The 121896-nt window shown below is 32.9% G+C and overlaps 1 protein-coding gene and 1 long non-coding RNA gene across 51 annotated transcripts; one reads left to right on the top strand and one right to left on the bottom strand.

Annotated features, from left to right (window-relative positions):
- Positions 1 to 1037: 1037 nt before the first annotated feature.
- On the bottom strand, positions 1038 to 47139 carry LOC114336647 (mucin-4). 50 transcript variants are annotated; one of them, XM_050658019.1, is made up of 5 exons: positions 46962 to 47139; positions 38374 to 38682; positions 3286 to 3333; positions 1663 to 3237; positions 1038 to 1614 (listed from the first exon to the last, which is right to left on the bottom strand). In XM_050658019.1, the coding sequence occupies exons 1-5, from the start codon at positions 47011 to 47013 to the stop codon at positions 1136 to 1138; spliced, it is 2463 nt and encodes an 820-aa protein (XP_050513976.1). In that variant the 5' UTR covers positions 47014 to 47139; the 3' UTR covers positions 1038 to 1135. The 50 variants fall into 50 exon arrangements, with proteins under 50 accessions (XP_050513976.1, XP_050513987.1, XP_050513999.1 ...); XM_050658030.1 differs by having other exon boundaries at positions 1663 to 3141; XM_050658042.1 differs by having other exon boundaries at positions 1663 to 3045.
- On the top strand, positions 38257 to 38688 carry LOC126889598 (uncharacterized). Its single transcript, XR_007700097.1, has 2 exons — positions 38257 to 38406; positions 38455 to 38688. It is a non-coding gene; the product is annotated as an uncharacterized LOC126889598 (long non-coding RNA).
- Positions 47140 to 121896: the final 74757 nt, after the last annotated feature.

Raw genomic sequence — 121896 nt, 5'->3', positions numbered from 1 at the left:
AATTACGGTGTAATTTGCATAAGTATTTATTAGTACTTAGCAATAAACATTATGCCTAGAAAGTTGTCTTTCATTATTATGTTCAAACCCTTCTGAGAAAAGAATAGGTAGGGTGATTAGATTAGCCGACGAACGTGTTTATTCCGACAAAACCCATCTTTACAAATTGAACTAAGGCGCATAAATAAAAAGAATTATTATAAGTTAATACTTTGTCATGTGTTGTATTTTGTTGTGTATTTTTGTTGGGATTAAGCCGTAAAATTCAAATAATTCTTATTATTTTCGCGTTACATTCACTTTGTAAAGATTTTTTTTGTTGGCACTGTAATATAATACAGCTTATGGATTGCATCCCTCGGTAGACCGCAAGCTGTATAGTAGAAACATTATCATATTTATAATCTTATATTATTATGTGTAATATAAGTTAAGTTGACCGTAGAATATTATGTTTACTTGTATTACAGCTTCAATGATGTATACACCTGGTGTACTAATACATATATTATTATGACGATTAGAAGTCTGTCAACTCTTTGAATCGTTGTATCTCAAAAACAGTGACTCTTAGGAAAAAAACTATTAAGATATTTTTTATAGATAATTATCTAATCTACATTTTTTGTTAGAACTAATTTTACGATAAAACTTACCGTTTCGCTGAAAATCGCTAAAAACCATATTTGGTGACCTTTGACCCCGCGTAAATTTTTTAGCAGGGGTCGGATTTATGAGGACTTTTTAGATTTAATTTATGATGGTATTTTGAACAATCCTGCCAATTTTCAGCTTGATGGTAATTATTGTAGCCTCACTCCTATTTTTGAGTCTAACTAGACCGGTCTATCAGCAGAAAGGCATGGGCACCCGCCTGCAGTGCATTTCTTGCAGGTCCGCTATCGTCAGCCCCAAATCCATATTCGCACCTAATTTTTGTTTAATATACGTGTTAAGTGTTTATTTAATATTGATCGATTCCAACAATTATTATCAACTTAATTTCTTTATATAAAAATAATATTTTATTTACAAAATTAATACTACAAAAATTAAAATTTTATTCGAATGCACTTTACAGCCATATTTATTTACAATCGTGCATAGATACAAAAATATTTAAAATTGATCTAACTTAGATTAAGAAGTAATTTATAATCACAATAACAAATGTAGCCATCAAATAATTCGTGCCTGCAAATAAACTTGCAGCTGAACCTTTCGTAGTTGACTCAGGTGTTGCACCAGTTGAGTCACTTGATAAATCTGTTGATGAACCAGAGGAAGCAGTTGTTGAGTCAGATGGATAATCTGTAGGTGAAGCAGATGATGAATCCGTTGCTGGCTCAGGTGGAGAATCTGTAGGTGAAACAGATGATGAATCAGTTACTGGCTCAGGTGGAGAATCTGTAGGTGCAGTAGATGATGAATCAGTTGCTGGGTCAGGTGGAGAATCTGTAGGTGCAGTAGATGATGAATCAGTTGCTGGGTCAGGTGGAGAATCTGTAGGTGCAGTAGGTGATGAATCTGTTACTGGCTCAGGTGGAGAATCTGTAGGTGCAGTAGATGATGAATCAGTTGCTGGGTCAGGTGGAGAATCTGTAGGTGCAGTAGGTGATGAATCTGTAACTGGCTCAGGTGGAGAATCTGTAGGTGCAGTAGATGATGAATCAGTTACTGGCTCAGGTGGAGAATCTGTAGGAGCAGTAGATGATGAATCTGTTACTGGCTTAGGTGGAGAATCTGTAGGTGCAGTAGATGATGAATCTGTTACTGGCTCAGGTGGAGAATCTGTAGGTGCAGTAGATGATGAATCTGTTACTGGCTCAGGTGGAGAATCTGTAGGTGCAGTAGATGATGAATATGTTACTGGCTCAGGTGGAGAATCTGTAGGTGCTGTAGATGATGAATCAGTTGCTGGGTCAGGTGGAGAATCTGTAGGTGCAGTAGATGATGAATCTGTTACTGGCTCTGGTGGAGAATCTGTAGGTGCAGTAGATGATGGATCAGTTGCTGGGTCAGGTGGAGAATCGGTAGGTGCAGTAGATGATGAATCTGTTACTGGCTCAGGTGGAGAATCTGTAGGTGCTGTAGATGATGAATCTGTTACTGGCTCAGGTGGAGAATCTGTAGGTGCAGTAGATGATGAATCTGTTATTGGCTCAGGTGGAGAATATGTAGGTGCAGTAGATGATGAATCTGTTACTGGCTCAGGTGGAGTATCTGTAGGTGCAGTAGATGATGGATCAGTTGCTGGGTCAGGTGGAGAATCTGTAGGTGCAGTAGATGATGAATCTGTTACTGGATCAGGTGGAGAATCTGTAGGCGCAGTAGATGATGAATCTGTTACTGGCTCAGGTGGAGAATCTGTAGGTGCAGTAGATGATGAATCTGTTACTGGCTCAGGTGGAGAATCTGTAGGTGCAGTAGATGATGAGTCTGTTACTGGCTCAGGTGGAGAATCTGTAGGTGCAGTAGATGATGAATCTGTTACTGGCTCAGGTGGAGAATCTGTAGGTGCTGTAGATGATGAATCAGTTGCTGGGTCAGGTGGAGAATCTGTAGGTGCAGTAGATGATGAATCAGTTACTGGCTCAGGTGAAGAATCTGTAGGTGCAGTAGATGATGAATCAGTAGCTGGGCCAGGTGGAGAATCTGTAGGTGCAGTAGATGATGAATCTGTTACTGGCTCAGGTGGAGAATTTGTAGGTGCTGTAGATGATGAATCAGTTGCTGGGTCAGGTGGAGAATCTGTAGGTGCAGTAGATGATGAATCTGTTACTGGCTCAGATGTAGAATCTGTAGGTGCAGTAGATGATGGATCAGTTGCTGGGTCAGGTGGAGAATCTGTAGGTGCAGTAGATGATGAATCAGTTACTGGCTCAGGTGAAGAATCTGTAGGTGCAGTAGATGATGAATCAGTAGCTGGGCCAGGTGGAGAATCTGTAGGTGCAGTAGATGATGAATCTGTTACTGGCTCAGGTGGAGAATTTGTAGGTGCTGTAGATGATGAATCAGTTGCTGGGTCAGGTGGAGAATCTGTAGGTGCAGTAGATGATGAATCTGTTACTGGCTCAGATGTAGAATCTGTAGGTGCAGTAGATGATGGATCAGTTGCTGGGTCAGGTGGAGAATCTGTAGGTGCAGTAGATGATGAATCAGTTACTGGCTCAGGTGAAGAATCTGTAGGTGCAGTAGATGATGAATCAGTAGCTGGGTCAGGTGGAGAATCTGTAGGTGCAGTAGATGATGAATCTGTTACTGGCTCAGGTGGAGAATCAGTAGGTGCAGTGGATGATGGATCAGTTGCTGGGTCAGGTGGAGAATCTGTAGGTGCAGTAGATGATGAATCAGTTACTGGCTCAGGTGGAGAATCTGTAGGTGCAGTAGATGCGGAATCAGTTGCTGGGTCAGGTGGAGAATCTGTAGGTGCAGTAGATGATGAATCTGTTACTGGCGCAGGTGGAGAATCTGTAGGTGCAGTAGATGATTGATTAGTAGCTGGGTCAGGTGGAGAATCTGTAGGTGCAGTAGATGATGAATCTGTTACTGGCTCAGGTGGAGAATCCGAAGGTGAAACAGATGAAGAATCAGTCGCTGGATCAGGTGGATTAGTTACTATAGAAGTTGGTAGATCATCTTGATTATTCCCGGACTCCCATTTATTGCTGATCGTTCTCGCTGATGCTAAAATAGTAAATAATATTTTAGATTATGGTATTAAACAAACAATTTTAACAAATTAGACAAAAAACAAATAGGAATAGGTATTAAATCAAACAATCATCATCAACAAATCGATTAAATATCATTCAAATTATACTTAAAAAAAGTAACATACAAAACATTTTAGTTGGGAATTGGGCCGAGTAGCTTAGGCAGTAGGATGTCTGACTTCCACGCATAAGGCCGGGGATGAAAACCCAGCGTCGGAGAAAATCTAGACGAGGGGTGGGTAAAAGCAGTCCCGCGGGCCGGATCCGGCCCTTTTGTTTATTATATCCGGCCCATTGAACATTCCAACAGGCAATTTTTGTTATTCTCTTAGTATTAGTGTGCGTATAACATCATTTTAAATTAATTTGTAGAAATCGTTAAGCTATAAAGAAATAGCAAAATAAAATCTTTCATTAACTGACTTATTTAATGACCATTATTTTAATATTCTTCTTCTTTTAGTGCCGACTCCACTAACGAAGGTTGGCTATAACCATTGCGAATTCGTCTCTATCTTCTGCTGTTCTTAAAAGCGTCAGCTGTCGCTTCTGCTCTTTTTTAATCAGGATATTATTTATCGACTACCCGGACCGGTTTCTCCTTCTATTCTATCTCTCATAATCAGCTGCAACAACTCGTACTAATCATTTTTAAGTATATGTCCCCAATATGCTGCCTTTCTCCTTTTAATGGTGGTCAAAAATTCTCTATCTCTTCCTATTCTGTACAACACTATAATATAGTTCATAATATGATCGGCCCGTGGTATTTTCAAAATTCTCCTAAAAAACCACGTCGCAAAAGCTTCCAGCTTTCTCATTAAGTCCACATTAACAGTCCAAGCTTCGGCACTATAAAGAAGAATAGAGTGGATATAAGATTTTACCATCCGATAACGGATTTGCAGATCGAGTCTTTGGTTACTCAAGGTTACTCTTTGGTTACATCTTCAAAAAGGCTAATCTTGATTGCTCTCTACTTGATCGAATTTCTGATTTCGGATTTAAATCTTTCGTAATCCAGACTAGAAAAGAGTTTTCATTTTGCCCACTTGTTAAATATCTTCTTTTTTATCTGGATTTATTATGACTTAATATAATATAATATAACGGATCATATTTCTTTAAAAATTATGTAATATATTTTAGCGGGCATAAATTATTGTTTGCATGTACACCCAAGTAAGACAATAATTTATTATTACTATTATCTATTATTAACAGTCAAATTTCTTTGTCCAAATGCTTTAAAATCATACTAGTAATGATAGTATATTTGTCAAAAAAACTTCTTGAACAGGGAGAAAACTCCACCAAAAAATTCGCGGGAAGTGTGCCTACTTACGCGTTATAGTCCTCCGGCCCGGGAGACATTTTGGAAATTTCATTTTGACCCGCGCTTAAAAGTATTTGCCCACCCCTGATCTAGTCATTCCTAAAAATGTATACATTTCCCAGGTCGACTCAGTTTGAATAAAATGAGTACCTGGAATAAAACCAGGGGTAATAATGGGCAGTTGGATGGGAGCATTGACCCTGTTATTACCTTCTTTGTATATCGAGGCCCTTAACACTTTGACGGACAGTGCGTCAAATGTATAAGCAAGTCTTGTGGCACTATATGTATTTTGCATAGTACAATAGGGAAAAATGCCACGTCTATAGACGTTGTGTCACATTCCATCAATGGAAATTAGACGTCTATAGATGTTCTGTCCGTCAACGTGTTAAGGTTTCCTTACGCGCATATTTTGGTGGCTCAGCATGTTATAAACCTGCTAGTTAACAGCACTGATGATGAACATTTTAGTTCTAAAACGTTCTGTGATATAGCCCTTTAAGGGATTTTATAATAGATATATATCTTTCATAAAGGATTTTACTAAACTTTTTGTAAAATGGAAGACAGCTTATCGACGGCCTAATTAATAAACCAGGTAACTCACATAATCCTGCTTTTAAAGGAGCAACAAAAAACTAAATAAACTTGAAAAAGTAGGACTTACTGACTTTATATTTTTAAAAACACCAATATAAATATAATTCTAATATCAGTAGAATCTTTTCTTTGTATAAATATACATAATACAATTCTTTATTGGAGTTTTCCAGATTTAGTTACGGAGTTACGTTGAATTACTTTAACAGATACGTGGTACTTTAACAGTACGTTGGTAAGTAACAAAACCCGTAACTCCGCTGAATAGGAAACTAACCAAACATTTTGATTTGTAAGCAAACCAAGTACCTACCTATAATGTCCTTGGAATTTATGGATTTGCTAAGCTTATATATTGTTTTATTCTATTTGATATGAAAATAATTATAAACAATAAATAATTATAAACAAAATTCAATTTAATATAAAATATTTTCAATTTTCTCAACCACGGGCATATAAATTTAGAACAACCTGTATACAACAAATTGTTATATTTAATTTTAAGAAGTGATTAGAATAAGCGTACGAAACTCGGAACAATGTGCTTAAGATAAACAAAGTGAATGACGCGTACCATTATCGTTCTTCTCGGAAGGTCGATCATTAGCCTATGCTAAATAAAACTCAGTGAAATAGTTGATAGTTCATTATCGTTTTTCGCGGAAGGTTTCGATCATTAGCCTATGCTAAATAAGACTCATTTGAAAGAGAGAATAGGTCATTAAAATTTGTAAATAGTTAGAAAGTATTTTAGAATGGGAATTAAATATTTTCTTTTGAAATCCATTAAGCATATTTAGAAAGATTAAAAATTGGTTTTGAGGAATATTACGAATGAGAGTTGGTGGTGGAAGATTGATTTGTGAATCTGGAAGGGATATTTAGAAAGTAGGGGAATGGATGAGAAAGTGAGATCAGAATGTTTTGAGCTGTCGAGAAGTGAAGTCGAGTAGTAGACGGTAGTGTTCGAGGAGTGAGAAAGCCGGTGTAGTTCCGTGAGTGTGGAGTATCTATCGTGGAACGAGAAGTAGGCCAGGTCGAGAGTAAAAGAACCTCCTTGAGCCCAGAGTGTCCCGGTAGCTGATAGCAGTTTCGAAAAAGGTAGAACAGAGCATCACGACAAAAGCAGGAACGAGAGCTATTCGAGCTAGTTTTTCAAAGGAGAACATCACTGGAAGCCAGGACGAGGTTTGATCGCAGCCAAGGATAGCAGGAAAGGGTCTTGTGTGAGGACATTTTCAGTTCACCAGGAAAAGGTCAGTCTCATTTGTTTGGACATGAATGAATGGGTTTTTCGTATTAAATTCCACATAAAAAATTGAATAACATAATCAATAATATCAGAAAAGCTTCATCAAACTTAAATAGAGTTGTTCCTAATAACTCCTAATAGTTAAATGTTAATAAAAACTTTCAATTGAAAACCAAAAGGAAATAAGATTCCCATTTGTAAATGTTATGTTTAAGAATAATAAGAAATAGCAAATATTAAGCATTGATTGCCTTTTAAATAAAATAAAAAATATTTTGATTATAATTGTAACCCATATGTGTATTTTTTTACTCTTTTCTTTTTTATCCCGATTAGGAACCATTAAGAAATATTTAGAAGCCACGGAAGTAAGTAATTAATTTATAATTCGCCCTGAGATTGAAAACATATTGATATGTGATCTGGTTAATTAATTGGATTAGTATTAATACATTGATTAAATTAATTAACATATAAGAATATTATCTCATATCAATAATCAAGATCACATCAACTGTCGTCCAACGTGGAAAGCATTGTAAAGTATTTCTAGTGGCAAATTTGAAGGATAGAAAGAGTAAAGCCGGTATTTGAAAATTTATATGCCTGTGGTAAAAAGTGAGATACTTACATTTGATAACATAAAATTTTAGATCTCTTTAGGTACAAATTTCACATAACTGATTTAATATTTTATTTTTACGATATTTACATTTGATATATTTATTGACAATTTATAATATTTGGGTAAAAAAAAAAAAAAAAATCGTTTTGGTAACATACTAGTAAAATTTCATATTTGGCGGGGATAATACTTCTTGAAAACAAATGTCTGTGACAAGAAGCCAAAGCAAGGACAACAAAAAACAAAAAGAACATTCAGACCAAGAAGATATTTTAGACACGACAATCATGGCATCAGAACAGCAAGAATTATCAGGAATAGATAAACTATTACAACTGATGCAACTCCAGTCACAAAAACTGGATGACAATCAAAGAGAAACAAAACAAGCAATGGATGAAGCAAAAAGGACAATGGATAAAAATCAGGAAGAAACACAACGAAAAATGGATGAAACACAACAAAAATTGGATCAAAAAATGGATGAAACAAAAAGAATAATGCAAGAAAATCAGAAGGAAACAAAACAAGCCATAGAAGAGAACAACAAGAAAATGGAGGAACGCATAGAAAAGTATGAAATGAAAATTCAAGATAAAATAAAGGAGTTAACGAATGGCCAGAAAAAGGAACTAGAAAATTTGGAAAATAAGTTGGAAAATGCTATTCAAGTAGACAGAGAAGAAGTGGAAAAAAGAATCACAGAAATAGAAAAACAAGTCACCGAAAACCGGACGCAACAAAATGTCGGAGAAAGAAGAGAAATGGTTATACATAGCACAGATGACGTGAAGATAAGGTTTGGCGGGGATGTAAGAAGATTACACCCAGTGCCGTTCATAAATAGCCTGAAAAAGAAAATACAACACATCGGAAATTTCGATACAGCAAAAGAAACTATCAGAAACCATCTCAAATATGAAGCAAGCCTATGGTTCGATAGTAAAGAAGAAGAATTCGGCAATTGGCAACAATTTGAACAAAAATTTTTGAATTATTTCTGGGGAAAGGTCCAACAATTGGAAATTAACAAGGAATTGCAAAATGGGAAATACAATGATAGGATGGGTGTATCAGAAAGGACATATGCTTTGCAAATTTACAATAATGCAAAACATTTACAATATAATTACTCATCGGAACAATTAGTCAAACTGATTGCAAGACATTTCGAGGAAACGCTGGAAGACCATATCACATTGCAAAATTACAAAGACATAGATAGTTTATGCCAATTCCTACAAATAAGAGAATCACGTCTAAGAGAAAGAAAATCAAGAAGGTCGCGAGAAGATTACAGGCCCCGAGAAACACAAGATTACAGAGGTAGAAATCAAAATAATAGGGACTATACAAGACGAGATTTTAATCCCAGAAGGGAAAACGAAAATAGAGACAACGGAAGAGGAAATTATGAACAAAGAAATAGGCAATGGAATGAGGACAGAAATCGAGAATACCAGAATAGAAACACCACACGCTCAAATCAAGAAAACAGAAATAATGGTAGACAAAATGAACAGGGATATCGAGAAAACCGAAACAGATCCGACAGACCAAGAGAAAATAGAAGAGAAGTAAATAATACCCAGACAGATGAATATGACGGAGAGAGACATTATGACGAAAATATAAACAACGATGAGCAACCGGCGTCTTTTCACGACGGCGCTCACTAAAAACCAAAAATCAAACAGGAATCTTTTGTCACCCCAAGGAGTTTATTAAATTGGCAGGAAACAACGAAAAGAAAAATGGAGTTAATTTAAAATTTGTGGATGGATTTATCAACGAGAAACCAATTAAAATTATGATAGACACTGGATCTGAAATAACATTGGTCAACAGAAAACTAATAGAAGAAGTTAACTTAACAAATTTAATTTATAAAATACCTAGGGTAAATTTAGTGGGCGCAAACAAACGGACATTGGCAACTATAAATGAAGGCATACGAGTAATGGTACGACTGGGCAAGAATATGTATGCACTACAATGTGTAATAATGCCAAACATGTCACATGACATGATAGTAGGAGTGGACGAATTGGCAGAAAAACATGTAGTGATAGATTTTAAAAATAATACGATGAAACTAACAGAAGAAAAGGAAAGAAGAACAGGAGGAAGCTTTCGAAACATTAAAACGAGAATTCGCAAAAGGAACGAAAATATACCACCCCATTTACAATTTACCTTTTATACTCCGAACTGATGCGTCCATACAAAAATTTGCAGGAGTGCTGTCTCAAATACAAAACGACCAAGAAGTGCCGATATGTTTTATATCGCGAGTGACTAAAACACATGAGAGAAAATATAGTGTTACAGAATTGGAGTTTGCCAGTGTACTATATTGCGTAAACAAATTGAGGTTTTACTTATTGGGAGCAAAATTCACAATCGAAACAGACCATGCAGCTTTAGTACATATCATGAAGAATAGATTAGTAAATAATAGAATACATAGAGGCATTCTATTATTACAGGAGTATGATTTTGAGTTCCGATATATAAAAGGAAAAGACAACATAATAGCCGACGCTCTAACACGGGATGAGGACACGGGAAAAAAGGAAACAATTACTCTACAGGTGGGACTAAATAGATTAATACAAGAAGAAGGGATATATTCGTTAAATGAGATAAGGACAAACCAAGAAGACCTAGAGGAAAGAGAGAAAAGAAGAGCGGAAGTAGAAAATGACATATATTTTAAGAGAATAGACGGAAAGGAACTATATTTAGTGACACAGACATTGGCCGTAAAGATAATAAAGAAATTACATGAGGACAATGGGCATATCGGTAGCAGAAAAGTTTGGCTCGTTTTTAGGGAAAATTACATCAGCCGACAGGATTACCGCATTGCAAAGGAAATTACCCAGAAGTGCGATGTATGTCAAAAATATAAGAGTCGGAATTTCAAAAACGAAAATGTTGCCAAAAATATTGAAGCCCGAAACAAACTAGACATTGTAGCAATAGATATGTTAAGCGATCTAATTATGACCACTAAAAGGAACAAACATATTCTGGTAATGGTGGATGTGTTTTCAAAATACGTAAAATTATATAGTTGCCGCACCACAAAGGAGGAGGAAATATTAAGAAAAATCGACAATTTTATAGCCATAGTAGGAACACCAAAAAAGATCCTACTGGACAATGCAACGTATTTCCGAAATGATCGTTTCAAAGGACAACTTCGAGAACGAGGAATAGAGACAAATTTTGTCAGCATCAGGCATCCACAGAGTAATCCTTCGGAACGATTCATACAGGAAGTGACGAAATTTCTTCGCATTGCAACAGATGGTCAACATCGCCACTGGGACAGGAAAATGGCGGAAATAGAAAGGTATCTAAATACAATTCCGAGCACAGTAACAAAGGAGACCCCAGAATACATCATGAAGGGTGTACTGCCGATAAGGCCATGGGAAGACCAAGAGCCAAAAGAATATCAACAGGTGATTGAAACCGTACAGAGAAGATTACGGCGAAGCAACGAAAAATATATCCAAAGACAGGAACAAAATAGAAAAAGAAGACCAGTGACTTTCCAAAAGGGTGAAAAAGTACTCGTGAGGGCATTACGAGTATCAAATCTTCCTGGTGGCATTTGCGCAAAGTTGATGCCTGTTTTCGAAGGCCCGTACATCGTGAATAATGAAAATGGGATAAATAGTTATGAGTTGAGGCACAGGAACTCGGAAAAGATCCGAGGAATTTATAATATTCACGATGTATACAAATATCACGAATAAAAGACAGAATTACATGAAGTAGATAGTAAGTTAGGGTATAAGACATAGATTAAAGTAAGGAAATATACAGGGAGTTGGTTTTGCCTCGAGAAAATTTATTTAAAAATGCAGATAAATTTTATCGAATACAAGGCGGGGATTTGTTATATTTCTATTTGATATGAAAATTAAATGTTGATAATTATAAACAAAATTCAATTTAATAAAAAATATTTTCAATTTTCTCAACCACGGGCATATAAATTTAGAACAACCTGTATACAACAAATTGTTATATTTAATTTTAAGAAGTGATTAGAATAAGCGTACGAAACTCGGAACAATGTGCTTAAGATAAACAAAGTGAATGACGCGTACCATTATCGTTCTTCTCGGAAGGTCGATCATTAGCCTATGCTAAATAAAACTCAGTGAAATAGATGATAGTTCATTATCGTTTTTCGCGGAAGGTTTCGATCATTAGCCTATGCTAAATAAGACTCATTTGAAAGAGAGAATAGGTCATTAAAATTTGTAAATAGTTAGAAAGTATTTTAGAATGGGAATTAAATATTTTCTTTTGAAATCCATTAAGCATATTTAGAAAGATTAAAAATTGGTTTTGAGGAATATTACGAATGAGAGTTGGTGGTGGAAGATTGATTTGTGAATCTGGAAGGGATATTTAGAAAGTAGGGGAATGGATGAGAAAGTGAGATCAGAATGTTTTGAGCTGTCGAGAAGTGAAGTCGAGTAGTAGACGGTAGTGTTCGAGGAGTGAGAAAGCCGGTGTAGTTCCGTGAGTGTGGAGTATCTATCGTGGAACGAGAAGTAGGCCAGGTCGAGAGTAAAAGAACCTCCTTGAGCCCAGAGTGTCCCGGTAGCTGATAGCAGTTTCGAAAAAGGTAGAACACAGCATCACGACAAAAGCAGGAACGAGAGCTATTCGAGCTAGTTTTTCAAAGGAGAACATCACTGGAAGCCAGGACGAGGTTTGATCGCAGCCAAGGATAGCAGGAAAGGGTCTTGTGTGAGGACATTTTCAGTTCACCAGGAAAAGGTCAGTCTCATTTGTTTGGACATGAATGTATGGGTTTTTCGTATTAAATTCCACATAAAAAATTGAATAACATAATCAATAATATCAGAAAAGCTTCATCAAACTTAAATAGAGTTGTTCCTAATAACTCCTAATAGTTAAATGTTAATAAAAACTTTCAATTGAAAACCAAAAGGAAATAAGATTCCCATTTGTAAATGTTATGTTTAAGAATAATAAGAAATAGCAAATATTAAGCATTGATTGCCTTTTAAATAAAATAAAAAATATTTTAACATATAAGAATATTATCTCATATCAATAATCAAGATCACATCAATATTTAGCTTAATATAATATAGCTCAAATATATTTGAGCTTAAACAGACGAGAATAAGCTGAGGTTAGAACATTAAAGTAACTTACCATCGAATTTGAGAGACACTAGATGAACTGGAAACATACATTTACACAGGCAGAATGAATCAGCCAAGCACCACACAACGCACATGCTACACTATGGAAACAGGCTGCCACAGCCAGGAGTTACCAGGTTTGCATTAACAAATTTTCCACCAAAAAAAATACGTGTTTTGTTTTTATGATTTCTAGTATTAGTTAAATTTTTTTGGAATTTGTTGTTCAGGCAGCAATGTAGAGCTACCATAAATCAATTGTAATAACGTTAAAATCCAAAATTCGATTTTTTTGGAGTTACGTGGTTGTTATTTAGGACGTAGTTATATTTCATTTCGGTTCAGAGATAATCAATCATCCCCTTACGTACTTTACAGTCTCCGCAGAACTCATCAGAGGGGCTAAATGATCAGCTCTGAAAAGAAATGAAACCAAACTGTCTATTTAAGAACAGTTATAAAAATAATTCGCATATTGGACGCCGTAGCGAGATCTATTAACAAAATGAGAAGTCCCAGATTCGTAAATCTGAAAATCTGTCGTGGAACTAATTTCTGGGCACATCTCTGCCTTTTACAATTTATAAGCCAAGGAGACGACGAATAAAAGAGACGAATGGGACTCTATAATGTGCAGTCACATTCCGTCTATTCTTCTAGGACCTAGGAAAAAATCCAACGAAAGTTGGTTCCGTATACTTACAATGCGAGTTAAATTGATAAAATGAAACAGAGCTTATATATGTTTCATTTCGGTTTAGAGAAGGTCAATCATCCCCTTACGTACATTTCAGTCTCCTCACACCTGACACAATACTTTCGAGTATTCGTTACAAATCGTTACTTTTGTATAAAGTAGTCATTTACAGTATTCGTTACTTTGATTACTATGATTACTTTTGTTACTTTTGTATTTGAGTACCGGTAATCATATCGAGAATCATATTTTTCAGTAGGTCGGTATTTTGTATAGGTATTCCGATATAACAACTACCTTCACCGATCTGTTTAAGGGACAAATCGTTACTTTTGTATAAAGTAATCATTTACAGTATTCGTTACATTGATTACTATGATTACTTTTGTATTTGAGTACCAGTAATCATATCGAAAATCGTATTTCTCAGTAGGTATTTTGTGAGTGTTAATGTTAATTGCGGAAACATTAACACTCACAAAAAAGGTAGTGAACAAGATTCGCATAACTCAGAGGGCTATGGAGCGCCAGATGTTGGGTGTCTCCCTGAATGACCGAATCCCAAACGAAGAAATACATCGTAGAACAAGAACAGCGGACGCCGTCGAAAGAATCGCGTCGCTCAAATGGAATTGGGCAGGACACGTCGCCAGATTGTCAGACAGCCGATGAACAAAACGTATTGTCGAGTAGAGGCCACGAGAAAAAGCACTACGGAGCAGAGACGACCACCAACCAGATGGGCTGACGATCTGAAGCGTATTGTCGGCAACTGGATGCAAGCCGCACAAAACAGAGAAAGATGGAAAGAGCTGAGGGAGACCTATGTCCAGCAGTGGACGTGTACGGGTTAATGATGATGAGGTATTTTGTATAGGTATTACGATATAACAACGACCTTCACCGATCTGTTTAAGGGATAAATTGTTACTTTTGTATAAAGTAATCATTTACAGTATTCGTTACATTGATTACTATGATTACTTTTGTATTTGAGTACCAGTAATCATATCGAGAATCGGAGAATCGTATTCCTCAGTAGGTAAGTATTTTGTATATGTATTCCGTCGCACTCTTAAAACGCTTCATACCGATAACGATTACTCCTGTCCGTTACTCGCTGTGATACGATCGGTATTTTTTTATAGAAAGTAATCAAGTGTAATGGTTATAGATACAATAGTCGTTACTCGCTCTGATACGACTGGTACGAAGTAATCAGAGTAATCAAAGTAATCAAAGTAGGTCAGTGGCGTAGCGTGAGTGTCGGCTGCCCGGGGCGGAAGACAATTTTGCCGCCCTCTTATTAAGGTATTTTAATTTAGTGTATACTATACATTACATACATAACTTATAGAGAACATTTTGGTGAGAACAGTCATCATTATTTTGCATTATACAGGTTAGATTTTAAATAAAAAATTTGATCTAAGTTTTACAATCACGTTTATTAATACAAAAATTCTTTTACTTTAACCAATTACACAAATTAATATAACTTAGGTAACTATCACTTAAAATTATAGTCCTGTCGCCAGGGGGGGGGGTACAACGGCCTCCTTAATTCAGATGGACTTACCCAAGTTTTTTTTATATATTTTGACCCGCAGAATACGAATTTTTTGGGTAACAGTTGATCCGGATGTCGATAAGATTGTTATAGACAAAGAACTTGAGGAATTACATAACAGCGATTTCTCGCAAAACAAAACATATTTTTGTATTTTTTGGGTCATTTTAAGCAAAAAATATTCCTACAAGTTTTTTCGTAAAATGCATAGTTTTCGAGAAAACCGCGGTTGAACTTTCAAAAAATCGAAAAATTGTAATTTTTGAACCCGAATAACTTTTGTTCTGAAGCTATTTCCTTGTGGCATTTTTTATGATTAATTATTTATATGGGAAATAAGCCACAATTAAAATGAAAAAAATAATTTTATTAACGTTTCGACGCCCAAATCGGGTGCCGTTGTCAAAATACAAAATATTAATAAAATAAACTAAAGTGTTGTTGCTAAGCAAAAAAATTCTTCTAATAATTTATTTAATCTCACTCATTTATATTGGCAATTCAGACATATATTATACATTTTAAAGTAGAAGACTTTAAAATGATATTGCCAATATTTATGAGTTGCGTTCCTGGGACGACTTACTGAAAGATAGTTCATTCGATTACATGAAATTAACCCCAACTCAAGAATATCCGTCATAAAAAATTATAGCATGTGATATGTCTTTAAAAAGACAACCAAATGCAACGACAGTAAAATTTTCGCGTTAGAGACTTCATAGTAAATCACAAGGGAAAACCAGGAAAAAACCTTGTGATACTATCCCGACATCGTAAGTATTTGGTCTTACATTAATTTACTCTCAAAAAATAATACCAAATTCTGACTTGTAACATGTTTAAATTATTATAAATAATATTAATAATACTAGATATATAAGTAATACTAAAATATATACTAGCTCGATATTATTGACTTACTAATCTTGGTATTTTCTTTCTATTGACTTCCTCTTTCAGTATGGGTAACCACATCCTACTGCATTCTACCGAGGAATTTGCGACACAATTGGTTTCATTTAGCATAATTAGAGTCGCTTCTTTGATTTTTCTCTTTTTACTATCTGATTCTTTCAGGACTATACTTGAATATAAATTTCCCATATAAATAATTAATCGAATAACTTTTGATTAAAAAATAAAGTAGCAATTCTGCTTACCGCATTTGAAAGTTTAAGTCAAATTATATCGGTTTTGATTATTTGCATTGCTAAAAATTTATTATTTTATTGTTAAACAAAGCTATAAACACCTAGTATGTGAGTGATGTTTTCAATTATTTCTCATTTAAAATCGAACGAGTAGGTAGAGTAGCTACAAGTGCAAGCGAGGCAATTTCTACGTAGCATGCGTTAAAACGCAGGTATTAGGCACGGGAAACACTATGTGTTTATAGATTAGTTTAACAATAAAAAAATTAATTTTTAGCAATGCAAATAATCAAAACCGGTATAATTTGACTTAAACTTTCAAATGCGGTAAGCAGAATTGCTACTTTATTTTTTAATCAAAAGTTATTCGGGTTCAAAAATTGCAATTTTTCGATTTTTTGAAAGTTCAACCACGGTTATCTCGAAAACTATGCATTCTACGAAAAAACTTGTAGGAATATTTTTTGCTTAAAATGACCCAAAAAATACAAAAATATGTTTTGTTTTGCGAGAAATCGCTGTTATGTAATTCCTCAAGTTCTTTGTCTATAACAATCTTATCGACATCCGGATCAACTGTTACCCAAAAAATTCGTATTCTACGGGTCAAAATATATTATAAAAAAAACTTGGGTAAGTCCATCTGAATTAAGAAGGCCGTTGTACCCCCCCCTGGCGACAGGACTATTAGGTAAACCTTGACCATCGACAAGATTAAATAAAATCAATTTTTAATTAGAACTAGAACGATACTATAATGTTATATTTTTATTTTTATTGAAAAGTAATATGAGTATTTGTTAAAATTAAAAACAAAATTTCCGTCTTCAATTAAAAATTTATACGTTCACTTTTTTTTTAAGAGCAGTCTTTTATTGCACCGTCAATGTCTATCGCATCACACACCTCTTGCTCAATAGACAAAATAGCCAAATTAGTTAACTCACTTACGGATATCGAAGAGGCCATGGCATGCCAGGACTGAAGGCCGTTATTTGAGTAGTTAAGTTAATGAACTGCAGTTGAGACGCCACACACATGCAGTTTTGTGATCGAGCGTGCCAACGCCTTTACGAAAACTGCGTGTATGTGGTGATTTTGCTTCAATTAAACGCCTGTCAGTCGCTCGGCCTCGTCGATATCCGTAAGTGAGTGGCCAGCATTGTACTCGTTGTCGATCTTAAATAATTTTTAATCAATTTCAATTTTAACAAACTTCTCTCACAGCTGGCATTGCTTATAGCAACTGTGAAAAATATTCGGAACATTATTAAAATATTAGGCAGAGTATCTTCCAGCTTGGATTTAACAATAAATTTAAATAATTCAAGTGAGTCTGCATTAATCAATTTATTTTCGTTGCCTGTAGCAGCAACGAAAGTCCGCAGTCGAAGTCTTTCCAGCTTGATATCCTGCTCGTTAATTTCGTCAGATGCGTAGTCTAGATTACATTCAGTGTTGTCTGGAGCTAATAATATAGCCGGCGTTATATAAGCAAACGTATCCGTTATATTCTATAGCTGTTAAAATCGCTCACGAATTTGTACAAAAACTCTATCTAACGAATAAAACAGCTTTCGTCTCAACTCATTTTCACAAGACAGGTTAGTATCTCTAGTTCCGTCATCAAAAATATGCTTTCTTGTTATGCGCCTCCTAGGTTTTATGGAAATTCCAAGTTCTTCACACATATTTTTTGCATAACCTACAGAGCCATTTGCCATTCCTCTCTTTTCTCTGTTAATATCATCTGCAAAGCATTTATTTTCTGAGCGCTTTATGTCAAGTCCCCTTGTTTTTAAATATTTTTATGCATCATTTACTTCATGTAGCACCGGTTGCCACAGGCCCAAAAAACAAAGAAAGGAAAATGACTGCATCGAAAGTAGTAAAGCGCCTGCATTTGTCCTAGCGTTTAAGCTTTCACCTGCCTCTGTCAGTTTTTCCAAAGTGGCGAGAATGTCTTTGTAATGATGTCATGTCACATTTACAGCATCGCCTCTTGCACTCCACTGCGTGTCTTGGACCCCTTTTGCTGATATCAGAACTTCCCAACGATGTATCGATGAGGAAAAAAAAAGAATAGCAACGTTCTAAAGTGCCGAAAAAAGTTACTGAATCCACCTCAACTGAGGCAGCGTGTAAACAAACTAGGTTTAACGAATGATTTGAGCAAGGTACGAATTCAGCTTTAGGGTTTATTTCTTGAATTCTTTGCTGAATTCCTGAATACTTTCCAGCCATAACAGCAGCATTATCATATGATTGGCCTATATTAGTTGACTGTATCTAGTTGCGGTAAAAATATAAAATGGTTCAAATATTTACAAAATATTTTTATTACTAATTGTTAAATTTTGCCGCCCCCCTAAAAAGTGCCGCCCCTGCCGCCCCCACTACGCTGCGCCACTGAAGTAGGTACAATAGTCGTTATTCGTTCTAATACGATTGGTACGAAGTAACGAAGTATGTCATCAGAGTAATCAAAGTAATCAAAGTAGATACAATAGTCGTTACTCGCTCTGATACGATTGGCACGAAGTAATCAAAGTAACGATTTGCCTCTCTGTATAGTAATCGTTACTTTCGGTATTCGTAAGTAACGAGTACTTTGTAACGAATAGTTACTTTTTAAACATCACTAATCGGAGGGGCTTCATGATCAGCTGTGAATCGAAATGAAACCAAATTGTCTATTTAAGCAGAATTATAAAGATAATTCGCTGCATAATATGTGGACAGACTTCACGTGCCACGTGCACAGATTTCCTACAGGCAAAAGACCACTCGGACGTCCCAGAATCTGATGGAGAGATAACATCCAAGCAGATCAAAGGAAAATGAACATTCTATTTAACCCTATGTTGATGGAAGACCGAACAAATAGGAAAAGTGTTGTACAGTCAGCCAAGACACACCCGACACCCAGGGTTGTAGCGCTACGTGATGATGATAATATGTGACTGTGTATTGTACAGTATGTACAGTCCCTTTTGTCTCCTTTATTCGTCGTTACGAATTTGTACTGAAAATTACCAATAGAGTAGTAATACTTTGCAATATTAATGTTCAAAACGGTATTGTTTTATGTATTTAGAGATTACATATTTGTAAAATATTTTTATTAGAAAATTGCTATAAATAGAACAGAAATGGTCATGCTACTTATAAATTTTAATCTACAAAACCTGTCAATTACTCATCTTTGATGTGATAAAAGTTTGATAAATATGAAATAATATCATCCGAAAAGAACTAATAGTAGTTTCCATATTGAAAACTTGGTATTGATTTTTTTTGGGGGAATTTTATCTTGTAGTAAATAGAAGAAGAAACCGGTATTCTCGATAAAATATAAAAACAATAAAAGAACCATATTGGAACCAATCAGCAAAAATTCCCATTAAAAACAATATTTTAACAGAAACTACCTACTAAATAGGGGGAATTATATTACCCCCTATTTTGTTCAATATCTATTTATGCTGAGAAAATATTTCAACTAACTTTAGAAAATGAGACACAAGTTATGAAGACTAATGTAGCCAAGGAAGTTGGTCTTAAGATCAACGAGGACAAGACCAATTACATGGTGGTTACGAAGAACCCAAGACCAAGGGTTAGACAAAATGTAACAATTAATGAATACAATTTTGAAGTCGTCAAAGAATTTAAGTACCTGGGAGCGATCATAACATCTGAAAATAAATATGAAAAGGACGTGGCAGCCAGGATCATTGCAGGAAACAGGGCATATTACTCATTAAGGACTCTACTTAAATCAAAAATACTCTCAAGACCAGCAAAAATAAGAGTATATAAGACAATAATTCGTCCCACAATAACGTATGGAAGCGAAACATGGACTCTGAATCAGCGGGAAACAACAAAATTACTGGTACTTGAAAGAAAGATACTGCGGACTATCTATGGGCCTTGCAGAGAAGAGACAACAGGAGAATGGAGAAGAAGACACAATGATGAACTCCAGACAATATATGGAGATGAAAACATAGTACGCTTCATTAAAGCAAACAGAATACGATGGGCGGGTCCCGTGCAAAAAAAGATTATACAAAAATCGTTAAGTATATAGGTACCTATATGAAAATGCAACATCACAAGTAAAAACAGAAAAAAACAAGCTGAAAATGCGAGCATTGTCATAACGAAAACTTTGTATATTTACGTATTTTAATTCATAATATGGAAATTTTCTATTATGAAAAGTAGTTTAGAATTAATAATTTTATGTTTTAATGTGCAATTATATCATTCTAATTTAAATGTTATGAACTATAAACGTAGTTTACTCTTGATCGAAATTAATATTTTTTATATACCTCGTATAAAATTAATAAAATTTTATACAAGGTGTCCCAAACCCAAAAGTAGTGGAACGGTCGAATATTTCGCGAAAAATACGTGTTCAATCATTTTCAAAAATCTATGCCCAATGACACCAAACACCAACCTCCACTACACCCCCTGGAGGTGGGGTGGGGGGTAACTTTAAAATCTCAAATGGAAATCCCTAGATTTTATTGCAGATTTCGATTCGTTACGCAAAAGTAAGCAACTTTTATTCAAGACATTTTTTCGAACTGTGGATAGATGGCCCTATAATTGGGAAAACGATTTATCCTGATACCATGGGTAAATTATAGAAACGGTCTAATATCTCGAGAAATACACTTCCAAATGAGAAGCCAAACAAATTTTTTTAATACTTTTCGAAAACCTATCGAATAACACTAAACATGACCCTCCAACCCACCTCCCTGGAGGTGGGGTGGGGAGGGGGGAACTTTAAAATATTAAAGAGCAACCCCCACTTTTTATTACAGATTCGGATTTGTGATGAAAAACTAAGCAACATTTATTCGAAACATTTTTTAGAATTGTTGATAGATGGCGCTTTAATTGGAAAAATACGATTTATTAGCGCCATCTATCAGCATTTTTAAAAAATGTTTCGAATAAATGTTGCTTAATTTTTCATGACGAATTCGAATCTGCAATAAAAAGTGGGGGGCTATTTAAGATTTTAAAGTTACCCTCCAGGGGGTGGGTTGGAGGGTCATATTTAGTGTTTATCGATAGGTTTTCGAAAAATATTAAAAACCTGTTTTTTGGTTTCTTATTTGGAAGTGTATTTCTCGAGATATTAGACCGTTTCTATAATTTACCTATGGTATCAGGATAAATCGTTTTCCCTAATTACAGCGCCATCTATCCACAGTTCGAAAAAATGTCTTGCATACAATTTGCTTACTTTTACATAACGAATGCAAATCTGCAAGAAAAACTAGGGGTTTCCATTTAAGATTTTAAAATTACCCCCCACCCCACCTCCAGGGGGTGTAGTGGGAGTTGGTGTTTGGTGTCATTGGATAGATTTTTGAAAATGATTGAACACGTATTTTTCAGTTTTTCCATCCGATGTTTAGTTCGCGAAATATTCGACCGTTCCCCTACTTTTGGGACACGGTTGCATCATAAATCTTAGAACAAGAAGAGCTTTTTATGAAGAATAATTTTTATTTGTCAAATTAAAAATAAAAGAGTTATAAATGAAAATGTTCTTGGTATCCATAATTTGAGAAAAATCTTCAAATATTTTTTTCCATTAGAAGGATGTAGACAGACACAATACTGGCTAGTGATTTTAGTCAATAATTTTGCCAATTCGACAAAAAAATAATTTCTAAATAGTTATTAATTATTACTAAATAATTAGTAATTTTGCCAATTTTGGCAAAATTCTCAAAAAACAAAAAAATTACCTTCTACAATCACTATCCAGTTGTGTCGAGTTTAGGGAACAACAAGGTATACATAATATTTTAATTTTATAGCAAATGGAACAGTCCATTTATCATAAAGGGGAGGCCGTATTTATACTGGTATAAACCTTTTTAAAACTGTTAATAAATTATTGCTTTTAAAATATTTATACTCAAATTGTATTTTTGAACATCTTATTTATTTTATATAATAATTAAATTCACTAGCAAAATGTCATTGATGTTTTATTAATACTTAATTTAAAATTTAGTTTGAGATTCACGAAGTGTCAAACTCAAATGTAAATAACCTATGCTTGGCAAATCGAGATTTAAAAAAAAGTAGCCTACTTCCTAATCAACCATTTGAGCTGACGTTTAGTGCGTCTGTAGGAGATAACCGGATTGTGACGTCACATTTTAGAATTTGAGGTCGATTATCTCGAAGACGGTTAGATATATCGAAATGCCATTTTCAGATTTGGATTCAGAAGGCAAAACTACATAAGAATCCATCGATACACCTGCTCTAAGTATTGCAGGAGCGGCAACGCAATAACACACACACTTTTGCAAATTTATAAACAAAAAGTTTTCGTTGAAAACAGAGAAGATCAAACTACTATACAGAGAGTGTTTAGACAAGGAGATTCTATCTCAACCAAGCTATTTAGTTTAGCTTTAGAAGATATGTTTCGAAATTTAGAATGCAAATAAAGGAGTGACCATAGGCGGCGATAACCTGAAGCATCTGAGATTTGCCGATGATATTGCGATATAGCAAAAGACACAGAATAATGGCAGGAAATTGCATGGATGGTACTAGACTTAAATATAAAATCAAAAGAAATAGGATTAAAAATAAATCTATAGCAAAAACTAAATATCTAACAAACGAAGCTCTAGATGTAACTGAGGATATAACTCTGGGCAACATCAATATAAAAAAAAAGTTGAGTCGGATAAATATATATATGTAGGACAAAAAATCGAACTATCAAAGCTTAACCTAAAGACTGATTTAAACGTAAGATGTTTGTAAGCATGGGCAGCACTTGGAATATTACAAACAGTATTCAAATCAAACTTATCAAAGCTCAGTGATCACAAATATAATGAAGAAATAAAAGACGATCGAAATAACAGATTTAATCGAAGATATGGTCATGCTAAAATGGAACTGAGCAGGACACACAGAAAGAATTGAAAACATCTTTTGTGTGAATCAAATTGTTGAATGGAGACCAATAACAAATAAGACGAGTAGAGGCAGGCCTCAAACTAGATGCACGGATGACACTGTTGGTCACGAATGTATGCAAAAAACAATAAACAGAAATGAATGGATACACCTAAGGGAGGCTTTCATCCGATTATGGATGGAATTCCCATTGATGATGATGAAGTATTATAACCTAATATAAATAACTATGTTAGTTACTTACCATTGATAGCGCATAAAGCCACGATTAAAAAACATGCACCTGTTAGCTTCATTTTTGGCTTTGTAATAAAGAATCTCAGTAGACAATAGTAATCAAATTATTTGCTTAGCAATTTATACCAATAACTTTTATCTATTTTATCATAACAGTAACAATAGAGAGCTTGCCCTATTTATATTATATTAATCCTAAGATAAGCTGTTCTTAGAATATTTCTCGAACGGATGATCTTTGCATAGTTTGAAGTATCAAAGATCTGATTACGATAGATCCTACAGTAAGATATAAAAATATAAAAAATATGAGTTTCTTTTTTTGTTCTTTTTCCACAAAAATGCTGCTACTTTCATGACATCCATGAAGCCCCCCTCCCAAGATTTCCCAAAAGCTTTCGCGATACCTCCCCACGCACACATACAGATAAACGTTTATCTACATTGTGCAACTGCTACTTTAATCAAAAATGTTTTGCAACCATATGCGTAAACAAGGTGTAATAAAATTACATGCCGTATTCTGGAAACAAAATTACTCAAATTACGACAAAATGTTTTATATTCTTATATTTTTATCTCATCTATTATACACTAAACAATTCTGATATCAAACCCCAGGTTATTCGCTAATCAAGTAATTTTATTTTTTACCAATAATGGGTGGAATGCATAAAACGTAGTACCTGCTAATGCTTCAAGTATGTACTACATTTTTCAAGATTTTACTACTAGACCAAGGCGCATCTGTAAAAATATTAGTACATTTGGACGTTGAGAGGTGACTCAAATTTTTTTGCAGAAATTGCTTGAAAATAAATCAAATAATAATATTTGAATTATCCTCCCTCTCAAAAAGGTCCGGAACATTGTTTAAATAATCAAAATGTCAAAAAATTAAGGAGAAATTCGATTTTTTTCTTGGTTTTTTGATTATAACTTTAAAAGTATTCATTTCCGAGAAAAGTTGTACTAACATAAAAGTTGTGTAATTAAATTTCCTACAATATAGAATCGGTTAAAAATTTAAAAAATAGTCACCCTTGTTACAAAATAGCAATAATTGTGAAAAAACCATACAAAAACAAGTATTCGCATTTTACGTTTTTCGACCATTTATGCTAAACTTAGGACCTTTATATTTCACCCTGAAAAACTTTATGATACATTAAAACAATACTTTAAATTTCATTAAGATCGGTTCAACAGATTTTGCAAAATAAATTTTGCAATCCAGCTTTCGTAAAAAAAATTCATTTTTTCAAAATGTTACAGGACTGAAAATAAAGCAGATAGCAAGTAGAAATTTTTTTTGCGTGTAGAAGTGTACTGTACCTTTCATTTGCAATTTTGCAAAATTAAAATCGATTAACACCACGGCGTCAGGAATTTTTTTAAATAAACATTAATTATTGGTGCTACGCGCAGGACAGCGGATAGTTTGCTCTGATTTGGGCATTCCAATGACCTTTGACAATGATTGATACATTTTAATTTTTATTACATTTCGATATAAATAAATAAATTTGTTTATTGCAAAATAAAAACACATACTCTATCTTTTAAAATAACACTTTTATTAGCAAAAACTTTATTTGTTCATCTATTTTAACTTAAATAATAAAAGTTTATTATTTTTAAACATATGCAATTGTTTAAACAATATTTCACAAATAATAATAAAATTAGTTTGATTTTTGTGGAATTAAAATATTAAAATACATCAAAATATAGAGTAAGATAATAATATATTAGATAATGATTGGAAGAAATTTTGGTGGAAATCAACTTGTGTGAATCGTACACCGCTGTCCTGCGCGTAGCACCAAAAATTATTGTTTATTTCAAAAATTTTCTGACGCCGTGGTAATTAATCGATTTTAATTTTGAAAATTGCAAATACAAGGTACAGTACACTTCTATAAGAAAAAAAAATTTCAACTTGCTATCTGCTTTATTTTCAGTCCTGTAACATTTTGAAAAAAAACATTTTTTTTTGCGAAAACTGGATTGCAAAATTTGTTTTGCAAAATTTATTGAACCGATCTTAATGAAATTTACAGTATTATTTTACTGTATCATGAAGTTTTTCTGGGTGAAACATGAAGGTCCTAAGTGTAGAATAAATGGTTGAAAAACGTAAAATGCGAATACTTGTTTTTGTATGGTTTTTTCGCAATTATTGCTATTTTGCAACTAGGGTGACTATTTTTTGAATTTTTAACCAATTCTATGTTGTAGGAAATTTAATTATGCAACTTTTATGTTAGTACAACTTTTCTCGGAAATGAATACTTTTAAAGTTATAATCAAAAAACGAAGAAAAAAATCGAATTTTTCCTTCAATTTTTGACATTTTGATTATTTAAACAATGTTCCGGACCTTTTTGAGAGTGAGGATAACTCAAATATTATTATTTGATTTATTTTCAAGCAATTTCTGCAAAAAAATTTGAGTCACCTCTCAACGTCCAAATGTACTAATATTTTTACAGATCCGGCCTGGTCTAAATTGAAAAAATACAACAAAACATAGAGTAAAAAAACAATATATTAGGTGAATATTGATATTAGAAATTTTGATGGTAATCAAATTATATAAATAAAAGTATTACATACTATGTATTTTGGCAGATCAAATAGGTAGGCTTATACCCATGATACATTAACAATTATTACGTGCCTGTTGCTTTTAAAAACTATTTAAAAGTCACTACAATATTATAAACTTTTTTGTTTCTGTCCTCACAACAATAAAACTAATATATTATACATTTGTTTACCTTTACCTTTACCTCCAAACCACAGCTGCCATATCGGATAATTTTTGACATGTCATTTGAACATCCAATCAGAACAAAATTATAATGCGCATGCGCCGGGCTGATAGGTTTTACCATGTAAAAAATCACCCTCTATCGCCGGTAAAGAAGTATAACTTCAAAAAAGTAGCACACTATCTGCGGACTTTGCATACCTATATTATTAATATATAGGATCTTATAATTCGATTCCAGCAATAAAATTGCTGGTAAATAACTTTTCCATGAATTTTGCTAATTAGCCCAGAGTATAAATATTTAACACAGTACCGTTTTCAACATAAATAAATATGCAGAGTAGTATTCCTTTATTAGTAATTTTCAGTAGATTCTTACTATGCATACCTAAGATATTCTGTATGTTTACTTTTCAAGCAGAATTTGAACGATATAGTTTTGTTTAATCTAATTCCTTTTTCTCCTTTTGTTTTTCGTCTGGTTTTTTATATTTATTATTTTATTTTTTTAATATCATATTTAATTTATTAATACTATTCTAGCATTAGCAAGCCCTTCCGATGCGGATTCAAAAATGTAGTACATACTTGAAGCATTAGCAGGTACTACGTTTTATGCATTCCACCCATTGTCAGCTTCATTCCAAATCACCTTCAATACACCCATCCCATTTTAAACCTCTTTTGCAACCTAACTTAATAACTTGGAAAATTCCTATTATATTTTTTCAGTCCTGGATGTTTGCTATTCGCTCCGTGCATAACTGACGTGAAACCTAGCGTAGTCTCCTGAAATTTTTGGCGAACACAATTTGACGTTAAACATATGATTCAAATATGACATATTTGACGGTAATGTAATATTTATTTACCATTTTTGATAAAATTTATTATACAAACAATAAGTTCGTGTGTCAAATAAATGTCAAATTAAAAAGCGGATATTTCAAAGTTCTCTGAAGAAAATATAAATTTTAAGGGTTTTTCTTCACTTTCTCGAAATAGTTTAGTTGTAGGTATTAACATTAATTAAGTTAGTCTTGTCGCCAGGGGGGGTACAACGGCCTCCTGTATTCAGATGGACTTACCCAAGTTTTTTTTATGTATTTTGATCCGTAGAACACGATTTTTTTGGGTAACAGTTGATCCGGATGTCGATAAGATTGTTATAAACAAAGAAGTTGAGGAATTACATAACAGCGATTTCTCGCAAAACAAAATATGTTTTTGTATTTTTTGGGCCATTCTAACCAAAAAGTGTTCCTACAAATTTTTTCGTAGGATGCATAGTTTTCGAGATAAACGCGGTGGAACTTTCAAAAAATCGAAAAATTGCAATTTTTGTACCCGAATAACCTTTGATTAAAAAATAAAATAGCAATTCTGCTTACCGCATTTGAAAGTTCAAGTCAAAGTATATCGGTCAAAAAATTGTTCGGGTAAAAAATATTAATTTATGCAATTTGATTAAAAAAAATGTTAAAAAAATTTTGACCACTTTTCGCGTGGGCAACTTCTTGAACCTTATTCTGGGGTATCCCACGAATGTGATTATGCAAAAAATCCCATGGGAATATTTTTTCCAACGGACCCGCCGATTTCGCATTGTCTATAGCTCATTTTTTTATCTAGTTATTGTGCTGATCACTGTATTTCTTAAATACAAGATTTGTTTGTTTTGCTTTATTAATAGACAACTTAAAAAACAAGCAAATTTTAAATCTATTATGAAGTTCCAAATTCCAATAACAAACAAAGAATAATTTTACTCAAATAGAATAAACCAATAGGTATAACCTTAAATGTTTACGACGGTCCGCTAATGAAATGTTGATTTGGTAATCGGGCAAGATCCCCTTGTGCATTCGGTAACTTTCGCCTCGATAGGGATGCGTTTTAATGAACGTATCAGTCCGTTACCTTAGGTAATAGGTTTGTTCCAACTCGATACAAAACCGCTCTTGAACGGTTGCAAGTATGCGCAGTAACGAAAAATGTGTTACTGCGCGTAATATTTGTTATTGCGCATGCGCATAACGATTCAAGAACGGTTTTGTATCGAGATGGAACAAACCTTATACATATCGAGATACGGGAGTTTAACTATTAATGCGCATGCCTATATGTAAAAAAAGATACGTTAGGTATACGCATGATACTATAAATAACAAGATAGAATCTTCCCGTAGCGCAAATACGTCCGAGTTCGCGCATCGCATGACGTAACTGGAGACCGGAATTTGGATTTTTGTTGTTAGCTTATCGTCCAGGCTGTATCGTCGCCCCCGTTAAGTAACATATTCCGATTCGATTTTGTTGCACAAACTCACTCAAAAAGAGTTCCTTATAACATAACAAATACACAGAGTGCCGGGAGGTGCCGCGGTCGGAAAATTGTTTAACCAATTTTTTTAAACAAATTCAAAAATTCAATTTTTTCACTTCGTTTAATTTTTTAGATTCTTTGGGTCATTATGAGCCAAAAAGGTCTCTTGTAATTTTTCTCTAAAATTGACTGTTGTTGAGTTATACTCGATTTAAAATTTGAAAAACGAGAAAATGACAATTTTCAAGGCTTAATAACTCGGTTAAAAATTATTATTATGAAAGTCAAAAAGTGACTGAATCAATGTTGGAAGCCCCCCTACAGGATCCTGAAGAAATTTTGTCATTATTTTATTACTGGACTGTTATTTTTAATTGTTAAACATGAGCGCTAAGTGAGGCGGCCGTCAATGTGAGTGCACTTGCACTCACAGCCGGAATTGTGCATCTCTTTCGCACTCACTATTGACGGTCGGCTATATGCAGTTAGCGCTCATTGTTAATAATTAAAAATAACAGCGTAGTAATAAAATAATGACAAAAATTTCTTCAGGATCTTGTAGGGTGGACTTTAAACTTTGATTTGGTCACTTTCTAAATTTCATAATAATAAATTTTAACCGAGTTATTAAGCCTTGAAAATGGCGATTTTTGCGTTTTTCAAATATTAAATCGCGTATAACTCGACAAAAATAAATTTTAGAGAAAAATCACTAGAGACCTTTTTTGCTTATAATGACCCAAAAAATCTAGGAAATTGAATGAATTGAAAAAATTAATTTTTTGAATTTGTTTAAACAATTTTCTGACCGCGGCACCTCCCGGCACCCTGTGGATTTGTTATAAGGAACTCTTTTTTAATAAGTTTGTGTAAAAAAAAATCGAATCGGAATAATTTACCTAACGGGGGCGACCATACAGTCCCACATACTATACAACAACCAGTTGTACATACTATACAACCGCGAGCAATTCAAACTAATCGGAAATCATTCGAACACTACGATCCATTATGAACTTGGGTCTCCAGTTACGTCACGACTCCCTTCTCTTCGATATGCGCAATATATTATCTTGTTATTTATACACTCACCGGCAGAGAAAACGGGCACCCCAAAAAATGGGTCATTTTTAATGCCTTGTATTTCCTAAACCTGATGTCCGATTTAAGTAATTTTTTTAATATGTTATAGCCTTATTCTTTATCAATATCGCTGTAATAATATTGTTGCTAGACAGGGTCATTGTCATTGTATACAGGGTGTACGAATCAAACTGTGTTTTTTTCTCAAACTTTGGAACACCCTGTGGAATGTTCTAGCTTTTATAAAATACCAAAATTAAAACCCAACTATAGCCACAGATTTTCTTAACATTCTTTTTTTTTATTCATTCGCTTATGTTGGATAATAAAAAAGTTAGGCACTTTAACAACTACCCCTGTTTTTCGTCAATACAGGGTGTTTTTCAATAAGTACGGCAAGCTTTAAGGGGTAATTCTGCATGATAAAATAATGACAGTTTGCTTTATAAACTTATGCCCGCAAATACTTCGTTTCTGAGATAGGGGGTGTTGAAATTGTTCTTACAAACTGACGATTTATTTATTGCTCTAAAACGGTTTGTGATATGCAAATGAAATTTGGTAGATTTTAAGAGGTAGTTATTGCGCATTTTTTGGCATACAACTAAGAATTTTATATTCACCATTGGCGTGCGTACGGGATATATCTAAAAGATTTATACCCGTATGCACGCCAATGGTGAATATAAAATTCTTAGTTGTATGCCAAAAAATGCGCAATAAATACCTCTTAAAATCTACCAAATTTCATTTGCATATCACAAACCGTTTTAGAGAAATAAATAAATCGTCAGTTTGTAAGAACAATTTCAACACCCCCTATCTCGGAAACGAAGCATTTGCTGGCATACGTTTATAAAGCAAACTGTCATTATTTTATCATGCAGAATTACCCCTTAAAGTTTTCCGTACTTATTTAAAAACACCCTGTATTAACGAAAAACAGGGGTAGTTGTTAAAGTGCTTAACTTTTTTATTATCCAACATAAGCGAATGAATCAAAAAACAGAATGTTAAGAAAACCTGAGGCTATAGTTTGGTTATAATTTCAGTATTTTATAAAAGCTAGAACATTCCACAGGGTGTTCCAAAATTTGAGAAAAAAACACAGTTTGATTCGTACACCCTGTATACAATGACAATGTACCTGTCTAGCAACAATATTATTACAGCGATATTGATAAAGAATAAGGCTATAACATATTTAAAAAATTACATAAATCGGACATCAGGTTTAGGAAACACAAGACATTAAAAATGACCCATTTTTTGGGGTGCCCGTTTTCTCTGCCGGTGAGTGTAGTATCATGGGTATACGTATTTGGCTGCACAAAAACTCTCTAATAACTAACCACACAAAAGCGAAACTCAGGCCGAAAACGGTAACATAATTTTCATCCTCATGCGTCACGTAAGTGGTGCAACCTCACTTTTGCGACTGACAGTGACAGTTGTTTATAGTTAAATTTTATATTTTTATATGTTTATTGTTCAATTTTATATTTCATATTTAATTAATAACTATGGTTTGTTTTTTAACCAAGAGGAGTGATTCAAATTTACCGCGCCGTAATGCTTGTTTCTAATTGGTCCAACGGCAGCCAAGTTTACTCCACTGTTAATAAATTTTGACACTAATTACATTTATGAAATTTTGGCACTTCTGTCATTTTATAAATTAATTAAGTATATCGGCGATTTTTTGTGTTTTCTGTATTATTCCTTTGATTTTTAGTCTACTTTTATATAAAAACAGTTGTTTTTAGAACTCTTTAGCGATGTGTTAGTATAATATAATAAGTATGGATTATCATCGAAAGCTGATACGATCAACGAAAAAAGAAGATGAATGTGGTGACTCTTCTAGTAACTTTCTTGGGTGTGAATCTGTCTTTTTAGTTTACTCCTCTTGGTTAAAAAATCAACTATACTTGTCAAAAATATTACATCATTGGAATGGTCTATTCCTTAGTTAGAACATCAAGCTCTATTTTATAAGTGGTGCACAAGCTCAAATATTTCGGTCCCAACAAAATCAGTGGAAACGACATTAAATTCTGAAGCTATTTACTTGTGGCATTTTTTATAATCAACTCTTTTTAATGGGAATAAGCCACAATTTTACCAAAAAAAAATTATTTTATTAACGTTTCGAAGCCCAAATCGAGAAATTTTGACAACGAAATCCGATTTGGGCTTCGAAACGTTAATAAAATCATTTTTTTCTACGAGCGTGCAAAAATGTCTACTTTCGCGCACGCATTTTAGTTTAGAAAGTTTCACTTTTCCGCACGCGTGTTACTTTTCCGCACGCGTGTTACTTTTCCGCACGCGGTTTTTACTTTTCCGCAAGCGTGTTAATTTAGATATGTTAATATGGCCTTAAAGTAATTATAATACATGCAATAAACTAATATTTAGATATTATTTACTGATTTATTTCAAATATATCTTATTGTGTTCCTGTTTTAATGAAATTAACGCGACAATTCGATGAAATAAAATTATTTTGACATAATATTCGAAAGTCAAATCGGTAGACAATAACAGTCGTTTTGAATCATCGTCATGGAAACCAAGATCGTCGTCATGCTAACTAATTATATTGAAAGTTTGGTTTTGACAACCTTGTCAAAGAATTAATTTGTGTATGTATTTTCATATTAATTAAATTAATTGATTAAAATTTGGTAATTTTTTAAAGACTCTTAGAAAAAATATTGTTCCTAACTCTTGCAGAAAGTCTCTTTTCCGCACTCGACTGCTTGCCGAACTCCCGCTTCGCGTCGTTCAGCAAACTGCAGTCGCGTGCGGAAAAGAATGACTTTCTGCACTTGTTAGGAAAATAACTATTTTGGTAAAATTGTGCGGAATCGGACGTTTCATCGCCAGTCCATTTCATCGCCGGCCGTTTCATCGCCGGCCGTTTCATCGCCAGTTAGTTAGTTGATCTTGTATTATGGGAGATGACAAGACACGACGTTAAATTCAGTTCAAAACTTATGACAAATTAATAGATAAAAAATATTATTATATTAATTTACTGTTCTATTTCTACTTCCCCTATTCCCCTACTGATACTAAACGGTACTAAATTTGTAGTGTTAAATTATATTTTATATTATAAAAGTTTAAAAGTCTATTAAAAGATTAAGTATGGCAATGGGAATGGTCATATCTCGCATTTCCTAGAATTCCTAATTAATACTAAAAATAAATAATAAATGTAACTGTCGAAAATTGGTCGAAAATTCGGAAATATATCAGTTAGCGATTAACTGACTGGCGATGAACCGGCGGCATCGAAACGGCCGGCGATGAATCGGCCGGCGATGAACTGGCGGCATCGAAACGGCGGCGATGAACTGGCGGCGATGAAACGTCCTAGACCCAAAATTGTGGCTTATTCTACAAATATACAACCTATCAAATAATAGTACCTACACAAGAGAATTCTGGCGACCGAAATGGAATACTGGAGAAGATGCTGCGGTCTAACCAGAAGAGACAGAATATCAAATGGAGAGACAAGGAGAATAATGAAAGTGGAAAAAGATGCCCTGCAGTATATAGAAGAGAGAATAATAAAATGGTACGTCTATGTACGCAGAGCAGAAAATACGTGGATAAACAAATTTTCAGAATAGAGACCAAGAGGAACAACAAGGAGAGGAAGATCAAGAACATCAAAAATGAAATCGATGAAGCCATGTTCAAGAAAGGATTGGAAGACGGAGATTGGGAATATCGTAATAAATGAAAGTCCTGGCTGACTGAAGGGGAACAGCACTAGCTGTAGACAACACATACACTATAATATAGCAGTCATTTCATATTCGCACTTACTTTTTTATGTATCTTATACGTGGTAAATGCTTACTTAAAGCGTCGTTTAAACACAGCGATAAGTCACAGCAACTAGTTGTGATGACAAGTTGTTGTGATTTGTTGATGATTGAAACGCTGTTTAGAGGCTGCGATAAGTTGCTGTGATTTATCGCGATGTGATTGACCACAACAAGTTGAAGAGGGGAGCATTGTGTACATTTTAGACCCTTCAATAAATTATAACTGGTTTTCATCCTAAACAAATAGATCCTGTTACTTACTTCATAACAAAAATATAAAGGTTGGTATGTTATACAGGGTATTTACAAAGTTATAACCAATTTTATATGAAAATCGTAACAAGTTCCAGTGGCGGCTCGTCAGGGTCGGCAGGGTCGGCAGTGCCGACCCACACATTTATGGACACATTATAGATTTTTTAAATATTTAATTTAATCGGAGTTGATGATATTCGTTTCTGTGAAATAAAAAATGTATCTGTGAGATAATACAGACTAAATTTTATTCATTGTTTTTAAAAGACTTCGATCCCGATACGTTAGTTAAGTGATCCCTGTGCGCTGTGCGTAAGAGATTTTTCAAATTAATGATCCTATAGCCATGCACCCGTACCCGATTGCGATTGTGTGAATTCTTATTATAAAGCCCGGCACGGCATGCCGTCCCCAGATCGAGGATTTGCTATATAATAAGAAGCTATGGAATATTAGCCGATAGGCAACCAATTATACATTCTCCGTACTTATTTGAATGGCAAGTACGGCAGCGGGTACCTCTGCCGAGGCCGAGCGGTGATCTGCAAACGGCAGAAAGGCACGTACGTAGCCACGTATTGCCTTGCTGGCGCGCCCGGGATAATTATGAAATAGGTAAGTAGTTTTACGTCGTTTAATTATTAATATTATTATTGATATTGTATTTCTTTTAAGTTGTTAGGAATTACCATTTAGGGGACAGGATGTATCGAAGCATTCGTTAAATCAAGTTAATTATAGAGAACAAATAAAATTGTTTAACAAATACGATCTGGCATTTTCTAATTTATTTTCTGACTCGAAGAATATACCGGCGTATGTACCTAAAACAGCACAGAATGAAAGAATCAATTAGTAGTTACATTTTGATCCTTTTTGGTAGAAGTAGACGAAACTACTGATAGAGGTAACATGTCATTCACAAGTATCAATAATTGTTCCTCGATACGCGTTACGTCTAAATTTATGAGAGGTTGTTAGGTTTTCAGACGTGAGTAGAAGCCATAAGACAGAATATATTTTTGGTGTTTTAATTTAAAGGATAGATTAAATTTTTTGATATCAAAAATAAATTGGTAAGGCAAATTTATGACGGGGCTGTCTTGATGTCCAGTGAATTGTATGGTCTCCGGACAAAAGTTAAAACAATTGCACCAGGCAAAACTATTATTTACTCACTGTTATAAGTCATTGACCTCTTTGACTATTCAAAATTTAAAAGTTAAGCCAAAGAATTTTCAAAATATCTATTAGACAAGTTCATTAAAAATTATCCAAAATTTAATCAAATAAAATAAGAAAATGAATTAACAGTTTTATATTCTGATCCGAATATTTTCGGAAGGTGGGATAAGTTACAGACTATGTATAATTTTATATACTGCAATTCATTAGGTACAACAAACTGTTCCCGAAATTAATAAATTATTGTGCTCAAATGTGGGCAAATTCTGTCTCAAATGAACGGGATTTCTCTTGTCTCAAAAGAGTCAAAACGTATTGTGGAAACACCATAAAACAGGAGAGAATGTCAAACTTGTCTCAAATGTCGATAGAAAAAACTTTTAAAATCCCTCCAAAACAATAATAAATACATTATAACCCATTTTGCTACTTCGAAACAACATAGACTAGAGTTAATTTATAAACAGGTATAGTTTCTAAATTTATAGGAAAAAAACAAACAAAAAAACAAAACAAAAATAAAAAAAACAAAAACCAAAGATCTCCTATGAAATTGAAGCCTTTGGAGACAAAACCTTGCCGACCCTGTCCCTAAAGCCAAGAGCCGCCACTGACAAGTTCAACTCACTGTATAAATAAAAATAAGCACAACGGCAATGGTTTATTGATGCCAGATTTTTTTATTTATTGTCAAAATTTTAAAAAATGATTGATATTGCTAATTTACTTTATATCTAATAAAGGGTGAGTTAAAACTCAAGTATGTACATTATTTTATATCACTATTAAAAAGCACCATTACCGTAGGTACTTTAATTTGTACCTATGCAACATTCCCTATGTCTAAATTTATTAGTTTTCGAGATATTTTCATTTTTCAATGGACCAGTAGCGTGACTACCCAGATCACCAGAATTTAATAAACTGGACTGACTTTTTGGGGTTACTTTTAAACGTTTTTAGACGCTGCGATATGTAGCTGTGATTTATCGAGATGTAATTGACCACAACAAGTTGAAGAGGGGAGTATTGTTTACACTTTATAAACACCTAGTTTTTTAGTAGAAACAAAACTAGTATTCATTTATTCATCCTAAACGTTGTTGACAACAACTATCGATCGCATTAAATCCGTAGCCATGGAGGAAGTATTACTGTCAGTATTAGTCGGATGTTTAGTAATAAAGAAAAGGGAAAAAGGTATTTTAAATGTAATTATTTTTTTCGAATCCTGAGAAAACTAATAAGTACTTCTGAGAAATTTAAACGCAAAATGAAAGATTTCTTTATTACCGAGGGCCGAAAGTCCCTTAGAATGAATAAAATGTTTCTTTTGAACAAGATATTTCAAATTAAAAATCACACTAAATTTTCTCTTATATTTTGACCCCTGTAACTTATTAAAATAAACATTATAGAAGTTTTCAGGGACTTTCGGTCCTCGGTAAAAGCGTAATCTTTTATAATACGTTTAAATTTTTTAAAAATACTGATTCGTTTTCTCAGGATTCGACAAAAATGAATCCCATTTAAATAGCTTTGAAGCCGAAAGTACGTACCGAAAGTTCGTACCCATCCCCTTAATGGTAATCATTTCATTTTATAGGTAAATAAATTCTAATTCGGTGTTATTCTAACATATTGATGCAATCCAACTCCAATTTTGATAAATCACGGTACCGTTTAGACACGACGATAAATTAAAGCAACTCGATCATCACAACAAATTGATTCAATCTGATACCAACTTCAACCCAATTCCAACTTTGATAAATCGCTGGATGCACCGTTTACACACAACGATAAGTTGCAACAACTCGACTGATATGGATAAGTTGCTTGATTTATCGCTGTGTCTAAACGACGCTTTAAATTAGAGCTGGAAGGTCAGATAATAGAACAAGTAATGGAGTTTAAATATCTAGGCATCACACTATCTAGTTACGGAAGGCTCGAAACAGATGGAAGATCAAGTGAATAGAGCAAACAGAGCCGCAAGTTGCCTGAATGACACAATATGGAGAAATAAAAATATCGGAAAAGATATAAAAGGCAGAATTTACAAAACAGTCATCAGAACAATAATGACATACGCGGCAGAAACACGACCCGACACAGAGAGGACAAAAAGATTGCTCAAAACAGCGGAGATGAAAACCCTTCGAAAAATCGATGGTGAGACTCTATGGCACAGAGCTAGAAGTGCAGATATACGACAGAAGACAGGGTAAGAAATGACCACATAAGCCGAATGACAACAGAGTAGTCAGGACAGCGAGAGACGGTTTCCCAATAGGCAGACGATCAGTGGTAAGACCACGAAAACGATGGAACGACAACTTACTAGAGGCGCATTGAAAAAACAGACAGTAATGTCTATACAAAAAGGAGAAGAATAATTTATGAAAATTTTGATAATAAATAAACAAAATGGCATCAACAATCCATTGCTTTTGTGCTTATTTTTATTTATACAATGAGTTAACTTGTTACAATTTTCAAATAAAATTGGTTATAACTTTGTAAAATACTCTGTATAACATAACAGTCCTTTATGCATTTGTAATGGCGAAGTTAAGAAGATTTTGAATATAAAATAAAATACAGGGTATTCCAATAAATAAAAATAAGTTTGGTCTGCCACTATGTTATCGAACACCCTCTGTAACATTCTAATTAATTTTATAAATGTGAATCTCAAAGTTAGCTACAATTTGTGCTATTAACTCTTATTGCTATCTATTACTATAACGGATCTACGTAGCTTTACCCCACTAATCAATCACCCTGTACATTTAATTGGATATGTAAATAAATTCTAATTCGGTAAGATTCTCCTAAATTGATGCAACCCAACTCCAATGATAAATCGCTGTACCGTTTAGGTACGACGATAAATTAAAACAACTCGATCCTTGTGATAAGTTGATGCAATCCGATACCAACTTCAACCCAACTCTAACTTTGATAAGTCGTGCGATGCACCGTTTACACACAATGATAAGTTGCAACAATTCGATTGATATTGATAAGTTGTTTGATTTATCGCTGTGTCTAAACGCCGCTTAATATTGGTCGATTCCAACGGTTATCAGCTTAATTTATTTATGTAAAAATAAAATTTTATTTACAAAATTAATTTTACAAAAATTATAATTTAATTCGAAATGACTTTACAACTATATTCATTTACAATCGTGCATAAATACAAAAATATTTATTTTGATTTAACTTACATTAAGAAGTAATTTAAAACCACGATTACAAATGTAGCCATAAAATATTTCGTGCCTGTAAATAAACTTGCAGCTGAACCTTTCGTAGTTGACTCAGGTGTTGCACCAGTTGAGTCACTTGATAAATCTGTCGATGAACCAGATGACGAAGCAGTTGTTGAGTCAGATGGAGAATCTGTAGGTGAGGCAGATGATGAATCCGTTGCTGGCTCAGGTGGAGAATCTGTAGGTGAAGCAGATGATGAATCAGTTGCTGGGTTAGGTGAAGAATCTGTAGGTGCAGTAGATGATGAATCAGTTGCTGGGTCAGGTGTAGAATCTGTAGGTGCAGTAGATGATGAATCAGTTGCTGGGTCAGGTGAAGAATCTGTAGGTGCAGTAGATGATGAATCAGTTGCTGGGTTAGGTGGAGAATCTGTAGGTGCAGTAGATGATGAATCAGTTGCTGGGTCAGGTGTAGAATCTGTAGGTGCAGTAGATGATGAATCAGTTACTGTGTCAGGTGGAGAATCTGATGTTGAAACAGATGGTGCATTAGTTTGTTCATCTGGTGATGGATCATCCGGATCGGAAGGGCTTGCTAATGCTAGAATAGTATTAATAAATTAAATATAATATTAGAAAAATAAAATAATAAATATAAAAAACCAGACGAAAAACAAAAGGAGAAAAAGGAATTAGATTAAACAAAACTATATCGTTCAAATTCTGCTTGAAACGTAAACATACAGAATATCTTAGGTATGCATAGTAAGAATCTGCTGAAAATTACTAATAAAGGAATACTACTCTGCATATTTATTTATGTTGAAAACGGTACTGTGTTAAATATTTAGAGATAATAGTTTTGTAAAACATGTTTCGTAGAAAATTACCATAACTATTAGCCAAGCCGCACACCAAAGAAACATGAAACGAAAAACATGAAACATGAAACGAAAAACATGTTTCATGAAAAGAAAACACTGCTAAAAAAATCTCAAAGTCCGCCTACTAATGAAACGAGTGTGATTCATGCTCATGACACATTTTTATTTTCGGAGAGTCTCATAAATGGCCGGATATATATTTGTTTAGCAGTGGTTTATTTCCATGAAACGTAATTTACGTTTCATGTTTCTTTGATGTGCGGTCGGGCTTAGAACAAAAATGCTCATGGTATTTGTAATTGTAATTTTGTTTTACAAAACTTGTTAATTACTCATCTCAGTGTGACAATAATTTGTTCAAAATAAATATGATAAAACATCATCAGGCGATAATAATAGTAGAGGAAAGGCTGTAAATATGGGCTGGTCTTGTAATATGGGCTAGGTGGGTTTCACAGCTATTCGTTGCAGATCTCTACATTTTGACTATTTCAAATGGTATTTGACGAAGTTAAACTATCACCGTAGCGATAGCACCACTGTGGTAGATATTTCCCAGTTTATAATAATTGTTTGTCGGTTGGTGCGAGTGTCAAAACTTTTTCGGGTAAGTTGATAAATTCCAGTATTTAAAAATAAACACGAATTTCAAAAAAAAGTCTGTGTCACGTTGAAGCTCTATTATTAGTCTTCGATATATGCTAATGAGTTTTCTTCAAATTGTCTGCTTTTAGACATAACTTCTTTTGTTGTGCAAAGCAAGCGTGTTTACAATATGGGCTATGCCTCTGTTTTCATTATGGGCTAGTGGCCCATATTTAGAACAATGTAGCAATGTAGGCAAAACGAAGTAGGAAAAGGCAAAGAAAAAAGAAAAGGAAAAGAAATAAAAAAAGAAAAACGTAAGCAGCTTACCAAAGTCACAAAGAACCAAAAAAAGAAATCGGTTTCTAGTAGCGAGGATGAGGAGGAATATGTGCCTGCAGATGATGAAAGCGATTACAATGAGTTTCCTTCCACACAGCCTCCACAAGACGCAGCTGACGTAACGTGTATGTTTTGCGAAGTACTTTTTTCAGAGGATAATCTTGGTGAAATATGGGTCAAGTGCTTCTGTTCCATTTGTGGGCACATAACGAGTGCGCTGGGGCCGAAAAAGAAGAATATGTGTGTGACTTTTGCAAATAGTTTTAGCCTATGAGTTATTTAATGTATTTTTTGTATTTTAGATATTAAAATATATTTGTCACGCATTTATCTCATTTCACACAAATTTAAGACACATTTTTCGGGGTAGCCCATATTTAGGATCATTATTCAAACGGCGCAAAAGTACAATTTTTCATTATTTATACATTTCAAACAGTTGTATATTTTTTAATCAATTTGCACTTTGGGCAGGTTATAAGTAACTAAATGTAGGTATTCTTGCATACCTTTGGAAATAAAATAGAATTTTTATTCTTTTTTTACAAAGAAAAATAAAATGGGTAGCCCATATTTGCATCCTTTCCTCTAACAATCAAGGCAAAGTCTGTCAAAGTCTTTAATATACAGTGATCTGGAATAAGTGTTACCCCCACATATTAACTCATTTAGTTTTTAGCACATAAGCAAAACTCTCGGACAGGTCGATTTTTAAAATAATCATAGTATATAATAGCATCAATGTTTCGAACTTTACGCGTTACCTCTTCAGGTGACAGTCATAACTTTGATTTGTTTTAATGGGAAAGTACATCATGTGACACCTCGTTTAAAAGCTTTTGAAATACTGATTACAAAAATGTATAATACTTGGGCAAAATTTCGTTCAAATGCTTTGTAAATGCATTCATTTTTTTAATCCTGAGAAAACTAATGTGTATTTTTGAAAAATTTATACGCAGAATGAAATATTACATTATTACCGAGGGCCGAAAGTCCCTTAGAATAAGAAAAAGTTTCTTCTGCATGATATATTTAAAATTAAAAAGCATACTAAATTTTCTCTTCGTTTTCACCGCTGTAACTTATTAAAATAAACATTGCAGAAGTTTTTAGGAACTTTTGGCCCTCGGCAATAATGTAAGCCTTCATCCAGCGTTTAAATTTTTCAAAAATTCTTAGTAATTTTCTCAGGATTAAAAAAAATAATGCATTTAAAAAGCATTGGACCGAAATTGTGCGCAAGTATTATACATCTTTGTAATCAGTATTTCAAAAGATGTGCAAGAAACAGTAGTACAGAAAGCCACTGCGCATCCGCTAGGAAAAATATTCCGATTCGGATTTTTTGCACAATCTTACTCAAAAAGGACCCCTTTTAACAAATTTGCATGTTGCCAGGACCAAAAGTGGGTTAAAAAATTATTTTTTAAAGGTTTTTTTTTTTGATTTTTTCCTAAAATTATTTTTTTTGCATGGAACAAAGTTTTTTTTTTAGGTTTTTTGGATCATTCCAAATAGAAACGGTCTTTAGTGACATCTCTCCAAAGTTGATAGTTTTTGACATATAAGCGATTAAAAATTGAAAAATTGCGAAATCGGCCATTTTTAACCCTCAAAAACTATGTGAAAAACTGAAAATTTGAATGTTGCCAAGGTAGGTAGATATTTTTTAAACATCGATTGATGAAATCCCGAAGAGTTTTTTGCAATACAATATTCAAAACTCCTTTGTTTTTTAGTTGCTAATCAAGCGTGCGCGACACTATTTTCCACCGACAGTATGGTGCAAATGTTTGGAATAAATTCGTTATTTCGTAAACCGGCGACTTTAAGAAAAAATCCCGAAACAGGTCGATTTTTATTTTTAAGTTATGATATCGTGGCATATATGGTATACTAGTGACGTCATCCATCTGGGCATGATCACGTAATCGATGATATTTTTAAATGAGAATAGGGGTCGTGTGCTAGCTCATTTGAAAGGTTCTTCAATTCTCTATTCAGTAATATAAACATTTATATAATTATTTATACAGGGTGTCCTTCTACTTCTTTTTTTGTCAAATAATTTAATTTAATAAAAAAATTTTGGACTCCCTGTATAAATAATTATGTAAATGTTTACATTACTGAATAGAGAATTGAAGAACCTTTTAAATGAGCTACCACACGTCCTTTGTTCTCATTTAAAAAAATCATCGAGTACGTCATCACGCCCAGACGGATGACGTCACTAGTATCCCATATATGGGATATATCCACAATATCATAACTTAAAAATAAAAATCGACCTGTTTCGGGTTTTCCCTTAACCTTTAACTACCCGCGCATAAGTTATAACATATCTACACGCGTGGCGTACTTTGTACGCTACAAGAAAATACGCTTAAAAGCAAGGTCAAAAATTTAACTTTTAAATATATTTCCAGTAGAATTCTTATATCTGGCGTACAAAGTACGCCAGCGCGTGTAGTTAAAGGTTAAAGTCGCCGGTTTACGAAATAACGAATTTATTCCTTTCATTTGCACCATACTGTATACACATGCAACGGTGGAAAATAGTGTCGCGCACGCGTGATTATAAATTAAAAAACCAAGGAGTTTTGAATACTGTATTGCAAAAAACTCTTCGGGATTTCATCAATCGATGTTTAAAGAATATCTACCTACCTTGGCAACATTCAAATTTTAAGTTTTTCACATAGTTTTTGAAGGTTAAAAATGGCCGATTTCGCAATTTTTCAATTTTTAATCGCTTATATGTCAAAAACTATCAACTTTAGAGAAAAGTCACTAAAGACCTTTTCTGTTTGGAATGATCCAAAAAACCTAAAAAAAACATTGTTCCATGCAAAAAAATAATTTTAGGAAAAAAACAAAAAAAAAACGTTTAAAAAATTTTTGACCCACTTTTGGTCTTGGCAACATGCAAATTTGTTAAAAGGGGTCCTTTTTGAGTAAGATTGTGCAAAAAATCCGAATCGGAATATTTTTCCTAGCGAATGCGCAGTGGCTTTCTGGACTACAGAGAGTTAACAGAAAATGTGATCGCTAACATCCATTAGTGGATTTGCATTTGAAGAAGAAGAATTTCAAAAGCTTTTAAATGAGGAGTCACATGAGTCACAAAAATCAAAGACATGACTGTCACCTGAAGAGGGATCGCCTAAAGTTCGAAACATTGATGCTATAATAATATACATACTATGATTATTTTAAAAATCGACCTGTCCGAGCGTTTTGCTTATGTGCTAAAAATAAATAAGTTAATATAGGGGGTATATATGGTATTGTTATCCTTGAGTCCCTTATTGTGGGATTACTTTAAAAGAAAGGACTCAAGGACGACAACAATACCATATGTAAAGGGCTTATCAAAAAAATTAAAAAGGATACCCACAAGGCTGGGAGGAATATTTGAAACAACTTTCAGTAGAGAATACAGTCGAATTTCAAGAACATGGAAGCCAAAATAAAGAAGGAATTAAAAATGTATGTAAACCGCTGAAGAGGAAGAAAACACTTTTGGACCTGAGGAATTGTTTAAGTACAGAACGAACAAATTATGTGAACATCTTCTGCAAATATTTCAAGATTGCATAAATCCAAGCGAAACCCCTATGGAATGGAAAACATTATATCTCAGTACTAGGGAGATAACAACAATAATTTTGTGAAAGTTACTGAGGAATAGCTGTAACCGGATCTATGAAGAGAATACATGGGGAGGTTTTGAAAAATCGAATCGAGAAAGAATATTTAGATTCTGAAGCACAAGAACAAGCAGGATTTCCTACTGGTCGATTCACTATTTTCTCCTTAACACAGATAATGGAAAAAAAGATGACAAGGAATCAAACAATTCATATGTTTTTCGTCGACCTACGGTAAGCGTAGGTAGGTTTCTATAGGTAGGTAGGTTTCTACTGAAGAAGCTGTGGCAATCAATACAAAGTACGAAGATTAATAAAGAATTAATAAAAGCCTTCAATGTACTATACAGTCAACCCATAACAAAAATAAAAACAGAGACACAAATAACAACAAGATTTTTAACATCAAAAGGATTGAAGCAAGGATGTTGCCTGTCCCCCACTTTATTTAAAATCTAACTAAGATATTTAAGCTAATTGCTTTAAAAAGATGGAAACGAAAATGTAGAACAATGGCGATAACACACACCAACACTATACCTACATAAAAATGAAAGAATACCCATGAACGAACATATAAATCACGCTGTATTTTCGTGTCACCGTGTCACACAAAAAATTGGCCAGCGCAAGTACATGTAATAATTATTATTACATGTACTTGCACTGGACAATTTTCCTTGTGACATGGTGACAGGAAAATACAGCGTGTTTTATACGTTCGTTCATGGGTATTCTTTCATTTTTCCGACTGTACCTACGCTCAATTTTGCAGATGATCAAGTAATAGTGGCTAAACAAAATAATTTTAAAACTTTCAGAATACGCCATTTAGAAATTTGTTTACTGTTTCAAAAAAATTATCTTGTTAAGGGCGTAGGCTCAAAATCTTGGTCCAATGCTATTTAAGTGCATTCATTTTTTTTTTCGAATCCTGAGAAAACTAATAAATATTTTAAAAAATTTAAACGCAGAATGAAAGATTACATTATTGCCGAGGGCCGAAAGTTCCTTAGAATAAACAAAAATTTCTTTTGAATGAAATATTTTAAATTAAATATCACACTAAATTTTCTCTTTTTTTACCCGTGTGACTTATTAAAATAAACATTATAGAAGTTTTCAGGGACTTTCGGCCCTCGGTAACCTTTCATTCTGCGTTTAAATATTTCAAAAATACTTATTGGTTTTCTCAGCATTGGACCAAGATTTGCGCCTATCCCCTTAATAATAAGTAAAGAAATTTAAAAAATTGCACGTTTGAATTTAATTGTTAATAACTCACAAACAAAATTGAAATATTGTAGGCTTTTTTCCTTACGTAGCTATAGCGGGTGAGGCAGACAAATACCTATTAGAAATATCGCGAGCACTAAAAATAACTGTATAATAAAAAATGGAATAAATAGGTTTTGAAGAGTGAACTGTTTAATAAAAATATGTATTTTGATTTATTTGTTACTTCCGGTTATAGAGGAGGTTGTTTACAATCCTGGAATATTTTGCAGCTAATCCAAATTCATCCTTACGGGAATGTGAGCAATTGTTAATTAAAATAGTATAACTCCAAAACTGTGGAACGGCTGAATCACTTCAAATATCTTGGTGCGGAAATAACAAGCTATAGAAATATCTCACAAAAAGTCAGAGAACAAACAATGAAAGCCAGTAGCATATCGGGATGTCCGAAAGAAATTTTATAGAAGAACAAATTAATATCTAAATACTGAAATCAACTCAGATATACAGGGTGTAACAAAAATACAGGTCATAAATTTAATCACATATTCTGGGACCAAAAATAGGTCGATTGAACCTAACTTACCTTGGTACAAATATGCACATAAAAAAAGTTACAGCCCTTTGAAGTTACAAAATAAAAATCGATTTTTTCCAATATATCGAACAATATTTGAGATATTTTATTGAAAATTGACATGTGGCATTCTTATGGCAGTAGTATCTTAATAAAAAATTATAGTGAAATTAAGACACCCCATAAAAATTGTATGGGGGTTTTGTTCTTTTAAACCCACCCAAACTTTTGTGTACGTTCCAATTTTATTATTATTGTAGTACCATCAGTTAACCACAATATTTTAAAAACTTTTTTGCCTCCTAGTACTTTTTCGAAAAGTCGAATTTTTATCGAGATATTTTGAATATTTGTCAAATCCACCACATATTTTTATACGGTTAAGTACGATTTTGGAGACTTGGTAATAATATGAAAATTTATTTATGATTTACATTTTTAGGTATATTTTGAACCATATTAAAAAAGAAGCCACATCTCGATAAAAGGTGCCATATCGAAAACATACAAAGAGGCAAAAAGTTTTAAAAACACTGTGTTTAACTAATGGTATAGCAGTAATAGTTTAATTGGAACGTACACAAACATTTGGGGGGTTTAAAGGAACAAAACCCCCATAAAAATTTTATGTAAACATATTAAAAAAGAAGCGGCAACTCGATAAAAACTGCCTTATCAAAAAAATAGTAACAGCCAAAAAAGTTTTAAAAATATTGAATTTAACTAATGGTACCACAATAATAATTTAATTGGAACGTACACAAAAGTTTGGGGGGCTTAAGAGAACAAAACCACCATAAAATTTTTATGGGGTGCACAAATTTCACTATAGTTTTTCTTTAAGATGATCCTGCCATAAGAATGCCACAGGTCCATTTTCATTAAAAAATCTCTAATAGTTTTCGATATATTGGAAAAAATGGATTTTAATTTTGTAACTTCAAAGGGCTGTAACTTTTTTTATGTGCATATTAGTACTAAGGTAAGTTAGGTTCATTCGAACTATTTTTGGTTCCAAAATATGTGATTTAATTTATGATCTGTAGTTTTGTTACACCCTGTATAACACAACAATAAGACCTATTATATCATATGAAACAGAAACAAGAACAGACACAAGTAGAACGTTACAAATTATGAGAACAATTTAAATGAGTACACTAATAAGTAAACAAGGCAAAACTCTACGTGACAGAATAAGAAGTGAAGACATCAGACAAAACTGTAGAATACAGGACATAGGAAGGTGGGTCAGACAGAGACGAGGACATTGAAACAAACATATAAAGAGAATAGAGGACAGCAGATTCATTAAAAGCGCAAAAACGAATAACCCAATAGGTAAAAGACCACAGGGTAGACCACCAAAACGATGGTGAGAATGCTGTACTTCATCGTCCGGGAAAGACTGGATGGTAATGAACAGGCAGTAGCCTACTAGCAAGACCGATCATGCTAGAAAGAAGAAGAAAAAATCACTCTTCAAAACCTTTCATTCCAATTGCTAAATATCTAGCCAGATAGTTGTATTATTTCAAAGTAACGAGAAAAACCGACTTTCCAGAAGTATTATAACCTAATATAGAAGACCACTTACCGTTGATAGCGCAAAAAGCCACGATTAAAAAACATACACCTGTTAGCTTCATTTTTGGCTTTGTAATAATTGATTCCAATCGACAATAATAATCATTCAAATATTTGCTTAGCAATTTATAACAACAATTTTTATCTATTTTATCATACCAATAATAATGGAGCGCTTTCCCTACCCATATTATTTTAATATCAAGATTAATTGTTCTTAAAATATTTGTCAAAGGTATAATCTTTGTGTAATTTGATAAGGATAGGTACTTTACAAATACTGCAGGTTATAAAAATGTATTTAGAATTTTCTCTTTTTGTTCTTTTTTTTCATAAGAATGACTTTCCAATGAAGGAATGAAAGAATGAAGGAATGTTATCCATGAGTTTTACCGAGAACCACACCCGTATCTATACACCAAGGATAAGCCCCCTCCCAGATTTCCCAAATAAAGCTTTTCCGATACCTCCACACGCATAAACACAGATAAAAGCTTATCTACACTGTGAAACTGCTATATTAATCGACAATTGTTCACAATCGTATGCGTACGAATACCGGGTGGTAAATCGTCAAATGGGCCGTAGGAAAATCAATGGGAAATTCTAAATGGTTGCATTCCTGCTTCCCCAATTTTTTATATTAAAAAATATAAAAAACTATTTGTAGGGGACTAAAATCTCTATTAAAAACTAATGATACATCTTTCGTTCTACGAATTATTCCAAAATTTTGCAAAAATATAATACAATTGCCAGAGTATTATTAGTCCAATCGGGAGAGATTTGACGTCTAAAAATCATAGAATAAGCTGAATTTACTAAGAATATCAATTTTTCGGACCCCAAAAAGATGCAAAAACGTTTGCTACTCCTACCCCCAAGCTTCCCCTTAAAATGCCCATAAGAATCGTAGAAAACGGCAAAAATCGCGCAATTTTTATTCATTCAGCAGTTCTATAGAATCTGACTTCATTTGCGACAAAATTAAAAAATTGGGTATGAAAGATTTTCACCATTAAAACGCATTTTGATTTTTGTCTATAGGACACTCTGATCAAAAGGTACCTATTGAATTTTTACCGTTGAGTTGATATAGGTACATTTACGCACACCAAATCAATTTTTTAAATAAAATGTGTATCAACTCGACAATTTTATTTAGGTGAAACATCAAAACCATTAAACGTTAGAATAAGTGAACATCAGTCATATTAAAAATAGAGAATTTGATAGATCTCAAATATGTCAACACGCATGGGATAATGAACATAGAGTTCAGTGGAGAGATTCAAGTATAGTCCTGAAAGAAACAGATAGTAAAAAGAGAAAAATCAAAGAAGCGGCCATAATTATGCTAAGTAATGCCAATTGTGTCGCAAATTTCTTGGTAGAATGCAGTAGGATGTGGTTACCCATACTAAAATAAGCGGGAAAGACTTCGGGATAGGTACACAAGTCTGCACAAGATGAAGTCTGCTGAAAGATAAACCTCTAAGCAATCATGAACATGCATACCAGCTTGGTAGATTTATGTACTTTGGATAAGCTTATCTCAAAGTCAATAGAGGACAAAGAGATAGTCCTGGTCGCTTTCTTACATATTCTTCTTCTACTTCTCCTTTTGCCTCTGCATAAGCAACTCTGCTTGTTCATTGGCGGATTGATACCTCTATGGAAGATTGTCACTCCATATTTTGCGCGGTTGTCCGATATTCTTAGTACGTTTTTAAAGGTAAAATATTGCAAAACCTCTAAATTTTTAAGAACCGCTTGGATTGACATAAAATTAGGCATGCACATAGCTAACAAGTGCCGATGTGTGCTTTTGCACTAGGAGTGAGTTTCATCCTCTTTTGGGGGTGAAAAATGTATGTTCGAAATAAGTCAGGATGTGCATAAAATAACTAATTCTAAGCAACTTTTGTTCTATAAAGTTTTTTCACCAAGTTAATACTTTTCGAGTTATTTACGAGTGAATATGTTCATTTTTCTTCAGAATAACCACGTTTTCAGACGGTTTTTCGCAAATAACTCAAAAAGTAAGTGTTTGGTCGAAAAAAAATTATTATCAAACATATAGCACGTAAAAAAAATGAAAAACGTGGTGTAATATATTAGGTCACTATACTTAGTAGAAGCAGAGTTATAGCTAATGAAAAATAGGTTCATATTCGTTAAATTCCAAATCGAATATTTTAATGTGCCATAACCAAAAAACGAAGCACTTTTTTGGGGAAAACTCATTTTACCTTTTTAAAATGTTTAAAAAATACTTATTTTTGTTTTTAAAAAAAATTTAGTTTAAAAGTAAACAAGTTACGCTCAAAATAAAGTTGGTCCATTTTTTTGGTAAGAAATCGGGAAAATCACCCCCTAATTAGCATTTCAAATGAACTTAATTGTTACCACTTCATAAGTTTTTTACTCGCGTATGTATTGATTATATGATCTGTAAATTTCATCGGTTCAAGGTCCTTATTTTTGAAAGAGCTGTGTTTAAAAGGGCTTGAACGAGTCACTTATCACGAGTGTATGCAAATTTAGAAACACCGAATCTTAACCAATTTTTATCTTACAGAAAATCAAAAAAATTCAAAATATTTAGAAAAGTAAAGCCGACTTTTCTTATTATTTAAGATTTTTGGTATCTCTAACAACTTTTAAGTTATTTTCAAAAAAATCATTTTTTTTCAAAATTAAAATTTTTAAAAATTTTACCTTAAAACCAATTTTTTTCAAAAATACGCAATTTGAATCGATTAAACTTACAGATCATATAAACACAACATAAGTAAAGTAACTTGTGAAGCGGTAACGATTAATTTCATTTAAGTTGCTAATGTTGCTAAGTTGCGAAAATGCGGGTTGCTCAAAGGCGCATGGAAAGATCCATGCTGGGCGTAACTCTACGGGATAAAATAAGAAATGAAGATCTCAGACAAACAACCGGTATCGCAGATGTTGTAGAACGTATCACCAGGCTCAAATGGAACTGGACAGGACACGTCGCCAGGCTGAAAGATTCAAGATGGGCACGAAAGTTGATGGAGTGGAGACCAAGAGAAGATAAACGAAGTAGAGGAAGGCCGCCTACACGATGGACAGATGATATCAGGCGGATTAGTAAAAACTGGCAAAAATCAGCACAAAACCGTGAAGTGTGGAAACAATTGAGGGAGACCTATGTCCAGCAGTGGACGTGAATTGGTTGGATGATGAAGTTGCTAATTGGCGGGCGATCTTCCTGATTATTTCATTCATAGGAGATTCTGACCAATAGAAAGCTACATAAATCTAAATTAAATCGATAATTTTTGATAATTTCCCGTCGTCAAGTATATTACGTCAGATGCCCTTCGTTGCTACGAAAAAATACATTCAGTGACATTAATGACAATTAATGTTTTAAAAATTATAAAAGTGATGACTTTCAACCGTCAAATAAATATTTTTACGCTCTGAGCTGCGCTGGTGGCGCTCCTAGCGGATTACTAATTCAACTTTTACCGGTAATTTTTAAATTTATTATTTAATGGATGGAGATTAAGGAGATGGATAGGGACAACTGGAGAGAACTTATTGAGGTACTGATAAACCACACACGATTATACAGCCAAAATAATGATAATAATTGACTTTTAGTTTAAGATCTTACATAAATTGTAAATAAGTTCTATAACTTATACTATTTTTATTTTGTTATTGTAAAAATCACACTATGCATACACACACATACACATACTCGTACAACCCCAGCCCCGGGGGACATGTGTGTTCCAATATAACAGTGGGACCTATCTGATCCCCAAGCTATACCACTACACCACCCCTCCCCATCGAAGGGAATACCGAATGGTGAGGCGTTGTGCTTAACGTTATTTGGATGCCCTGGGTAATGAGACATCTTCTGTATTACTTCATGTGGTTAAGCTACCTGACTTTAGGGGAATACCGAATGGTGAGGCGTTGTGCTTAACGTTATTTGGATGCCCTGGGTAATGAGACATCTTCTGTATTACTTCATGTGGTTAAGCTACCTGACTTTAGGGGTAGCTACAAGAGCTTTTCTTCCTATAATTGACTTAGTTAATTTATTACTTGAATTTTGACTTGTGTCCTAAAAAAGTGTGTTCCGGGCATAGGGCACCGATCTAAATCGGTGACTCGCAATCGTAGGTACTACAACAAAGCATCTTAATGCTTTTCTTCAAATAATAATCAATTCACTAGAAACAATTTATTAGATATATTGTTTTATTGAACTATAAATTATGAACTAGAAGTGGCGGAAATGCACGCTTATAATTTTTTTAATTTTCTATTATATCCAAACGTAATGAGTTATGATGTATCTGTCATCGCGGATCCAGATAAAAGCTATCAATGACGTAGATTAAAGTTGCGATCCAAAAACAGTAAAAATAAATGTGCGTTTAATAATTACCTACTAAAATCTACAATTACAACAAGCAATTGGGCTTCGTAAGCCCTAGGTCTTCATGTTCCTAGTTTCATGGAAAAGAAAACAGTGGTCAACGAAGAGATTTATTTCGTATATATTGATCTGAAAAAGACATACGACAGTGTACCTTTGGTAAAGTGATGGGAGGCAATGGAGAATACAAAATAATAAACATAGAAATCATAAAAATAATTAAAAATTTTTATAGCAACACGACCACGAGAATTAATCATCATACAACCTCTTCTGTTCACTGCTGGACATAGGTCTCTCCCATTCTTCGCCACTCTTCACGGTTCTGTGCTTCTTGTTGCCATTTCTTGTATATTAGGTTAATGTCGTCCATCCAGCATATTGGTGGTTGTCATCTGCTGCGTTTGTCTTCTCTTGGGCGCCAGTCAATTAGTTTTCTGGTCCATCTTGAGTCTTTCAGTCGCGCTATGTGACCTGCCCAATTCCATTTCAGCTTGACTATGCGTTCAACGACACCAGTGATACCTCTTCTTTTCGAGAATTAAACAAGGAAACAAACTCGCCGAAAGGTTTATGAGAAATAGAGGGCTCAAACAAGGATGCTGCCTCTCTCCAACACTTTTAAAACATATTTGGAACAAGCTCTGAAAAATTGGAAACAGAAATACAAGAACATGGGACTTCCATTGAATGACCATACACTATTCTCTTTGTTTCCAAGACGACCAAATACTAATAGCACAAGACTACGATGATATCTGTCACATGACAAGAAAGCTAATAGATGAATACAAGAAATGGGGACTAGATATCAACATAGGAATAACCAAATAGATGAATATCGGTGTATGAAAATCACGAATGACGGAACACTGGACGGACCCATTAAAGAATGAAATATTCAGGGCAGGAAAGCAATTACGCTTCTAAACTCAGTACTCTGGGACAACCAGATAAACAATCCAAAAAAAGATCTATAACTCCGTAGTGAAAAGCATTATAACATACAGCTGCGAAATATGGCATATGAAGGAAAAAATCAAAACAAATATTAAAGGTCACCGAAATGGATTTCTGGAGAAGAGCTGCAGAAAGATCAAGAAGAGAAAATGTCACCAATGAACGGATACCAGAAATAATGAAGGTCATATTTTAAAATAAATGACGAAATCAACAAATACAAAGAATGCATGAAGACAGAAGACAGAATCCCAAAACAAGTACAAAACTGTAAACTGCAAGGTAGAAAAAGAGGTAGACTGGAAAAAGTTGACAGGCAGGAATAATCAAAGCCATGGATGAAAGAGGTCTGCAAGTAGATCAATTTGCGGACAGAGAGGAACGGCGAACGAAAGAATTTTGCCATGAATCTATTTCTATATTTCTTCTGTTCATGGCTATATTGATCCCTTTTCCCAAGACTTTTTTGGTCTTCCTTTTTTCCTTCTTCTTTTTGGGATCTACCTCCAGGTTTTAATCGGTAATCTCTCATTATTCATTCTTCTTATATGTCCGTACCAGGATAGTTGTTTTCTCTCTATCGTATCCGTTAATGTTGTTTCCACCTTCATCATTTCTTTTATTCTATCGGTTCTTGCATGATCGTGTAATGTTAATCTACAGCATCTTCGCCAAAAATTGTTCTTCACTGCGTTTATTCGGTTCTGCATTTTCTGATTTTTTGTCCAGATTTCTGAGCCATATGTAACTCTACTTTCAATAAATGTTTTATATAGTTGTTTTTTTTGTACTTTCTCGTATATTTTTACTCCATAGTAATGAGTTTATCTGACTTGTGATGGCTCTTCCTCTACCTAATTTTTGTTGTATGTCTGTTTCGTCGTTTCCATCTTCCGTCAATGTAACTCATAGGTATCTATATTCTTTAGTGTTTTTTATTATTTTTCCTTCTAAGTCTAGGTCTTCGCTTGTGCAGCCTATTGTCATATTTCTGTTTTGTTTGTATTTATTTTCAGACCCCAATCTTCATACTCCTCTATCAGTTTTCGAACCATATAAGCAGCGTCTTCTGTATCCTCCGCTAGAACCACCTGATCGTCAGCAAATAACAAAGTAGTCAGATTACCCTCTTCTATTTGTACTCCCATTTTCTTACATTTTCTGAACAATTTCTTCAGAGCCGTGTTTATATAAATTTTGAAGAGGGTAGGGGACAGGCAGCATACCTGTCTTAGACCCTTGTTAACTTGAAAGTATTCTGAGTGTCCATCTCTCGTTTTTATATAACTACTGTTTCCTTGGTAAACACTTTTCACCACATTAATGTACTGTGGGTGTACATTGTTCTCTATTAGAGATTCCCAAAGTCTATTTACCGGTACACTGTCATAGGTTTTCCTCAAATTTATAAATACTAGGTGTAGCTGACTCCCATATGCTAGTGATTTTTTAATTAATTGTTTTATACAAAACAGGTTATCAATACACGATCTTCCTGCTCTAAAACCAATCTGCTCCTCCCAGTCCTCATATTGACTTTCTATTCTATCTCGTAGTATTCTGCCGTACAGTCTACCTGCGGAAGCTATAACACTGAGTCCTCTGTAGTTTGTGCAGTCATGTTTACTCCCTTTCTTGTGTATGGAGCTTATGCTTGTAGTTTTCCATTCGGATGGTATCTTTTCTCCATTCAGGCATTTATTCAATATTTTCGTCAAGTTTTCCAATACTACATCCGGCGAAAATTTAAAGAGTTCCACAGGTATACCTCCGGGCCCAGGAGCTTTATTGTTTTTCATTTTCGATAATGCTTGTTTTATTTCCTTCAGTGTAAATGGATCACAGTTATTCTGAGTCATTTGGAAGTCGTAATTAACATTCTTAACTGGGGGTTGCTGCGGGGCAGTATGGAGTTACATTTAAAGGAATGAATTTTGCACGAAAATTCATCCCCCTCGCAGTATAAATTGACGTGTTTTTTAAATTTTTGAAGAAGCTCTTGGTTTCTGAGTTTCTGGGGAGGTGGGTGTCAAATTTTCGTTGGAACAGACTGTATGTGGCTAGTTTTAACTACTTTAGTAGTGTGACTGAATCGAAAACGTGTTGGAGAAAAAGAAAAAATTTTATAATAAATATATACCATAGTTTTTACTTTATTGTAAGTTTTTTTTTAAACGCTTTTATTTAGTTCAATAGATTGCGTCAAATTTTTGGATGTTAATTTGACTACCTTTTCTTCCATGCAAATGAATGAAAATTTGCAGACATATGCACTCGCGGTGACAATACACGAATAGACAACAAAAAATTTTTGTTTATGTTTATTAATTGTTTAAATAAAAAAAAACGATTTTAATGGAAAAAGGCCTAAATTCTCTTGTTTTTTACAATGTAGAAACTTGAAACTTTTACGGATGGTAGCTAATGATATAACCTATACATAATTTCACTTTTCACGTTAATTGTTTACATTATGCGTCATAAATAAACAATAAAGTTTTAAATTTTGAACACTCATATATTTGTTTATAGAGTACGATGCAAGTGAAAGGAATAAATTCGTTATTTCGTAAAAAGGCGACTTGAACCCTGGAATGCTACCTGGGGTACACTTGTACCCCAACCTTCTTTGTAAGTTACACCAATTTGCAGTAGTGGGTGTAGAAAATATGAAAATAAACTTGTGAATAATAATATAATAAAATATTTTTGTATACAAAATAAATTCTTAGCATGTTATCGTAAGATTGTTTTTGTCATAAATTCTTAAAACATACATATATAAATATTTTAGGTCGATTTTATTTGGGGTACCACTGTACCTCGATGTAGCAGATTGAGTTTAGAAAATAAGTGTAGCAATCCAGAGTTAAGGAAAAATCCCGAAAGAGGTCGATTTTATTTTTAAATTACGATATTTTGGCATATATGTCATACTAGTGACGTCATCCTTCTGGGCGCGATGACGTAATCGATGATTTTTTTAAATGAGAATAGGGGACATGCGATAGCTCATTTGAAAGGTCATTCAATTCTTTATTCAGTAATATAAAAATTTATATAATTATTTGTACAGGGTGTCCAAAAACAATTTTTTAATTAAATTATTTGACAAAAAAGAAGAATGTATGTAATTTATTTAACTCAGAATACATTTTACAGTTGCCCGTAAACAGAAAAAAATGTGTATTTCAGAAATAAATATTGCTTTTCGATTAAATTAAATATTCAAGCCAGCTTCCGCCCGCCACCTACCTCTTGGAAATTTTAACATTTAATTTACGCGAAAAGCAATGATTATTTGTGATATAAACATTTTTGTCTGGTTTCTGACAGCAGTAAAATGTATTTTAATTTAAACATTAACATAAAAATAATTTTATTGGTTTGTCAACAAATAATACTGTGACATTCGCTAACAATCAGACAAGTGCCAAAATTTTCAAAATCAAGCAATCTGACGGAATCTTTGCATTTTTTGTGTAGTTTCATAAAATTTTTCACGGAACTAATATCATGTCGATTTTTTTATTGATTATTATTGATTATAGAATGCACATAATGGTTTAACGTAAGAAAATTGAAAAAATTATACTTTAATGTTTTAGTTTTGATTTGTTCATTTAATTAAAAAGTTTATTAATGGGAAAGGCGCAAAATTTCGCCGGTAAAACTTTAATATGTTTTTAAACGCTTTTATTTAGTTCAATAGATTGCGTCAAATCTTTGGATGTTAATTTGACTACCTTTTCTTCCATGCAAATGAATGAAAATTTTGCAGACATATGCATTCGCGGGAACAATACACGAATAGACAACAAAAAATGTTTGTTTATGTTTATTAATTGTTTAAATAAAAAAAAAACGATTTTAATGGAAAAAGGCCTAAATTCACTTGTTTTTTACAATGTAGAAACTTGAAACTTTTACGGATTGTAGCTAATGACATTACCTATACATAATTTCACTTTTTACGTTAATTGTTTACGTTATGCGTCATAAATTAACAATAATGTTTTAAATTTTGAACACTCACATATTTGTTTATACAGTACCTACGATGCAAACGAAAGGAATAAATTCGTTATTTCGTAAAAAAGCGACTTTAAGGAAAAATCCCGAAAGATGTCGATTTTTATTTTTAAATTACGATATTTTGGCATATATGTCATACTAGTGACGTCATCCATCTGGGCGCAATGACGTAATCGATGATTTTTTTAAAAGAGAATAGGGGACATGCTATAGCTCATTTGAAAGGTCATTCAATTCTTTATTCAGTAATATAAAAATTTATATAATTATTTGTACAGGGTGTCCAAAAATAATTTTTTAATTAAATTATTTGACAAAAAAGAAATGTATGTAATTTATTATTAAACACTTCTCTTTAGTTCAATCGTTTGTGTCAAATATTTAGACGTTAATTTGACTGCTTTTTCTTCAATCAAAATGGATGAAAATTTGCAGACATATGCATTCGCAGGAACAATACACGAATAGTCAATAAAAAAATTTTTATGTTTATTAATTGTTTAAATAAAAAAACACGATTTTAATGGAAAATACTTAAATTCCCTTGTTTTTTACAATGAAAAAACTTGAAAGTTTTAGAGATTGTAGCTAGTTATATGAACTATACATAATTTCACTTTTTACGTTAATTGTTTACATTATGCTTCATAAATAAACAATAGAGATTAAATTTGTTTGTCGATTCCGACTAATTTTCATGTTTGTTAATCACGTTATGTTTTATACATATATTTTAATAAACATGATATATTTTAATGTTTGAAAACTGTAAGACTAAAAAGTAAAAAATAAAAAAATATAAAAAAAAAATTTTAGGAAACGCTTTTCTTTAGTTACGAGTGACTAAAATTAAAAATATAAAAAAATCAACTAAAAAGCAAAAAATAAAAAAAAATCAAACACATTCGTTAAAGAAAAGCGTGGGGCGCATCTTCATCGAATAAACGGTTTTCGCCCCACGCTTTTCTTTAACGAATGTGTTTGAATTTTTTTTATTTTTTGCTTTTTAGTTGATTTTTTTATATTTTTAATTTTAGTCACTCGTAACTAAAGAAAAGCGTTTCCTAAAATTTTTTTTTATATTTTTTTATAAGTACATTGGTCAGATTATCGAGTATTTCCTTAAATTCTATCTTGGTATACCTACACGCTTTCCAAAATCCCTTATCTAATTATAATGGAGTAATTACTTTGTATTGTTATCTGTTTACTTTATCATAATGTTGAGTAAAATCAGAAATAATGGGTTGATTATTATGTAGTGAATTGTAAATATTTAAAGAATGCCCTATTTATAGAAATAAATAGGTTTAAAGGTAAATTTAATTTTCTTTCCTTGCACCTCTCCGGAGTCTAGCTATAGGCTGTGGCTATATGTTATAGAACCAAATCAACATACCTCATAATCATCATCATGTAGCGCTACAACCCTGGGTGGGTCCTTTTAATCATTTAATCCCATTTAGCGTAATTTTTTCTATGATACTTTACAGATTAAAAATATGTCCCTAAATTGCAACATATAAATGTGTGACTCATTTAAAACAGGTATTTTATTGCGTTTGTAAATTCTATTTACTTTAACTGATAGTAAAAGGACTTTGATAATCGTACCAGGGGGTTTTACTTTTACTTACTTTGTTTGTAATTTATAGTGCGATTAAGAGTAATCTAATTTGTTTTGATCCTTATGCAATAAATTATTTAACAAATTAATTCGTCGCATCTTTTGTAGGCTGTTTCCTAGGAATTGCTATAAAAACAGAGTTAGGCAATTCCTCAGGTACTTCACCGGTAGTAGCTACACACGTCATTCAAGCTTAATAGCCTAATAAAATAAAAAAAAATCAAAATGGAATTCCGTACAGGTTGAAATAAATTTTATATTAAAGTTTAGGTGAATACAAAAGATATTTTAAAAGAGTATCCAAATCATATGAGGGGATCATTGTTTAAATAATTAAAAAGGGGTCATTTTTGCACAATATTTACATTTTTAACTGCTGAGTTAATGTACCTTTTAATGAAGGTCTTTAGGATTTTTTTCTACAAAGCTGAAGGGTAAATATTTTACCTAAGACTTAGTAAATTAAATTTGACCCCCTATTGTTTTAAATAGTTAAAAATTATTACCAGTATTAGGCAAAAAATCATTGGTTCAAAAATATTTAATAATTTATGAAATGTTTAATATTTTCAATTGCAAAAAACGCGGTTGTTACCAGAAGAATATAAATCTGTGTAAACCCTCATTACTTTTATTTTTATGTATGTTTTTGATAAATGTATTGATAAATTCAAATTTGAATTTAACTCCCCTCTAAGTGGCATTTGAAAATTGTTCTAATTTGTTTATAATTTATTTTTTAATAACGTCACGGGGACTAAACATTTTGAAATCCCGTTCCGATAATCGGGATCCTGGGAATTTTTCACTAATTAACAAATTTTTTTGTCGTTTTTTCTTCTTCTTTTTTTCCTTATAGTAAAAGATATAGCTTTGCTATAGAGGGGGTTTCATTAAGAATGCCCAATCTCTGAGTTGGAGACTCTAGACCTCAAAATATTAAAATATAACCAAAATCGCTTAAATAAAATATGGCTCCTTATTGAGTTACAAGGTGTTTTATTTAAAAATAAAAAAAAATAGTTTTGCTCAGTACCTATTTTAAAACTAGTCGACATATCCTTTTCATACTTGGTAGAAAGTGTAAGTACCTACTATACACCTTATGAAATTGTGGTAGATACAAGTTTCCGGCTATTACCAGAGGCGTACGAGAGGGGCAGTAAATGGTTGACCCTTCCCAAATTCTACGTCACTGGTGAAATTGCCATTTTGGCACAACTTTTATATTCTACAATACTCTATGCAACTAACATCCTCTTTAATCGTAACGATAAAATTATTAGTTTTCGAGATATTTGAAGTTAAACATGTAACGGCACAGTTGTTTAGGTATTTTGATTCATATATTGTGCCGCTTAATTTTTAGTTTCAAATATCTTGAAAACCAATGATTTTATTGTTAAGAATAAATAGTATACTCTTTAGTCTTAACGATAAAATCATTAGCTTTCGAGATATTTGAAATTAAATATTCAGCGGCACAAAACATTAATCAAAATAACTGTGCCGTTACATGTTTAACTTCAAATATCTCGAAAACTAATGACTTTATCGTTACGAGTGAAGGGTAGGTAAGTTATTTACACAGAGAGTATTGGAGAATGTAAAAATTGCGCTAACATGGCAATTTCGCCAGTGACGTAGAATTTGGGAAGGGTCAACCATGTGCTTTCCCCTGTCGTACTCCTCTGGTAATAGCCGGAAACCTGTATTTAACATAATTTCATAGGATGTATAGTACCTACACTTGCTACCAAGTATGAAAAGGATACGTCGAATAGTTTCAAAATACTATTCAAAAATAATTTTTAAATTTTTAAATAAAACACTCCGTAACTCAATAAGGAGCCATATTTTATTTAAGTGGTTTTGGTTAAATCTTAATATTTGAGGTCTAGAATCGACAACTCGGAGATTGGACATTCTTAATGAAACCCTCTCTATAAGCAAAACTATATCTTTTACTAGAAGGAAAAAAAGAAGAAGAAAAACGACAAAAAAAATTTGTTAATTAGTAAAAAATTCCCAGGAATCCTATTATAGGAACAATATTTCAAAATGTTTAATTGAAATTTGAATTTATAAATATATTTATCGAAAACATACATAGAAATAATAGTAATGAGATTTTAAACAGGTTTATATTCTTTTGTTTTTGATTGATGATGCGTTTTTGCAATTGAAAATATAGTAATATTTGATAAACAAATTAAATATCTCATAAATTATTAAATATTTTTAACCAATTTTTTTTGCTTAATACTGATAATATATCGCAACTTCTCCTATTAAATAGTATAATTTGTATTGCCTATTTAAAACACAAAAAATACTTTTTTGCAAATTTTATTTTTAAATTTTATATATAATTATTTAAATAAATAGAGGGTCAAATTTAATTTAGTAAGTCTTAGGTGAACGATTTGTCCTTCAGCTTTGTAGAAAAAAAAAGCCTAAAGACCTTCATTAAAAGGTAAATTACCTCAGCAGTTAAAAAAGTAAATATTGTGCAAAAATGACCCCTTTTTAATTATTGAAACAATGATCCCCTTATATGATTTGGATACTTTCTTGAAAATATATTTTGTACTCACCTAAACATTAATATAAAATTTGTTCCAATCTCTACGAATTTACATTTTGATTTACATGCAGTGTAGGTAATCTTATTTTACTAGACTATAAGTAGAGCACTAATGTGGTCCTCCTGAATCCTGAAGAGTTCAGCTGAGATGTTGACTGGTCCGTTGCTTTTTTTTGGCTGATAGTCTGATCAAATAAAATTAAATACAAAACCAAAATGTATTTCGGTAAAGGTTGATACAAATTTTATATCAAAGTTTAGATTTTTTTATTTATACACAATGAAAGATTACATTACCGAGGGCAGAAAGTTCCTTAGAACAAAAAAAGTTTCTTTTGAACGAGATATTTGAAATTAAAAATCACACTCAATTTTCTCTTTTTTTCACCCCTGTAACTTATTAAAATAAACATTATAGAAGTTTTCAGGGACTTTCTACCCCTTGGTAATGATGTACTCTTTCATTCTGCGTTTAAATTTTTCAAAAATACCTATTAGTTTTCTCAGGATTCGAAAAAAATTAATGCATTTAAATATCATTGGAGCCGAAAGTTTGCGCCTTTCCCCTTAAGCAGAGACAATCTAGCTAAAAATTATTGCCTCTGTAATATTCTAGGTAGAAAATTACTATTTTAATAATAATCTGATTGGACAGAATTAAATACGTGACGAAAAATCTTACTAGACGATTGGAAGTTAAAATCATTAAAAAATAACCGCTGTAATTTTTATTCTTATAGATTTCTATTAGTCAGAATCTCTATGAATGAAATAATCTCATGTATAGTATTTATGTTACCGGCCAAACCCGATTTCAGGACTAGATTGTCCTGAACGCGTTAGGATAAACTAGTTTAGCCTAGGAAAAACTGGTGTATCCTGTTATTAATACGGACACTGCAGGATAAACTAGTACGGCATAGTATAAACATTATAGTAGTATGCCTATAAAGTCAAAATAAATAGATAAACTGAATAAAATACTCTGTAATTGGATGTCAGATAATTATTTTTATTAAAACGATAATGATTCGTAATTAAAACTAATGCACAGTTGGTAATACAAACAATTATAAAAAACCTCAATTATAAAAATTATTATTTATTTTTCTATCGAGTGCATTGGTGACACTTATAATTGCATAGTAGCATTGCGTTCTGGCACTTGCATCTGTTTGTGGAGCAGTTTCAGTTGCAGCGTCAATTATTGACAAGACCTGTCCTAAACCAACTGAATTTCTCGTAGTTTATTAATATATGTATACTAGCTGACCCGGCAGACTTCGTACTGCCTCAATAAATAAAAAAAGCTAAACTTTTGTAAAAAATACACTTAAAATAAACAAAAGGAATTCGTAATTAATAAACAAATAATGCTCGATATAAATGAGGTTTTATTATTATTTTCAATTAATTATAGGTCTGGATCCCGCGTATGAAAAAAAAAGTTGATTAATAGCAAGCTGAAAATTTGTTAATAGCTTAAGGGTGTCTATTCGGATAAACTTTGATATATGGGAACACTGGAACAGGGGCAGTTTTAATTGTGGAACAGGTTAAAAATTCGGAACGGTCAGACCACGAAAACGGCACATTTATGTTGTCCGACAGAATAGACTTAAACTCTCCGAACAGAGATTAAACTCTCATGCAAAAATCAGACTGCTATTTATCACCTGTCATAATTCCTGTCATTTGACATATTCTACATGTTCCACTCATTAAAACGCCGATTTGTTGATAAATAGCAGTCTGATTTTTGCATGAGAGTTTAATCTCTGTTCGGAGAGTTTAAGTCTGTTCTGTCGGACAAAATACATGTGCCGTTTTCGTGGTCTGACCGTTCCAAATTTTTAACCTGTTCCACAATTAAAACTGCCCCTGTTCCAGTGTTCCCATATATCAAAGTTTATCCGACTAGACACCCTTAAGCTATTAACAAATTTTCAGCTTGCTATTAATCAACTTTTTTTTCATACGCGGGACCCAGACCTATTATACATGATGTTTGAAGTAATAAAGTTTAGTTAGGAGTAACAAAATAAAGTTTGTAGTATAACAGTTACATTCTTACATTTGTTTATTAATATATTTGAAATTATTAAATATATGTTTTTGTTTAATCAAATAAAATTAAACAAAATTAATAAAAATTGAATAAAACTTGCAATAATTTGCTTCTTGTTCTTTTCGTGTGCTCAGAATTTTTCTCCTGCTTGCCGTTCGTCAGAAAAGTTACGTTTAGAGATATTTTTTGAAATTTTGGAAAATTAAAAAATTCATATTTGTCCACTTTAAGTCCAAAAATTAAACAGTTGCACTTTTCTTCGATGAAATTTGTCGCTCGTTCTTCTTCTGTCCTCAGAATATTTCTACCGCTTCAGATATTGTATTTTGGACACCGATTGCGCTAGAGAAAAAAAATTTAGTACGGTTCTGTTCGGAATTCAGCAAGGAGTCTACCTACTTAATTTCGTGTTTTTCACATCATTATTTTAAGAGTTATGGCGTCATGGGAAATCCCCATTATGACGTACGGGTATGAAAAATAGATTACAACCTTATTCTCAGTCCTGTCGAATAAAGTCGTAAAATTTCATAAAAATCGGTCAAACCGTTTCGGAGGAGTATGGCAACAAACACTGTGAAAAGAGCATTTTATACATATAGATGTAAAAATTTTGGTGGCTACTAAAATGAATATACAAGGTGTCCCAAAAGTAGCGGAACGGTCGAATATTTCGCGAACTAAACATCGGATGGAAAAACTGAAAAAAAGTGTTCAATCATTTTCAAAAATCTATCCAATGAGACCAAACACCAACCCACACTACACCCCCTGGAGGCGGGGTGAAGGGTAACTTTAAAATATCAAATGGAAACCCCCAGTTTTTCTTGCAGATCTGGATTCGTTACGTAAAAGTAAGCAACTTTTGTTGAAGACATTTTTTCGAACTGTGGATAGGTGGCGCTATAATTGGGAAAAACGATTTATCCTGATAACATAGGTAAATTATAGAAACGGTCTAATATCTCGAGAAATACATTTCCAAATGAGAAACAAAAAAAAATAGTTTTTAGTACTTTTCGAAAACCTATCGAATAACACCAAACACGACCCTCCAAACCACCCCCTGGAGGTGGGGTGGGGGGTAACTTTAAAATCTTAAATAGCAACCCATACTTTTTATTGCATATTCGGATTGGTCATGAAAAATTAAGCAACATTTATTCGAAACATTTTTAGAATTGTTGATAGATGGCGCTTTAATTGGAAAAATACGATTTATTAGCGCCATCTATCAGCAATTTTAAAAAATGTTTCGAATAAATGTTACTTAATTTTTCATGACGAATTCGAATCTGTCATAAAAAGTGGAAGTTGCTATTTAAGATTTTAAAGTTACCCCCCACCACACATCCATGGGATGGGTTGGAGGGTCATGTTTGATGTTTATCGATAGGTTTTCAAAAAGTATTAAAAACCTGTTTTTTGGTTTCTCATTTGGAAGTGTATTTCTCGAGATATTAGACCGTTTCTATAATTTACCTATGGTATCAGGATAAATCGTTTTTCCCAATCATAGCGCCATCTATCCACAGTTCGAAAAATTGTCTTTAATAAAAGTTGCTTATTTTTACGTAACGAATCCAAATCTGCAAGAAAAACTGGGGGTTTCCATTTGAGATTTTAAAGTTACCCCCCACCCCGCTTCCAAGGGGTGTAGTGGGGGTTGGTGTTTGGTGTCATTGGATAGATTTTTGAAAATTATTGAATACGTATTTTTCAGTTTTTCGATCCGATCTTTATTTCGCGAAATATTCGACCGTTCTGCTACTTTTGGGACACCCTATATAAAACCGTATAAACCTTCCCTGAACTTCCGCAAATAATTCAACATCAAAATTAGCCAAATCGGTCTAGCCGTTCTCGAGTTTTAGCTAGACTAACGAACAGCAATTGATTTTTATATATACGATTCATGGACAGGACTGCATACGCAGACACTTACAAAGAAACGTGACAGTCTGCATATGAAGTAGTATCCGTGAATGTGTTAAGTAAGAAAAAATAAACCCAGAATATAGTTTCTGAAGGACACTAAGTTTGGTGTCAACTTTGTTAAATCCCTACAAAGGCTCTAAAATATCGTTAATGGTTGCAGCAAACCAGAGATTGGGCCGATTCAGAACAAGGTTTTTTTTCAAATACACCTGCAATAACAACTGTTCCATAAACAGATGCAAGTGCAAGAAGACAATGATATTCTGCAATTCTAAGTGTCAGCAAAGCATTCCACGAAAAAACATAATAATTTTTATAATTGAGGTATAATTATTGTTTTTATAAAAAAAAACACTGAATATTTTTATATGATTATTTGTATTTCCAATAATTGTCCATTAGTTTATGCCGAATCATTATCGCTTTAAGAGGATGGGTACGTATTTTCGGCTGCAATGCTATTCAAATGGGGATTCATTTTTTTCGAATCCTGAGAAAACTAATAAGTATTTTTGAAAAATTTAAACTCAAAATGAAAGATTACGTTATTGGCGAGGGCCGAAAGTCCCTGAGAACTTCTATAATATTTATTTTAATACGTTACAGGGGTGAAAAACTAAGAGAAAATTTAGTGTGATATTTAATTTAAAATATCTCATTCCAAATAAACTTTTTATTTTTATTTATTCTAAGGGACTTTCGGCCCTCGGTAATAATATAGTCTTTCATTTTGCGTTTAAGTTTTTCAAAAATATTTATTGGTTTTTTCAGGATTCGAAAAAAATAAACACAATGTCCGTGGTAATATTTCCAAACCTATCTTTGTCATACAACGCATTCAGTCGAATAGAATATTGTCAGCATACTGTCAGTCAGACAGTCACAATCAGTGACAATTTTAAATATGTATTTGACATGGCATCGGGAATATTTTGAGTTGTTGATTAAATAATATTGATATATTATGTATAGTGTATTTGACAAATAATTGATTTAAGACGTGAACTTAATAAAAAGTTATTTATTGTGTATTATTTGTGGAAGATCCAAGCAGAGAATACATCAGGATAATATATTCTGTGATCCAAGTATTTTGTTGTTAAAGATGTTCAAAATTGTAAGCGTTTCATAGTAACAATATATTATTAAAAAATCACTTTCACACTTTTCCTCTTTTCTCGATTGAGTATTAGTTTTTGTTGTACATATAAATTATTACAATCACTGTAATGAATACATAGTTCCATCCATCCATCCAATGGCATTACAGCCCAAATCGAGCCTTGGCCTCCTTCAATAAGCTTCTCCAATCATTTCGATTTACCGCTGTTCTTTTCCATGAACGCGTTCCCAGGAAGTTCCTGGCATCCTCATCGACTTCGTCTTCCCATCTCTTTTTAGGTCTTCCAAAAGGTCTTCTTCCCTGCATTCTTGCATTCAGCAATTTTCTGGGGATTCTATTCTCATGCATGCGGACCACGTGCCCTGCCCACCGTAATCTCTGCAGTTTAGTGTGTTGTGCTAGAGTTGGTTCGCTATATTGCTCGTATATTTCTCTATTATACCTAATTCGCCAGTTGTTATTTTCACTTATTGGGCCCAGTATCCTACGTAATACTTTTCTTTCAAACACATCTAATGCATTGGCAGATTTCTGTGTCACCACCCATGTTTCGCAGCCATAACTTACTATGGGTCTGATTATTGTTCTATATACCCGGAGTTTTGTTTTCCGGTGTACGTCTCGCGATTTGAATATTTGGCCCATCGCGAAATAGGCTTTATTTGCTAGCACAAGCCTTCTATTTATTTCCGGTTCTTCTTCATTGCTTGCAACCAGATCCATTCCTAGGTACGTGAATCTATTCACGTAAGTCATGTGAATGAATACATAGTTAGTGAAAAATTATCACATTTATTAACTGAATTAATAATTTGCAATTATAAAAATAACAGTTATCCAAGAACATTGAAAAGCCATCTCTTTAAATTAATGACGATATTCTTAAGTAGAATGACATTCTAGTAATGTTTACATATCCATACCAGTGTGAATTTTACTACACGTAATTTGCCGTGTAAAGACAGAAAAAGTAGGGATACCCGTAAAATATTTGAGAATTATGTACCGATGGCCTTAATAAATATGATTGTCTTGCATCCGATTACAGAGAATTTTATTCAGTTTATCTATTTATTTCGGCTTTGTAGGTATACTATAATGTGTATACTAGGCCGTAATAGTTTATCCTGCAGTGTCCGTTTTAATATCTAGGACAAACTAGTTTGGCCTAGGCCAAACTAGTTTGTCCTACAATCGGGTTTGGCCGGTAACATTTACATACATTGATGGGAAACTATGTAATGTAAAGTTAATTTATCCGTTTATATCGATAATATTTACCTCCACTAGTTTCATCTCTTTTTTACTTCACAATGTATTATGGTTTCCACTTTTTGCGTATATGTCGCAATAACCTTAGAGGTTGATCGATTAATTGTTATGGTCCAAGAGCTGTGAGACATTTTTGAGTAGGTATTTTAGGCAACCTGAAAATTTTTCAGGTGACTCTTCCATGATAGCCTAATACAAAAATGCCGGTCTGGCTGGAGGGTAGCGGTTATTTTCCCCAAACATCCCCCCCAAAGTTAAAAAAAAGGGTAAAAATTGTTATTACAAAAAATATCATTGACGTGACTTTAAAGTAAATTTAAATATTCGAATATAAAGAAAATAAACAGGCCAGTCGATTTGAGGGCGATTTTAACTCTGCAAGATACTTGCATGGGCGCCCCAGGATTATTTTCAGGGGATGCATCTGAACTTCAGAAGATTTCATCTGAATCTGTACATACTATTAACGAGTATAAAATATACAACTATACATGCAACGCTATGCACATTCCTTCCGGACAGGGAAGTACAATTATTATTTTGACAGGGTATTTTTTTAATATCAAAAATAAATATTCTAAAAAAGACAGAATTTTTTTTGGTGAAATTTTCCAACTGCCATGTGATCAAACAAATTACGCGTACATATAAATGAAAAGCGCTATAGGTAAGCAGCAGTGTGAGAAAGAGCGTATACCGATAGCTGTTTGCGTTCTCTGTTGTACCTGAGCGAGTCCGTTCGCTCTAGAAAAATCACGTGACCTGGCGATCCCATGTTGTTGTGTCTCGAAACGTTAGAGTAATTATTATATATTATAGTTTTTTAAGTAACCTTTTCTTAATTAAAGGAAAATAATACGTACTATACAATAGATTTTGCAAATATGATAGAAAAAGACAGATTTATTATTATAAATATATAGGTAGAAAAGTATAAAAGTATAAACTAAATTAATTCTGTGTCCGAATCTTGTACTTGTTCTTCAAATTCCTCATCTGTGCTTAAATATTCACTGTCTTCTTCTTCGTCAGACTCCCCTCGAGACTCAGATTCCTCTTCTACATGATCTGTAAATAGTTGTAATATGTATTTAGAATTAATTAAAAATTAATTAGCGATAATTTAATTGAATTACTACGTATTCTCTGTCCTTTTATACGGAGTCGAAGCCTGGACAATCACGGGCGCATCTGAAGAAAGACTTGCCATTGTTGAGATGTGCTGTTATTGAATAATGTAAAAAATATCATGAACACAGCACGTAACAAACACGGAAACATTAAGAAAGATGAAAAAGGCAAAAGAAATACTCAACACTATAAAGGAAAGAAAGATGAGCCAAAATAAATATTCATTCTCTTCTTCTTCGTCAGACTCCCCTCGAGACTCAGATTCCTCTTCTACCTGATCTGTAAATAGTTGTAAATATGTATTTAGAATTAATTAAAAATTAATGTATAACTAATAATTAATACTTTTCCTTATATTATAAATTACATCATGTTTTTTATTTCTTAGTATATGACCAAAGTAGCTCATTTTTCCTTCCTTCATAGTGGTGAGTATTTTTTTGACTTTTTATCTTTATTAATGTTTCCGTGTTTGTTACGTGTTGCGTCCATGATATTTTTTACATTATTCGATAACACCACATCTCAACAATGGCAAGTCTATCTTCAGATGAGCCCGTGATTCTCCAGGCTTCGACTCCGTATAAAAGGACAGAGAATACGTAGCAACTCAATTAATTAATCACTAATTAATTTTTAATTAATTCTAAATACATATTACAACTATTTGCAGATCATGTAGAAGAGGAATCTGAGTCTCAAGGGGAGTCTAACGAAGAAGAAGACAGTGAATATTTAAGCTCAGATGAGGAGTTTGAAGAAGAAGTACAAGATTCGGACACAGAATCAATTTAGTTTATACTTTTATACTTTTCTACCTATATCTTTATAATAATAAATCTGTCTTTTTCTATTATATTTGCAAAATCTATTGTATAGTACGTATTATTTTCCTTTAATTAAGAAAAAGTTACTTAAAAAACTATAATATATAATAATTACTCTGACGTTTCGAGGCACAACAACATGGGATCGCCAGGTCACGTGATTTTTCTCGAGCGAACGGACTCGCTCAGGTACAACAGAGGACGCAAACAGCTATCGGTATACGCTCTTTCTCACACTCCTGTTTACCTATAGCGCTTTTCATTTATATGCACGCGTAATTTGTTCGATCACATGGCAGTTGGAAAATTTCACCAAAAAAAACCTGTCTTTGTAGAATATTTATTTTTAATATTAAAAAATACCCTGTCAAAATAATAATTGTACTTCCCTGTCCTGAAGGAATGTACATAGCTTTGCATGTATAGTTGTATATTTTATACTCGTTAATAGTATGTACAGATTCAGATGAAATCTACTGAAGTTCAGATGCATCCCCTGAAAATAATCCTGGGGCGCCCATGCAAGTATCTTGCAGAGTTAAAATCGCCCTCAAATCGCGTGGCCTGTTTATTTTCTTTATATTTGAATATTTAAATTTACTTTAAAGTCACGTCAATGATATTTTTTGTAATAACAATTTTTACCCTTTTTTTAACTTTGGGGGGGATTTTTGGGGAAAATAACCGCTACCCTCCAGCCAGACCGGCATTTTTGTATTAGGCTATCATGGAAGAGTCACCTGAAAAATTTTCAGGTTGCCTAAAATACCTACTCAAAAATGTCTCACAGCTCTTATACTATTATGTTTGCAAAAAAAATATATGTTTTTATTGACGACCATTGAAAAGTTTCACTATTTTTATTTGTCTTCCAGTATCTACATTTTATACTTTAGTTTAGCAGTTTGAATATTTTTTTAGCTTCAACAACCCCCCGCCCTCGGCTATTAAATAAATAAGTCTTCTTTATAACTAGAGCAGTCAAAAAAGTCGTTGTACAATTTATTTGAGCCAAAACTGATTGTGTCCGTTCCAAACAAAACAATCTGACCCAAATATAATATTTTATCTGCTTGGTATTTATCGTTAGAAGACGACCATAACGTTTTTTATGAATATCGAAGATATCCTAAATTTGTGTTTACATGAATTCGGGGAAATAATAAACGAATTATAAATGTTAAGTTATGAAATTTCTAGACAAATAATGCCACCTTTATTTCCCAAGCTTCAAAGAAAACAAAAAGAATGTAGAAGATGGAATATGGGAGATAGTAATACGGGGGTTCAACTAATAGTGGTTGGAATAACGTACAGGATACAATTTTGATGAAAAAATATGAGAGGCAGTGTTCAATTTTCACATGTCAAAAATAGTATTATATTTTTTACTGTGTTAAATCTCTTATTACAATCCTTAACTTTAAATAACTACTAGGCCAACCCTGTCCTGTCAGTACTACCTAATTCATCCCCTCCTAATTTTACCCTTACCTCTACAGACAGACAATTATACTTGAATACTTGAATTCGCGACAGAAGAAATCTCTCTCTTTTCTCTACGATCTTTCGATGGATCAACTCGGTACCGCTCATCCCTTGACGGTACATCTCATCAATCTCTTTGCCTAGCGGCCACCCAAGATAGTCAATAACCGTTAAAACAGATCTTCTTCTTCATGTACCATCTCCTCCAAGAAGGTTGGCAACCATCACGGCAATTCGCACTTTCGATACCGCTGCTCTAAAGAGATCAGCAGAAGTGCAATTAAACCAAGCTCTCAAATTGTTTAACCAGGAGATGCGTCTTCTTCCGCGACTCCTTCTACCCTGTATTCTTCCTTGCATTATTAATTGTAACAAGTTATAACGCTCGCCCCTCATAACATGTCCCAGATATTGTAGTTTTCTGACTTTAACTGTATTTAAAACCTCTTTATCTTTTCCCATTCTTCTCAACACCTCGATGTTCGTGACTATCCACCCAACTTATTCTTAATATTCTTCTGTAGGCCCATAACTCGAAGGCTTCTAATCTGTCCGAAACATCCTTCTTTAATGTCCAAGCCTCCAACCCATAGAATAATACGGAGAACACGTAGCATCTCAGAAGTCTTATCTTTAAAGAAATTGTAATGTCCCTGCTACAGAGTACTTTTTTCAGTTTGTTGAAAGCATTTCTTGCCTGTCCTATTCTTGCTTTAATCTCTTCTGTGTACTCATTAGTTTCATTAATTATTGTACCCAAATATTTATATTTTTCAACCTTTTTAATTTGTTCTCCATGTATTGTTATGCTTTCTTGGCGCTGCTGAGCTTTTGTGATTACCATAAATTGTGTCTTTTTTGTGTTTAGGGACAATCCGTTTTCTTGGCTGACTTCTACCACTCTGTCAACCATTTGTTGTAAATCTTCAAGATATTCGGCTAATAAAATAGTGTCGTCGGCAAACCGTATATTATTGATTGGTCGGCCATTTACTTTTATTCCCGTGGTTAGGTCTTCTAGTGCTTCCTGGATTATTTCCTCTGAATACAAATTGAACAAAGTAGGAGACAGGACACAGCCCTGTCTGACGCCCCTCTCAATCTGTATTTCATTTGAAAAGGCGTTGTTCTCTTTTACCACAGCGATCTGATTATAATAGATAGCACTAATGATCCTGATGTCCCTCATATCTAAGTTTTTCTTTTCAAGTAATTCGATAAGGCGGTTATGTCTGACCTTATCGAAGGCTTTGTTGTAATCCAAGAAACACATATATACTGGCTGATTAACATCCATGCACCTTTGAACAAGTACATTTACAGCGAACAGGGCTTCCCTCGTTCCCATTGCATTTCTAAATCCAAATTGCGTGTCGCTTATGTCCTGCTCAAGTTTGTTATGTATTCTCCGGTGTATAATTTTTAAAAATATTTTGAGTGTATGACTCATTAAACTTATTATCCGGTGGTCTTGGCATTCTTTTGCGTTTGGTTTTTTTGGCAGTGTTACACCGGAAGAACAATTTCTTTTCTCCTAAAACACCGATTTCTTTGAGCAATATTTCTTAAAAGTTAACATATCCTATTAACTTAAACATACCGGTTCACATATATAAAGAAACGAGTTTTTTAAACACAACTCAATAATTTCTTACAGATAATTTCTTCAATACTAAGAAATGCATTAATGGTTACATTTAATTTTCTTATCCTAAAGTTTTTATTTCTTAAATTGAAAACTACAAATATTTTGCAGTATAAGAAATATAATGTTAAGTTAATCCATATTTATATTTGTGAACAAGAAATTTTCTTGCAATCAAATAAATATTTTAAACCACAAGAAATCATTCTTCAGAAATACTCTCTGTAGTAACTGTGGTTATAAAATAAAAACTTTGTCATTAATGCCGAAATGTTACTTGCAAAGAGATTTTCTTCCACAAAAGAATTGCGCAGATTAACTATTTATGATTTAGTCGTCAGTGTTTGTCAAGATGGCGTGATATGTTCATGTTCATATAGATGGATGTTGGATTTATTGGTGTACTTTAAAAATTAACGGATATTTTGAAGGTACGTCCATATATAGGTATTAAATAAAAGTAAATTAAGTAATTTAAGATGCAATAATAATATTGTTGCGTATCCGAATGGTTAAAAAATAAACATAATAGTATCTTTATATGCTTTTTAGGTATAATGATGGACGACTCTGAAATAAAGGAGCTTATTATTCTAACTGGGAAATATGCCACAATTTAAAGCTGGGACAAAATGATATAATATATAGCTTCAGAACAATATTAAGGGTGTCGCGAAAAAAGGTCGCCAACAATTGGTCGAGCGAAAAAATGTCGCGCACATTTGAGCGCGTATCAAAAGGTCGCCGGCGAAAAAACAGCGCCGACGAAATAAGGTCGCGTGCAATTGATCGCGCGAAAAAAGATCGCGTCATGTTTTACATTATTAAAACCATTCAATTGGTTTTCAAAAAGGTTCTAAAGAAATTCTATTTGCATACTTTAACTTTATGCATTATGAGCCGATTAGTCTTGGAATTCCATCTAATTACTTTTTAATGTATTTTGGATGTATAAGAAGATGGGAAAAATAACGTATATCTAAATACTTTTTAATGTATTTTGGATGTGTAGGAAGATGGGAAATATAGGAGAATGGGAAATTATTTCATATGGTATTTTCAGGTTATTCAAGTGAATATACTTGAAAATTGAACAATTTTTAACATGAAGAAAGTATTTTTTTTGTTCTACGTGAATAATTTTAATATATGGATCTAAATTCAGAAAGGTACTTTCCTTCACACTTTTTACAGGCTTAGGACTGTCAGCAAAAAACTGGCGTGTTTAAAAGTGTTTGCTCTTCCTAATCGGATATCGTTAAAAATGTACAGTAATAATAGTTCTATTTACAGTATATATTACATACAAACGAATACCAGGTACCAGTTTACCTATTTTTGGTATTTTCAGAGACCGGTAATTAGCATAATTGGTTCTTAGTAGAAAGTCGTTATGCAGATTAGTGAAGAATAAGTAGTTTAGATAAGGGCACCTTATTGTGTAGGTATTTATTAGGAATTCCATGAAGTCATTACGATAAGACATTATTGGAAATGCTAAAATAAATATTGTACAAAAGTTCTTTGTCTAATTGTGCGTTATTCACTAATGTGGTAATTATTATTCCATATTCGTGAAACGTACTTTTATTACTTTTTAATGTATTTTGGATGTATAAGAAGATGGAAAAAATATCGTATATCTCATTATTCATTAGCTTGTCGATTTGTCAAGATGGTCTTAACTTACGTAAAGAGTCAAAAAGGTGCCAATATGTTGGTGTATAATGGATATATCCATAGAAAGGAAAAAACGATTGATCAAAAGACAATTTGGAAGTGCGCTCAGTACAATAAGCATAAATGTACCGGGAGAGTTCACACAGTGGGAGATGAAGTAGTGAAAAGTACAAGTCACAACCACGTTGCCGATGCGTCAATATTAGAAGCAAAAAAGGCTTGTAACAGAATGAAAGAACTGGCTCATCAAGTTGAACTAACAACACAAGGAATCATAGCTACCGTTTCACAAGAAGTGTCTGTGGGTGCAACTGGGCAGCTACCTTCTATTTCATCCCTAAAGCGAACTATTCAGAACACACGCCAAAGAGTGGAAGCTATTCCGGCAAATCCAAGAAGCTTAACAGAGCTTATTATTCCGGAAGAATACACCAGAAACAATAACGGCGAACCGTTTCTTTTATTTGACAGTGGTCCAAACGAACAGAGAATTTTAATATTTTCCACTGAAAGAAATTTAACTTTGATGGCGAGCTGTGAACACTGGTATGCCGATGGAACATTCACATGTACTCCTCTATTGTTTGGTCAGCTGTATACAATACATGGCGTACAGTATAGCAACGTTATTCCAACTGTTTTTGCTCTACTTCCTAATAAAACTCAGGCAACATACACTCGACTCTTCCATGAATTAAAAACGTTACGACCAGGTTTACGTCCTACAACAATAATGGTGGATTATGAAAAAGCAGCAATTAATGCTTTACAACAAGAGTTTCCTGAAGTCAGAATCCGTGGATGTTTCTTTCATTTCACACAATGTTTGTGGAGAAACATGCAAGGTACAGGACTGCAACAAGTTTATACAGAAGACGCGAATTTTGCTCTACATCTGCGACAATTGGCAGCCCTAGCCTTCGTACCTGAAGTAGATGTTGTTGCAACATTCGGAGAGCTACTGAACAGCGAGTTTTACACTCAAAATGAAAATTTACTAACACCTTTAATAAACTACTTTGAGGATGTATGGATAGGCAGATTGGATCGACGACAACAAAGAAGACCGCCAATGTTTCCAAGGAATCTTTGGAATTGCTTCGAATTTATAGAGGAAGATCTACCGCGTACTAATAATGCTGTCGAAGGTTGGCACAACAGCTTCTCCTCGATATTAAATGCAGCACACCCAAATCTATGGAAGTTTATTACGGGGCTAAAGAAAGAAGAGAGTTTAAATCGATTAAAAGTGGAGCAATACATAGCTGGAAACCAACAACCTCAAAATAAAATTTATAAAGATACAGCGCGGCGAATAAAAACGATTTGTTTGCAATACGGGAACCGGCCAAATCTAGAATATTTAAGAGGAATTGCCCAAAATTTTCAACTGCAAGTATAAAAAACTAAAAAACAATTAAAAAATAAATTTTAAAAAAACAAAAAAAAAATAAAAATTAAAAAAACACAAAAAAATAAAAATAAAAAAAAAAAAATTAGAAAAAAATAAAAAAATTAAAATTAAAAAAACTTTTAAACACGCCAGTTACTAACTGCCAGTCCTAAGCCTGGATAAAGTGTGAAGGAAAGTTAAAGTATGCAAATCTGTTATTAATATAAATGTATTCTTTAACTATGATATCTTCAATAAGTACTCACCAGTGACAATGTATTAATGAAATTGTGCCTGTTATATAATTTTTAACCACAATATCATTATTTTATTTGGGAAATTTTATTTTAATAAAGATGGTAGCCCTTAACCTACCCTATCTATATGTAGTATATACCCTGTAAAATATATTAAGCTTATATTAAAACTTACTCTTAAATAACCAAGGGTAAATTTTGCGACACTGCCAAGTCGTGAAATAATACCTCTAGGTACTTTCCCTACAACATTTACAGTTAAAATTACCTTAATTCGACCATTAAATTGGTCGAACATTTTACATGATCAATTTCAAATAGGATTATTTACTTCCAATTATTTTCCTATTATTTAAAGTGGAAAATAAAACTAAAGTCATTTAGAAGTCAATATTGGGTTGACGAAATATTTTTTACCAATAGGTTAAAATGACTAATAAGAAAATATTTAACTGTTTGGGTCATTATTTAACAGCAATCCTTTAGTTCTATTGCATCATCTAAATCTGACCTAAGCCTGGATTAAGTGTGAAGGAAAGTTAAAGTATGCAAATGAAAACATATTTTCTGACGCGATCTTTTTTCGCGCGATCAATTGCACGCGACCTTATTTCGTCGGCGCTGTTTTTTCGCCGGCGACCTTTTGATACGCGCTCAAATGTGCGCGACATTTTTTCGCTCGACCAATTGTTGGCGACCTTTTTTCGTAGATCCCAATATTAAGAATGGAGAAAGGAGTTATTAACCAACTGCGGGGCCTTCCAAGAAATGGTAGAACTTCATACATGTAAGTACCTTTTTAAAAATGTGTATACTTATGTATCAACTATAATATTTTTCTTGAATGTATCGTCTTCTATAAAAATATAAAATACAACGCTATATCAAACATGGCGGGTGCAACACTGAGGAGTTTTTCTGTTAATTTATTTGAGATAAAGAAATCAGTTAGTCTAAAAGAAATATATGTTTATGGTTAAGAAATGTTATTGCCGAAAACCGTGAATTAGTTAATATGTATTAAATGACTTAGATGTAAACTAATAATACTTTCCCGTAATAAAATTTCTTAATGATTAGGTATGCTGTCTCTTTTAGATTATAAAAATTAAGAAAATTACATATTATTATGTCTGCTTCAATGTTTTACATTGGTTGTATTTTCCCTCTTGTTTTAGCTAAACAATGTTTATTGTGTGACTTAATATTATACAGATAAATAATTAATATTTCATTAACAAAAAGACAAAAATAAACAAAGATGTGTAGGTTAAATAATGCCATGTTTGAATTAAATATGACTGATTATTATTAGTGTTAATAGTTCTTATGTGGGGCCGTGTATTTGTTTTTTTTGTATTTCCGAAATTTGTCAAAATAAATATCTATATCTTTATAAAAAAAATTTTTTAAAGTAAGTTTACTCTTTCTACATAACGATTTTGTTTTAGTGAATTGCTGATATACAAAGTGCTATTAACAAAAGAAAGAAAATTTGAGGAAGTTGGATTTGCCTCTCCATCCTTTTATTGTTGTGTAGAAGCCAGTGGTTTAAGAGTGGAGAAAATATTTGTATGTAATAATAACGTTTCATATCTTGTTTTATTAATAAATAATGATTTTACCTTAACACAATGATTTATTTCGCCTTATGTAATATCACTTTATTTTCAAGAAATATTAACTTAACTCTAAATATACGTTTATCTCTGCGAAATATATTTCTTAACATTAAATAAATTAATTATTAATAGTAAAATAATAACATTCCTTACTAAGAAATATTATTGCTCAGAAAGAATAGTTTTCTAATGTGTAGAAAATATATTTTTATGACTAATAAAATTAATTAACATCAAGTGTAATTTCTTTCTGATAAATGGGGTTGAAGTTTGCCAGAAAGTGATAGTTCAATCATGTTTAAGATATATTTCTTTGGCTATAGTACAATTTATTTGAAATATTTTAGAAAATTATATCTTACATACAAAGATATATTTCTTAGGCAATATGCCAAGTCGATTTTTGTTAAATATTAATAAAGTTTCTCTATGTCAAGATTTTTTTTCTCTCGGTGTATGAACGTTAACAGCAGCCAATCTCTGGGAATGATTCCTGTACTGTATATTGTATTAAATAAGTCGACCAATATTCCAATTTGCTGTTCTTCTATTAACCATATTATGTCTACAGGTATTTGGTCAGGACCTGTTGCCTTGTTGTTCTTTGTTCGCTTTATCGCCTCTAATACCTCATCTTCTGTTATGTCTGGGCCGTTGTCGAACTTTTCCTGCTCTAGTACTATCTCAGTCCGTTCGTCTTTAAATAGCTCTTGAATATATTCCTGCCATCTTTTAAGCCTTTCACCGACGTCTATAATTATTTTGCCGTTTTTATCCAGCAGTATGTTTGATTTTTTCTTAATATTTGTGCCTGTTATTTCTCTAATTTTCTTATGAAGGTTTAAGTTATCATGTTTCTCTACCAACTGTTCAATCTCTGCGCATCTGTCACTATACCATCTTTCCTTTGCCTCTCTGATCTTTCTCCTTATTTCTGTGTGTATAATATTATACATGTTTTTGTCTTTGGTTTTATAAGATCGCCTTGCTTCCATGAGATCTAGAATCTCCTCGGTCATCCATTCATTTTTATTCTTAATTAGTTTAGGTGTTAGTGTTTTCTCACATGTGCGGATAAAAGCATCTTTTAACATGTGCCATTTCCTGTTCGCATCTTCAGTAGGAATAATTTCTATTTTGGTGAGCTCTTCTTTAATTTTTAGTGTGGCTTCCTCTTTTGTTGATGGATCTCTCAAACGAGATACTTGTATCGTGTCTACTTTAGTTTTAACCACAGGCTTCTTTAGATTAATTCTAAACCTTCCTACAACTGGGTTGTGATCTGATCTCACATCAGCTCCAGGGTATAATTTTACTGATTTTATGGAATTTCGGTATCGTTTGCAGATGAGAAGGTAGTCTTCTTAAAATCTTCTTAAAACTGATACGAACAACCAAAGTCGTGCACGAACAGTTAATTCGCGAGTGACGCCATACACGATTTCGCAGCAGTCAAAACGCGAGGCACGTGGAACGGGAACAATCTATGTGTGTGTGATTTCATTGTCCATGTTGTGGATCTGTAATTAAATATGGGAAAAATTAAGGCACGTACTAATCTTATTTTGGTGTTTTTCGACAAGGAGCGATCTTTTCAGATTTTCGATAATCGACTCATAGCGTTTTTGGCCATGTATATTCTCCTACGTATTTCTGTTTTACAAGATCCTGTATTACTGATGTAGGATCCTAGATAATTGAACTCGTTAACCACTTCAAACAGGTCCAAGGCTCCTGTTGTCTGAAATGAATTTGAATGATCTACTATCATAATTTTTGTTTTTTGTTTATTGATCTTGAGACCACATCTATTGCTTTCGGCTTCCATTAGTTGCAGCAGGCTGGACATTTCTTCTTCAGATGCAGTTATTAATGTTGTATCATCTGCATATCTGAGATTTGAGATATTCTGTCCTGTGGTAGAAATACCGCCATTCCATTTGTCGAGTGCTTTTCTCATTATATATTCCCCATAGAAATTAAAAAGACTTGGAGATAGAATACATCCTTGTCGGACTCCTCTACCTATTTTAAAAGGATCGGACTTATGGTTTTCAATTATTATTCTGGTTTCACTGTTCTCATATAGGCTTTTCACCAGAGTTGACAGATGTTCAGGAATCTCATGTAGAACTTTCCACAAAACTGTCCAGTTTATACAGTCAAATGCCTTCTGATAATCCAGAAAGCAGATGATCATCGGAATTTTGAATTCTTGTGCTTTCTCAATGAGTTGTCGCATATTAATAATTTGCTCCCTTATGCCTTTACCCTTCACGAAGCCTGCCTGTTCTTATGGTATTTGTCTATCCAGGTATGTCTGCATGCGACACTTGATGATTCTCAACAGAATTTTACTTGGATGTGAAATTAGTGAAATGGTTCGGTAGTTACTACATCTTATGGTTATGCCTTTCTTATGAATGGGAGTAAATAGTGCGGTACACCAATCACGGCCATTTGCCGATTCTCCATACATGACTGCACAGTCTCCACATTAATTGGAGACCATATTCACCCATGTTCTGTAAAAGTTCTGCCGTGATGTCATCGCAACCAGGTGATTTATTTCTTTTAAGGTGTTTTATGGCTTCATCGACTTCAGACCTTAGAATATCTGGTTCTAGGGTTGTTGTTGAGACTTGCAGTGCTGTTATATGATTAATGTTAGAGGTTTCAGCTTTATATAGTTCTGTGCAGTATTTCCTCCAAGTCTCCAGAACCGCATTCATATCGCTTACCATATTACCTGTCTCATCCTCTTTAGCGTAATTTCTGGGTTTGAATTCCCGAGCCAGTAACTTTACTTTCTGAAAGAGATCTCTTGTTTCATTTCGATGTTAGTGAATAGTTCTATAGAACTGCATTTAAACCAGTTCCGTAACTTGTTCAACCATGACACTCTTCTTCTTCCAAATCTCCTTCTGCCTCTTATATTTTCCTGTATTATCAGTCCTAGCATTTCATATCACTGTCCACTCATATTACGTGTCCCAGATATTGTAACTTTCTTATTTTTATTGTGGTTATTATTTCGCATTCTTTGCCCATTTCTCGCAATACTTGTTCGTTTTCTTCTGTGCCCATATGCTATTTTAAGCATCCTTGTGTAACACCACATTTCAAATGTCTGTAACTTATTTATGTGTTCCTAATTCAATGTCCAGTTTTGAAGTCCATATTGCAGTATCGAGAATACATAGCATCTCATGTCAAAAAGTCATGTAGTAAGGTCATGTAGTAAGATCAGAGGAAGACAGAGTGCTAAAGACAGTGTTCTTCGAGAGACCAGACGGTAGAAGATCAGTGGGCCGTCCCAGAAAAAGATGGAAGGATGATGTTGAAACCGATCTATCTAGGATTGGGGTACAACAATGGCAAATCGAAGCGCAAGATCGCAGACGATGGAGAGCCATAGTGGATACGGCGAAGACTCACCCCGAGTTGTAAAGCCAGTCAAGAAGAAGAAGAATAGCATCTCAAAGCTCTTACTCTCAATTCCAATCCAATGTCTTTGTTGCAGAGAACTCTTTTCATTTTTACAAACGCATTTCTTGCTATTTCTATCCAGGTCCTTATTTCTGTTGTTTGATCCTTTTTCTCTGAAATCCAGGTTTCTAGGTATTTGTATTTATCAACCCTTTTCATCAGTACATTTGCCAAATGTATGCTTGTTTGTATGTTTGTTTTCTTAGTTACTATGATGCATTTGGTCTTTTTTATATTCATTTTTAGTCCTTATTCTTCACAAAATCTGTTTGTTTTGTTTAGTAGGTACTAGTTGAAGTTGTTCAGCAGAGCTTGCCATAATTACCGTGTCACCTGCATATCTTATGTTGTTAATAGATCTTCCGTTAATTATTATTTTGTAGTAGATATTTTTTATGAACAAGTGCTATGTCTGCGTGCTATTTGTTAAAGCATAAAGGAATGATTGCGCTATCTTCTTAAATCAATAAGATTGTTTGTTCATTAGAATCAATCGATGTATCGATTGTTTTTTTATGTGTACATAATATACCTTATCAGGCGTCTAATTCACTAAAAAAATGTTTCTTATCTCGGTATTAATGGTAATAACTTTTTAATTTTATGTTTACTTTTGTCACATAACAGTACTCAAAATTGTCCTGATTCTTTTTTAATGTGTTCTAGTTAGGGATGGCGGTTGTTAACAAAACACCGCTTTTAGGTTATACAGGTTTTTTTTACCTACGGTTTAACCTACCGGTTATAACCGGTCAAAAAAACCGGTTGTTCCAAAATCCGGTGTTCGGTTTTTTTAGTCACAACCAATACCCAATAGGATACATTTACACTGCGCTTCAGTTTGCGATACTCCATTCGAATGGATATCAGTTCATATCAGTATAACAATCAGTCATCAGTGTTGTGAAATCGGTTTCAGTCAGCTTAAAATTTTTCATTTTCGCGCAATGGACGAAAAATTTTCACATTTTTTCTCTGTTCAGTATTTTTTTCACTTACCCGGTTTTTCACCGGTTATTACTTTAAAAAGAAAAAACCGGTTATAACCGTGAAAAAAAATTAACCTGAAAAACCGATTATTGCAGAAAAAAAAACCGGTTTTAGGTTATAACCGGTAGGTTTTTCTCATCCCTAGTTCTAGTAGAGGATCCGATATAAGGTCAATTTGCACCGATCTGTTTAATGGATAAAAATTATTGGATATGTAATTTAGCATGTTAAAAATTAAAAAAAAAAACAACGGTTGCACGATATAATCTTGTTCTAACTATAATTAATTAATAATTAAAAAATAACATTCTTTTTATGAATTTTAAAATATAATTTTCTACCCGGGCAGATATTATTTGAGATTCGTTGGATCATTCTAAACAAAAAGGCCGTTTGTATTTTTTCTCTAAAATTGATCGTATTTGAGTTATAAACAATTTAAAACTGAAAAAAGAACGAAAGATGACAATTTTCAAGGCTCAAAAACGTAATTAAAAAATATCATTTTTGTAATCATCAAGTACATAAATTCAAGTTCAAACCTTTTTCCACCAGGTCTCGATAAGAATTTTAGCCATGTTTTACTCTAAAACATATTTTTTTAATTGTTAATGAGGAAGGTTTCTTATGGGGAGACGGGCATTAACAACTAAAAAACAATGTTTCAAATGAAATAAGTCCAAAAGACTTATCAAGAACTGATAGAATAAGGTTTAAACTTGAATTTAGGTACTTTGTAATTTCAAAAATGATATTTTGTACTTATGTTTTTGTGCCTTGAAAATCGTCATCTTTCATTTTTTTTTTTCAGTTTTAAATTGTTTATAGCTAGAAAACGATCAACTTTAGAGAAAAATTACAAAAGATCTTTTTTGTTTAGAATGACTTAGAAATTTGATATATCTGTCGGGTCGAAATTTTTTTAAAATTTATAAAAAAAATGTCATTTATTAATTATTAATGAATTATAGTTACAACAAGATTAGATCGGGAAACCCTTGTTTTTATAAATTGTTAACATGCTAAATTACATATCTAATCATTTTTATCCATTAAACAGATCGGTGCAAATTGACCTTATATTGTATTTTACATTATTAGATTTTTAAATTAGGTTCAGGAAGCAAAAAATACCAAAAACAAATAAAATACAATTACATAAATACATTTAAGACAAATAATGTGGAAGACAAAAAATAAAAAATTGCTTACAAAATAAAAAACCAATCAATAGAATAGAAAAATATGCTCCCTTAGTCATTACCGTACCACAATTGTAACACTTTGATATTAAATCATAGAAGACAGCAATTTTTTGTTTATCAACTATAAATAAAAATTGATTACATTGTATTTCTCACGTTTCTTATTTCTAGGAACACTGTCATTCACACTGTCTGGATTGCAAATATCCTTTGTGTTCGTCCCAAAAACCGACAGGCCGTGGTTGTGACGAGCGACGAACGAACAGCTCTTAAGCGTACAAATTATACGAATATAGTGTTCGCATACAGTTCCGGTCGCATATGTGTACCCGGCTTAACAAGTGTTCTATCTACAAATATTATTATTCCTAAATACCAAACTCAATTTTGTCATAATACTCTCAAGGAGATATTAAGTAAATTATTTAGATTACACTACGATCTACATCTATACAGATGGGTCAAAATCAACAAATTGTACAAGTGCGTATAGGTCTGGATCCCGCGTACCAAAAAAAAGTATATTAATAGCAAGCTGAAAATTTGTTAATAGATTAACGGTGTCTAGTCGGACAAACTTTGATGTATGGGAAGACTGGAACAGGGGAAGTTTTAATTGTGGAACAGGTTACAGACTACGAAAACGTCCCATGTATTTTGTCGGACAGAACTTCCAATTGATTTGTTACCCTTTCATTAAACTCTCATGCATAAATCAGACTGTTATTTATCACAAACATAATTCCTGTCATTTGACATGTTCTACGGTTCGGACTTATTAAAACAATATACGCATATTTTCTTGTCGGTAAAACATTTTTTCATATATTATACAAAGTTTTCTATTGAATAAACTTAAAAACAACCTGTTAGTTTTCACAATCATAAACATGTCAGGATGACACGTTCCACAATTAAAATCTCGTTCTACAATTAAAACTTCCCCTGTTCCAGTGTTCCCATACATCAAAGTTTGTCCGACTAGACACGGTTAAGCTATTAACAAATTTTCAGCTTGCTATTAATAAACTTTTTTTGGTACGCGGGATCCAGGCCTACTACTTTGTATTAAATAGGAAAATTTTGGCTTTTGTAAAAAGCGTTTACTCTTCAATCTTAACCTAAATAATCAATCCAACATCTTATCCGCTAAAGCATGTGCTATAATATAAAGTCCTTGAATGGTATTGTGAAAACAAGTAGAACAAAATTATCGTCTGCACTTATTCATTATGAGTATTAAATGCATTTGAAAACTTTAAAGCTACAATAATATATATTCACATTAAAAATTTTTGAACAATTATTAAAGTTATCAGGTTCGTCATATTATTATAATGTTAAATTCTTGTGGGTTAGGGACATTAAGACATATTGGGTAGTTTTGCGGATCTAATAGTTAAAAATCCACTAAATCACCCACGTAGTATTGGTTCAAGAACTTATCGCATGTGATCTCTTGACATTAATGTGTTAAAATAGCATATTAAATTTAAATGGGATAGAATTTCGATTTAGTTCAGTGAAAGTACAGGCACTAATCTGTTTAAATTACAACCAACAGTAACTGTGTAACGAAACAACAAATCAACAATATCGAAATGAAAGTATTAAGATCAATAGCGGGCATATCATTAAGAGACAGACAAAGCAACAGTGAAAGCATACGTGAACAATGCAAAATTCAAAATATTAACAAGTGGATAAAAAAAGAAAAAAAAACTGAAACGAACATGTAAACCGAATGGGACCGGATAGATTAGCGAACACCTGTAAAAACAACAAGCCGTATAGCAGAAGACCCTTTAGAAACCCAACTGAAACAGAATAAGAGGCAGACAAACAGGAGTAATTCTAGTCACACGAAGAAGAAGAAGAAGAAGAAGAAGAAGAAGAAATAAATAACTCTGAACCAATTTTACAAAGTTGTTGCACCAAGTAGAAATATAGTGTCGACTATCCAAGATCATGGATATTTTTGGAAGCATCTACACAAAATTGGAGTTCTCCCAGGCAGATGTGAATCTGGAACTAGCATAGCTAGTCTAAATCACATATTCTTTAACTGTCCCTTTATACAAGCACGTGGCTGCTACGAGAATTGCTGAATGCAGGTTTCTATCTATCTGATTAGCTTTCTTCGGTCCGTCTTTGGACATTGGCCTCTCGGTATGTTGCTACAGTCTTCCACCTAGAGTCCACGTGCTTGTTGATATCATCTGCCCGTCTCAGTTAGGGCCTTCCTCTGCTTTGTTTATATTCGCACCGTCTCCAATTTATAAGAATTTTATTCCATCGGTCTTCTTTTTGTCTTATACTGTGTCCAGCAAATCTCCATTTCAGTTTTGTAACTTCTTGTCTAACATCTCTAACTTTTGTTTTCTCCCTTATTGTTTCTCTTTTTATCCATTAGTCTTATGTGCAATATTTTTCTTTCCATTGCTCTTTGCGTTTTTATGATTTTGTCCATGTTAGCTTTTGTAAACGTCCACGTTTGGGAGCCATAAGTGAGAACAGAGAATACGCATTGATTGTATTCCTTGGTCTTAAGATGTTGTGGATATCTATTGTTTTTAAGGATTTAGCTTAGTTTGCCAAATGTCGCCTATGCCAGTCTAACTCGTCTATTGATCTCTGCTTGGTTTTCCTTGTTAAGTTTTATAATTTGACCCAGATATAATCGTGAACTTGTTCTATATCATCATTGTGATGTTCTCACATGGGTCATATTAAGACCCATCTTTCCAGCTTTTATGTCCAGTTCTTTCATCATTTTAAACAATTCTTCTTTTTTATCGGTTATGAATACTATGTCATCAGCGTACCTTAGATGGTTCAAGCGTTGTCCACAAATTTTTATACCTTTTTCTTCCCATTCTAATGTTTTAGGCACGGTTTTAGACCTTTTTAGAAAGTAAGTTTAAACACTCAACGAAAAAGGTACGTAATATCAATAAAAATGTTAATTCAGACAACAAACACAAAATTTAAAATTTGTCCAATTCTTGGTTTTATTGGAACAACAAAGCGATGTTCATCAATTCATTATTTTCGTTAGTTGAGCCAATGTATTACGTTTATTGAATCGATGAACATTCATTATGTACTGTACACCATAATATTACTTTATTGATATTACGAACTCTGTTCATTGAGTCAACGAACAATATTCATTGAAACAACAACGTCGTTAATTGACGGACGAAGACTATTCGTTGTGTCAATAACAGTGTTATTTCTCCTAACGTATTTCGTTTATTTCTAAAATTATTTCCGTTTATTCTTACAATTAATTCCGTTCATTTCTACAATAAATACGGTAATTCATACAAGCAATTCTATTCATTCTTACAATCAGTCTCGTTCATTCCTACTATGAACGTATTTTATATTAATAATTATTAGTAAATGCATTAGCCCAATGTATGATATTGATTAATAATAATTTTTTAAATCCCCCTTTTTTGTCCTAAACCTAATGGACTTTACACTGTGTGATTTCTCATAATATGAGAAATCATATATTATGATTTCACTTGTACAGTGCCCTGGAATAAGTACAGGCATGACTTTGATTTTTTAAATGGGAAAGTACATCATGTGACCGCTCATTTAAAAGCGTTTGAAATAGTGATTCCAAAAATGTATATCACTTTATTCTTTTTTGAGAGCGCAGGTGCAAAATTTCGATCGAATTCTTTTTAAACGCATTCATTTTTTTTGGAATCCTGAGAAAACTAATAAGTATTTTTGAAAAATTTAAACGCAGAATAAAAGATTACATTATTACCGAGGGCTGAAAGTCCCTTAGAATAAACAAAAAGTTTCTTTTGAATGGTATACATATTTGAAATTAAAAATCATACTAATTTTTTTTTCACCCCTGCGACTTATTAAAAATAATCATTATAGAAGTCCTCAGGGACTTCAGACCCTCGATAATACTGTATTATTGTATTCTGCGTTTAAATTTTCAAAAATACTAATTAGTTTTCTCAGGATTCGAAAAATATTTAAAAAGAATTTGACCGAAATTTTACGATAATAGACACACGAAAACTTCCTGCTACTAGGGACTACACTTGGAAACGAAATGAAATTATTATTCGGCACTTCGTCAGAGGTAACAGCATTGTTTAACAAAGAATTCTTTTTTAAACAATGGTAACACAGAGAAGCTAGGGGTATCACGATAAGGAAAAGCCGTTACCTTTCAAATGGTCAAACAAAACATTTATTGTCTCAACAACTACGTTTATTGTCACCATGAACGCATTGATTGTGATTATTAAACGCAGTAGTAGATTGATTAATGGATTCGTTGTCACAACAATCAGTTTACATTTATACAATAATCATATATTACTCTATATTAACAACATTTGTACATTGTTTTAATGAAATCTGTACGTTGTCACGATAAACCAAGGTAATTGCTTGTCATCTACGAAATCAAGAAAGTAAGTTGCTGCCAGAATTAACATTATTTATTAAATATACGAAACTAAGTTATTGGCTGAATAAATTGAGTGATATTGATTAATGTACTCTAGTTATTTTCACAATTATTATTCAATCATTGTGACAATAACCAAATACATTCGTCAATGTCTAAAAGTTCGTTGAAACAAAAAATTAAATTGTTGTTACAACGAAATACTATTCAATAATCACTATTAATCAATATTACGAACTAAATTTTTTTGAGTGAATACTAAAATTCGAAATATAAAAACATAAGTATACGACAACCCTCGTAAGAAAGAAACCCTTTTTGGCTGTATTATTTTGTATTGAGGTTAAATGCCGTCTTTAGAGACGATCTGGCGTCGATTCGGCGTCCTTCTATGACGACGCTGCTACGCGCTATAAAACCCTTCAATAGACGCAGTGGCACGGAATTTTATGAACTTTTTTATTTATATTTTTATTGATATAGCACTTATCTAAGAAGTAAACAAGAGGACAAACATATAATAACTTTATTGTTATCAATTAATGTAACATTAAAAGAGAAAATAGACGAGAAAATTAGAGAATTTCTTATATTATGAGAAATATTTTTTTTCTTTTCTACCACTTTTTTATTTTGTAAGAGGGGGTCTGCGGATTTTTACCAAATTGTAGTACATTATTTTACCTTAAAAAAGAAGCCCATAGCTATTTTTTAGCCCTCTAGATAGCCCTGGCCCTGAAATATGCCCCTCGAAAAGGTCATAAATAGCCCTTTTTACACTATATTTGAAGAGCTAGATCTCTGAGCCCAGTGGACCAATTTTAACACAAAAAGTCTCATTTTTCTTATTATAATGTCAATTTTTTGGTTAAATAATTTTCAAACCCGCAAAAGATACATTTTATTTTAAAGGTTAAGAAGAACCAAAAGAAAACTTACCAGATTTTTTGATTTTCAACTATTTGATTTTGATTTTTTGATTTTTAAAAGTATGTTCAAAGTCATACGGTACTGTTGAATGGGTTAAATACAAATTACTGGATAATCGTGCTACATAATTAAGTTAAAGATGGTGAGACTTTTTGATTGAATTGTGAAAACTTGGCAGATGGCAATGTGTGTGTGTTTATGTTTTATTGGCACTGGTTTAAGCAACCAACTGGCCAGTCAATGTGTTTTGAATTCTCTCTTTTACAAAATATATGCTTAGTATCTAAATTTTAAAACTATTAGTACTACTGTTTTTTTTTACTCTGTTTTTTTTATTATTTTTTTTATTATATTTTTTAACATTTTTTTTATTACATTTTTTATTTTTTTTTTTTAGTTTTTTTTTTTTTTTTTTTTTTTGTATATTTTTTTATCGCGCTAAGACCTAAACCCGATTCAACCTCGCGGAGGTTTAGATCTTAGTATCTTTTTATTTTATTTAATTTTTTTTTTATTTTTTTTTATTTTTTTTTCTTTTTTTCTCAGAGATGGCAATAGAATGGTCTAAAAGGGTGCAATGACTCGACTTTTTTAACTTTACTTTTTTAATTAAATTAGTGGTAAAATTTTCATAAAATTTGCAGTAGTAAGTGTTAATATTATTATTTATTAATGTTAGTTTTTAATTTGTTTAATTTATTTTAGCGATCAGATTAGCCAAGCGCTAATCTGAATCTTATCGCTTAAAAACGCTTAGTTTGGACCAATTTGCATAAAGACTCTATTGCCATATCATTTTTGTGCAAATTGGCCTAAACCAATGGCGGCTCGTCAGAGGAGGCAAGGGAGGCTCAGCCTCCCCATAAATTTTTTACACACTCTACACTGTTTTGTTTATCATGAATCGCGAAAATAACAAGCACTCTCACTATTATACAACGTGTAAATTCCATATTATCACTAATTATCCATACGTACGGAGCATTAGCATTAGAACGCATGATCGCGTCTCAGTTTTATTACATATTATTGTACACTGAACCAAAAAAGTACAAATATAATGAAAAAAACATTGATTCAAAAACGGGGAGCATTATTTTTCGTCCAAAGATCAGTATCATTGGTCCAATGTAAGTAGATACATTAACTAATGCTCAAAAACATTAATTTTTATGAATTAGTACGTTAATTCAATGTACTTTCTAGTTAAGAATCAATGTATTGGTACATTGAATCAATGTATCGGTACATAGAATCAATGGATCGGTACATTAATTCTTAACTAGAAAGTACATTGAATGAACGTACTAATTCATAGAAGTTAATGTTTTTGAGCATTAGTTAATGTATCTACTTACATTGGACCAACGATACTGATCTTTGGACGAAAATTAATGCTCCCCGTTTTTGAATCAATGTTTTTTTCATTATATTTACGTACTTTTTTGGTTCAGCGAATGTCATCTTCATGTATATTTGTATATAACATACAAATAGTTAATAAGTAAACAAAATGACAACTTAATATCTACATAAATATTACAAATATAGGTTGAAGCACCGATTTTTTGCCGATTTTCAAACTAATGTTAACGATCTATAAGTTTAAAGAAAGAAAAAACATATATTTTTAATTACCACAAACACTTTTTATAATGTAATTTGGAAAAAAACTGAATAACTAAATATAACAGAAATTGATTCTTCTTATAAAATATATGAAAAGATATATATTTATATTATATAAAAATGTATACCTAATATCGTGAAAATAAATACATCTACAATAACATCTCTATAAATAAAACATTTTTCTGGGATTAATTATCACCACCCATACAAAAAATAAATGGTTGAATGGCATTTTTCTTTGATTTCAAAAATCTAATATGATCTTCGACTTCTTGCTGGGTCTTCCTGATGTAAGAATGATTACTGGAAATCTCTGATGGTATATTTTATTATATATTCGGTTGTCCATTAAGATCTTTCTTTAACTATTTTATTCGTTCGTACAAAATATCGATGTAGGTAGAACCCAAAGAAGAACTGCATGTTAGCCATCTACAATTTATATTAATAATAATTATTATAAAAAAATAAATCTAAATAGTGAACATAGTTGTATTTTTGGGTATCACTTTTTTTATAGAAATATTTTAATTTATCCTGAAAAAAATTGCTAGATGTTGAGATGTTTATTTTTACTTTGATAGATACTACCGACTGCAAGAGTTAATAATATTTTTCAATTATTTACGGTTTAATCACCTAAAGATTTAATTTACTAATCTTTTATAAGATTATACCATTTAGAAATATTTTCAAATGGTTCCTATTTTCTTTTACCTATCTGTCGAATTAGCTTTTGAAAAAATTTACAAGGAACAAAAATTAATTAATATTAGATATGTAGGATTGAATAATGAAATAGGTACTTACATTCCGTAATGTCTTCATGGGTAGTCTTTTCAAATAAAAATTTATTTGTTTTATCCTTGATATGGCTTTCACACCGAAGAAAGGAGATAATTCTTTCGAAATTGCTGTCCCATCCATCAATAAGTCCATTTCCATTTCCAAATGCCACTCCAAAGTCCATATGAATCTGCAAAAGTGGAAATAGAAGTACAACTTTTTTTATAGAAATCCAACAAAATAATTTACCTATAAATAGTTAAAAATATATGTAAATACATACCTTAGAAAAATCAACCAAATCACTAGTGCCAAACACCGCTCCTCAGAGTCTGCAGGGTGACTGTCTGCTAGGAGGCTGCAACTGTTGTCACGTGATTTTTAACACCAATAAAAACACTTATAGAGTTTTAAGAAATGTATCGGTTTATGTACAAGATTATTGTTACAATGTATTGCTCATTGATTCAGGTATATTACATTAATACAATGATTGCGTTACATCAAAACAATGTATCGAGTTATTAATCAAAGTCGAAAACATTGATTTAATGTTACGAAAACATTGATTCAATAAACGAGTTCGAAATTTAAAGAACACTGTACATTAGTGCAAAATTTTATATTCATTAATTTAACCGCATAATCCTGATGTATAGTTTCATATATACAATGAACAAATTATTAGTATTATGAAAAAAAGTCATTGAATAGACAAAACGATTCATTGGATTAATGATTATATTCATTATTTTTTAATGAATAGAATTACATTGTAATAATGAATATGGTCATTACTTAATGACCGCGTGTTAATAGTATTAACGAAATTTTCATTGAATCAATGTAAAAAAAGTCAATGATTGGTGTTCATTGGTACTATGTACAATATTTTTTTCAGTGTAGGCAGGACCCTGGGTTATCCCGAGATGCATGAACGGAGCACGGAGCCGAGAAGCCCAGCAGTCTCCGTTGCTAATGCTCCGTGCAGCGCAGTAGGCCTTTAAGGAGACCCGGTCTCCTAACAGTGGCATCTACGATGCCATCACATGCTGCCCGGAGATATACCAAGGGAGGCAGAATAGCTTCTCGGCTCCGTTGCGTGGTTGCGTGCGTCTCAGGACAACAAATTTTAGGGTCCTGACTAAAAATAATGAAAAATCTAAAAGTGCAAATTTTGTTATGAAATTTGGTATGTGGGGTTATAATAATATTTGGAACAACTTGCTCAAATAACTTTTTCCGATATATCTCTAACTCAAAGCAAAATATCGGTAATTTATGGTGTTTTTGAATTCTCAGTAGGCCGCGTATAGAATTAAAAAATTCAGTTGAGTATCTTAAAAAATTTGAAGCTTCATTATGTATGGACTGCAAAACTTCAAATCTGTATTTATTTTGATATGCGAGGTATCTATTTACAAATAGATGGAATTGTTAACAAATAAACGACACAAACTTTGGTATTAAACTTTTACAATTAGACTAACTATTTTTAAAATGATATGATATCATGAAATTATGAATTAGGATGATATTATGAAATGTAAATAAAAAATGGTCAAAAAATGGGGCCTTAAATTACATTTTTTGGCGCATTTTTTTGCTAGTGCAAATTTGTCTAGATATTTTACAGTTAGGTATAGCCTCCCCTATTGTAAAAATCACGAGCCGCCACTGGCCGAAACTAAGCGTTTTTTGACATTTGTGGTGATGGTTTTGGTTCCTCAACTGGCCTATGACATTTGAATCCCATACTGTACAAATTTCGGCGTACAGTGGACTGCGATACTGAACACTCTGCTTCTTCCAATTCATTCCGTATATCGTTATGGGTGGCTCTTTTGTGTTTTACTTTACAGGTGCCCTCTGGGGGTGACTGAAATATTTCGGCCGTACCGACCCCTGCAAACCGATGTATAGGATGTGTCTCTTTAATTTTTTAGCCCAACCTTCGAACTGACTATAAAGATATGCCATATTTGTTTGCTATTTCTCTTTGAGACATGTGGTATTTTCTAATATAGCAAAAACAAAAGAGATTTGCTTAACAGACAGATTTTTACAATCACTCATATGAAAAAATTTCAATCCGACATATTCGTCTTTTAAAAATTAACATATTTGTGTTAATATCTTAAATAAATTAAACAAATTAAAATAAACATTAATATAAAACAATATTAACACTCACCACTGCAAATTTTACGAAAACTGAACACCCATCACTAATTTAACTAAAAAATTAAAGTTGAAAAAAGTCGAGACCTTGTGCATTTTTAGCACATTCTATTACCATCTGTCAAGTTTTCACAATTAAAAAAAAATTTACCATTTTTAACTTAAATTATGTATCACAATTATTAAGTAATTATTATTTAACCCAATTAGCAGTTTCGTATCACTTTGAAGATACTTTTAAGGTGCTTGAAATTTAAAAAAAAACTGCTTTTTCTAAGGTGAGTCTAATAAATTGAGCAGGGACTGTATGTCAAAATTTAACTAAACGAGGAACAAAAATGTAGAAACTGGCAAATGAAAGGGTTTTTAAATGCCTTTCAAACGAGCACTTGTAAATTAATCTAACTAGCTTTGGTTCTCGACCACCTAAAGGCTTGCTTAACCGCTTAAAATTTAGCTTTTGTTGTCTATTTTAATAATTCGTTAGGTTCTAATATTGCAGAATAATCGAACAGATGAGAGAAATCATTAACGATAGCGTGTGTTGGCTTATTTATAAAGCAAATAGCTCAATTTTTAGGCGGTCAAAAAAATAGAAAAAGGCTCGGACCACGAAATACAATACCGACATTTTCGATTTTAACCTTTGCTTTTAGATTCTCGTACAGATTGACAATAACCCTTATATAGTCCTCCTCTGAATCCAAACTCGGTGTCATCTGTATATTCTTCTATTTTTTTTTTGTACAGTCTTCCCTGTATTATTTTGAGGAATAACTTAAGTGTGTGGCTTATCAAGGAAATTGTTCTATACTGGGGCCATTCTGTCACATGTACTTATTTTGGTAGGGTTACAAACGTGGAGAGCAACCAATCCTGGCGTATTACTCCTGTTGTATATGTGACGGTTGATGTGATAAATCCGGTCTGTATTAATAATTACCGGTAAATATTCATTGTAACTGTAGCAGCTGGTCAATGTGATTAATAATGCCTTTATAATTAGATTTACAGGCTATTATTAATACTTTCCTAACAATTCTGGTTAATGTAATAAAAAAGCATTTTGGGTTTCACTGTTGTTTATTTATGAAAATTGATAATAAAGTTAAACACTTAAGAGGAAACAGTAGCGATCAACAGGTAGCGAAAACGCGTTCCAAGATTGCGGCTGTAATTTTGAATATTTTTTAGAGATATTTGGCACACGTATTCGTAATATAATAAAGAATGGCGGTACAGAGCCCAATTTGAAAAATATATTAATGTGTGGAAATTAGTCTGTAATTAAATACAATATTAAAAAAACGAGCCTGTACCGCCATTAAGAAGAATAAAAAAATACACTTTCTTCAAATAAACTTTTTTATCCGATGCCTAGATTTTGTGTCATTTTGGAAGTACTAATGAAATAAAAAATTTTAGTAGTTCCAAAATGACACAAAATCTAGGCATCGGATAAAAAAGTTTATTTGAAGAAAGTGTATTTTTTTGTTCTACTTAATGGCGGTACAAGCTCGTTTTTTTAATATTGCATTTAACTACAGAGTGATTTCCACATATTAATATATTTTTCAAATTGGGCTCTGTACCGCCATTCTTTATTATATTACGAATACGTGTGCCAAATATCTCTAAAAAATATTCAAAATTACAGCCGCAATCTTGGAACGCGTTTTCGCTACCTGTTGATCGCTACTGTTTCCTCTTAAACAGAATTTATCAATAAAAACCTCAACTAGACACCTTATAAGTAAAAACAAACTCATACACACGCATTATGCTTTAAGTTACTAGACTATAATTACTTGTTTTTATAGGAAAGGCTCTTGTGGCACTTATAATTACAAAGAACGCTTAATTTTTTACATTTGCAGCGTTTTTAATTGCATTGGCCACTACAATTGCAGTGGCGGAATCCTTGACTGCCTAAATTTGAATCTTTACGAACGCATTCGTTGAGTCTTATCTCAGTATCAGGCGCTTCATTGACTGAAATAAGTGTTTCCTTGCAGGTGGTAAATTCGTTTCTTGCATGAAGTTGATTCAAAATGCCATGCTTATTGCCTAGCTTGTATAGTTTTTCATCTATAACAGAAATAATTAAAGCAATAATGTTTCGGCTATCGGCCTTAGCTCTGTCAACTTCTGGAATTCGCACTCATAACACTTCGACCTACTTTTTCAACAGGGAATCTATCATTAGAATGCTTTAATATTCTGTCAGATTCTTTTATGAGTGACTGTTTAGCAAGATCCTGAGTCTCCTGAATTTTCTTTTGAAGTCTTGTCAATTTCACTGCCATCTTCTTCGTTTCATGCCATTCCTCATTTTCTTTCACGGCAATATTGGCATTGTCTTCCTCATTGACAGCAATTATCACACACGTATTATGTTCGATTGGGCTGTTAGTGTTACCTGTATCTTCAATATTTGCAAACTGTGAATCCTCTGTTGTACTGTTGAGTTCCATATCACCACTGTGCTTTGCTCCATCATCAGCGTCAACAGAATAATCTGCTATTATCGCTTCTAAATCTTCTTCTGATTTCGGATATAATACCAGGAAGTAAGGATGTTTTTAATCCTTCTTTAGCCTTACGTATTTAATACATTAAATAGTGTATTACACAGTGGCCGCTTCCGACTATATATTAACTAACTTTGTGATATGCGAATATGCGATATGCGCCGTATTTAGTCCTGGTATGTCGCAGTGACTAATAAACCTACCTACACTCCGTAAGATTCTACGCACTTAACGGTATTGAAATTTATCACATTTACCGTTCTAATCCGGGATTTATTAATAATTACCGGTCGATGTGATTAATTCTGCCATATTTATTACTTTTACCCAGCTATTCGGTTTGTGTTAATAGTAACCGGTAATTATTAATAATTTCCAATTAATAATAGTTACCGTAACATATACCTACCTTGTTGAATAGATCTAAAAGTATATGCAGTATTTCTTCAGATTTAGCAGGAAAGTTTACGCTTTTCTCGAATCATAATTAAATTAAATTGAAATACATTAACAACACTGTAGGGGATTTCGGCAAGTACCTACGTGGTATTAAAAAAATTTAATATATACCTATATCAATCGATATCGGTGCTCCAGTGTCGACATCTAATTAGCAATTTTTAGATAAAAGATCATAATTAAATAAAAAATGGAAGGCAGCCAATACAGGTGACGAAAGGTTATGCACGAATTGATTATAATGAAATTTGATATACACTCGCCCTTATCTTCTATACATAGAAATCATTGGCGTCTCAACACTTGACTTAAATTATTTTTTTTTTGTGTTTTGTTCAATTTATAATTTACTATCTTTAATTGGAATTCAATTTCAGAAGAAAACACGTTTATTTTTCCAATCAAGATATCCCAGTTAATTTCTGTGAAAGATGAATTAAATAAAGTAATGATGAGCAACATAACGTACCTATGTCTTAAAAGTTTTGGCATAAAATGCTTCTTCTTCTTCTTCTTCTTCTTCCTTCTTGTGTGTAGGCTTTAAAGCCTGTTTCTTCTTTAATTTTAGCCTCCTAAATTTTTTAAGTTATCGCACCATCTATTTCTTGTTCTGCCAATATTTCTTCGTCCATTTGTTGACTTCTCGTGCTCTTCGTACTATCCTATCCTCTGCCATTCTACTAATATGTTCGTTCCACTCCTGTTTCCGTTTTGTCAGCCATCCATTTACGTCTTCTACTTTGCATGATCTTCTTATGTTTTCGCTTCTCTCCCTATCCAACAGACTTTTCCCTGATATCCGTCGTAGTATTTTCATCTCTGTTGTTTCTAGTAGTCGTCTCGTTTTAGATGTGTCAGGTCTTGTCTCCGCCGTGTATGTCAATATAGGTCTAATTGCTGCTTTATAGATTCTTGCTTTTGTGTCTTGTGTGAGGTGTTCATGCATAAAATGCATTGGCGTTAATTTTAACAAAACAAAAATAATATCAAGTTGCCTTTGGAAACAAAGACTCGCTGGTGGCACTCCTCCGTTATATGCTTGATAGATTGGACCTCGCCGCAGCTGCATGACGGTGGTTGTAGCTTACCCCTTTTGTACAACATAGATGCACATCGACCATGTTGAGTTGAGCATCGATGCGGTTTAGTGTACACCAGGTCTTATGTGGTAGGTCAATTCCAGGAGTTGTCTTTGTGATACAAAATAGCTTCCGACCATTCATGTATCCATTTGGTGATCATGTTAAACCCGCTGGCTGCGGCTGATTCTACGGTTTGTATGGGAGATTTTCTGGAGTGCAGCTGATTTTTAGTTGCATCTGGTATATAGTTATGAATTGGCAGCGCCATGTTGCTGAAGACCTTTTTATATTTTTTGGTTAGCAGATTGAGTCAGCGACGGTAAGATGATGGAATGTCGCTCACCACTGGTAGCCAATGGTGTAGATTTTATTACGCCAGAGATTATTTCTCACGGTGTTACTTAATTGGACATAAATCTATTGAACGTAAGCACTGTTGGTTCATATTGGTGCGCAATATTCAGCTAGAGAATAAACAAGAGCTAAGTCTGAAGACTTAAGTGTGGATGCCCATGTAACAATGTTGCGCCCCAGAGCTTCTGAATAATGTTATTTCTAGTTTTAGCTTCTCGGCAACTATTGTAGTACAAATATACATAATACATACGTAAATACATAGTGAATAAAAGCGAATAGAAGGCTTTGGTAGTATCAGAAGACTTTATCTGTAAGAAGTGATCAGTAAGTATTTAAAAAAAAGTCATAGAGTGATTTATCAGAAAGATGAAACTTTAATATCGGAAGTGATGAATCATCAAATGATTAATTTTCTATATAATTTAATAAATAAAGTTCAAAAACAAAAAAAACGTACGATAAAAGTATAATACTTAATAGATAAACAAGAGAGTCTGTAGTTGCTTAATAATGACTTTAATAGGCCTGGATCCAGCGTACCAAAAAAAGTTTATAAAGCTGAAAATTTGTCAATAGCTTATATTAACGGTATCTAGTCGGACAAAATTTGATGTAGGGGAACACTGGAACAGGGAAAGTTTTAATTGTGGAACAGGTTACAGGTTTCGAACATCAGACTACGAAAACGTCGCATTTATTTTGTCGGACAGAACTTCCAATTGATTTGTTACCCTTTCATTAAACTCTCCTGCAAAAATAAGACTCTCATTTGACATGTTCTACGTGTCGAACTTATTAAAATGCCCAATATATTTGTCGGACAAACATTTTTTCATATATTATATAAAGTTTGCTATTGAATAAATTTAAAAACAACATGCTAGTTTTCACAATCATAAATTTGTCAACATGACAAGCTCCACAATTAAAACTGCCCCTGTTCCAGTGTTCCCATACATCAAAGTTTGTCCGACTAGACACCGTTAAGCTATTAACAAATTTTCAGCTTGCTATTAATAAACTTTTTTGATACGCGGGTCCAGGCCTATTACTAAAATAAGTACTAAGATTATTTAGAAACTACTTAAAGAGGGACATTTAGAGGTTACTACGTAAACATAGACCCTTATCTCGTACAATTAAAAAACTGTAATTATAGGTAATTATTGTTTAAGCAATCAATTTTTAAACTTGAATGAATCAGTGTTCCAAAATACGTCATATCCTGCATTTTGTATCAATGATAAACCTACGTATTAGTACGTATATAATTATACCATGATACTTTTTAAACAAATGTCACAAAAAATAAAATAAAATGGCAACAATGCCAAGCAGACCAATATTAAGCCAGCATTCTTCTTCTTCTTTTACGTCCACCGAAATACAAAGATGAGAATCTCTAAAACCTTAATTCGACTAATAGCATGCTACGACAGTGAAGCATGGGTCCTGAAAGAAACATCCAAAAATAAACTCGACACATTCGAAAGGAAAGTACTGAGGAGAATACTAGGACCTGTGAAGGACAACGGAATCTTCAGAAGTCGATACAACAATGAGCTTTATCAACTTTATAAGGAAATACCCCTGTCAAACTTCATTAGAATAAAAAGATTGCAATATGCCGGACATGTGATAGGAATGGGAGAGGATAGGCTACCTAAAAGAGCACAGACAAACAAAGGTGGAGGCAAAAAATAAAGGGGCCAAAGCTCAATTTCGGCTGTAGTGCCCTAGAAGAAAAAAGGGTTTAGTAACATAGATCATCTCCTCACTATGAAAATATGATAGAGAAAGCAAACGAATACAACCTAGATTTATGTTTAGCCTTTGTAGACTATGAAAAAGCGTTCGATGGTGTCGAGATATGGGCGATAGGAAAAGCTCTAAATAACAGCAGAATAGACTCCAGGTACAGGCAACCCTTACATAATATCTATAAAACAGCAACTATGACAGTCGAATGGGAAAATAAAACAAACAAAACTAATCCCATAGAAATACGTAGAGGCGTAAGACAAGGAGATGTAATATCCCCAAAACTCTTCACCTTGGCTCTGAAAGACGTCTTTAAAGAACTGGAATGGGAAGACATGGGTATTGGGTATCAACATAAATGGGAAGAATCTAAATCACCTCAGATATTACGATGATGTTGTCCCTATTACAAACAACCAAGAAGAACTAGCCACAATGCTGACTCAACTAGCACACGCATCAGAGAAGGTAGGATTAAAAATGAACATGGATATGAACGAGGATATCACATAACTAAATAACATAACTTATCAAATTGATATTATGTTATGTGATTTCCACATTGCATCTCTCATTTTAAAAATTAATTGCTCAGTCATTTGACAACCGATTTTAAAAACATTATATCGCTGGATAGATAAATGACCGTTCTTTCAATTTACAAAAAAATATAGTGGGTGTTTCAATAAAAAAAGTCAACAACGTTTTTTTTAAATCCGCCATTTTTTATTTAAAAAAGATATTAAAAATTCAATTCATTCAAACAAAACTTTTACTAAAATAAAAAATTTCAGCGAAAACCGCATATTTCTATCTTGAGCCGTTTAGAAGTTATAGGCAGTTAAAATGGGGGAAAATATAAGTGGACACCCGGTATTGATAGGGTATGTATGAGCTGTACTCAACCTATTTGTCCACAGTCTGTTATGTTTTACTGTTATAGTGATCTTTTCAATTACTTCTATCTACTTCTGTAAATGTGAATATAAAATTTTGTTGTCAGCAACTATACGCTACGCTAAGCTATGTATAATAAGTACATTCGTGTCCTCTTCTCCTATTTTGAGCCATTCCTTGAGCCTGCTGTCTACATTGGCTTCGATTTTCTGTAAGATGGACGGCTTTATGTCGGAATTTTTCTAATAGAATCTTCATTCTTCCAATATGAAGATAATATGCACAGATTAGTCCACAGCTTTAACATAAGAGCGAAATAATTCCATATGACAATTTTATCTCAGAAAACTAAATCAATAGTAATCAGTAAAGAACCAATCAGATGTGAAATAGAAATTGATGGTATCAGTATTGAACAAGTAATGGAAATAAAATACCGTGGAGTTACATGGTCAAGCTACGGAGACAAAGAAGTAAGAAATTAAGTACAAAAAGCAAATAGACTGGCAGGATTCCTTAATAACACTATATGGCGAAACCGACATATTAACACTGAGATGAAGTCAATAATTTTTAAAGCCAGTGTAAGACCAATAATGACATATGAATCAGAAACAAGACCCGATACAGCCACAACACAAAGACTACTGGAAATGGCAGAGATGAGAGTACTGAGAAGAATTACAGGAAATACGCTGAGAGATCGAAAGAGCAGTGAAGACATTAGAAGACAATGTAACGTAAAGTGTATAAACGAATGGACACTTAATAACCAGAATGGGGGAGACACGTGTGGTCAAAATAGCAAGAGATAATTATTAATCGGTAGAAGAATTATCGGTCGACCGCGCAAAACATGGAGTGATCACACCATCCTGAAAACAATGGGAACCTTCCGCTCCAAAAATTTTTACAAAAAAATTCAGCTACTACCCAGTCATGTTTTGACGTTTATTTGTGTGTCAAGGCATGTCGTCAGGGGTCAAAGGTAAAAGTGTCCTTAAGTGGCTACCTTAGTTGTAGCCACTGTTTTCAGTCCATACCCAAGTAGCACAATAAAAACATTTTAGTTTTATTTAAGGTTTATAAAAGTTTTATTGTGGTAAATATGAAGATAATGGTTTTAAAGTTACCTTGTAGATATACTGCCAGAACTTTAAAACTTTTTTGCATTTGTCACTAGTTTTAAAGTTTCTAATAGGATTATTAAATAAAACTAATTAATCTTAATAGATAATTTGTCTTATTGTAGTTTTAAAATGGTTTATTCTCAGTTCACTTTAAAACTAATCAGTTTTATAAAGAACTTCCGGACTGTTTGGTTTTATTAGATTCTTGTTTGTTACTTTTAGTTTTATTGCAGTTTTAAAGATTCTCCTAATACGACTAATAAAACCTATTATTAAAACTACTTAATATCAAGACTATTATGCCAGTTAAATATATATGCCTTAAAACTATGTTTTTATTTGTCTTTAAAGTTGCTTTCTTAAAAGCAATTAGTAGGCTATAATAAAACCAAACGCTATTAACTGAATCAATTTGGTTATCGTAAAGACTAAACTATGCTTCTTGTTAGAAACAATAAAACTAAACTCATCCCCTCTTCTTTCATGTCCAAAATGGTTGGCTATTTGTTTTAGAGCGAGGCAGTAGTGTAGTGTGTTGTAGAAAGTGGAAGTACAGTTCGTATGAAAAAAATAAGTCGCAAGTACTTACAATATAAAAAACTGGTCATTTTAAAAGAAAAATACAACACATACAGCACTACGACGACTCGATTTTAAGTTAGATTCACATTAAAACCGAGTGGCATTATTGACAGCAGCATTAAAACTAAACGGTTTTAATTTCAAGGCAACCTTGCTTTTATGTAGGATATATGCTCTTGGAAAGGTATAAAATAAAACTATTTGATCTTAAGAATTCTCTGTCGATAGACCAAATAGTTTTATTTGGATTTCGGCCATATTGCTTTCTAGACATGCTGAAAGCCATGATATATTACAATATAAGGCTTACATAAAAATTATAACTAAGCGACTTAAAGACATAAATTCGATTTATGTTAATATTAAAACATTAAAATTAAAAATTAAAACTATATAAATGAATATAGTTTCTGTCTTTGTGGGATCGGTCCTCACCGGAGGGACCGCAGACGTTCGGATACAATTAGCGTCTCTTTGAAAAGACAATGAAGTCGACTTTGCAAAGTAACAAGACACTTACTCAACACACACACTACACATGACACTAGGTACCTAACTGTTCAAAATTACCGTACCTACCATGCCAATGACCATTAGTTGTCGAGGCATTAGCTAAATAAAAAAAAAAACATTAAAATTGTAGACAAAATTATTTTTCTTTCAAATTAATATTTTTCGGATTTAAATTTTTTTATTATTTTTATTTTTTAATCCCCAAAAGTCAGAAATTTTAGGGCGCGTGAGTTATATAGACCTATTTTTGTTAACATTATCAATAAAGTTGGATGCGCAAGTATTTTTCTAACTTGACAGTCCGAAATTACCAAGTATTTTTATTGTTAATACGTATCTACCTATCATAACACATGTAAAAATTTGTTGGCCTATATGGAGTATATGGGTATAAATAATAATACAGTGCTAGTCAAAAGTCCGTACCCCCCCTCGTATCTTTTGAACGGTTATACCTATAATAGTGAAATTTGGAGTGAGGAAATAAACGGACGTAAGCTTCTTAACTAGTTATGACAGGTGACGTAATAGTGACAGATGACGTTACAGAGCCACTGTGACCGATAATTTTAAATGGGACCTTATATCAAGTGATACCTCGTTTGAAAGGTATTTAAAATACCTATTCAGTCATACTAATTTTTTTGGGTTTAAGTTGATTTTGATTTTGGTGAATAAATTAAATAAATATAATATTGTAGTTTCGAATTTAATTAATAAAAATTCAAATGTCCGCCTATGGATTTTTTGTCAAAAAAGTTGACGTTTTTTAATTCTCTAGTAGTTTTTACGTCAACGTCAACCTGTTTGACAAGTAATCATAGGCGGAATTTTGAATTTTTATTAATTAAATGCGAAACTACAATTTTATATTTATTTCATTTATTCATCAAAATTTGCTTAAACCCAAACAAACTTAGTATGACTGAATAGGTATTTTAAATACCTTTCATACGAGGTATCACTTGCCATAAGGTCTCATTTAAAATTATCGGTCACAGTGGCTCTGTAACGTCATCTGTCACTATGACGTCATCTGTCATAACTAGTTAAGAAGCTTACGTCCGTTTATTTTCTCCCTCCAAATTTCACTATTATAGGTATAACCGTTCAAAAGATACGAGGGGGGGTACGGACTTTTGACTAGCACTGTATAATATGGTAAATTGTCTTTAAAAGTCTCCATTTAAGAAACCTTTTTAAGTTTGCTATAGAACCGTCTACACTTAAAGTGTCTTTTAACATGGTTTTAAAAGTACCTTCACAGCAGCTTTAAAACCAGTTGCTTAAGAAAATAAAGTTTTAAGAAGGTTTTTATTTTTGGTTTTATTGACCTCTTTCAGAGTGGGCCCTTTTATGCTGAAAGCGGTTTTATTGCAATCTTAAGGTTTACTTATAAACCAAATGGTTTTAATTTTAGTTTTATTCTACAGTTTTAAAGCATCATTAAAAGATTTAATAAACCCGTTCGGTGCTACTTCGGTAAAGGTATCAATCCGTCAATGAGCAAGCAGAAGCATAGTATTGGAGATCTTCCTCTTAGTCTTCAGTCTTCTATATTTCCTTCTACTACCAATAGTTCCATAGTACACATTCTTCTGGCTATGCGACCGACGTAATTTAAGTATGCTTGGTTTACTTTTTTAAGTAAACCGTAAGTTCTATAAGCTCTTCCAATTTATTTATTTAGCGTATGGCTCTATCACAGTTTTTGTATAAAAATAAAGATCACAATACATTAAAAAAATAACAATAATTAATTTAGTTGATAAATATATTGAATCGATTCATTGGTCGCCATTAAAAAATCGGACCAATTGCCACTGTACGATCTGATGGGGCATTCCTCCACCAAATGCTTAACCGTTTGTCTTTCAGCACCCCAATCGCAATTTGGAGAAGGTATTTTTCCCCATCTAAAAAGTGAGTCAGAGCATCTACCACAGTTGGTTCTAATTCTATTTAGTGTAGCCCAGATCCGTCTTGGTTGATTGAAGCCCTCTGGCTTGCTTGTAATACATGGCATATTTCGGATGTCAGGTGGAGCATTCTTCTCCCAATCTTCTTGCCAACGGTCGGTTATTTCGAAATTCCTTTCAATTAGTATCCTTGCAGAATCCAGAGGGTTTTTTCTTGAACGAAGCCTACTTATGTCTCTGTCGTTAATATCAAATCGTTAATATCTTCCAAAATGGACCGTGATAGTCGTGACGTCAAATCAATGTTGACTACTCTGGAAAGGTTTCCAAACAAAGCAAAAATCTGTCAAAAATTCACACTTGGTGTTTGTTTTCGTTTTAATAATTGGACTATATCGGAATATATTGCTTGTAGGATATTTAATTGTTACAGAATGGTAATGTGTTCGGTACCCGTGATTGTAATCAATGCTCATAGTATATTTCAGACCATATTTAGAAATAGGACTGGTTAAGAACCTGAAGAAACGCAGTAAGTACTATGTACTGTGTAAATCATTGATTTTGTTTAAGGACATTTATAAAATTAAAAGCAATATGATTGATATGACTAAGAAGGACTGTGTCTTTAGAAACAAATGTGTAGATGATTGTTAAAACAAAATAAAATTTAAAATGATTACACAAATCACGTGTATAATCAATTGACAGACGTAAAACTTTTACTTTATTTGGAAACCTTTTTGACGTTTTGACGTCACACTATCACGGTCCATTGACAGTTTGGTTCTGTGTTCTGTCCAGCATACACGTAGAATTCTTTTGTAGACTCACATTAAATTTGTTGTTGTTTATTTGGGTTTATATGACTGCGGACACTAAATCCATCCGCCAATTTTACTATTTTTTATTTTATTAGTCATTTTTCCGTATCTTATCCTAAAACTAATACTAATATTAATATCTAATAAACAGTTCTACTAATAAATAATTATTTTTGTATTTTTTTTTAATAATTTTTTATAATATATTTTTTTGTATTTTTTTTTCTAAATGATGTTCTCAGAGTTCCACAGCAAAAACTGCAACATTCTTCTTTAGCCCTCTACTTAATTCGAAAGCTTTTTACTATGGACTGTCAAAGTTCGTCATTCATTTTTATCTACATATTTTTTTATTATATTTTTTTTAATATTTTTTTTATATTTTTTTTGGTATATATTATTTTAAACTTTTTCTTTCTTTTTTTTTTATTTTTTTTATATTTTTTTCGAAGGCTTCGATCTGACTTCTATTGATTTTTTTTGAGAGTTCATGCTCCAGCTGCGTGTGTAGCCAATGCGAAGGATAACGGCAAAATACATGGGTGAAGAAGCAACTGTTTCAAAATAAAAATACATATTCTAACTAAAAAGTACCTACCTGTGTACTACTTTTTAGTTTTTATTCTGAAAAATAGTTTCAAAAAATAATTATGTTCATTAATAACTTTGAAAAAAACAGTATTACAAATTACAACATACCATTGATATTAACAATAGATACTTTAATTGAAGTACCTATATCCACTCTTATCGTACTTTTTTTTTAAATTGATTAATTTATTACAATTGTAACAATGCATGTTACGTTTTATGACTAGACTAAACAATTTCATTGCCTTGTTGACTCATATATTAACCAGTATCTAGTTTGTAAGATATGAGATTAATTATTAATACTAGGAGATTAATATCAAAATGTGACATCAAAAAATTGAACGAGAATTAAAATGTCTAAGACCAATACTGCTCTTCAAAAAAGGAGACAAATCGGACCCGGAGAATTACAGAGGAATTAACTTATTAAACACAACATTAAAATTAACAACCAAAGTGATAACAAACAGACTGAATGAAATTATTACATTAGCAGAAGAACAACAAGGTTTTAGGTCGGGAAGATCATGCACTGACGCTATATTTATAATGAGGCAGGTTTAAGAGAAATCGTTAGAATACAACAAACCGGCATATTTATGTTTCGTGGACTTTAAAAAAGCATTTGACAGGGTCAAATTGAAAGACGTTATCCATTTGTTATACTCAAGAGAGGTAGCTCTAGGAATAATTAAAACGATCGAAAACATCTACCAGAATAACACAATAAAAGTAAAAGTAGAAGGTGAACTAGCTGACCCAATTGAAGCCGGCAATGGGATAAGACAGGGGATTCGTGGAGTTCTTTATTGTTCAATCTGATCATGGATGAAATAATAAAAAAATAGGAACTAAAAAAGGATATAAAATGGGAAAAAAACAACTTAAAATAATCTGCTATGCAGACGATGCAATACTAATCTCTCGAAGTGAAGATGATTTACAACGTATGCTGCACCAATTTAACATAACCGCCACAAAATTTAACATGTTAATTTCCCCAAAAAAGACTAAATGCATGGTTATAACAGCAAATCCAATAAGATGTAAATTGGATCTGGAGGATCAGATAATGGACAACTGATGGAGTTTAAATATCTAGGCTATCTAGCTACGGAAGGCTCGAAACAGAAGTGGAAGATCAAGTGAATAAAGCAAACAGAGCCGCAGGTTGCCTGAATGACACAATATGAAGAAATAAACATTTCGGAAAAGAAATGAAAGGCAGAATTTACACAATAGTCATTAGACCAATAATGATATACGCGGCAGAAACATGACCCGACACAGAGAGGACAAAAAGATTGCTCGAAACAGTGGAGATGAAAACCCTTCGAAAAATCGATGGTAAGACTCTATGGGACAGAGCTAGAAGTACAGATATACGACGGAGATGCAAGGTGGACAACATTATTAACTGGGTAAGAAACAGAAGAATAGAATGGAATGCCCACATAAGCCGAATGCCAACAAATAGAGTAGTAAGGACGGCGAGAGACGGTTCCCCAATAGGAAGACGATCAGTGGGAAGACCACGGAAACGATGGAACGACAACTTGCTAGAGGCACATTGAAGGGACAGACAGAGTCATGTCTATTCAAAAGAAGAAGAAGAAGAAGAAGAAGAAGAAGAAGAAGAAGAAGAAGAAGAAGAAGAAGAAGAAGAAAAATAAGAAGAAGAAGAAGAATAAGAAGAAGAAGAAGAAGAAGAAGAAAAAGAAGACCAACACTAGTTGTTTAAAAATTATCAAAATTAAAGACACCAATGATAAGTGCGAGAAGGATAAATATAAAATAACAAATATAGTAGAAGACTTCTGTATTGTACCGATATTGTACCTTGTACAGCTCGCAAAGTCAGCCTAATGAACGAACAAAAGACAACGTCAAAAGAAAAGTAAAAAACGTGAGATCAGAAATATTAGCAAATATTATAGAGGAATTCGGGGTAGACATAGTTTTAAAAGAGCTAAAAAATAATAAAATTCCAAGTCGCGAAGGTATAATTATTGACGTTTTTTTTAAACAAGTAAGGCACTAACAATACTAATAGAGCTATTTATGTAGATTTCTCCATGATTAGTAGATTTCTCCATGATAGCAAGATCCCTAATGACTGAGACTGGAGCAAGAGTCTAGTAATACTCTTACACAATAAAAGGAGACAAATGTGCCATAATTAATGATAGATATACTACATAGTTATGTCACAACCTGTGGGAAGTAGAAATAGGGGTAGGCCAAAACTCATATGGAAGGATGGTGTAGATGAGGATGGGAGAAAAATAGGCGCAGCAAAGTGGCAGCGGTTGGCAATGGATAGGACTGATTGGCGTAATAGACTTGGGAAGGTCGAGGCTCTTTTATAGGGCTGTAGCACCATTGATGATGATGATCATACTACATAGTTGCTCAGTAGAGAGTTCATAAGGTTTATGTCAATTAGTAAGAGCCGGTTGACTTACAAAACGCGTAATTACCAACTGGTAAAATATGCTGCCTTCCGCAAATAATATAGTACATCAGATCATCTGCTGACAATAAGGACATTGATAGAGAAGGCAAATGAATACCAACAACCCGTAGACTATGAAAAGAAATTTGACATTTCGAGATGAGGGTCATAGAAAAAGTTATTAATCGAAATAAAAATGTCAAGCCCTATAAGACATCGAACGAGCTATGTTAGGAGTATCTCTGAGAGAACATTTACAAAACGAGGACGTGCGAAGCAGGACAAAGGTGGAAGATGTAATTGGAAGAATTGCGCAAATGAAATGGAACTGGATAGGACACGTGTCATGTGTCATGACAAAACGACGACAGGTGGACGAGAAACATTGTATTTTGGAGACCAAGCGAGCACAGTCATAGTAGAGGAAGATCGCAAAAACGATGGCTAGACGACATCAAATCCAAAATGGGGAGAAACTGGCACCAAATACCACAAAACAGAGAAAAATGGAGAGCTCATGGAGAGGCCTGTTTCCAGGAGTGAATGCAAACCGGTTGAAAAAGAGGAAGATAAGACATCTTCTAAACTACAAAAAGGTAAACATATGGCATTTGTTCTTTATTCCGAAGAATATTTGAAAAGATCTTAATACAGAGAAGAAAATGGAAGATATTTATCAAAAACCCTAAAATATGCAACTATTTAGTATTTAATGATACAATAAGTAAATGTTTTTGCAAAACAATTTTTAAAGTAACTTTGATCATAGGAATTTAATTGAAAAACATGCACCTGGGTTTTCCCGAACGTCAGTTTTTAAAACATTATATAACGCTATGCATGATTTTAAACATTGTCGTTCAAGTATTTGCCCTGTTTTTATGAAGTGTTTTTATTGTTTTAATAAAATGCAAAGATAATATACGTTACCTAACCATTTCCTAAAACTTGTTATCTTTAATCTGATAAAAGACACGTTTAAAGTATTACACAATTCCTTAGCATTAAACTCTGCATACTTAATAACAAACGTAGCCACATTAGTTAAAATGTATTTCTTCTTTTCCAAGTGCCTTTTTCGAATTCGGTCTCTTTACTAATAATCCGGTCAACTTAGACATCACAATGCTTGGCAAATAACAAAAATTGCAGGAGAGCCAAATTTTGGTGGAGAACTAGGGTATACCAAAACAAATAAAGTTTAAAAAGTCCCCATCGATCCCATGTGTGCGTCAAAAGTTATTCGGGGTCAAAGGTCAAAATTTGAGATTTTTTGGATTTTTTCGGAAACGGTAAGTTTTATCAAAAAAAAACTTCAAACCAAAGTTGTAGATCTTAACATTCTCTACAAAAATTATTGTCCTTACAATTTTTTTCCTAAGAGTTACCATTCCTGATATATCGCGATTTTAAAAGTTACTTTATACATTATATGCACATATAAGCCACGTATATACATATGTGGCCCTTAAGACAAGTATAAATGCCTATTTGTGTCTCTTTTATATAGTATATTATACTATTTTGAAAATATTTCTTCAAAAGGTAATCAGTCCCAAACTGAATTTCCTCTATCCACGTGGCCTTGAAAAACATTTGGCTATACCATTGTTTAAAAAAGAACAGATTGTCTATTATAGGCAATGGCTACAGTATTGTCCGTAGGTCTGGTTCATAATATTATCTGTTTCTTGTAGTGCTAAAGGTTCAGTTCAAGTGAATATAATTACTGATTACAAACGTCTACCATTTAGTACCATTACCGTTATTTATACAATTTTATAGTTTTAAAAATGTCTCAGTTTTGCTTTATTTGCAATAAACTTTTAAGTGAAACTAAAACAGTTGTGGTTGATCGTGGAATGCCTAATTTAATCGAGGCTAGTGTCGAGAGAGGTGATGAGTTTATTGAGTATTTAAGAACTCAAAAATCCGTTAGAATACACGTGAATTGCAGAAAATCATACATTCGGAAAACTTCAATCGCTGCAGTGAAAAGACAACGTGAGGAGGAACAGGCTAGTACTTCAAAAGTAAGTCCACCTCATACTAGAACGCGAGTAAGTAAATCACATTTTTGTTTTAAAAAATACTGTTTATTTTGTGGCAATGATGCCAATGAAGAATCTGAGATAAAGAAAGCACAGCATCTTCGAAAAATAATTCGTAACGTGACTACACTAAAATTCAAAGAATCCCTGTTGAAATTAACTAAAGATCGTTCTGATGATGTTTCGAAGGATGTTCTTGAACGTATTAATTTTGAGTATGATTTAGTCGCTGCTGATGCAAAATACCATGACAGTTGTTACAAATCTTTCTTAAAACCTAATACTGGACGTAAAATTGGCCGTCCACAAGATGAAACTGTAAACTCTGCGATGGAGAAAATGTTTCAATTCATAGAAACGAGTGATGATTGCCAGTTTTCGTTGGATGAATTAAGGAATGTTTGTCAAGATGTAGTTTTAGATGACAGAACTATAAAAATACGATTGAAATTGAAGTATGGTAGTAGAATTATTATTACAGAAAAGCCTGGAAAATTAACATTTATTTGTTTTATTGACAATTACCAAGATATTTTAAGTCAAGTCTGGTCTGATAAAAAAGACTTGGATGAAAAAGACAAGCGGTTAAAAACTTTGAAAGCCGCAGCAGTAATTGTTCGTGAAGATATTCAATCTTGTGTTTTCGATAATACTATGTACCCCCCACCAGGTAGAATGTTCGAGGATAAAAATAACGATATTCCCAAATCATTGTCTAGGGGAAACCTAGGGAAACCATAGGCCTACAGGGGAAACCACGGTAAAAAAAAAACGCGCCGAGTACACTACCTCACAGGTGGTGTGGAAACGTGTGCATATCATGTATAATGTGACTCTTTGAATCGCGATATCTCAGAAATGTCAACTCTTAGGAAAAAAATAGTAAGGACTATTTTTGTAGAGAATCTTAAGATCTACAACTTTGGTTTAAGGTTTTTTTTTTGATAAAACTTACCGTTTTCGAAAAAAATCCAAAAAATCTCAAATTTTGACCTTTGACCCAGAATAACTTTTGACGCACACATGGGATCGATGGGGACTTTTTAAACTTTATTTGTTATGGTATACCCTAGCTCTCCACCAAAATTTGGCTCTCCGGCAATTTTTGTTATTTGAAATGTCTATATAGACCGGGTTATAAGTGGTATTTTCTCCTCTCAGTGGGACCAAAAATTTTTTCTGAGTATTGGCCCTGAGAATTAAAATTGATGGCAGATTTTTAAGTCATCTAAGAATTGCCGATGACACAGTGCTCATAAGCAACAATACGGAAGATCTAATCTACGTGCTAAAAGAGCTTAAAATAGTCGGTTTAAAAATGAATTTAAATAAAACAAAAGTGATGACAAATCAAGATGATATCACAATCGACTTAGATGGAAGTGAGATCGAAAGTGTCGAAGAGTATATATACCTAGGTCACACGATCAAACTAGACAAACAGAATCAAACGACAGAGATAACTAGAAGAATCCGAATTACTTGGGCAGCAGTAGAAAGACTCAGTGATGTGTTAAAAACAAAAAGATACCAATAAATCTAAAGAAAACGGTATTCAACAGTTGTATTTTACCAGTTATGAATGGTCTACGACTATGGGACTAAGGAATGGAGACCATTACACTTACAGAGGTATCAGCCAATAGATAGATGTAACTGGAAGAATTGCGCAAATGAAATGGAGCTGGGTAGGGCACGTGGTACGACAAAACATCCAAAGGTGGACGAGAAACATTGTACATTGGATACCAAGCGAGCACAGTCGTAATAGAGGACGACCATAAAAGCAATAGCTATAGACGACATCAAAACCAAAATGGGAAGAAATTGGCACTAAATAACACAAAACAGAGAAGAATGGAGAACTCCTGGAAGGCCTTTGTCCAGGAGTTGATGCAAACAGGCTGAAGAAGATTAGTCTTTTATAGGGCTGCAAGGAAGATTTAGAATGGTAATTATAATAAATAATAATAAATTAAGAGTAAGAACTAAAAATGTGAAGATGATTTACAATGTATGCTGCACCTACTTAATGTAAGCCCCAGAAAAATTAAGCGGTTAATTTCTTCAAAAAAAAATAAATTGCATGGTTATACCAGCAAATCTGTTAAGATGTAAATTAGAGCTGAAAAGTCAAATAATAGAACAAGTGATGAAGTTCAAATATATAGGTATCACACCATATAACTACGGAAAGCTCATCAGAATAATAACTGTCATTATTTCCCCCATAACTCTAAAAATATCGACCGCACGATAAAATTGTAATGAAGGAAATTATAGAAAATTACATTTTCAACAATTTTAGTTCTCATAGTTTTTGTCAAGATGTTGAAAATGGCAGAAATATTGAGCAAAAACGGTTCCCGTTTAAAATCAAAATGACAGCTACCGTAACGGCGGAATTCAGTAGAGATTTTAAATTTACTCTACTACTGACCCTCCCTAAAGATTAGAAAAATAAAATTTTGGGAAGCTCAGCATGCAAGGCCTGTTATTCGTCTAACGCCAGTGATTTTCAATCTTTTTGATTTTGCGACCCCTTTACAGGTTGAAATATTCTGGCGACCCTCTGGTGTCATAGAAAGCCAAAGAAGTAATTTAATTAAGAACTACATACGTTAGGTAATAATTTTTTCCTATTTTGGTACATTTAGCTTTTATTCACGTGGGTAAAAAATTAAAGAACAGTCAACATTTTGCTTTGCAGTTGCAGTTTGACGAATCTACAGGTGTTTCCGACTGTGCACTGTTTGCAGTATTTGTGCGCTTTGAAGCAGATGACAATATCATGCAAGAAATCTTATTTTGCAAGCATATCCTGCAAACACTACTGGCCAGTGTTTGTACGATATGTTTTTAGAAAGCACTTGCAACTACAATATTGATTGGGAAAAATATATCGCTATTTATAGCGAAGGCGTTAAAACTATGAATAGCAAAAATAGCGGACTCATTGCAAAATAAAATCGATAATGCCAAACATACCCTGGACATACTGTTTTCTTCATCGATAGGCTCTAAGGTAGTACCTTCTGATATAAATAACGTGCTCAAGGAGGTATTAAAAATTGTAAATTCCATCAAAGGTAAAGCTTTTGCAAACCCGGCTATTCAGAATCGTTTGTGAACATATCGACTCGCTTCATCAAAATCTCCTTTATCACACAGAGGCCAGTTGGCTATCCAAAAGAAAGGTGTTGACAATAGTTCTGGAACTGAGAGCTGAATTGTTAATGTTCTTACAAGATGCAAAATCTAAATATACTTACGATTTTTCTGACCCTATTGGCTCTTGAAATTAGCATTTTGGCAGATCTTCTTAGAGATCTTTTTTCAACCTCTCTGCAAAACAAAATGTTTGAGTCTTTTCCATGTGTTCAGAAGATTGATGAGGATAATACAACAGACCAAAGTTTTGCAGTATCGGCTCACATTCTTTGCATTATACAGAGCTTGCATAATTTCCAAGAGCAACTTTTGACATAATTTCCAGAGTTGCACTCTGAAGCTGACAATAGACGTAGATGGATTCTAAACCCTTTGTTGGATACATCAATCAAATCTGACTGATGTCAACACAAATAATGTCTTCTAGATTTAGCGGCTGATGACATGCATAAAATGGAATTTTATTCGCAAAGCGTCGACGTATTTTGGATAAAAATAAAAGAGCAATACCCAGGGCTGGCAAGGGAAGCTCTTAAATTATTAGTGCAATTCATACTTGTGTGAACTGACATTTTCTTCAATGGTAGACATTACTAAAAAGAGAAATAGACTGCAATTAGAAAATGATTTGATTAGTAACTTTTCAAAAATAGTACCACAATTTGATAAACTTTTGAAAAACAAACAAGCACATCCTGCCCACTAAAATTGTGTTTTAAGAGCCTTAACTTTTTCATTTAGTCGACGACCCCCCGAGTAAGGTCAACGATTGAAAATCACTGGTCTAACCCGACTGGACTATATCTCTGCTATAGTATCTTTGTTATCTACCACAGTGTGGTCCAACCTTTTAGACGTTGCGGGCCGTATTAAATTTGAAATTATTATAAAGGGCCAGAGAACTCGACTCGTTCAAAAAAAAGTTTATCTACGACTGATACATAATATATGTATTATACTTGTGGTGTTTGCAATATAATGCCATATAATAATCCCTTAGGGATTAATAATGCGGGATTAATAGCTATTAATCCCTCTGGCACAACAATCACAAAATTCACCACGGAAACAAAATAATCAACCTCAAAAAGTGTCACTGTCAAACGAATAGTATATTTGACAGTTTGTGTTGAGATGGACGAAAATGAAGAATCTTTTAATTGTACACCACCAGAAATTGTAGAACTAGCTACAGCAACAGCATCTACCTTAATACCTGAAACATCGAAATCCATTTATAATAAAACGTATAATATAATATAATTAAAAACTCTACTAAAGTTAATGATGATTCTCAACCAATTCAGTTTATTAATTGTACTATTACTAATTTTAATGTTTTTAACAAATAAAGTTGTTCATTAAAAATCTTAAATTAATTAATTTGTCGTAGATAAAGTAGAGTATACTACTCGCAATAATGGCTCTCATTCCCTCGGAATGTTACTCCCTCGCCGCTGACGCGGCTCGGTTCGTAAATATTCCTCGGGAATAATAGCCATTATTGACTCGTGGTATAATCTACTATTATTTTAAAAAATAATATACGAACGAAATATTATTTACAAGTATTTTATTATGGGTTATAATTTACATGTTATGTTTAAAATTTAACATAAAATAAAAAAATCAATGGGATATTTGAGGCAAGGGTTTATCCTCTACTAACTTTTACACATCTATATCTATGCTAGTCGTAGTGAGTCTAATACACGCTTCCAGAGACTCGTTTTCCATGCGATTACGTGTTATAGATTTAATATGCTTCAAAGCAGAAAATGTACTTTCACCTATTTATATACGGACTACCAAACATTAAATATAGTATCAACGCAAAGTTACGAAGTTTAGGAAAACGATCCTTGGAGACTAACTTCCAAAAGTTACTAATGTCTTCATTTTTCTTTACTTGAAAAAACGAATCAAACTGTAGTTCGCACAGCTCTAATTGGTATTCTGCTGATTGGTTCTGGATATTGACTCCCATTGGATTGTTAAAAAGCTCAAGTTCGGGTTTTAGTGCATCAAATGCCGAAAACCTTTCATCGAATGCTCTTTTATTTCTGTAAGAACTTTTGCAAACCTCGAGAAATCGACCATGATTTCTTCTTGATTTATTTCGAAACTCGCAGGAAAATGTGTGAGGTCGTTTATTTTCATGCAGTTCTCGAAAAGATAAAGTTTTTTGCGAAATATCTCAATTTGACCAACCAACTGTGATACTGTCTTATTTTTCCCCTGGAGTTGTAGGTTTAATGTGTTCAAGTGAGAGGTAGTGTCTGTTAGAAATGCCAGTTCATGAAGAAATGTTTTGTTCTTAAGCTTTGTTATAAATACGTCCGTGTTAATAACAATTTCCGTTTCAAAAAACAGTAAGATTTCTCTTCTTAAAGAAAAAAAAATCTAAGGAATTTACCTGCACTCAACCAGCGTATCTCTGAATGTAAGGGGACGTCCTTATATTCAGTATTTAATTCTTCCAAGCAAGAGATGAATTTTCGGTGTCACTGAGCTCTGTTTCCTCCTCTTAAGCTCTTTACTATCTGCACTACAGTTTTCATAGTATCATTGATTTTAATTATCTTTCCGCAGTGAGCCTCTTGATGGATAATGCAATGAAACATAACATAGTTAACACCATTTTCCCGCAAAGTCCAGCCAATCCCGTTATGCATCCCGTCATTGCTTTTGCTCCGTCGGTGCAAACGCAAGAGCACTTTTGAAAACCGCCATTTTTCACATCGTCACTAACTGCTTCAAATATATTTATACCTTTGGTCCCGTCTTCCATGTGGTGCAGTTTTAGAAGTTCCTCAGTTACACAAAAATCTTCACTGATGCATCTAACAAAAATTAATAGCTGATTTTTGTCAGTAATATCAACAGATTCGTCCAGGGCTAAGGAGTAGTACAATCACGAACTGTGTCGACCATTTTTTTTAAATACATGAGTATTCAGCTCATCAACTATTCTAGATACAGTTTGATGGGAAACTGAAACACATTCAAAATTTTTGGCCATCTTTTCATCTCCAAAGAATCACGCCATTTTAACGGCACACCGCTTGATCATTTCTCCATCTCTAAATGCTTTTTTACTTTTGACAATACTTCTGACTTTTGACATACTTCATATGATGCTGCTAAGCTTGATGATTTAACAGCTGTCGGTTTTGTAAATAGAGATTTTTGTTTATTCAATTTAGCTTTAAGTTCTTTTACAAGAGTATTGCGAGCTTCACCTTGATATTTGTCGTGTTTTGTTTTGTGCTGGGTTTCATAATACCTACTAATATTGTATTCTTTTGATACCGCTAGTACTTCACAACAAATAATGCACTGAGGTTTGCTTTTTAATTCGATGAAGAAATATTGATTTCCCATTTTCCTTGGAACGTACGATTCTCTTCGAAAATTTTGCGTTTTTTTGCACTACTCATTCTGAATTTAACATTCAATTTATTTTCCACTGTTAATTCAACACGACACGTGCAGCTGACTGAAGCTAACTGCCCGCTCATCGGGAGTGGGTGTTCAAGGTTAACTACTTTCTTAAGATTACGGAAAGTTAGACAGGGTTAGAACAGGTAAAAGTTATCAATGGCAATATTTTTGAAATGTGTTTGCGGGGGCCGCAGTTTAACGAGCCTCGGGCCGCATGCGGCCCGCATGCCTGAGGTTGGACCACACTGATTTACCACATACGGAAATTAATGTAAGGAAAAAAGTTGGGCATCTCGTCAAAATAAAGCTACTCACGAAAAATTAGCTTGTTAGTAGTAAATCGTGAAAATAGGCCTGGGGTCCCTGACTATTAATGTTTAAAAAAAAAGTTAATAATTAATTTAGTAAAAATCATTTTAATATGAAGAAATACAAAACCATTAAGAAAACGAGAATCAGGTATCCATTTGTCGGAGGTTTACCACAAATGAATTATAAGGAAAATGTTCCAGTTTCTGCTCTCGCACAAATTTGCCAGATTCCAGCATAATTGATTGTTACAAATAAACCAAAACAGAGTTCTGCAGAGTTGTCCGCCGCTGACTTCTTTTTCGGTGTCATCGACCACCACGTCGTAAGGGATTCCTTCCACATTCCGCTGCTGCCATTCGAGGAGGATTTGGCGCCAGATATCCTTGGCGTCCTTTTAGCGTCCAGACGCGCTTCAACGTCGACTTCATTTCGCGCACTTTGTTTACAAACTTTTCACTGTCCCATACGCATCGCTCTACTCGACCGGTCGAGATTTTCTTTCTCTATATTGAATTTGCTGCAGAAGAAGTAAACGAAAAAAATGTGGCTGGAAGTGTACGGGGGTGCAATTATTTTGGTGGTGCTTGAAGTTAGTTCAGGTTAGTGTTTTTTTGTAAACAAAACTAAGTTGTATACGGTAAGTTTTGGATACTATTTATATACCCAGAAAACGAAGATAAAAAGCACTAGAAAATAAAACTCCAAACGAATAAAATGTATACCATAAGAGTAGAATACTATATTTTTTCTACGACAATTTAAAAATTAATGTAGTTCTGAATTTATGTAATTCCTTGGGATATTAATCACAAATTATTAAATGTCGTGTTTAAAGTTTACGTTTGTTTTCTTCCTCCTTCTTCTTTGACTTTGTTTCCTTATGATTTCGCCCTTTTCGTTCTCCACATCATGCACTTTATTCCCAAGTCACCTTGTCTGAGATTTCTATCTATCATAGCATCGTCTTGTACGTTTTCCAGCTTATAGAAGTTATTCATCTCCGTCTTCTTCCCGGCTGGTCCCAGCCCAATATCCTTTTTGCCATCTGTGCCCTGGCATTCTTTGTATATGCTCGTACCACTTCAGAGTTCTTTTTTTTCCAACTTTTTTGTAGCACATGCATCGCTCTAGGCGACCGGTCGAGATTTTCTTTCTCTATATTGAATTTGCTGCAAAAGAAGTAAACGAAAAAAATGTGGCTGGAAGTGTACGGGGGTGCAATTATTTTGGTGGTGCTTGAAGTTAGTTCAGGTTAGTGTTTTTTGTAAACAAAACTAAGTTGTGTACGGTAAGTTTTGGATACTATTTATATACCCAGAAAGCGAAGACGAAAAAGCACTTAAAAAATCGAAAAATCACTGGCCGCTAAAAATCGACTTTTTTCATTCATTTTAATAGTGTGAAAAAACTACGCACTGTAGATAAAAACGTTCAACAGACGACTTTCTTGAAAATACTTGCTGCTTAAAATGAGACATTCTGAATTAAAAAATGTTAAGGGGAGTGCATATAGATTTTCACTTTGGAAAAAATCAAACAAGATAGAACTTTTTGTAATTTCATTAAGAATGTTTATTAAACAAATGAACTGCGAAATTAGATGATTTTTTAAATAAATCCGCAAATAATAATTTTTAGAAAAAAACTGACTTGACCATTAAAAAATTCAGAAAACTTTACAAAAAAAAACCTTATATAAGGAATTTTCTAAAATGAAATCTGTATCTTCTATAATTTTTTATTTATAACGCTAAGTCACCTTTCTCACAAACATTGGCGCACTGTAAACTAACGTATGGCGAAGTGCACGGTTGAGTTATTTTATTCTAATTCTTTAACTAATGGATCAAATGAAATTTTACAAATTGAACATGAAAGAAGAATAATTAAGCTATCTTATGGTTATAATAAAAAGAAATAAAATGTATGGGCATAAGTACGGTTTGGGCGGAAAGTGAGCCTTACATGAATTTTGTTTAAAAATGATTTAAAAATGTGTAACTAATACAGTTTTTCTTATAAAACTCTCAACTTTGCACAACTTACCTTTCAAGCATCTTACAAATGATGTGCCATTCAAAAAAATCTCAAAACTTTAATTCAAATGATATGACGTCTCAAAAAATGTAATTTTTGAAATCTTAGTTTTACAGAATTACCACCATTTTAAGACGGTATTACTCAAATTTGAACAGATCTGTTACAGTTTTATAAGTGCTTTTTTAAAGCTTAGGATGTAATCTTTAAAATTCACTAAAATATTTTACTTTAGAAATGAGATAAACTATTACTTTTTAAGAAAATTAAGAAAGATAACAAAAATGTAATATAAAAACCGAAAATTACCAGCTAAAAAAATGTTTATACAAAGTGATCAAAACTTTTTTCTGGTAAACTTACCTAAAATACATTTAATAATAAGCTTCAACAATAATAAATGTTTAGCAAAAAAAATTTTTTTTAGCTCTTATACAGTATGTCTGCTTAACTTGGAACCTATTGATAACTGTTTTATTATCAGTTTTACGAAAAAAAGTTATTCTTTATAAAATACTCGGCATCGTATATAATCTAAGATTCAATCATCAAATATGAAATTTAATTAATGTTATACGAGGTATATAAAAAAATATTAATTTAACTCAAGAGTAAAGTACCTTTACATTTTACAATATCGAAAATTGTTATAAAGAAAAGTTGTTTGGAATTAAAAAAAATTGTTTTAGTGTTCAATTACATTACATCCTTCTAATTAAAATATTGTAAATAATAAAGACACTTAACTCTTAGGAAAAATTCATATTTTTTACATACCTCTTATAAAATTAAAAAAGTTTGATATCTGATGGTTGTAACCTAGATTTTTGACCAGGAAGAGCATTTTATGAAGAATAACTTTTTTTCGTAAAAGTGATAATAAAATAGTTATCATAATTTTAATAAAATGATGATGAGTATCCGTAATTTGAGAAAAAATTTAATTTTTTTTTTTTCGATTAGAATAATGTAATTGTATATTTAGACATAGTTTCTAATTTCAAACAACTTTTCATAATAGCATTTTTTGATATTCTGGAATACAAAGGTACTTTACTCTTTAACTAAATTCATATTTTTGACATAACTCGTATAAAATTGATAAAATTTGATATCTGATGGTTGAGTTTGAGATTTTTGACTATCTAGAGAATTTATTCTATCAAGTTATTAAGAATAACTTTTTTTCCTAAAATTGATAATAAAAAAGTTTTCCATGTGGTTCCTAGCTACGCAGACACACTGTATAAAAGCTTCTGTATAAGAATTTTCAAATTGCAATGCCATATTCGGCTTCAGCATAATCAAAAACAAAATAGAAACATATTTGATCAAAGTAAAATGATGAATTTAACGATATTTTTAAAAAAATTTATACAAAACAATTGTTATTGTTTAAACAATTAATAAACAATTAGAGGCCAAATCTGCGAGTAGAACTTTTTACTTTAACATGTATATAAACTAACAAAAAAAGTTTTAGAAAAATAAAAGCTTGTTTGAATTTTTCCGAAACAATGCATGTTTTCATTCTAATTGCACTCCCCATAAATAAAAAAAGTTTGAGATGCAAAAAAATATTTCCGGTCCTATGAGTCGTACAAACTTTTTTCTTTTCAAAATATGTGTTTTTTCATAACCTTTCAGATGGTTTATTTTGTTTATTTGTAAAGTCTCAAACTGCGCAGATAATTTAATTGTTTATAATAGTGTAGGAAAAGGAGGTTGAACCTCGCAAAATGAACACAAGTCCGGTTTTATTTCTTTTTCTATTATATCAAGGGGTGTTTATTATAAGACTAACATTTTCTTAAAAAATTTCGCCCCGAAACCCCCGGAAAGTTTTACAAAATATTTCCCTAATATAAATATGAAAAGGACTATATTTCCTACTATTTATTTCCCCACAGTATAATGTCTATAACCCACTGTTTAGCGGGGGTGGCGCCCCAAAATTGACAAGATTTTAAAAAAGATGAACTATTTTAAATGGGAAATAAGCCACAATTTTACCAAAAAAATGAATTTATTAACGTTTCGACGCCCAAGTCGGGTGTCGTTGTCAAAATACAAAATAATACTAAATAAACAAAAATGTTGTTGCTTAGTAAAAAATTCTTTTAATAATTTATTTAATCTGACTAAGCAACAACATTTTTGTTTATTTAGTATTATTGTGTATTTTGACAACGACGCCCGACTTGGGCGTCGAAACGTTAATAAATTCATTTTTTTGGTAAAATTGTGGCTTATTTTCCCATTTAAAATAGTTCATTATAAAAATGCCACAAGGAAATAGCTTCAGAACAACTTTAAAAATGATGTTTTTAAAAAAATATTTTTCCCTAACTGTAATGGAAATCAAGAAGAAGTTCTGAGACAATTAATCACAAATAAGTGGTTGATTTTTTGGTATAGGTTTCATTTAAGGGCAATTGCCCATTTTTGAATTACAGGGTGTTACATTTTAAGAAACCCCTTTTTATACCATCTGACAAAAATGTGGCTGAAAGTGTACGGGGGTGCAATTACTTTGGTGGTGCTTGAAGTTAGTTCAGGTTAGTGTTTTTTTGTAAACAAAACTAAGTTGTGTATGGTAAGTTTTGGATACTATTTATATACCCAGAAAACCAAGACGAAAAAGCAGTTAAAAAATCGAAAAATTACTGGCCGCTATTTTTTAATCAATACAAAAATATTACAAAAATAAACATTGCTTTTCGCTTAAATTAAATGATCAAACTGCTAAGAGGCAGGTAAGTGGTAGCTTTAATATTGAATTTAAGCGAAAAACAATATTTATTTATCAAATAAAAATTGTTTCCTGTTTTCGGACAACAGTAAAATGTATTTTGAAGTAAATAAATTACATACATTCTTCTTTATGTGTGAATTAATTTAATTCACAAACAATTTTTTTGACCACCCTGTATAAATTATAGTATTGTTTATATTGGTGAATAGAGAATTGAATTACCTTTCAAATGATTTATCACACAACCTCTACTCTGATTTAAAAAAATTACCGATTATGTCATCACGCCCAGATGGATGACGTCACTAGTA

Source organism: Diabrotica virgifera, chromosome 8 (genome assembly GCF_917563875.1).
Source record: "Diabrotica virgifera virgifera chromosome 8, PGI_DIABVI_V3a".
Lineage (NCBI taxonomy): Eukaryota > Metazoa > Arthropoda > Insecta > Coleoptera > Chrysomelidae > Diabrotica > Diabrotica virgifera.
The sequence above is the reverse complement of the archived record's forward strand: the minus strand, read 5'-3'. Positions and strand labels throughout refer to the sequence as shown.

Excerpts from the sequence above, each read along its gene's own strand:
- LOC114336647 (XM_050658013.1), bottom strand. The coding sequence starts at position 47,013 with ATGAAGCTAACAGGTGTATGTTTTTTAATCGTGGCTTTTTGCGCTATC. Across the intron at positions 3,430-38,373 it reads TGATTCATCATCTACTGCAC|CTACAGATTCTCCACCTGAC; the intron begins CTACAGATTCTT and ends CATCTACTGCAC. Across the intron at positions 1,615-1,662 it reads GCCAGTAACTGATTCATCAT|CTACTGCACCTACAGATTCT; the intron begins CTACTGCACCTA and ends CAGATTCATCAC.